This window comes from Phocoena phocoena, chromosome 2 (genome assembly GCF_963924675.1).
Source record: "Phocoena phocoena chromosome 2, mPhoPho1.1, whole genome shotgun sequence".
In the NCBI taxonomy this organism is placed as follows: domain Eukaryota; kingdom Metazoa; phylum Chordata; class Mammalia; order Artiodactyla; family Phocoenidae; genus Phocoena; species Phocoena phocoena.
The window spans coordinates 111130742-111274920 of NC_089220.1; the positions used below are offsets into that span (position 1 = coordinate 111130742).

Consider the following 144179-nt stretch of genomic DNA (forward strand, 5'->3'; position numbering starts at 1 on the left):
GCCAGATCTGAATCCTCCATCTGCAGTCTGTTGAGAAGGTGCCATCCCAGCCGCGCCTGACTTTGATCTACTCCCTGATGGTGTAAGGGAGGCAAGATGGAACATGACAGAGGGGAGGAATCCCCATTTCATGGTTGAGAAGACTGAGGGGCTTGCCCAAGAGGCTCTGTGAGTTGGCGTGGAACCTAAGAATTGTACATCTGCTAAGGATGGAGAGGAAGTCAGTGGGGGTGACTCCAGATCCTGACCTTTTGTGGTCCCTGTGCATCCCAGCCAGGAGCTCCCAGGTGTGGACGTTGAGTTGGATTCTTTTCCTCTAGGATGTGACTTTGGGGGGCTAATTGATATTCTACCAGCGCCATGCAATAGAACTGTCTGCAGTGATGGAAATGATTTGTAATCTGTGCTGTTCAATATGGTAGTGGGTCAGTGGGTCAGCTTCCTCCGTCCTGCGTCCCTGCTGAGATCAGCTGTGCCATGGGGTACAGGGACTTCAGAGGCAGACCCTCGAGGGACTCCTGGATCCCTGGAGGCCCAAACCCAGCGGATTCTGCAGTCAGAGAGCATTTAAGCGAGAACACTTGTGGTCCAGCTTCTTCATGCTGGGTATTTCTTTTTTGTTGTTTTTTGTGGTACGCGGGCCTCTCACTGTCGTGGCCTCTCCCGTTGCGGAGCACAGGCTCCAGACGCACAGGCTCAGCAGCCACGGCTCACGGGCCCAGCCGCTCCGTGGCATGTGGGATGGGATCCTCCCGGACCGGGGCACGAACCCGCATCCCCTGCATCGGCAGGCGGACTCCCAACCTCTGTGCCACCAGGGAAGCCCATGCTGGGTATTTCTTGAATGGCTACAAGATCTTCTCAGAAGTCCTGATAGCCAGTGAGAACCCAGTAAGACCATTACATGGCAGAGCTAGAGGGTGGGCCATCTGGCCCAAATACCTCCTGTGAGAGAAGAAGGAGGGATCTGCCTGAGGGTCCTTAGCGAGTTAGTGGCTGAGCCAGCTGGAACATGGGTTTCTGGCACCTTTCCTCACACCAGAGGTTCTCAAATTGGGTTCCACGGTGCAGTCCCAGGACCACTGCTTGAAGGTACTCCCAGTTTCCTGCTAGATTTGAATGCAAACATCTCCAACTTTGCCCATTTTACATTTTGGAGTTCTGAGTAATACTTTATTTAGAGAAAGTGTTCTGCTAAAAAGATCCTAGCCTTTCATTTCACAGAGGAGGAAACTGAAGTGAAGAGTCCGTCAGTAATTACTGCCTGACCTGACGTGCTTCTCAAGACCCCAGGCTGATCCACTTCTGCTCCCTTCAGTTTGGGAACATGCGCTGTATCCCTCCCATGTGTCCAGCCCTGGGCTCTGGAAAGCAGGGCTGACATAGAGTTGGACTCGTGAACCCAGAATGATGTGGGAGAATTCACTGGAGATATTGATGATAGTATCTGTCGTTCGGCACACTTTTTGCAAAGCCCCTGTCCCCAGTGTTCTCATGTCCCATCCTGATAGGGATTCCAAGGCATAGGTGTGGCTGATACCCACGTTTCACCAAAAAGAACACCAAGCCTGGAGAAAGAAGATGCCTTATCCCAGGTCACACAGGTAGTGAACCAAACAAGACTAAAAATGTCAGCCTTTCTCTGATAGCACGTGGACAGGGAGTGGCTCTCCCACAGATCCCGGCGGGCTGCCCCATGAGAACAAGTGTCCAGTGTCCACCAGGGCAGATCCTGAGGCCTCCTGGGCTCCCCAGCTGACAGCTCTCCCCAAGGATGTAGCCATGAGCTCCGCCCGTCCCCTGAGTCAGAGACGGGAACAAAAACTGCCCTCGTACATTTTTTTGTGTTCCAGTTACAGGACTGAGTTTTAGCCATCGTCATCTAGAAAGTGCACCCGCTGGCCACAATAAATCATTTTTAGGATTGGAGGACAGGGTACAATTTGTCTCCACCTGGAGTGTACACAGAGATTATCTCAGAGGAGAAAAAAGCCTGCTTCCATTTCTTGAGAGGCTGTAAGGGCCGTTCAGCTGCAAAATGAACACTTCCTCCTTCCGGGCCCTCCCCCTCTCAGAGGGAGACCAGGATGGCCCTGGGCCCAGGGAGAGGCCGCCAGGAGGCAGGCCCAGCAGCCACGCACATCTGGAGGCCAGAGCCTTTCCCTCCCTCTTCCTGACCCTCAGCCCAGCTCAGCCCCCTCCTTCTCCTGCCAGAGCTTGGCCCTCCCCAAGTAAACACTTAATTGAGGTCAGAGTCTCTCCCTTATAGGAGAAGAGGGGAGGGTAGAACTAGTGTGTGATGAGCACGCCCTCCCCACCCCACCTCCGTGCCAGACACCTTGCCAGGCATTTAGCATTTGGTCACTTCATTGCATCCAGTGAGCTGGATAACGTTATTCGAATTTTACAGGTAAAGAAACTGATGCTCAGAGAAGTTGAGTAACTAGTCTGAAGTCACACAGCTAGCAAATAACAGCCAAGATAGAAACCTTTAGATTCTTTCTGACTCCTCCAAACCCTGCTTCCTATACAGTTTCTTTACACTTTCGTGTAGTGCCCTGTACTGTATGGAACAAGTAGGGAGGAGTAAGAGCTTGGGTGGAGAGGCTGGAAGAGGAGAGATGTGTACTATGTTGGAAAGAACAGTAAACTAAGAGTCAGAATTTCCTTTTTTTTTTCTTTTAGCTTTTTATCCAAATATCTCATTTAATTCTTATTACAACTTATTGGGCAGTTAACATAATTGTTTCCATCTTATAGCTACAGAAGCAGAGATTTAGATCAGTTTAGAAACTTAAACTGTTTCTAAACAGTTTAAGTTTCTAAACAGTTAGAAACTTAAAGTCCCTTAGAGGGACTTTGCCATTAAGTGGTAGAACAAGGACCTGAAGCCACCCAAGTCTTTTTTGTTTGGTTTGGTTTTTCAACATTATTTTATTTATTTATTTTATCATTTACTTTTTACTTTTTTATTTTTTAATTTTCATTTATTTATTTAATACAGCAGGTTCTTATTAGTTATCTATTTTATAAATATTAGTATATGTATGTCAATCCTAACCTCCCAATTCATCCCCGCCCACCCCACCACTTTCCCCACTTGGTGTCCATACGTTTGTTCTCTACATCTGTGTCTCTATTTCTGCCTTGCAAACCGGTTCATCTGTACCATTCTTCTAGATTCCACATATATGAGTTAATATACGATACTTATTTTTCTCTTTCTGACTTACTTCACTCTGTGTGACAGTCTCTAGGTCCTTCCACGTCTCTACAGATGACCCAGTTTTGTTCCTTTTTATAGCTGAGTAATATTCCATTGTACATATGTACCATATCTTCTTTATCCATTCATCTGTCGATGGACACTTAGGTTGCTTCCATGACCTGGCTATTGTAAATAGTGCTGCAATGAACATTGGGGTGCATGTGTCTTTTTGAATTATGGTTTTCTCTGGATATATGTCCAGTAGTGGGATTGCTGGGTCATATGGTAATTCTATTTTTAGTGTTTTAAGGAACCTCCATACTGTTCTCCATAGTGGCTGTGTCAGTTTACATTCCCACCAGCAGTGCAAGAGGGTTCCCTTTTCTCCACACCCTCTCCAGCATTTGTTGTTTGTAGATTTTCTGATGATGCCCATTCTAACTGGTGTGAGGTGATACCTCATTATAGTTTTGATTTGCATTTCTCTAATAATTAGTAATGTTGAGCAGGTGTTCATGTGCTTCTTGGCCATCTGTATATTTTCTTTGGAGAAATGTCTATTTAGGTCTTCTGCCCATTTTTGGACTGGGTTGTTTGTTTTTTTGATATTGAGCTGCATGAGCTGTTGGTACGTTTTGGAGATTAATCCTTTGTTAGTTGCTTCATTTGCAAATATTTTCTCCCATTCTGAGGGTTGTCTTTTCGTCTTGTTTATAGTTTCCTTTGCTGTGCAAAAGCTTTTAAGTTTCATTAGGTCCCATTTGTTTATTTTTGTTTTTATTTCCATTTTTCTAGGAGGTGGGTCAAAAAGGATCTTACTGTGATTTATGTCAAAGAGTGTTCTCCCTGTATTTTCCTCTATGAGTTTTATAGTGTCTGGTCTTACATTTAGGTCTTTAATTTTGAGTTTGTTTTTGTGTATGGTGTTAGATAGTGTTGTAATCTCATTCTTTTACATGTAGCTGTCCAGTTTTCCCAGCACCACTTATTGAAGAGACTCTTTTCTCCATTCTATATCCTTGCCTCCTTTGTCATAGATTAGTTGACCATAGGTGCATGGGTTTATCTCTGGACTTTCTATCCTGTTCCATTGATCTATATTTGTTTTTGTGCCGGTACCATATTGTCTTGATGACAGTAGCTTTGTAGTACAGTCTGATGTCAGGGAGTCTGATTCCTCCAGCTCCGTTTTTTTCCCTCAAGATTGCTTTGGCTATTCAGGGTCTTTTGTGTCTCCATACAAATTTTAAGATTTTTTTGTTCTAGTTCTGTAAAAAATGCCGTTGGTAGTTTGATAGGGATTGCATTGAATCTGTAGATTGCTTTCACCCAAGTCTTTTGAAGAGTCAGGACGTCTTGACTGAGGTCTTGTCTCTGCCACTTTCACCGCTTGTGACTTTGGGCCAGTCTCTCAACCTCTCCGAGCCTCAAATTAGTCACATATGTACCAAATATTTTCAATGGGACTGTAGTATCTGTCCAGCTCTGCACACTGGACAGCTGCGGCTGGGGGCAAATGAGGTGATGTTGAGGTGGCAGCTGGGGAGCGTCATGGAATTGGTCACCTTGCTGATACTGTGCTGTCAGTGGTAAGGGACTCATTAAGCCCCAGCCTGAAGGGTGTACTGAGTTCAAGGGGCCTTGGCATCCCGGTGACAAGGAGGCCAGAGGAGATGAGGCTGAGTGACCGCAAGGACAAACACTACAAGGAAGGGCTTGGGCCCAGAAGCCCTAATGGGGTGAGAGTAATGACGAGGCCCTCATCCTGCGGCCAGGAGTGGGGTATCAGCTCAAAACTCAAAACTTCAGTAAACTGACGGCACAGCCCTGGGGTGAGTGAGGTTCACCCTGTCGCCTCCAAGGAACTGGGAAGTTGTGCCTGAACTTGACCCTTGCCCTCCCAGCATACCAAGAGAGTATTCAACCAGGGTTACTGGGAGGCTCCTATAGACAGGAATCCAGCGCCAGGCCTGGGGTGGAGGGCGGCTGTGCAGGGGCCAGTAGGAGTTGGATGATCGCCTAACTTACAATCTAGTAACGGGAGAGAGAAAACATACGTACCTTGAAATAAGTGACCGTGCAGTAATCAGCAATGTGGGAAGGTCTAGGGGGAGATGGCAATTGCCATGAGAGCCATTGTCCTTCCTTGTCACAGCAACGCAGCCCGGGAGGCGTTACGGTCCCTGTTTTACAGAGAAGAAACGTCGCTGGCCAGGGTGTCCTGTTTGTTGCTCTCTGACCCCAGCACGCCTCTCTTTGCAACACAATGTTTTTAATAAAGTAGAGGAACTGTATTATTTGGGGGCTGGAAGGCCATCTAGTCTCATCTGCCCTTAACCCAGAGATCATCCACCTCAATCTTGAACCCTTCCAGGGATGGGAAGCTCATTACCTATCATGATAACTTCCTTTTCCATCTCAGGCAGCTCTAACCATTAAGAAAGTCCTTTCTTTTAGGGAGCTCAAATGTGTCTCAGTCTTGTGCTGATTGCTCCTGTAAGGTTCATAGAGAGTGTCCTGCCCTCACTAGAACTAGCAGGGAGGAATCCACCAGGATCTGGGCTGAGCTTGAGGGCAAGGGGCAAAGGGCCAGATTTTCAGGTGACCTCTTGGCTGCCACACTGATTTCCCTGTGAGGTCTGGGTGGCTCTTTCAGTCCCAGCCTCAGCGTGGCCTCCTCTCTCTGCAGAATAGGGAGGAGGCTTTTGTGTTCCCTGCCTGCACACCCGTGCATCTGACCTCAGAATGAAGTCAGCCCCTTGGTAAGCACAGGAGGAAAGGTCAGAACTCTGGGGCCTCCAGATGCTCCACTTTGGCCCACAGTGTGTGCCGGTGCCTGATCTGACCTCCCAGGTCGTCTAGCTGTCTGTCCACCGCCCTCCAGAGCAAACACTCGGCACTGGCCAGCTGGCCCCCTCACTGCTGCCAGCCAGGCCAGGTACATGTTCACAAGTTCCCTCTGTCCCTTCTTCCCTATCCTCACCCTGCCCAAGCCAGGGATTAACAACAGGGGCATCTTTAATGTGAATTGAATCAAGGCTTTACATCTGACTCCTAAAGTTTATAGGGAATCCAGGAATAACTTTGAAGAGAACACAAAGCAACATGAGACAAATCGCTAGAACATTTTCTTTTTTTACTTTATTTTTGGCTGAGTTGGGTCTTCGTTGCTGCACGCGGGCTTTCTCTAGTTGCAGTGAGCGGGGGCTACTCTTCGTTGCAGTGCACGAGCTTCTCGTTGCAGTGGCTTCTCTTGTTGCGGAGCACGGGCTCTAGGCACGCGGTCTCAGTAGTTGTGGCTTACGGGCTCTAGAGAACAGGCTCAGTAGTTGTGGCACATGGGCTTAGCTGCTCCGTGGCATGTGGGATCTTCCCAGACCAGGGCTTGAACCCGTGTCCCCTGCATTGGCAGGTGGATTCTTAACCACTGCACCACCAGGGAAGCCCCTAGAACATTTTCTAAGACAACTGATTTGATGTCTTTAAGAAGTCAGTGTCACTAAAAAAAAAAAGTGATGGGAGTGTTCTAGATTTAAAGGAGTCAAAAGAGAGATCACAAGCAAATGAAATACATGGGAGCAACACAGCTCCCAATCCTGGTTCAAAATATGGAATAGCTGTAAAAGGCATTTTGAAGAATTTTGAATATTGGCTGGGTATTAGACAGTATTGAAGAATTGTTGTTAGTTTTCTTAGAGGTGGTAATAGTGATGTGCTCACGTAGGAAATCATCCTCCTTTGTAGGAAATGTGTGCTGACGTAATAAAGGGGCAGGAGTCATCATGTTGGCAACTTCCTTTCAAACAATTCCACAAAACTAAAAAAACCGAAAGAAGTAGGTACATAAAGGAACGTGTCAACATGTTAATGATGATGAACCCAGGTGGTGGGTGATTATTGGACCACGCTCTCAACTATTTTTGCATTTTGAAGTATTTTATAATAAGAAGTTGGAGAGAATATAATATGGTCTGCAGAGCCAGAACAGGTTCCAGTGAATCCCGTGCCTGCTCACTGTCTGAACTTGGGCTGGGTCTGTTTCCCACCCTGTGCAACAGGACAGTCATAGTTCACACCTCGCAGGGGTTGTGCACAGTGCCCGGTGCTCTGTCAGTGTCCCGTGCTGGCAGATGGCCCCTCCTCCATGAAGCCCACCCCGACCCCCACTTCCCTGACCTCTCACTACCATAAACTTGTCAAGCATCCATTTCGTCTCCTCCGTTGGCTTGTAAGATATTTGAAAGTGGAGTCCGTGTCTGATGCTTTCCAGACATCTCTCAGTAGACTGGGCCCACGGGAGCAGCAGTGATATATTTTTGTTTGTTTGTTTGTTTTTGCGGTACACGGGCCTCTCACTGTTGTGGCCTCTCCCATTGCGGAGCACAGGCTCCGGATGCGCAGGCTCAGCGGCCATGGCTCACGGGCCTAGCCGCTCCGCGGCATGTGGGATCCTCCCGGACTGGGGCACGAACCCGTGTCCTCCGCATCGGCAGGCGTACTCTCAACCACTGCGCCACCAGGGAAGCCCAGCAGTGATATCTTATCTTGAATGAGACCTTGTACCTACATATCTCATTTTGACTCTTAAAGTAACTAGATAAAGTCAGGAATTATGGGTCTCATTTTAGAATATCTCAGGGAGGCAAAGTGTCTTTCCAAGGCTAGTAGGAGTTAGAATGGGGAGTGAAAACCCAGGACTGCAGACTCTCGGTCCAGCGCTCTGCCAGGCATGCTCACTGTGGCTTCAAGAGGGGTGAAGCTGCAGGCCCAGTGATAAGGGCCCCCTCGCCTCCTTTCCCCAGCCCTTCCAAAGGTCCAGCGGAGAGGTCAGCCTCAGCCTACCAGCCAGTGGGGAGAGGCCAGCGCCGGGCTTGCTGAGAGACGCTCTCTGTTTTTCCTAGGATGCAGGCTGGGGCTGATCCCCACAGAGTTCTCTCTGCTGGACCTTTGAGAGGGCAGTCAGATTCAAGTCAGGCCCTGAAGGCTAAGGTTGGGCTGGACAGAGAAGAGAGCGAAGGCATTCCAGGCCAGAACTGCACCAACAAGGAAAAAGAGGTTGGAATGAGCAGGCCCACCACCTCCTTTGTCTTCAGGGGGAACTGTGGAATCTAGAATGTTCCACCTGAAAGAGACAGAGTGATCTCCAATACTCCCATATCAGACAGAACTTCTGCCGGGACCATGTACCACCGAGACTATATTTTTCATGCTGTATTTTTCTTTGAATTAATTCATTATTTTTAAACTTAGCTTTCTTAGCACTAATACCTGTGAAATCATGGACTTGGCATGCAAGTTATATTTTTTCTAATGCAAATTAAAAATAAATATGTAACTACTAAAATTTAAAACTTCATATCTGTACCATGTAAAGGAACCATGAGTGACCGCCTGGGACCACACTCGGGGCATCACTGATATAATCCTGATGAGGAATCTGTCAGAAGAGGATAGTCTGAGGTCACACAGCCAGGAATGACCAACCAGGCTCCCATCCAGTGCACTTGCCTCTCCAGCAGGACTTTGTTCTGAACAGTCTTGGGCAGAACTCGGCAGAGAGGGGAGAAGGCAGGAGGAAAAGGGGTACAGAGTGGGCAGAGGCTGGGAGGTGGGGAGGAGTGGAGAGTAGGGCGGCTGGCCCTGCGGCGTGGAGAGTGGTCTGGGAGATTGGAGAAGGTGAGTGGAGGCCCAGAGAGCTGGCCGGAAGAGGGCTTGCCTGAAGAATCCCTGGGATTCTCCTCATTGGATCTGAACATCTTCCTTCAATACAGAGGCCTTTGTGGCTGAGCTCCTGGCTTTATTTAAATCAGATGCAAAGTTTTGTTTTCAGTCAAATTCCCAGGGTTGGTTTCCTGATTCTGTGGTGGTATTTCCTTTTGTTTTCCGCCCCTTGGAAATTTCATCTGAAGAAATTTCTGTCCTGAGATGGGGTGGGAGACTCAAGGTATATCAGGAGATTTGGCAGGAAGGGGAGAGGATGGATAATGGCAAAGTCGGGCCAGAAGGATGTTCATTTAATAAAGCGCTTATTGAGCGCCTACCGAATGCCAGGCCCCGGCTGGGAACTTGCCGTTGCTCATTGAGCTTGGATGCGTGTCTGCCAGGAGAGCACCTACTTGAGCTCCATCTGCCATGGCGCCCATTCGTAGGGCTTCCCCATAGGAGGCGCCATCCTACAACAAAGCTGAACTCCACGGTGGGCTGCCCATTCTGTCCTCCACACACCCCCACATGCACATCTGTGTATCTGTGTTCTCCACTGTGCACAGCATGGGACACTCATGCAGTAGGTTGGTCCCTGTGTCGTGGTTGGTGGGTGGTGAGGGGTAGAGAGGGGTACCATTCCATTCTCTAGAACAGGGGCTCTCAAACCTCGGCGTATTTCTGTCTCACTCTGGGGCAGGGAAGCTGGATTAAAATGCCTCCTTCTGGGCCCCATTCCCAAAATATTGGATTTAGTAGGTCTGGATTGGGAGCCAGGAATCAACATTTCTAACAAATGATGTAGGAGGCTGAGAAACCTCCCCCATCCCGGCTGATTTTGATACAGGTGATCTGTGGGCCACACACTGAGAAACCTTGCTCCAAAGGGTAATCTGCCATAAGAAAGAGTCTCAGATTTCCAATCAGGAGACCTGTGTTCATGATCCTACTCATTAGCTGTGTGGCCTTGGACAAATCACTTTACCTCTCTGGGCCTGGTGGTGATGATGATGATGATGATGACGCTTATAATGATGATGGTGATGATGTACAGGACTAAGAGATTTCTGAGGGTGCGCTTGTGGGTTAGAAGCCCTAGAGAGAATCAGAGGAGTGTATGATAATGGGTGGTCATTTGCCTTGCTGCACGTGAAGGGGCTGTCTTCCTCCCCCGCCCCTCATCATTAGAATTGTTCTCTCCCTTTGTGAACACCCAGCCTCCTCTGTCTGCACGTCCCATACTAAATTAAGCACAGTTTCTGACACGCAAGAGGCAGCCCAGACATGTTATTGGATGGATGGTCTGCTCTATCACGTGGCACGTCCCTTGAGAGTGAAAGGATCCTCCATCCTTTCTGGAAGGTGGTGTGGACGTGTATACTGAAAGCAGGAAGTGTGTGGATGCCCTCATGCCAGTCTTTGCTCTTGTGGGACTTTATTGAAAGAGTAAGTCCTCCAGCACAGGGCCAGGCACCCGATTCTTGGAGGTTCCTTCCCCTCTCCCTGCATCCTGAGGGCAGGTACTGGGCTTTCCTCACCTCCTGCATCCCTGAGACCTCCCGCACGTGCCCAGCTCAGCCCTTCGGGAAGCAGTCCCCGGCCTGACCCTTGTCTCTTCTGGCCCCTCACAGATGTCCTGGCGTCCGCAATACCGCAGCTCCAAGTTCCGGAACGTCTACGGGAAGGTGGCCAACCGGGAGCACTGCTTCGACGGGATCCCCATCACCAAGAATGTGCATGATAACCATTTTTGCGCCGTCAACGCCCGCTTCCTGGCCATTGTCACTGAGAGCGCGGGAGGTGGCTCCTTCCTCGTCATCCCCCTGGAACAGGTAGGCACCCGTACCTCTGTAGGCTTGATTGCAGTCCCAGGGTGGAGAGAAGCCCTGCTTGGTCACTGTTGGGCCTGTTGCCCCTGTTCCTCTCTGACCCCCACCTTTTACTTTCTCATCGTGTGTCCAGTGGCTGTGCCTTCCCCAAGGCTTTCCCCAAGGGTCACCAGAGCAAGTGTAGGTGGGGGACCTGAGGAATATCCAAGGAGAGAACAAGTACATTGAGGAGACCTGAGATCTGTTCCCAGAACTTCCCCAACTTGGACAAGTCACTTGCTTTGGGGTACATGGGGTTCCCATTAACCCCAAGGGATTGGATCGTCTGATCTCCAAGGCCAGACCCAGCTCTACAATTCTGCGTCCTGGGTGTCCCTTTGGTTTGGAGCTGGAGGGGATAAAGACCCAGCATAGTCACATTGGGTGTCTGCAAAAATGACACACTCATTAAAAATAACATTTCAGACTCTTCATTGAGGGACTAGAAATAATTTACCTTCTCTCTCATCCCCCACCTCCTCTCTAAAAGCTTCTTCCCTTCTGTGGCTGCCTTCGAGAATATAGCAAATTAAATGTGCAGAGCCTAGATCATGAAATTTTGAAGCTTTGCCATTCAGGCAGAGTCCCCGGAGGCCCGTGGGAGGTCACGTGCCTCAAGGAAAGTGCTTGCTGTCAGTCCCGCTTGTTTATGGCTGAGCTCTCCCTCCCCAGCCTGACTCATCACTCCCACCCTCCACCAAACTCGGGGAGAGGAGGAGGTACATGCCCAAGGAAGCCTCGAAACCCTCCGTCAGCTGGTGGTGGAGGATGGATTTTTCCAGTCTCACCTGCCCACAGTGGGGGAGCACAGTTTTGGGAAAGCCTTAGGCCAGACCCTCCCTTCCACTAAAGGGGGCAGCTGCGGTGACAGGGACTCAGAGCCTGATGCATAGAGAGGTCGGAGGAGCTGTGGACTTGGGAGCAGGAAGTCTAGGTTCTATTTGGGCTCTGCCACTCACCGGGAGCGTGACCTTGGGCGCGTCACTTAACCCCTCTGCACCTTATTTTCTGTAATGGTAAAGTGGGCATCTTAAATCCCCTTCCACCTACATAGCGATGTTGTCATCAAGGAGGGTAATGGACAGAAAGCTCTCCGAGAACCAAACTACATGGTAAAGATGTTTTGGTGCTTTCTTGGAGTGTCATCAGCTCTGCTTGTCAACTTTACAGATGCCCACAACAGCTCTATCTCATTGGGAAGGATTCTGAAATGTAGCTTGCCTCCCCTCCTGAACCAGATGGGCTCAGATATCTGTCCACTTGGGAACCAGCTTAGCTCCAGCTGCAGCAGGCAGGCCTACAGGTCCCCAGCAATGCATGGGCTGGTTCTTACTGGGGCTCAAGCCCATTGCCGGCACCCTGCCATACTCCACTACATGGATTACAAAGGTCAACAGTCAATGCCTCATACCATAACAAAAATTAATTCCAGATGGATTGAAGATCTAAATATTAAGAAATAAAAAGAAAAGCTGCAAGTGTATTAGAGGGAAATGGAGAGTATTTTTAAAATCATGCAACAAGAAAAGCCTTCCTAAGCCAGATGAGAATGCATAAAACCATAAAGGAAATGATTAATAGATTAGAATAAATTTAGAATAAAAGTTTTAAAGGCAGTTTTTGTACTCTAGTGAGACATGTAAGCAAAATTGAAAGGCAAGCCACGTAATTGAGGCAAGCCAATATTTGCAATATATGACAGACAAAAGATGCTTGTCCAGAATATATAAAGAGTTAAGAAAAATCAATAAGAAAAAGGACCCAATAGAAAATGGGCAAGGGATATGAATAAGCAATTCATAGAAGACAAAATGTAACTTTTAGCCTACTAAGTAGAAAAAGATTTAAAAGAATCATAATCTTTGGTTTTGCCAAAGATGTCAGAGGGCAGGCACTCACATACACTCTCAGGACATTTGGTATATTTACATCTTACTCTTGGTGAGGTGTAAATGAAGGTAACTTGTCAATATCTATTAACATTTAAAGATGCGTGTCCATTGACCCAGCAATTCCACTTCTAGGAATCTGTTCTACAGAAATACTCTCAAGTATATATTTTTGAAAGTCTGCAGCATTTTTGTACTCAACTCTTTTACAAACATCATTTTTTATTGTTTCCTACCTACAGAAATAAAATTGCTCTCTCAAATTGCTTAAAGTTTCTAAATTCCTCTCAGTTTCTGTAATGGTACCAAAGAGTTTCATACCATCCATAGCACTGCTCTAGAATATGATCAGCTTTTTGTTTGTTTGTTTTTTGTTTTTGCGGTACGCGGGCCTCTCACTGTTGTGGCCTCTCCCGTTGCGGAGCACAGGCTCTGGACGCACAGGCTCAGTGGTCATGGCTCACGGGCCCAGCCGCTCCGCGGCATGTGGGATCTTCCCGGAGCGAGGCACGAACCTGTGTCCCCTGCATCGGCAGGCGGACTCTCAACCACTGCGCCACCAGGGAAGCCCTGATTAGCTTTTGTAACCACTTCATAGACAGCAGAAAAAAAAGGACTCTTTATAGAGCGTAAGTCTTGCTCTCTATGCGAACATATGTATCTGTACACATATATATATATATTCAACGTGCACATAGCCTTTCAACTTTATTTGTTCACATCCTGTGGTACATTTTGTTTAATTTGATTAGTAATGGACTAATAGTGCTGGCTCACCCTTCCAGTTGGTTTCTGTTGTTTTCTCTCATTCCAGGAAGTTTTCACTTTACGTAGGTACTCGATGATTTGTGCGGCGCTTTTATAGTAGTGAAAATTGGAAGCAACCCATTTCAATAAGGAAATGAGTGAACAAATTAGGGGCCATCCACAGAAAGGGGTGCTATGCAGCCAGCAAAGGTGATGGTGCAGAGTAGTTGTTCTCAAGTGTTCAGCCTCAGAATCACTTTATGCTCTTAAACATTTTTGAGAACCCCAAAGAGCTTTTGCTTATATGGCTATATCTATTAATATTTAGCATATTCAAAGTAAAAATGAAGGAATTTCAGGGAATTCCCTGGCAGTCCAGTGGTTAGGATTCTGCACTTTCACTTCAGAGGGCCCGTATTCAATCCCTGGTTGGGGAAATAAGATCCCACAAGCCGCAAAAAAAAAAAAAAAAAAGGAATTTCAAAAATATGCATTTGTTAATTCACCTAATAATAAACCCATTTTACGTACTCCCAAAAAACATATTTTTATGAAAAAATAATTATATTTTCCAAAAAAAATTAATGAGAAGAATGACATTTGCAAATCTCTTTAAATTAGTCTGGCTTAATAAAAGATGGCTGGATTTGCATATCTGCTTCTACATTCAGCCTGTTGCAATATCACACAGCCTCTGGAAAACTCCACTGTACAGTCCTGAGAGAATGAGTGAAAAGGCAAATAATGTCTTGTATTATTATGAAAATAGTTTTAACCCAGCGGACTCCCTGAAAAAGCCTTGGGGATCTCCAAGGGTTCCCAGACAATACTTTTAGAACCACTGATGCAAGGGAATATTTAATGAGAGAAAATTTATCACCCACTGTTAACTGAGGGGAAAAAAAGGTAAAATCTGATTAATCCCGTTGAAAAATATCTATCTAGCCATCCACCTATTTGGAAAAGACACCTAATGTTGGTTTGTTGTTTTTTTTTTTTTGGCTGCGTTGGGTCTTGGTTGCTGCGCACAGGCTTTCTCTAGTTGTGGCGAGCGGGGGCTACTCTTTGTTGCGGTGTGCGAGCTTCTCATTGCAGTTGCTTGTTGCAGAGCATGGGCTCTAGGTGCGTGGGCTTCAGTAGTTGCAGCACACGGGCTCAGTAGTTGTGGCACACGGGACCAGTTGCTCCGCACCATATGGGATCTTTCCAGACCAGGTATCGAACCTGTGACCCCTGCATTGGCAGGCGGATTCTTTTTTTTTTTTTATGCTTATTTTATTTATTTTAAAAAACATCTTTATTGGAGTATAATTGCTTTACAATGGTGTGTTAATTTCTGCTTTATAACAAAGTGAATCAGTTATACATATACATATGTCCGCATATCTCTTCCCTCTTGCATCTCCCTTCCTATCCCACCACTCTAGGTGGTCACAAAGCACAGAGCTGATCTCCCTGTGCTATGCGGCTGCTTCCCACTAGCTATCTATTTTACTTTTGATAGTGTATATAAGTCCATGCCACTCTCTCACTTTGTCCCAGCTTACCTTTCCCCCTCCCCGTATCCTTAACTCCATTCTCTAGTAGGTCTGTGTCTTTATTCTCGTCTTGCCCCTAGGTTCTTCGTGACCTTTTTTTTTTTTTTTAAGATTCCATATATATGTGTTAGCATATGGTATTTGTTTTCTTCTTTTTGACTTACTTCACTCTGTAGGACAGACTCTAGATCCATCCACCTCACTACAAATAACTCAATTTCGTTTCCTTTTATGACTAACATTCCATTGTATATATGTGCCACATCTTCTTTATCCATTCATCTGTTGATGAACACTTAGATTGCTTCCATGTCCTGGCTATTGTAAATAGAGCTGCAATGAACATTTTGGTACATGACTCTCTTTGAATTATGTTTTTCTCAGGGTATATGCCCAGTAGTGGGATTGCTGGGTCATATGGTAGTTCTATTTGTAGTTTTTTAAGGAACCTCCATGCTGTTCTCCATAGTGGCTGTATCAGTTTACTTTCCCACCAACAGTGCAGGAAGGTTGCCTTTTCTCCACACCCTCTCCAGCATTTATTGTTTCTAGATTTTTTGATGATGGCCATTCTGACTGGTGTGAGATGATATCTCATTGTAGTTTTGATTTGCATTTCTCTAATGATTAATGATGTTGAGCATTCTTTCATGTGTTTGTTGGTAGTCTGTATATCTTCTTTGGAGAAATGTCTATTTAGGTCTTCTGCCCATTTTTGGATTGGGTTGTTTGTTTTTTTGATATTGAGCTGCATGAGCTGCTTGTAAATTTTGGAGATTAATCCTTTGTCAGTTGCTTCATTTGCAAATATTTTCTCCCATTCTGAGGGTTGTCTTTTCGTCTTGTTTATGGTTTCCCTTGCTCTGCAAAAGCTTTTAAGTTTCATTAGGTCCCATTTGTTTATTTTTGTTTTTATTTCCATTTCCCTAGGAGGTGGGTCAAAAAGGATCTTTCTGTGATTTATGTCATAGAGTGTTCTGCCTATGTTTTCCTCTAACAGTTTGATAGTGTCTGGCCTTACATTTAGATCTTTAATCCGTTTTGAGTTTATTTTTGTGTATGGTGTTAGGGAGTGTTCTAATTTCATTCTTTTGCATGTAGCTGTCCAGTTTCCCAAACACCACTTATTGAAGAGGCTGTCTTTTCTCCACTGTATATTCTTGCCTCATTTATCAAAGGTAAGGTGACCATATGTGTGTGGATTTACCTCTGGGCTTTCTATCCTGTTCCATTGATCTATATTTCTGTGTTTGTGCCAGTACCATACTGTCTTGATTACTGTAGCTTTGTAGTATAGTCTGAAGTCAGGGAACCTGATTCCTCCAGCTCCATTTTTCTTTCTCAAGATTGCTTTGGCTATTCGGGGTCTTTTGTGTTTCCATACAAATTGTGAAATTTTTTGTTCTAGTTCTATGAAAAATGCCAGTGGTAGTTTCATAGGGATGGCATTGAATCTGTAGATTGCTTTGGGTAGTATAGTCATTTTCACAATGTTGATTCTTCCAATCCAAGAACATGGTATATCTCTGCATCTGTTTGTATCATCTTTAATTTCTTTCATCAGTGTCTTATAATTTTCTGCATACAGGTCTTTTGTCTCCTTAGGTAGGTTTATTCCTAGATATTTTATTATTTTTGTTGCAGTGGTAAATGGGAGTGTTTTCTTAATTTCACTTTCAGATTTTTCATTATTAGTGTATAGGAATGCAAGAGATTTCTGTGCATTAATTTTGTATCCTGCTACTTTACCAAATTCATTGATTAGCTCTAGTAGTTTTCTGGTAGCATCTTTAGGATTCTCTATGTATAGTATCATGTCATCTGCAAACAGTGACAGCTTTACTTCTTCTTTTCCGATTTGGATTCCTTTTATTTCCTTTTCTTCTCTGATTGCTGTGGCTAAAACTTCCAAAACTATGTTGAATAATAGTGGTGAGAGTGGGCAACCTTGTCTTGTTCCTGATCTTAGTGGAAATGCTTTCAGTTTTTCACCATTGAGGACGATGTTGGCTGTGGGTTTGTCATATATGGCCTTTATTATGTTGAGGTAAGTTCCCTCTATGCCTACTTTCTGCAGGGTTTTTATCATAAATGGGTTTGAATTTTGTCGAAAGCTTTCTCTGCATCTATTGAGATGATCATATGGTTTTTATCCTTCAATTTGTTAATATGATGTATCACATTGATTGATTTGCGTATATTGAAGAATCCAGAATTGCATTCCTGGGATAAACCCCACTTGATCATGGTGTATGATCCTTTTAATGTGCTGTTGGATTCTGTTTTCTAGTATTTTGTTGAGAATTTTTGCATCTATGTTCATCAGTGATATTGGCCTGTAGTTGTCTTTCTTAGTGACATCTTTGTCTAGTTTTGGTATCAGGGTGATGGTGGCCTCATAGAATGAGTTTGGCAGTGTTCCTCCCTCTGCTGTATTTTGGAAGAGTTTGAGAAGGATAGGTGTTAGGTCTTCTCTAAATGTTTGATACAATTCGGCAGGAGGATTCTTTTTTTTTTGGCGATATGCGGGCCTCTCACTGCTGTGGCCTCTCCCGTTGCGGAGCACAGGTTCCAGACGCGCAGGCTCAGCGGCCATGGCTCACTGGCCCAGCCGCTCCGCGGCATGTGGGATCTTCCCGGACCAGGACACGAACCCGTGTCCCCTGCATCGGCAGGTGGACTCTCAACCACTGTGCCACCAGGGGAGTCCCACATTTAATGTTAAAAGTGGTTCTCTCTGAGTATTGGGATCATGAGCGCTCTTTCATTTTCTTCTTTTTCCTTAACTATATTATCTAAATTTTTTTAAGATAAACACTTAATGTTTTATACTTTAGAAAAAAAAAAGAAATAAAAGCAAATTGTTGACATGAAGAGGGAACCTGTGAGGTTTCAGAGAACAAATAACCCAGAGTAGGGGCTCAGTTCTGCACTCATTTGATGTATATGACAAATGTTTTCTTCCAGAGGAACACGTGCTTCTGAGCTGGCTGGAGAAAATGCTAGCAAGATACAAGTACGCAGAGTGAGGGTGAAGGGCTGGAGGGTAGGCGCAAGGCAGCTCCTGGATCTAAACAGTTCCTTTAGTCTGAGGCAGGACCCTGATGTCTGAGACTCTGCAGAACAGGGTCCCACCCCCAGAAAGGGGCTGCTTAGGAATCAGGCCGACTTTTACCTTCCCCTGCTGCCTCGGCCAAGGCTGTCAGTGTCCTGCCCTCTGTGGTCAGGGCTGAGCACACTGTTGTGGGCTGGCTGGTCTTGGGGATAGAGGCGGGGCAGCAACAAACAGCAATAACAATAAATGCCAAGTTCAGGACCCTCATTGTCTGTCAGCAGGAGAGATGAGCTGTTCCACATTGGTCGGTTTTCTAGGAAGAAGGTTATATTATTTTAGCTCCAGTTTTTTTTTCCCTCCATTTAGATAGAAATCTCTCTAAAAACAGTTTCCTGTATTATTCAACACAAACACAGGAAAGATTTTGGCCATATCTTGGTGAGTCCTAATCATTGCTTAGAGCGTCACTCATGAGCTGTGAACTCATGGTGGCACACTTTTGTCCCTGCACTGCTTGGATCCAGACTCTTTTCCTGGGCAACCAGAAGGCCACAGAGCACTGTCTGCTTTTGTAGTTCTTTTCTGAATTTTTGGCCGTCTACTGTCAAATGTCCTTCCCATTCCTTTCCTGCTTCTCTGAGAGGTTTGGGGCAGATGAGAATAGCAAGCCTGGCACCCCCAAATCCCTGCCCTGAGGCTGAGCCCGAGGCTGACTTTTCCAAGAACTTTTCTTCCTTTGTTCAGTTTCCCTTAAATCCAGCTTGCCTGAGACTTAAATATTTGTGATTAAAAACTCTTCCCCAGGGTAGGAAGCATGCCCACCACAGCTACAAGCAATGATGATGCCTTGCCTTTGTACAGCGCTCCAGTCCAAGAAACTCCGTCTTCATCAATCCTCTTGGGGCGTGTGGTAGAGCCATCCCCATTTTACAGCTGGGGAAACAGGCTGCAGAGCCGCCAGAAACCAGTTCACTTATTTCTGAACCCTCGACTCTTTCCACTGCCTGTGACGCTGGGGGATGGATAAGTTCTGGCCGGGCCGGCAGATCTCGAAGGAGTGGATTTGTCTTTCCCGGGGCTCTTGCTCAGGCCGGTTTTTTCCCTGGTTAACATTCAGCCGCCAGCTCTCTCCTCTCTGGAGTGGAATGTTAAGCTGCAGATGGGGGAGCAATCAGCACCCTGATTGCCTGGCACAGCTGGAGGGGCCTTATGAATATTCCAGAGACCAGGCACGGTGCCCAGAGGCCTGATTAATGACTTGGGCCTCCCCAGGTACACGGCCCCTTTCCTGCTGCACTCCGTCAGGGCCGCCTGCCTACCACGTCTACAGCCAGACCACAAGAAGGCCGAAGCTGGAAGGCGAGCTTGGCATGCCTGAGCTTTAGCCAGCTACCTACTACCTCCCTGGCACCTAGGAGAAAGGAAAGAAACCTGGCGTGGACATCAGGGGTCTGGGTTTTCCCCGTAACCCAGCAGTCCTCAGCCCTGGTTGTCCACTAGAATCACCTTGGGAGCTTTTGAGGGTCTAACATACCAGCTCTTTTTGAATCTTACCTCAAGTCCCATGATGAAAGTACAGTTATCTTTCCCATTTTATAGATGAAAAAATAGAGCCTTGGAGAAGTCAAGTGATTCCTTGGAGACTGTACAGCACACAAGTGGCAGAATTTAAGGCCAGGGCTCCCCCAGCCACATGCCAGCCCACTTTACAGAGGGTTAGGGAGAGGCGTGTCTCCAGATGTGCCTTGTATTATTATTACTGTCATTTGAATGTCTCCACATGTCCAAGGATTTCCTTGAACATTAATTCAGCCAGTACTTTATGAGCTCCTGTGATGTGCTGATGCCTCACGTGTCCATCTTTTCTGGAAGCCATGAGGGCAGATATTTCCTAGACGGTGGGGAAGCTTCCTCTCTGAAGGACAGAAGCAACAATTTTAGTCAGCAAGGAGAGGTGAGGGAAGGCGTCCTGGAACAGGGGACCATACAAGAGAGCATTACTCCTTCAGTCATGGGGCGTGCACTGGGCACCCAGTCCCGTGCCAGGCACTGGGGACCCAAGTAGCATCAGACCTTGTCTCTGAAATGTGCAGGGGGCATCCCATTGGTGGGTCAGGCAGCTGGGAGTTCCCTATAGGGTCCTGCTCATGTCTTGTTCAAGGAACCAACTCCATGGTGCGTGGAGGGAGCTATGGAACAGGTCCATCTTAACTGCTTCCTGCCAGCAGTTCAAAATGATGGGCGTTATTGCATTCTCCAGAAACCAGAGTCCCTGGTTAATTTACGTTCAGATTTAACTTCATATAATGCAAATAACCCAATTCTGGGATTGGGATGCTGGACTTGGTCTCCAGAGAGGGGTCACTCCTACTCCCTGTGTAAGCCTTATGGCTTCCACTTTCCCCCTTCATGTGTGCTTAGTCTCAACAACCTGGTGGTGGAACATTTACCCCTGGGTCTTGGGGATGGGATGCTGTATTGTCCTCTCCCAACCCAATCAATGTGGCCTCCTCTTGCTTCTTCCCCTGTCTGTGGTATTCAAGGGTAGAGGCCTAAGCAGGGCTGAGCAGTTGCTCCTGGTCTCCCCAGCCCTGCAGGGGTGGGTGGTGGAGCTGGGCTGCAGCAGAAATGGTAGCAAAATTCCACAAGGCATCTCAGTGAGGAGAGCAGAGCCCTGGAGCAGGAGAGCAGCACAGGACGGTGCTAAGAGATCAGGCTCTAAGAGCAAACAGACCTTGCTGGAATCTCTGCCTTGCCACTTAGTTACTGTGTGACCTTAGGTGAGTCACTTAACCTTCCCGTGTCCTAGTTTTCCTATGTGCAAAATGAATGGGGTTGGACCATGATCTCTAGAGTTCAATTTAGCTCTCACAATTCTGTTCCCTTCTGACATCATCTTATGCAAATAGGTCCTCATTCGTGTGCTGGTAGGCACTGTGAAGAGTATAAGAATGGCTCCATGTCATCCCTCAAGGCCCAACTCAGATGAGGCCAGCTCCGTGAAGCTTTCCCCATCCCAATACCCATCGGAGGCATTTTGTGTCTATCGCTTAGAGTGCTGTCTACATGCTTACTTCTTTTCTAGATGGTTAGTCCATCTATCTGTCCATCTACCCACCCACTCATCCATCCAGCTATCCATCCACTCACCTATCCATCCATCCACTCACCTATCCATCCATCCACTCACCTATCCATCCATCCACTCACCTATCCATCCATCTACCCACCCACCCATCCATCCATCCACCGACCCACTCGCTCACCCATCCATCTTATAAATGTTTATTGAGTACCTGCTCTTTCAATCGCAGTTCTAGAATTGGGGATGCCACAGTAAGTAAGACCAGTCCAGTTAGCTGGCAGTCCAGTTAGCTGCCTTGATTAGACTGAGAGCCCCTGAGAGTAGGGACATGTCTGATTTGTACAGGGCCTGCACACAGTAGGTGCTCAGCAACTGGGCACTGGGCTGACGTGAGGCCAGGTCCCAGAGGCACTGTGCCACATCTACCCAGCTGGAGTTTTCTCTTTGCTGGTCCTGGGAGCCCCTCCCCTCCAGGCTCCAGGGACAATGTGGTGTCCTACAGGGGCTTCCCGGACTGAAGGGGGGCTGCATCCTCCCCTTAAAGCCCTTAGAACAGTATTGCCCTACCTGGCTGCTCTGGAACAAACCCAGATGTTGGCAGACCTGTTCGCTCCATGACTCACAGTACGTTTGAGGCCTAATATTAAAAGGAGGAGGGGAAAAGTGCCCAGCTCAGTGCTGAAGACTGTAATCAAACCAGACTTCTTTGCTCACCCAGAGCCTTGGCTTCCACTCTAGATTTCTGTAACACTCCCTCCCCATCACTCCCCACAGTCAGCACTGGGCCTCTCGATCCTCTCTCCCATAAAAAAGTCCCAGATCGTCATCCCTGCTCCCCTCTGCAGAGAGGTCTCCCCTCTCCCGCAGAATTCAGAGAGCCTTTTCCAATTCCATCTTTCAGATCTTCCCTCAATCGTTCTTTGTTCTTCAAGCTGCCTTCTGCTTGGTGCAATTTGCATCTCAAAGCCTGTGACAGCGTGCGTGTGTGCGTGTGTGCATGTGTGTGTATATATATATATATACAGTAAGTGACTTTGGGAAAGGGGGAGAAGGCACTGGAAAGAGAGAGAAGTCTCAACTGCATTGCGTTCGTCTGAGGCGTGAGATTGACACCCTGGCTTGATGTTCTTCCCTTTTTTGGAAGAACAATTTCTTATTTTTGAGAAAATGAAGGCAAGCGTTTCCGCAGAAGGGGAAGTGTCGCTCCCTGGTTTTATTCCTCGGTTATGGGATGAGGTGCTGTCTCTGGATTGGAGGTACATGGGCCAGGGATACAGCCTGGCTGGTGGGTATCCTGGGGAGTCAGAGTCCATCCCTCTGCCTCAGGGCCTGGGCCTCTGCTAGCTTCTTGCTTCTCTTTCCTAGCAGAGCCAGTGAAGCTGGAAGTAATAGGGCCTGGTCCCCTAGGACTGTGAACTCCCGCCACGCGCCCTCACTCTGACCGCAGGTACCGTCCTGGATTCCAAACCAGCTTGACAGTTAGCTTGCTCTGCTCCCCGTTTTCCCTCTGACGGAGACCCCGGTACCTTTAGAAATCAAAGCTCCATCCCTTAGCTGGAACCCCCTGGGCATGTAACCTCTCTGTGCCTCACTTTCTCTGTTTGTGAAATAATAATGGTACTTGTTTCCCAGGTAGCTGTGATGATTAAATAAAGTGCTGTATCAAGCACTTAGCACATAACCTGGCATGGAGTGTGTGCTCGGTAACTAGTAACTATCGTGATGCCGAGGGCTTCGCCCATCCCCTCCCCTTCCTCAGTCCACTCAGGCCCAGAAATAGCCCTTGGGCACCTGCGCCCACAGTCAGCAAGCGGGGAGGCTTGTCTTTGGCCTTCCTACCAGACACCCCACCCTGAGCATTCCTAGCAGTGAACCGCCACCCTGCTCTAGGAAGGTGCCTAGAGCCCTCCAGAGGGGCACACGGATGTAATGTACCAGGCTGAGTGCCCGGAGGAAGGAAATTAGGGGAGGGGACTCGCCCGCTTTGGGGCCCAATCATGTACCTGTAAGTCAGCCTGCCTGCTTGTCGGGAGTCCTCTTCTCCGCCAGGGTTAAAAGAGATAAGGGATGCATATCGTGTCTGGTATACAGCCAGTACTCAATAAACCTGCGCTGTACTGCTTCTATTATTACAACTACTATAATAAGCTCCAGGTTGGTGGTGGGGAAGGGAACTGGGAACAGGGGCTCTCTGGAATCCAGCTGGCTCGGATGCGAGGCACAGGCCTGTTGGGTGGGCATGGGTGTGAGATTCTGTGCCCTGAGCCTGAGGCCACACGATCCTCACAGCCCACGCCCACCTCTCCAGTGCTCCAATTCCAGTCTTACATGGTCACTATTCCAAGCACCTTGTTGGACCCAGGAGAAATCCTGGCCCCAAGGAGAAGGGTCTTATGCAACTCTCTATAGCATGCGTGAACGCCCTCAGTGCCCTTACCCAGGAATCCTTGCACTCAGCTGCTCCTGAGTACAGAATCAGACCTACTAAAGTGTTGGTGATGACAGTGGCTTCCTTTACCAGGGGATTTTTCACTTGGTTAAGGTTAGATGAGTTTTAAGGAGACCAAACACTTGAGACCCAAAGGAATGTGTTGCTAACACCTCTGTGGAATTTCACAGACAGCAGGGGGAGCTGTCCACACAGGGCAGCCATCCCCTTGCCCTGTCCTGTCAGGCCTGAGGCTGTAGTTTCAGAAGCTCCCTCCTCCTTGGCCCATGGACTCCCACACTTCAGGTAGCAGAAGTGGTATAGGGCTCAGGAGGGGCACAGGAAGTGGAACTAAGGTGGGCTAGCTTGAAGCAGAGCATCTCCCTGGGGGCCAGTGGGGCCCTGAGGCCTTGGCCAAGACCCCTGCTATTTGGTCATCTTTTGGCAGCTTCCAGAACAATGAGTATGTGTTAGCCTCAGAAACTCCAGTTCTGGTTTAGGCCTTAGACAGTTTCCTTTTCGGGACGGCCTTCCTCCAGTCCCTCCCCAACCTCCATCCCCATCCCAAGGCTCTTAAAGGGCCAGGCCACCTTGACTGGGAGGTAGGATGGGGTGAGATAGGTCACAGCACTCAGCCTCTTAAGACAAGAGACCGCTGTGTGGCATCAGCTAGCATGACGCTAGCCTGTCCTCCCCACTTTCCATTCTATTCAGCCAAGACCTTGATTTTAGTTACTAAGCAACTTATGCCTAAGTTTCCAAGTGGGTCATCCCTCAAGTGAACACCAGAGGGGGAAGGTATGGGTGGCAGTGCTTGGAACTCTGCATTTTATAGATGGAGACACTGAGGCCGAAAGAGGTCAATGGACTTGGTCACGGGCGCGTAGCTAGTTACAGCCCCATGTGTCAGATGATCAGTTCGGGCAGCAGACCCTCAGGATCCCACTCCTCCACCACCACCGCCACCAAGAGAAGCACCCAGGCAGCAGCAGCAACACCTTAGGGACTTTTTGTGAGAGGCTCCCATCTACCCAGACAGGGAAGCCATATGCCCAATGAGGAGGCACGAAGGCTCTGGCCTTGGTCTATCTGGATTCAAGTCCCAGCTCTACCATTTACTAGCCATGTACTTTGGGCAAGTGACCTAACTCTTCTGTGCCTCTGTTTTCTCATCTGCAGAATGGGAGAAATACCAGTCTCTTTTAACCCTCCTTCCCAAGGGCGTTCTGAGGATTCAGTGAGGTGTTACATAAAGCCTGGAAGGATGCCTGGCACAGAGCAAGCCTCTCTCTGTGTGTGGGCTTCCTCACTTGGGACACCAGCCAGCCCTGCCCCCATCCCCAGGCTTACTCCTTTATCTCAACTTCTGAGGGCAGTAGGCGTAGTTTAGAAAAGCCTATGGACCCATTCACATAGCAAGGTTTTTAAGTACATAAAATAAAATATACAGGATTACAAAGGAAACTGATGACATTGAAATTTAGTTATCAAAATATATACCAGAATTGTGATATAGTAGTCAGTGTGCTTTTATATTAATGCATTAAATAACATGATCAAGTAGACAGCATAATCAGTACTGTAACTTCAAAGCAGTGATGAGTGTAAACAGTATTTGAGATAGCAGTAACAGGGTAAGGAGATCCGAAAATATCTATGACGTCTATTGATGAAAAAGTTACAGGTTCAGCTAATGCTTCTGTGGTCTGTTACCTCATTTATAAACAAAGGACATACTGAATTTCATTTAGAAGCTAGTGAAAATATAGATGTGATTTTCCTCCTAGCCAAGCTCATAGACCTCTTAAAGGGTCTGTGGACCCAGGTTGAAGACCGCTGAAATAAAATTGCAGGCAGATTGTAATTGTCTGAAATCAAGACAAGCAGAAGTGCTCTGGTGGAAGCTTGGTGGGGAGGGGGCAATGCAACCTGCCTGAGCACCCCTGTGAGGTACCCCACATCCTACACTTTGCTGGCAGTGGGGAAGCCTGACTTCTCTGCCTGGTTCTTTGTAACCTTGGGCAAGTCCCATTGCCTTTCCGGGCCTCAGTTTCCCCATCTGTGAAATGAGATGTCGAACCCATTGTCATTTGAGGTCTTTCTTGTCCAGCTCTCACGTTCTGGTAGTCTGTTTCTCCTCCCCGGAGACAAAGGCCTCAGAAGCATGTGTCTGCAGGAGCCCTGGACCAGGGAGAGGGAACAGCTGGGGCCAGGCTGGCCAGCTCCCAATTGTTCAAGAGAGGAGGAGGAGGATATGCATGGTTCTCTCCAAAGTGACAGCTGGGTGAGCCTGGCTGGGGGCTTCATCCTCGCCTGCCATCTGTGCCTCCTTCCTGCAGTCGGTGGAGGGGTGGGGGTGGGAGAGGTGGGGGGGGTGGGGGGGCGGCAGTTGGGAATTGTGGATGGGGCCCCAGGCCAAATAGCAACCTGGGTGGGAGGGGGAGGGGCTGCCTGAGAAAGAGCCAGGGAAGAACCCGGTTGCTTGCTCTTGGGTGCTTAACTCTTTCCATCCTCCCTTTCCCCACCGTCTCTTCCAGAGTTCTGGAGAGGGGAAGATACACAGCCGTGGTCCCACTTAGGCTACTTCATGGCTGTGTGACCTTGGACAAGTTACTTAACCTCTCTGAGCTTTACTTTCCTCCTCTGTCCAATAGACATAATTCCTAAGACTCCTCATTGAGATGGGAACAAGGTTTAAATAACACAGGGTAGATCAAGTACCCCAACACAGTCCTGACAGTGGTAGGCACTTCCCTGTGGGCTCAGTGCTACCAGCCATCCCAGAGGGCTTGCACCTGAGACAGTGAAAGCCCCTGCTGATTGGAATGCAACACTGAGGCTGTGGTGAGGCTGGACATAAAGGTCTATAAGTGCTGTCACCTCCCCAGGCATGGGGGACTTGACTTTCTCTCCTTCACATCTTTGCTCTAGCTCTTCCCCACTCTGGGCGACCCTTTCTCACCAATATCCACATATAGAAAATCTTACCTACTTAGAATAACATCTATTTACAAGTATTTCTTTTCAGATAGGTAAAAATCTTCATATAGTTTAAACTTCAAAAGCAAAGGACATACAGTGAAAAGTGTGCCTCTCATACTTAGCTTCCACTTACTCAGTTTGTCTACCAGGAGGCAACCAGTGCTCAGTTTCTCAAATGTCTTTCCTGAAATATGTATGTATATTCATACACACATATTCCTTTTCACACAATGACAGCACAGTACTTACGTTGTTCCCTACGTATCTTGCTTTTTTGTGTGGAATTATATATATTGGAGAGCTTTCCACATCAAATACAGAAAGTTTCCTCATCCATTTTTACAGCTACACAGTGTTCCCTTGTTTGGACGCACCATCGTTTGTTGAGGCACATATTGCCCGCTAATGACTATCTAGATTGTTTCCAAACTTCACTATCACAAACAGTGCTGCAGAGAAGAACTGTGGACATGCCTTGTTTCATATAACTGTAGAATAAATTTCTAGAAATTGAATTGATGGTTCTAGAGGTATGTACTTTCTCCCAGGAAACACACACACACACACACACACACACACACACACACACACACACACACACAGGAGAATTTCTTCCTGACATTGTAGTAGGCAAAGATTGTTCAATAGGACACAAAAAACAATAATTATAAAAACAACTGATAAATTGGACCGTATCAAAATTAAAAAACGTTTGCTTATCAAAAGATACCATGAAGAAAGTGAAAAGGCAAACCACAGACATAGGGGCAACGTTTGCAATGCATATACATGAGGAATTAAAAAATGTTAAAAAAAAGGGGGTGGGCGTAAGACTTAAATGGGCATTGCGTGAAAGTGGACCTCCAAATGGCCAATAAGCCTATGAAAAGCTGCTACTTTCTCAGAGTAGTTTTAATTAGCATACTTTTATCAAGACTGAGGCTGAAACTCTCTTTATTTGTTGAACACCTATTTGCTCTTCATTTTTGTATAAATTGTTTATCTCCATGCAGTGCCCATTGTTGCTCACTAGGAAAATGCAAGTCAAAACCATGAGTTATATTACTATACACACACCAGAATGGCCAAAATTTGGAAGACTGACAATGTTAAGTGTTGATGAGGAGCAACTGGAACTCTCGTACTTTGCTGGTGGGAGTGTAAAATGTTACAGCCACTTTGGAAAACTGTTCCACAGTGTCTAAAAAAGTTAAGCAAATGTCCATCCTATGACCAAGCAATCCCATTCATAGGCTTATACCCAAGAAAAATGAGTACATATATCCACACACAAAAAAAAAGACTTATAGAAGGATGTCCGTAGCAGCTTTTTTCATAATAGCCCTAAACTAGAAACAACCCAAACCTCCCTCAGCCAGATAAACAAATTGTGAAAGATTTATAAAATAGAACAGTACACAGCAGTAAAAAAGAATAACTCCTAATACCCACAGCAGCAATGATGGATCTTTAAAACATGTTGAGCAGAAGAAGCCAGACACAAAACAGTACACACTGTATGATTTCATTTATGCAAAGTTCAGAAATAGGCAAAATTGATCTGTGATGTTGGAAGTCAGAATAGTGGTTGCATTTTGAGTTGGCATGAGGACACTTTTAGGGTGATAGAAATCTTGATTGCAGTAGTACTTAAGTGAGTATGTACTTATGTACAAATTTAAGAAGTTATATAGCTGAGATCTCAGTATTTTATTGGATATAAATATACCATAGTTCAAATTTTCAAGTTGGGGGGAAAAGGTATGTGCTTTTGAAATTTTGATAGACATTTGACAAAATTGTCTTTCACTGAGGTTGTGACAATTTATATTCTCACCAGCAAAGTATACATTTCCCTACCCCCTTGAAAATGGAATATTACCGTACTTTAAAATTTTTTGCCAAGATGGTGAGTGGGAAACTGTCTCAGAGTAGCTTCAGTGAATATCTTATCAAAAACGAGGTTGATATATCTTTATACGTTTAAAATCTATTTGCATTTCCTCTTTGTGTGAATTGTCTATCCATATCCTTTACCCATTTTTTCTGTAGGATGACTGATTCCTTTCTTATTGATTTTAAAAGTTCTTTATATATTAGGGAAATTAGCCCCTTTTTTTAGGATATGAGTTGCAAATATACCTTTCAAATGGCGCTTTTTGCACTGGAGATTTCCTCTTTGAAATTTCAAGAAGTCTAATTTACCAGTCTTTTGTCTTTTCTGGATCTTGGACCATGGTTAAAAAGTCCTTTCCTTCTCTGAGGTTATAAAGTAGTCTTCCTACCAGGCCTTCCGATACTTTGATAATTTCATTTTTGTATTTAAATCTTTGCTTCATTTGAAGTTTATCTTGGTGTAAAGTATGAGGTATAGATTCAACTTAATTTTTTTCCAGGTGGTTATCCAGTTGTCTTAATACCGCTTAATGAAAAATCCATCTTTCCTCTGCTGATTTGAAATGCAGTTTTTACTACACTCTACGTTTCTGCATGTATTTGGGTTTATTTATGGACTGTCCATTCTTTTCTACGGATCTGTCTCTCTATTCATGTACCAGTACCACAGTGCTGTGTCACTAAGGCTTTATAATGTGTTTTAATATCATTAAGGCTAGTCATCATTCATCATGATCTTTTCTCAAATGTTAGCTGACCCTTGTTGCCTGTTTATTTCAGTATTTAATTTTGGAATCTGCTTATATAGATACAAAAAACCCTCTTATTTTTACCAGGACTATGTTCAATTCATAGCATAAATTAAAGAGAGTGAACAGCCTTCTAATGTTGAGTTCATCTATGAACATAGTTTACTTGTTCTAGTCTCTTGTGGCCTTTTGTAGTGTGTTAAAATTTTTCCTAGATCTTATACATAAGGTCTTATACATAGATCTTATATATTTCTTGTTATACATATTTAGCTTTTCTCCTCGCTATAGTAAATTTTTTATCCCACCATGTTCCTAAATTTGCTGATAGTTTACAGTAGTTTTTCAGTGGTTCTCTTGGGTTGTCTAGGGGTGCTATCTTATCACTTGTGAGTAGTGATAATTTTACCTATTTATTTATTATCTTTATACCTCTAGTATCTTTTTCTTTTCTAATTACTTTGGCTAGTACCTCCAGGAAAGTGTTAAATAATAGTGGTGTCTTATTCCTAACTTTGATGGCAAAATGTCACATGTTTATCCATTAGATACTTTGGGTTGGGAAAGATAGCTTTTTTCTGCCAACATTTTATTATGCAACTTTTCAAACATACATCAAAGTTTAAATAGTTCTGCAGTGAACACCACCTAGATTCTACCATTAACAGCTTACTCTACTTGCCAAAACTGGGTGCCCCATTTGTTTGAGGTAGGGAAGGGGCTTCAGACAGAGAATTCCTTGGGGATATTCTGTGCCACTGGCACAAGACCTGGCATATGCCAAGTCATCAGATGGTGCTCAGACGTACTGAAAGTGAAGTAGAAGGGAGCTGAGATTTTAGGACGTGAGTTGGGTGGGGTGATGCTCATGTGAAAGGCAAAGGATGACAGCCTCCCCTATCCCCCAGTGTTCGAACTTACAGGACCTAGGGAGAGGGTGATAGCATTTCCAAGAGACAGTCTCTTTCCTGACAGCTGTTGGGAATTTCCTTTCTTCCTTTCTTTCTCCAACCTCTGCTCCTGCCCAGCTAACCCCTCCTGTCTGAGCCGCAGACAAAGAAAGGGAAATGGCCTGAGAAGGTGCCTCCCTTCTCCCTGAGTGAGCTCTTCCTGGACAGCTGGAGTGGTCAGTAAGGCGGGGGCTGGCGGGGGTGGGGTGGGGGGAAGCTGAGTATTGGGGGATGGGTAAGGAAGGGGCCAAAGGAGCTTTGTGTCTCTCTTAGCTCCATGGTGGACAGGAGGCCTCTGCATTGTCATTTTTAATGTATACTATTGCAGTCACCTCCTTGAGATAAATATATATATTATAGTAGTACACATAAATATATATATTATAGTAGTACACAGCTTTATGTTCAGAAGACTCGGCTCCAAATCTTGGCCCTGCCGGAAACTAGCTGTGTGACCTTGGGCGAGTTACAACTCTCAGCTTCTCCTCAGGGTCATGAGAGGCCCCACAGTCACAATGAAGTGCCCGTCTGCACAGCGAGCAGGCACTGCAGTCCCTCTCTCCAGCCTCGCCCCTCCTGGATCTCCCCTCACTCTCTCGGGGCCACCCTGACTCTGAAAGTTCCCAAGCCTTCCTCTCCCTTTCCGGATTAAGTTCACACCTACCTGGCTGCACCGAACGTCCCACCCCTCCTTCGGGATTCACCCTATCCTCCATACCAGCCCTGAGGCATCCCGGTCTTTCCCACCTCCTTGCCCTTCCCCCTCCCCTTCACGTGGAGGAACCCTGCCTATCCTTTCCGCACAGCTCCGGGGTACCGCCTTGGGGAAAGCTCTCAGAGCTGCCTTGCTTCTCCCTCTGATCTACCAGCTGGTTCTGCTCGCACCCGTCCCTGCCACTCGGAGGGTCTCCGTCTGTTTTCACACCTGTTCCTGCTACTACCTGCTGGGCTCCTTGAGGCCGGGGACAATTCCCACTCAACCTTCTATTCCCAACAGCCAGGGTTCCACCAGGATACTAGACTGAGATCTTTTTGGGCGAGGAAACCTCTTGAGGCTCAGAGTGGTGACAAGTCTTAGCCAAAGCCCCAAGTCTGCCTGACTACAGATCTTTGAAATTAAACCCATGGACAAGGGATGTGATGGGTCAGGCTCTGTGGACAAGACAGAGGCTTCCGGCAGATCCCAGCCCAGCTGCCCACAGCCATACCCCTACGTGGAGAATTAGCCAGGTTGGGTGTCTGGAAGCAGTATCCGGTGAACCAGCTTTGCACTGGGCTTCTCTGCTCACCCATGAACTCCTTCTCAGCCTCAGTTTGCCTCATCTGTGAGACGGGAGAGTACACTGAAGCCTGGGGTAATGTGGCACTGACTCACGCTGCAAGAACGTGGAAAGAGTTAGTTCTATATTTGTGGGGAGGCAGTTGCTAAGAAGAGAGAGACTCCAGATCGGTTAGGTCTGTCTCTATAAAAAGAATTAGAATATGTGGCCATGAAGTCATAGGCTTTGGAGCTAGAATCCTGACTCAGCTACTTCCCAGCTGAGCTATAGACCCTAAAACCTTGGTCTTATTTATAAACTGGAAGTAATAAATCCTACCTGAGGGAGGGTGGGAGGGAGACGCAAGAGGGAGGGGATATGGGGATGTACGTATATGTATAGCTGATTCACTTTGTTATACAGCAGAAACTAACACAACAATGTAAAGCAATTATACTCCAATAAGGATGGTGAAATAAATAAATAAATCCTACCTGGCAGGGTTGTTATGAGAACGATAATCGCTCACACCTATTGAGCGCGTGCAGTGGGCCAGGGACTGTTCCTTGTCTTACTGAATGCTCACAGCAATCCTGTGAAACAAAGGCTGCCCCATTTTACAGATGAGGAAACGGAGGCACAGGAAAGTGACGTGACATATCTAAAGTCACTCAGCTGCAAAATGATAGAACCAGAAGAAGACAAGATGAGGTAGGCCAAGAGGTTAGCAGGTTAGCAGTACCTGGCACATAGGAAGACTCAGTCAGCGAGATGGCCTGGGTCGTCTGCCCCCCAACCCCCGAATGCCCAGACTTGGCAATCTGCAGGCATGGCTGAGGGTGGGAGGAGAGAGCAACAAGGGGAGCCACAGGAGATGAGAGAACCTTCTGGATCATGCAGACAGTGAAGACAGGGTGCACAGACAAGGTCCCTGTTCTCAGGAGCTGTGTGGGCCAGTCACAGGCAATACGAGGACACAAACTATAAACAAGAAAACATTCCAGTCTGTAAGATTATTTCAGATAGGGATAAGTGCTGTGAAAACAACAACTCAGTAATGCAGGAGAGACTTAGGAGGAATATATAAGATAAGATGGTTAAGAAAGATCTCTCTGAAAACTTGGATGGGAAGGATCCAGTCACGTAAAGACCACGGGGAGGGCTTCCCTGGTGGCGCAGTGGTTGAGAGTCCGCCTGCCGATGCAGGGGACACGGGTTCGTGCCCCGGTCCGGGAAGATCCTACATGCCGCGGAGCGGCTGGACCCGCAATGGGAGAGGCCACAACAGTGAGAGGCCCACGTACCGCAAAAAAAAAAAAAAGACCACAGGGAAAGGTGTCTTAGCCAGAGGGAACAGCATGTGCTAAGGCCCAAGATAGAAAAGAAGGCTAATGTAGGGGGAGCATCGTGCATGAGCAGGAGAGCAGTGGGAGATGCAGCTGGAGAGATAGGCAGGGCTAGATTACCCAGAACTCTAGAGATCTTATGAAGGAGTTAGGATTTTCACCTAAGTGCGGAGGGAAGCCTTTGGAGGATTTCAAGCTCAAGGTTGCCTCTTACTTGAGCTGGCAAAGAAATACACATAATAATAGATCCCTTAGGAAGCCTGAGACAGGACTCTGACTTTGAGAAGCGAGACACCTTGTTTACACTTGGACAATAGCTTATTTGCGTCTGAGTGTTTGAAATCTATACAGGTACCTTTGCCAACCTGCAGATGGGTGGACTCCCTAATGGGAATCTTGACAGGGCCTCTCTCTGGCCAGGGCAAAGTGGGTATAGGTGTGAGGAGTGTGGTAGATTATTCTGGCCTAGTGGGTGGAACATATTCTCTGAAAGCAATTGCAGTGCTTTGCATAAACACAGGAGTGGGCCCGGGCCAGGAGAGCTAACAAGAGGAACCCATTCCCATGACTGCCCCTGACTTCTGGTGTATCACTGGGTGGCCCCACTTGGAGAGCTATGAGCAAAGCTATCTCTGAGCTAACTACGATTCTGTACCCCTGGGCCAGGAATAAATCCGAACTTACTGGAAAGATCATCCCAAGGGTGGTTCTTTGGGTTCAACAAAGAAATCCCTAACAGTTTCCTGCTAATAAAAAGATTATTTATAGATAACCAACTAGATATGGAACTGGATAGGGACCAAGAGACAAAGTAAAAATATTCAGAATGATTCATTTTTGTAGATGGATCAACAGTGAAAAGGAACACTAAATGTAAAGAAGGATTAATACAAACAGCTCTTATTAAGAAAAAGATAAATGTCCCATGAGAAAAAATTTGCATACCTCATATAAGGAGGTAATTCACAAGCAGAGAAATGCAGATGTCCAGTGAGCAAATGGAGACATAATCAACCCTACTAGACATCAAAGGTTTGCAAATAGAAACAATGAGATCTTATTTTCTTCATCTAAAAATAAGCAAATTAAAGATATCACAACATCCTGTGCTATCAGAGGTTCGAGGAATGGTCTTGAGTTGTTGATGGAAATATAAATTAGTACAGCTTTTTTCAAGGGCATTTAAAAATGCATAAGAAAAGCATTTTTTTTAGTGCAGTCTCGTTAACCCAGCCTTTTCACATACAGGAATTTATCCTTATAAAAATATTACAAATGTGTGCAAAGATTCCACTGCGTTGACCATAACCTTTTTAAAGTGTTGGAAATTATGAACCTCTTGTTGATCCAAAAATAGGGGATTGCTTTATGTACTGTGGTATAGCCATACTATGAAATAAAATACAGCCAATAAAAATGGTGATGTCAAAGACTATTTAATGGCACAGGAAAAAACAACACTCTCCAGCTGGGTATAAAATGGAGCTGATATTTACCAGGTCATAATAGTAGCTATCCCTCATCTGTATTCCCCAACTTTCCTTTTTCTTTTTCTTTTTTTTTTTAACGACTTTTTTTTTTTAAGTGAGGAGGGGGCCTCTGAAAAGTCAGGGATTGGAGTTCATACTGGGTACCCAAGACAGTTCACACATCAGGTTCACTCCTCATTGGCTGTGGACCCACATGTAGGTGAACGTCTCACCCACATGGCTTAGCTCTTCTGTGCCTTGGTTTCTCACGTCAAAATCTGAGATGATAATGCCTGTTCTGCCTGTCTCATGACAAATGGAAACTATGTCTGTATTAGTTTCTACTAGTGCATAGCAAATTACCCCCAAACTTGGCTGGGAAGTTCTGGCTCAGGATCTCTCATGAGGTATGCAGCTAAGCTGTCGGCTGGGGCCACAGTCATCTGAAGGCTCAGTTGGGGGAACTTGTTTCCAAGCTCACTCATGTGGCTGATGGTAGGAGGGCTTACTGCCTCACCACCCAGGCCTCTCCACAGGCTAAGTGTCCTCACTCATGGCAGCTGGCCTCCTCTGACTGGTGATCCAAGAGAGGAAGCGAGCCCAAGGCAGAAACCACAAGCTTTTGTAGCTCTCACTGCATTCTTTAGCATCACACACAATGACGCTGGTGCAACGTGGGAGGGTACAGTGTGTACACCAGGAGGTGGAGATTGCAGGGGGCCATCCTGGAGGCTGCCTCTCACCACATCCCAGGGTTAAAGCGCTTCACAGGAAGACGTAGTGTTACAAGGCTGTGGGGGGCTGTGCATCAACTCACAAAATTCTGATTATGCCCGACTTTTGGGGGAGCCCTGGAGAGCCTGAGGGGGCGCCCACAGGGATAGTGAACAGGAACGAAAGGCCCTGGTTCCACTTGTTCACTGAGTGCAGCTTGGGGAAGACTCACACCAAAAATAACAGTGATTATCCCTGAGGATAGTAGAACGACTGGGTGATTTGGAGTTGGGGTATGCGTGTGTATGTGTATGCTTTGGGGGTGTTTTCAAGTTGTCTTCTTTGAGTATGGATAACTTTTGAAATTAAAACAAAAACATCTTAACGACAGTGAGTCCGTCTGACTCTCAAAAGAAACCACAAATCACGCAGTGGCTGAGCTTTGCAAATGAGAAGAAAAGGCAGCACGAGAACCAGGAAGAATCCTGGTCCAGGATGAGAGGCCTGGGGAGAGGTGGAAAGGGAACGAGAAAAATCGAGGCACTTCCAGATGATGAGGTGGGGACCTGCCACCCTTGAACCTGTCCTCTCCCCTCCCCACCAAATGTCCAGGCGTTATAGGTGGAATGGTGAGAGCCAGGGGTATGAGCTCAGTGACTCACAAGCAGTACCCCTGCATGGCAGTTGGGTCAGTGCACTTAGTGGAAGGTGTCAGGTGTGGCCGGGGCTGTAGATGAGCTCAGGTGGAAGTGGGTGAGTGTGCAGAAGCCAAGACAACCCAAATCCTAAGGAAAAGGTCTAAGAATAGGTTGTAGCTTGGAGGGTGGTAAAGCAGTGCCATGAGTACTGGAAACCTCCCAAGAGTGGGGTGCACACTTCTGCCCTTCAGCGGTCACTGTGAAAGGGATGTCGTTTGGAATGTCAGAATTGGAAGGAGTCTTAGATCAATCAGAATCCACCCCATTAAGCAACCTAAGTGTCTATCGACAGATGGATGGATAAAGAAGATGTGGCACATATCTACAATGGAATATTACTCAGCCATAAAAAGAAACGAAACTGAGTTCATTGTAGTGAGGTGGATGGACCTAGAGTCTGTCATACAGAGTGAAGTAAGTCAGAAAGAGAAAGACAAATACCGTATGCTAACACATATATATGGAATCTAAAAAAAAAAAAAGGTTCTGAAGAACCTAGGGGCAGGACAGGAATAAAGACGCAGACGTAGAGAATGGACTTGAGGACACGAGGAGAGGGAAGGGTAAGCTGGGACGAAGTGAGAGAGTGGCATGGACTTATATATCCCACCAAATGTAAAATCGATAGCTAGTGGGAAGCAGCCGCATGGCACAGGGAGATCAGCTGCGTGCTTTGTGACCACCTAGAGGGGTGGGATAGGGAGGGTGGGAGGGAGACGCAAGAGGGAGGAGATATGGGGATATATGTATAGCTGATTCACTTTGTTATAAGGCAGAAACTAACACCATTATAAAGCATTTATACTCCAATAAAGATGTTAAGGGCATCTCTGGTGGCACAGTGGTTGAGAGTCCGCCTGGCGATGCAGGGGACACGGGTTCGTGCCCCGGTCCGGGAAGATCCCACATGCCGCGGAGCAGCTGGGCCCATGAGCCATGGCCGCGGAGCCTGCGCATCCGGAGCCTGTGCTCCTCAACAGGAGAGGCCACAACAGTGAGAGGCCTGCGTACCGCAAAAAAAAAAAAAAAAAAAAAAAAAAGTTAAGGAAAGTGTCTTGCCAAAAATCACACAGCACTGCAGGTGGCCAACTAGGAACAGGACTCCAACTCCCAAGAACTGGCAGATTAAAAAAGTGCTTGACTTTTTCTGTGTGGCCCGGAAGCAAAGCTAGGTGCTCATAGTGAGAGTTACAAGAGGGCAGATTTTCATCTCAATATAAAGAAGAATGTTCTAGTGAGTATATCACAGTAGTAAGCTACAGTTGCCTGGAAGCATTCAAGCCAAGGCAGGAGTGTGTCTCAGGAACCAGAGCCTTAGGAAGAGAGAGCTGGCGTGCTACATTTCCTCTCACAGTCTAGAATTCAGGATGCAGCTGACAGCAGCGCAGCCACCGCCCTCTGCTGGTGGAATGGCAGTAGCACAGCTTCCCCTTACTGTCCACTATGCCATTTCTCTGGTGCAGGGAGGCTTTCCAGATAAGAAGCAACCATTTGGGGTCTGAGAGCTCTCTGCTGAGGGGACTTCAGGAAGACAGTAGAGATATAACCCCTGCACATATGTACCAGAAAGGCGGGCAAGGTCAGCAGAATGCCCCACCAGTCTCTGTGACGTGGAGGGAAGCCAGTAAACCACGCTCAAGTAACTGGTGTGTGCCCTGTGCCTTCTCGGGGTGACCTTACTGCCCCCTTCTGGAACAGGGCCTCCAGAATTGACAGGGACGGGACTGGGGACTGACCTGGGTATATGGAAACCTGGGTGTGGCCCTGGGCATAACATCACCTACTGTTCCCTGGGTGACCTTGAGTAAGTGGCCTCGCCTCTCTGGGCCTCACACTGATGGTGGGTGGAGAGGCAGAGGCTCTGACTGCCAGAGAGAAAGAAGCTCATGGATAGGGGCGCCTCTGTGAGACACAGCATGAACAACACCAAACTCAGTGGTGCCCAGTGACCTCATCAGGCAAGGTCTGAGGTTAAGAGTTCATAATAGTAATAATATGATAATTTACCCAGCCACCTTATTCTTTCTCTTTTTCTCCCCCTCTCCACCCTTTCCACTAGTGCCCTCATGCTCTTTCCCCTGAGTTCTGCCTCTAGGAAAGTTCCCAAAGCTCATTCAGAATGTGTTGGCAATGACCAACAACATCTCCCACCACTGTGCCCTGCTCAGTTGTGTCTATATGTTAAGAGCAGCAAGGTGTAGACCCAAAGGAATGAATCCCTAATGGTGGAAGTTCAGATCTGAGTCAACTGGAGAATCAGAGTTCTTTTTATAAGGCAGCAAGATCTTACAGTCAAGAAAGAAGAAGGAAATCTTTCCCCCTCCCTTTTGTGCTGGTCAGACCACAAGCTGGAAGAACAGTATTGTTCTCAGCTCCATGAGCCGTACTTTAATTGGGAAATAGAGCAGAAGGTAATCTGAAGAAGGCAGCCATGATGGCGAAAATACTTCTGATCCAGCATGAATTGGAGTGTTTGTATCCCCCTTCAGTCTGCTCTGGAGTTCCCTTTCCAGCGTCTGCTTTTTTGCTTTGCTGTCAGTCCTTTGTGAGGATTTCACAGTAACTGAAGGGAAACAAGCTTGTGCTAATTCCCCTTCCTCAGTGAGTTCAACCTCTGCTTGGGCCTGCAGATCTGTCCCTTCCTCTAGCTTATCTTCCCAGGGAAAGCATAAGCTTCTGAGGGCTGGAACAGCATCTTCTAGACACAGGCAGGGGTGCCTTGGTGTCTGGAAAGAGCTGGGGACTTGGGGGAAGGGTGTGTAATCCTAGGTTGTAGTTTCAGCTCTGACACTTTTTTTGCTGACTCACCTTGAGCAAGTCAGTTAACCTTTCTGAGCCTCAGTTCTCTCATCTCGAAAATTAGGGGAGTGGTGAGACTCAAGTAAGATGTTAATAAACATGTTTGTAAACCATAAAACCAAGGTCATCGATAGAATAATACACACACACATATACCCAGTACCTGTTGTCATCTGTAAAATGTCATCTGTAAAATGAAGGTTATAACAAGTTAGTATATATTTAAAGTGCTTAGAAAACACGAATACATAGCAGGTGTTCAGTAAATGTTAGCCATTATTACATCACCTGGAAAGAATTCACTCACTCATCCAATTTTTACTGAGCCCCTACTCTGTGCCAGGCACTGTTGGAAGCAGTGGGGATCCAGCAGAGAACAAAACAGACAAAATTCTGACCTTTGTGGAACCTACACTGTAGTGGAGGAGACAGACAATTAAGTACATCATAGAGTGTAATAGAAGGTAACTAATGCTAGGGAGAAAGATAAATTAGGGAAGCTGACAGAGGTATGGGAGGGTGGAGGGTAGTTACAACTTTAAATAGGGTGGTCAGGGAATTTGATTGGCTCGACACTCAAATTAGATGTTCATCCTGGTCCAATCAGCTGAATGTATGTGTGTATTGGGAAGGTGGGGGTGGCGGGCAGATCAGGGAATCTGATTGGCTCAGCTTGAATTAGACGTTCATTCTGATCCAGTCAGCTGTGTGTGTGTGTGTGTGTGTGTGTGTGTGTGTGTGTTGGGGATGGTTAACATGACTTCGAGCCGCAGCATCTATGAAGGCCGTAGTGAGGGAGTTGTTATGAGCTGTGTAGATACTCCAAGAGAGGGTGCTGAATTCAAGTGGAACCTCTTCTTCCTCCTCCTGGCCCGCCTTGGCCTTCAGCTAGCTGAAGATCATTGTCTTCAGTTGTCAGGACTGAGGTGACAGAGGGTGACCGCCTGTCCCCTCTCCTCCTCCTGAGCCTTCCTCCTGCTTCCATGGCTGGGTGGCTAGGTCTCCTCTACTGTCATGTCAAGAACACATCCTGATCATCTGGCTCAGCTGACCACAGGGTCTCTGCAACTGTATAAAGACGTGAGGCTGGGACTTCCCTGGTAATGCAGTGGTTAAGAATCTGCCTGCCAATGTAGGGGACAGGGGTTCGAGCCTTGGTCCAGGAAGATCCCACATGCTGCGGAGCAACTAAGCCCTACTGAAGCTCGTGTGCCTAGAGCCCATGCTCTACAACAAGAGAAGCCACTGCAATGAGAAGCCCGCGCACTGCAACAAAGACTCAATGCAGCTGTAGATAAATAAATTAAAAAAAAAAAAAAGACGTGAGGCTGGATGGCACCAGGGCTTCCTCTCCCTCCCACGCAGAGTTCAGGCTCCATGAAAAGCCCTTGCCTCCTGGGGCCCAGCGAGGCCCAGAGCCTTGGCCAAGGAGACTGATCGTGGCCTTCTGTAATGGACGAGAGCCCCCCTTTGCACCCCAAGTGCCACTGTCCCTTCCTGACTAAGGCTTAACATGCACTCAACATCCCCAGGAGAGTCGCTCAGCACCCATTCTGCAACACGGGTGGGTTAGCCCCTCGCCACCCAATCTGGGGAGACCATCAAGCCAGGCATGGCCTGGCGCTCCACAGGGCAGAGTGTGGGCTCTGGAGGACCAGGAAGCCCCAATTTCTACGTCGATGGGAACCCTCTCTGCCCCTTCCCCACACCTCCCCCCAGGAGGTGGCCATGGGGCCGCCGGGCAACCTGAGTGTGCCAGGGATCGGCAGGTGGGGCAGCCAGGGCCAGGCTCAGAGGAGTGGCCCACACCGTCTCCCGTGGGGAGCCTCCAGACACACAGGCACTATGCACCCCACCCCCGGCCTTCATGGCTGTGTCCCCTAGTGCCCAATGCAAGCCAAGCCTCATGTCCCATTTATGTTTTGAGAATTAGAGTAGCCCCAGGTCACTGGAAACATAAAGGGTCTGGCTAGAGGCCAGGTGGCAGGCGTACCAGGGGATGTGTTCCCCTCCCTGCCCCCCCGACAGCCCATCTCGGCTTGACAGTAGGAGCTAATCCCTGCCCTGGCCCTCCAGGTGAGTGAGGGAGGGTGTGGGCCTTCCTGGAAGTGTCACCTGCTTCCCACTCATTTATTCATTCAATAAATATTTTTCAGTAGAGTCTCCTATGTGCCTGGCACTGTGCTAGGTGTTGGGGATACAGCAGTTAAGAAAATCACATATTGTCATGGAGCTGGCATTCGGAGGAGGGATTTCTTCTCTAGGTGGCCAGTGCCAAACCCAGGAAGGGTCCTTGTCTGTGTTTGATGAGCATATGGGTGGAGGTTCAACTTATAACCATAGACCATCAGAGCTGGAAGGGCCCTGATATTTCAGTTCTGTTCACCAGCCACTTCTGGGCATATGTGTAGGGGCTGTGCTAGGTCTGGGGTGTGAAGATGGGTTACACACACGCCCACCCTCGGAGAGCTCACCATCGGGTCGGGGGACAGAGCCGTGAGACACTGAGCACAGGGCAGGGGAGGGTGTGGTCCTGGGGGCAGTTGCTGTGCAGAACACAGGGGTGGAGGGGGCACTCAAACCCTCATTTTGCAGATGATAACGATAGCTAATATTGATTGAATGCTTATTTGGTGCCAGGCGCTGTACCCAGTGAGCTTATGTTTATTGTGTCATGAGGAAACTGAAGCCCAGGAGGAAGGAACTTGCTCAGTCACTCATCAGGGAGAGCAGAGCTGAAACTGGACCTTGGAGCTTCAGAGCCTGAAGTGCTGCGATAGGTTCCTTCTCCCACCAGCCCCAGCCCCTGAGGATCACCAGCCTCTGCAGATTCAGCAGGGAGAGGGCTTGGGAGAGGAAGGGGCATCTAAGGACTGGGCTGCTCACTTGCTATTTAAAGGACATTTTCAAGGCCATTGAGGTTCCAGGGCCATTGCCTTGGAGGTGGTACAGCTCTTTCTTTGGCCTCTTAGATGTCCCTGATGGAGCAAGGCTGAGGGTCTGAGCCAGAGGGCCCCTGCTCTGCCCATGCATTTCACAGCTCCCATGGGGCAGTGGCAGCCCAGGGCTGAGTCTTCGTGGTGTCTAAGCAAGGAAGGCGGTGCGTGTTGGGCCTCGACAGAGTCAGCACGCTCTTGATGGATGGTGGGTTCGCTCAGTCTGTAATCCCAAAGAGGTAAGGCAGAGGAGTGGCCCAGCTCGGGAGAATGTGGATGATACCCTGTGACCACTCCCACTGCTGACAAAAGTAGCATCTGTGCAACTGGCAGCATGTGACTGAGGAATCATTTGATCTTGAATATAAACTTGACGTTGTATTTGTGGCCAGAGGGCGTAAGAAGCATGTCTTATACTTCTTAGATTTCACTTGTATCCCACACTCTGCTGAGAACCCTCCGTGATTATCTAATTTAAGATGAAGGTACTGATAACCTCTTGGGAAAGACAAACAACAACCATGAAACAAAGCAAACAACACAAGGCGGTGCTAAATGAAGAAGCAGGGCAGCATCATGGCTAAGCCCAGAGCACCACAGAAGGCTGCACACTGTGTGAATGGGACCCCCTTGAATTGTGCAGTGTACAACCCATGCAACTGTACAGGGGACCTGATTAGGTCCACAGTTTATGGCATCATTAATTCATTCAAGAAAAATTTACTGAGAGCCTGCCATCAGTCAGGCATGATTCCAGATGCTGGGGTTATAGCAGAGAACTAGACCAAGCACCACACCTCATGTAGCTTACATTCTAATTCAAAAGTCACACAGACTGAAGCTTGAATCCTGGCCTTGCACTGTGTTAATTAATTTCACTGAGTTTCAGTTTCTTCATCTGTAAAATGGACACAATGATATGTACTTCATACAGTTATCATGGTAAATAATTGAAGTAACACTTGGTTTCAGGCCTGACATGTAGAAGACTCTCAGTGAATGATTGCCATTATTATCATAAATGGTGGGTTATGGGTAGAAAGCCTTGTGAAAGCAAAGGAAAAGGGAAATCACAAGATGTGGAGAAGTCAGATGAGACATTTCAACAGGAGCAGGAGTCAGGATGCCTCTGGAAAGATGATTAAGGTTTGCAGAGGCCCAGAGGCCCACGTCCTTCCAAGGATGGGTGTCGTGAGGAAGGTGGTGAGGCTCTCGTTCGACAGTTTGGGGACCATGTTTTCCCAATCCAAGGGTTAGGATACACATGATCTGGCAAAGAAGTTCTGTATTTCTTCTATATGTGAGAAGCAGTTTGAGAAAAAAAACGTGGTCATCAAAATATTGGGATTTAGGGAGATTTCAGTATTTTATAAGGACCTGAGACACAGCATTTAAAATTGAGAAGTATGACCTCAATAGAGTTTAGCAAACTGGCTGCTAAGGTTGAGAGAGGGTGGGGAACAGGGTGTGTGGGTCCCTCAAAGGCCAAGCAGACGAGCTAGATCTAATGAGGTAGGGATAAGGGCGCTGACCGAGTCAAGATCCCTGACTAGCCACAGAAGTCGCCCCTGGTCTTTCTGAGCAGAAGGGGATTTGGGGCCTTCACAGATTCAAGGAGCTGGGGGCAGTGGAGAATCGGACTTGGAACACTGGTGAGCACCAAGGCAGCTCCTGGGGGCCCAGAGGAAGTTAAATCAGTCCTTGGCCATCCCGGATGGAAGGTCTGATTGGCCAAGCCAGGCTACGTGTCCCTCCTTGGCCAGCAGAGGACCCCGGGTAGGAGGAGCCCCATTTCAGTTCTCACAATGGGAGGTAAGGCACTGCATCCCATCAGTACAGCACACAGTGGGAGAGTTCCCCCAAATCAGGAAGGGGGCTTGGATACCCAACTGCCAAAATTCCTACAAATGGTTCCAACCGTGGAAGGTTCTGGAGGAGTTGCGTAATGCAAGTGATCGTTATAGAGCGCCAGAGTCACACTGGGGTTTGGGAAGAGGCAAGCGCGAAGGAGAGCAGTTGGGAGAGTGCTGAAGTGCCTCTGCGGGGCGTGAGCATGGTGGGCCTGGAGAAGAAGGGGCAAATGTGTAGGCATTTCTGAGGGTTAATTTATCAGAGACCTCTGGGAATCAACTCTGAATGCAGAGAGGTACCGCGATCTCAGAGGCTTAGCAAACAGCTGTCAGAGCTCTAGGGGGTCACGTGGCCCTAGGCAGACATTCAGACTTCATCTCATTTCCCACTCTGATCACCAAGGATGGCGGGGCTCAGGAGGGAGGCAGTGGCAGTGAGCTATTAGCAATGCCTGCCGTAGAGCCTGAAGCCTGAGGGGTGGCAAGTGTACCCTGTGTTTGTTCTCGCTAGCCCTCCAGAATGTCTCCACTTTTCAGAGGGAGAAACTGAGACACAGAGACTTGTCCCAGGCCACCCAGCCAGTGAGCGGCAGAGCTGAGATGAGCCCAGGTCCCCTGACTCCCGGGCTGCTGACCTGTCCACTGGGAACAGAGCTTTAGTGATGCTCCCGGAATCCCAGGTGGGCTGGCCGAAAATCATGGCCCCAAATGAGTTTCCTTTCATTCTGCAGGAGAAGTTAAGTATGTGAGGAGGTTGCAGGAAGGGCTTCAGGCGGGAGAGTCCACCTTTCTCTCCTTTTCTCTGGGCCAGATAGGCAAATGGAAATAGGGATTTTTATCCTCTTGACTCTGTGGCAGGGCTGGTGTTGACAGCCTGGAGATGGTGCGAGCCCTCTTTCGCTTTTGCTTCTCTGCCACAGCCAGAAATCTGCTTTTCTACCCATTGTAAAAGAAAAACTATGGCTTCCCCCACAATTTTCATAGATGCTGCTATGTATTTTTTGCCAATTCTTTCACATTTCCAACAGCTATGGATTTTGGCTCGCTCCCCTCCTTCCCCACTGTGGGACACTAGGACATGATGGGGTGACTTGGGTGTGAGGGACTCTCCTTCTCTCTGTGGTCCCCAGCCCCATTATACTTAGGCCCATGGGGTAGAGTCCAGACTCCTTCATGAGACCGGCAAGTTGCTGAACCCTCTGATCTGGGCCTTTCTCTGTGGCCTTTCTACTTATTTGGCTTTCCCAAATATTCCTCAGCCTTTGCAGGGGCTGGTCCTTCTGGGTCCTAAGCATTCCCCACGCCGTCCCTGGCTGTGTGCTATCAATCCTTCGGGCCTTCCACACCTCCTCTGGGAAGGCTTTCTGGATTTCAGAACCTCAAGTACTTGCCCCTCTCCTGTGCTCTGGCATTTCCCCCACCAAAGCACAGCCCACCCTACACTTTGTCCGGCTCTTTGTCTGTCTCCCCTGTGAGCAGCCAGGGCTAGAAATCCACACCTCCAGGACACCCCATCAAAAACCACCCCCTATGCAGATTCATCAGGCACACTGAGTTTGGAATTTTCTTATTTTCTTCATGTGTTTTAGCACAGAGTTTTATAAGAAGGGGCCAGTAATCAGGAAATCACAGGGGCCAGCATGAGCTCTGAGGTCCCAGGCAGGCCTCTCCCCAACACACACACACACACACACACACACACTCTCTCTCTCTCTCTCTCTCTCTCTCTCTCTCTCTCTCTCTCTCTCTCTGTCACTCATGCATCCACTGTTCCTCTACTTCTTCCTATCCCAGCCCCAAGGAGTCTCTTATCTCTTCTGCTGGGCTCTGCAACAGGACACTGCCCAGGACCAAGGACAAAGGTGGCCCCATCACTCTTCTTCCTGGAGCCTGGGAAAACCGAGTTCATCTCCAAGTGCTCAGATACCAGGAGAAACAGAATTGCTTACATCTCTTCCCCAAACAAACTCCCCCCCCACCCCGCCCCTGGGGACCTACTCCCACACTCTCCCCCAGTACATACGCACGCACACACGCACATACACACTAGGGATTTCGACTGGAAAAACCAGCAAACCCTTTCCAGCTTGAAAAACACAAAGATAAAAAGACTGAGGGGGGGCTTCCCTGGTGGCGCAGTGGTTGAGAGTCCGCCTGCCGATGCAGGGGACACGGGTTCGTGCCCCGGTCTGGGAAGATCCCACATGCCGCGGAGCGGCTGGGCCCGTGAGCCATGGCCGCTGAGCCTGCGCGTCCGGAGCCTGTCCTCCGCAACGGGAGAGGCCACAACAGTGAGAGGCCCGCGTAACGCATAAAAAAAAAAAAAAAAGACTGAGGGGGAGAATCACAACAGGAAGTCATGAAGTTGGGAGCTTCCTGAGGTCTCGCCGTGAACTTCTGTCTGACTGGGTGACTGACTTCAGAGCATCACAGCCTGTGCTGTACCTGCTGCCGTTTGACTGTGAACCTACCCCGAAGCTCAGCCCCACATCTAGAACTTCTCAAGGAGAGCAGGATCCAGAATTATCTCCTGGCATGAGGAAGGGAGAGATGTGTCTGTTCCCTGGGTGATATTTTCTGGGTGACGAAAATGGACGTGCACAAGAAGGGAAGGGAGTCTGGTCTCAGGGAACAGCGTGAGTAGAGACCCAGAGGTAGGAAACAGGGTGACAGTCATTCACCCAGCTTGAGTTCTTGCTATGAGCTGGCATTGAAGGATGCTCTGAAGATGCCTGGGCCAAGGTCACAGTCTTCGAGGTGTTCACAGCCTGGTGGCAGGGGTGAACCAGGAACCAAAGGTCATCTAGGCGGCGGGAGCATTGGAGGCTAGGGGTGTATGTATAGTCATGTGTGTGTCGTGCAGTGGGGTGGGCTGTTACGTCAAAGCGGGGTCAGGCTGGGACCACAGTAGCTCTGATGTCCCATAAGTAGTTTGGCTTTTAAAGTCAAGATAGTAGGGAGCCATTGAAAAGTTCAGAGTGGAATAGTTATTGCAGCAGAGCTGTACTCTGGAAGAATTAGGCAACATTATGTAAGATGGATTGGAGAGAATTGCAGAGGGCAGATGCTAGAGGCAAGGGGACAAATCAGTGGACCCACTTCAGAAATCCTGCAAGGCAGTCCTGGGAGCTCAAGTATGAATAAAGCCCTCTACCCAAAATAGATCTCCTAGAGGACTGCCCAGGAGTCTGAAAACCCAGGAGAGTCCACTTCTGGGCCAAATGGCTTTCTCTAAAGGCTCCTGTGAACATGCACATAGATGACCCACAAGGAGAAATGGACTGACGCATTACACCCCCCAGTGTCCTCCTTAGAAGGCTCCCGTTTATTATATACATTATTTCAGATTAACGGGCTGAAGACAGCAGGCCGCTAAAGTGTGGGACATGAGCCCAGTAAGTTCTGATTGGGATGGAGGGAGGGAAGGAGTGCAGAGGCCTGAGCAGAAGTGGCGTGGAGAGAAGCTTGTATGGAGGGGGGCGGTGTATAAACGTGTGAGCGTGCGTGACTGTGTGTGCAGCTGTGTGGGGGACCGTCGCTGGCAGATTGGGCACACCCTGGGGTGACAGCAACCCACACCTTGGACGAAGGGCACCCAGTGTTTAGGAACACGGAACACCCCTCATCCCTGCTGAGATGCCACAGTGGTACTCAGAGTTCCGAAGCTGCACAAACTCGTTCTAGTGTCACTGCGACGTGAGGTGACCGGAAACTCAAGTCTCCTCGAGTCACCCCTTCCCTGGGCAGTAATAATTAGATAATGCATGTGTAAGCGCTTTGTGAAGTGTCAAGGGCTGTGAGCTGGAGGGTGAGGCCTGCTTCACACCCCAGAGGCTTGGACACAGGGGGCCTGACTTTGCCCAGAGTTTTGGAGAGAAGGACTACAGTACCCATTGTATAATAACTCTCTCATTTAATGTCACCTTCCATCCAGAAGAGAGAAGACGGCAGGCAGCCTACCTGGATGGTCTGGGATGCATGGGGCAGCACGTGGAAGAGGGAGTGTGATGACGGAGGCAGAGGGGTGGGGATCCCCAAACATCTGTCACGCGGAAGCTTGGGGTGCCACCATTAGCTCACCCATCTCCTGTGTCAGGGTTATCCATTGCCCTGGGGCTTCCTTTAAATTGTACAGCACCTGACGTGACTGTTTATCTTTCTATTCGCTTTATCTGGGCGTGCATTAAACACGCGATACTGTTTTTTGATTTCTCACCCCACCCCCTGCACCTACATCGAGTAACACTGACGGTCTCCGCCCCTGTCCTAGAATGAATGAGCGCAGGTGCTTCCCTGAGGCCCCAGCAGAATATGGAGCCTCTAGGGTAGTGGTTCCCAAACTTCACTGCCCAATGGAATCACTTGGAAATCTTTAAAAAAAAAAATACTGATGCCTGGCTGCCCACTCCCAGACACTGTGATTAAATTGATATGGGGTACCCATCGGGGCCCTGGGGTTTTTTAAACTTCCCAGGTGATTCTAAAACAAAAGCAAAGTTTGAGGGCTTCCCTGGTGGCACACTGGTTGAGAGTCCGCCTGCCGATGCAGGGGACGCGGGTTCGTGCCCCGGGCCGGGAGGATCGCACATGCCACGGAGCGGCTGGGCCCGTGAGCCATGGCCGTTGAGCCTGCGCGTCCGGAGCCTGTGCTCCGCAACGAGAGAGGCCACAACAGTGAGAGGCCCGCGTACCACAAAAAAAAAAAAAAGCAAAGTTTGAGAATCACTAGGGGGATGGGGGAGACAGAGTGGGGAAAGTGCGGGTCTTCAGGAGCAAGTATAAGGTCTTCACAACTGAGTTGCCTGCCAGCCCCTTCCGAGAACCTTATGAGAAATTCTGAGGCCCTACTTCTGATGTATGACTTTTCCTCCTAATTTATCAAGTCTCTACATTCTGAAATAGGAGGGCAGCATAGCCAGACAACAGCCAGTGCAAACTGCAACTCCTCCTGGCCCAGCTGCATCACCTTTGGCAAATCATGGCCCAGAGCTTGGTTTTCTCATCCAGAAAATGGATTGTTACAGGAGGGTCGTAAGGATTTACTAAAACTTTTTTTAAATTTTTATTTTATATTGGAGCATAGTTGATTAACACTGTTGTGTTAGTTTCAGGTGACAGCAAAGTGATTCAGTTATACATATACACGTATCTATTCTTTTTCAAATTCTTTTCCCATTTAGGTTATTACAGAATATTGAGCAGAGTTCCCTGTGCTGTACAGTAGGCCCTTGCTGGATTTAATGAAACTTTGTTTCAGACTTAAATACAATGATGTATACAAATTGCTGAGCACAAGGCACTTTTTTTTTTTTTTTTTTTTTTTTGCGGTACGCGGGCCTCTCACTGCTGTGGCCTCTCCCGTTGTGGAGCACAGGCTCCGGACGCGCAGGCTCAGCGGCCACGGCTCACGGGCCCAGCCGCTCCGCGGCACGTGGGATCTTCCCAGATGGGGGCATGAACCTGTGTCCCCTGCATCGGCAGGCGGACTCTCAACCACTGCGCCACCAGGGAAGCCCCACAAGGCACTTTTGAAGCACTTGTCAAATGGTCCTTTATCACCCTCGTCTTTTTTGTTATCATTAGTATTTCCATCCCGTGACCTGATGTGCATCCCTAACTTCTGTCCTGGTATGCCAGAAGCAAGGCCCTCCAGTTGCAGGTGTGCCTGGCTTCATACAGTAAAAAGGGCAGCCACAAAGAAGCAGAGAGGGCATTAGCCCAGGGTCTAGGAATCTGGGAAGCCCAGAGAGGCCAAGGGCCATGTTCAAGGTCATTCAGCTGGTGAGGTGAATTGGGACTGGGCCTAGAAACCCTACCTCTTGCTAAGTCTGTTCTTTCTGCCTCACTACACTGATATCCCAGGTAAGAAAACATTTTGCTCTGTGCACAGAATTCAGCTTTGCAGCCATGGGAAATTCTAGGAAGCTGAAGCTGTCGTGCAGGTTGTTTTGAAAATATCTCGTCCTCAGTCAGTTCAATGGGTTCAGATAAAGCCTGGACTGAGGCCCAGGGCACACGCCGTTCCCCTGGCAGCCTGCTGGGTGAGCCACACCTACCAACCCGCCAAGGCAGGGCCTGGCCTGCCCTGCCCACACGCACGCCACACACACGCACTCTAAAACCTATTTTCAATTAGTTGTATAATTTTATTCAGTTTCAAGGATCTTATTTTCCCCTAAACTATCTGCATCGTAATAAGGGAGTAAAGAAGCCTATATAAGCAGATACATCTGTGTTCCACAGAAGCTTCTGGAACATAAATCTGGTCGACCCCAGTCTGTATCTCATTTCTTTAAGATCTGTTTGACCAAAACCGGAGAGGAATAGTTTTCAATCAAAACTGTGGTGATCACCTCCCACCTGGGGTACCAAAAACAAAAACAAAATAAAAAACTATGGTGAGTGTATATGTGTGTGTTTTAAATAACATCTATATCTTTAATAGAAATTGTAAATGTTCATTGGGGAAGAATTAGAAACCACTGATACCCAACTAGCCAGAGATTACCACTCTTAATTTTTTTTTTAATTATTATTATTTTTTTATTTGGTTGCACCAGGTCTTAGTTGTGGCAGGCAGGCTCCCCAGTTGTGGCATGCGAACTCCCAGTTGCAGCATGCACGCGGGACACAGTTCCCCCACCAGGAATCAAATCTGGGCCCCCTGCATTGGGAGCACGGAGTCTCAACCACTGTGCCACCCGGGAAGTCCTGCCACTATTAACTTTTGATGTATTTTTCTTTTAATAGCTAAGGATCATTTTGCATATATAACTTGATTCTGACTATTTCACTTACCATTAGAGCTTGAGTAATTCCCATGCCATTAAATATTTTTTGAAACTATGATTTAAATTACCTCATAATATTCCATTATATTGGTGTCCTATAATTCGTTTTGGCAATGCCACATTGTTGAGCATTTATTATTGTTCCCTATTATAAATAACATGGCACTGAGTGTCTTCGTATGCTTCCCTGTTGACTGGGATAAATTCCCAAAGTGGGGTTATTGTTCAAAGGCTATGAACCTTTTAAAAGTCTTTGAGACCCTGTCAAATGGATCTGTGGGAAAGTTGCCATGCTTCTCACTCCCCTGCACCCTGTTGAGAGGTCATGTCCCAGCACCCCCCAACTCTTGTCTTTGGCAGCTCAGCTGTGTTTGACATGCAGCCTGATCCCCAGCACTGGGCTCCTCCTTGAGAAGACTTGGGGTACATAACAGCTGCCACCCAACATTTGACATTGAAAATCTGCCCCAGCGAAAAGGGATTGGATTTGTCCTCTGAGGCCTCCAGGATAAGGCCCATCCTAACAGCATGAAGATCTCCCTAATGATTATAGATGCTGTGTAACAGGCATCCCGACCCCACCCCATGCAGCAAGGTCTCTGCACCAGCTCTGTTGAGACTCAAGCTCTCTTTGAGGTTCAAACACCAGATGGCAGGTTAGACCCCAGGACCACTGAGAAGCCTCCCACTGGGACAGTTCTGTGAGCTGACCATCTCAACAGTGATTCTAAAGTTATAAAACAGTGCAAAACCTTGACTCCGCTCCTGAGAAACTCTTTACACATCTGTTTTCTCAGATGTAAGGTGTGGTTGTTATGAGGATTAAATTTGATGATATCTGTAAATCAATATAAATTTGATTGTATTAATATATTATATTAATAATAGCTACTAGTGTTGGCTTGAGCCCAAGTATGAGAAGGCAGTATTGGGTAGCAGTTAAGAACCAGATTTGGATTTGGTCTGTAGTCACACCCCTATCCAGAAAGTAGAACAGAAAACAGAGGCATTTGGAGGGTCTGGGGAGAGGATTGTTCACATTTATTTAAATTCAGAAAAAAATAATTTCAGAACAAGCTTCCTTTAGAACACCTATACATGTACTTTATTGGTTTGTGCTTTAATTTTTATGTCTATCAGAGTAATAATTGTGCAGAGTTCATGAAGTCTAATAGTACACTGCAAGGCCTATAGCACTACAAGGGAGGTGCTGGGGTTGGCTTATACCAACTCATGAGAGCTTACTGTTAAATTTTTAGGAGTTTTGCAACCCAGTTTTTAAACACGACCATTATTAAAAATTAAATTATGCAACTTTCAATTAAATGAATGATGTTAAAAACAGAGGTACTAATGTTAAAACTTATTCCTTACTAACTATTTTACTACGATCTGGTGAGCTACTGTGAGTCTCTTTTAACTCTTCTTTTGGTGATATCACCTTGGTAGCTTGAAGTTAGGCATAGTGGGCATTTGCCACTGAAACTGGCAAATGTTCCAAACCATGGCCTTTTTTTTCCTGGAAAACAGGTTGTTAAACATTTACCAGCACACCAGGGCCTGTACCCTCGATCCCTATCCTACTTTGCTACACCCCTCATTTCCCACTCCCTAAAGGTAGCTGCTTCCAATGTTTTGAGCTGTGTCTTTTTGTACTTCTCCTCGTCTTTCTTAGTTACATGCTTTCACGGCTATGTCTGGTTTTTTAAATCTTAGACATTGTCTATTGACTTCCTATTATGGAAGATGGGGATCTGGCTCTCTACCAGCTCTGTCTCCCCTCTTAACTGTACACACACACAATTTTCCTACCTCTGCCTTGCCAGTATATTATAGCACAACTCGTGTTTAAATAAATATTCAGGATTTACGTTATTACCATGATGTAAACATTGTACCCAAGTCATTATCACTATGATTGTATTAGCTTTCTTATACAGCTCTTTTCCTGGAGTTAATAATTGCATTTTAAAAGTTGCATGATTTCTCTATAAAACTGTGGCTTTCATACTTTTCTTCTTAGCAATGAAACTTGTCTTTCAAACAAAATTTTGGGAATTTCTTGGCAGTCTAGTTGTTAGGACTCGGCACTTTCACTGCCATGGGCCCAGGTTCAATCCTTGGTCAGGAAACTAAGATCAAACAAAGCTGCAAAGAAAAAAAATTTTTTATATGAACTCTGCTCTATAAAATGGGAAAATCAAAGCTGCCAGGTTGAAAGGAGGTCCCTCCCCTTGAGCCATTTCCCATGGCTGCAAACAGTATGATTCAGTGATGAAAATCATCGTTACACACCCCTTTGGGGAAGGCATTCACAGAGGTCCACCTGGAAGGATACGTTACGTCGGGATCATCCGCTACTAATTCCCTTCCTGATGCAGGGCCCTGACCTCTCGCCATTCTGAATACATTGCAGTGATGTGGCTTCACCTGTCCCTCTAGGACATCACCTGCAGGCTGCTGGCCAGAAGCTGCTGCTAGCTGATGGCCACCTATTGACTGATGCAGATCTGCCTGGTTGCCGAAAGCTTAATGCAGACAGCTTTACTCAGGGACCACTCAGGGCAGCCTTTGGGACCAGATATAAGGAGAGGAGGCTCTGTCAGAGAGCAAGTGAGCTGTGGAAGCAGACAATGCAGGGCCTGTCTGCCTGTGGACGTCAGAGCTGGAGAGAGGGGAGCTGGCTAGCAATAAGCAGTAGGATTCAGCTCAGCTTTGAGGGTTATACCGGTGTGGGAATCCTAGCTTTGCTTTCAGCTGGGTAACCTTGGGCAAGTGGCTTAACCTTTCTGGGCCTTAATTTCCTCGTGCCTAATTCCCAGGGTTTTGTGAGAGTTAAAGAAGCTACTGTGTAACCCTAATAAATCCCAGGGCCACATGTGGCTCGGTCTCTGCTCAGAGTCTCAACTAAAGAAACATAGTCCAACGGCCTAAAAGTCATTGGAAAAGATATTCCAATTCGAATTGCATCCCTCATGGAATGTCAGAGGGGATCCCATTCTTCACTGAGAGCAATACACCCCCAATCCTTTTCCTCCATTTTCTGATTTCCCCCAGTGTACAGTGTCAGTGAAGTTCTTCTAAGTACAACCTCCAAGGCCTTTTGCCTCTCTCTTTCTCTACCTCATTCCTCACCCTCCATACCACTGCCATTTTCTCTAGGTTTTTTTTTTTTCCTCTACGCACCTTGCCACTGCGGTGTCACAAAAAGTCAAATGATACGGAGATGAGCTGATAGATATACAGGCAAGAAGTGGCTGGGGAAGAGGTTATGGCAGAATGCACACTCTGAAAGAACTCTTGCCCATCACACTGGTGAAGTAGTGATATAAGGCACGTGTAGCAGGGGCTTGGCAAAAACTGGTTGCCTTCCTCCTTATTCAGTTGAGGAACCTAAAGGACGGTGAGGTTTGCCTCAGGTGCCTCTGACCACCTAACCACTGTTAGCAGATGGGCAGTGACTGGAAAAACCCTCCTTATTTCCTCCACACCCCAAAAAGCTAATATTAAAAAGACCTGGGAATGGAGACACAGCCTCTGCCTGCAATTTCCCCTCCCTTCCCTGCCGCCTTTATAGACAACTAAGTATGGAACTACCCCTCACCCCCACACCCTTTGTTCCATCTTTTGTGGACTTCATCCCCCCTGCAGGATGTCTTTCAAGTCATGTACTGAGCACCCACTGTGTGCCAGGCTTGTAAGGAGCTGGAGATTCAGAGACAAGGAGGCCTATCCTCAGTTGCTCATAGACAGATAGAAACAGACTGCAATTCTGCATGATGGTGCCTATAATAGAGGGAAGCACAGAATGCCCTGAGCTCACAGAGGAGTTCTTAATCCATTGAGGGATCAGGGGAGACTTCCTGGAGGAAGTGTCATCTAACCTGTATGATAATAACTAGTATCGTATATTGAGCATTCACTATGATGACAACCTCCACACTAAGTACTTTGCTAAGCACATGAGCTCATTTAATCTTCACAGTACTAGTGAGGAACCTCTCTCATGACAGCTGCACTCTCAAGCTTTCCAGCTGATTTTGTATCCATGTGTCTGAAAATAAAGTTGCTGAAGCCTTAAAAAAGAAAGAAAGAAAGAAAAAGAAATGAGGAAACTGAGGCTCATTGACTTTCCAAAGGCCACGGGGCTAAAAAGTGGCAGAGCTATGATTCAAACACAGGCCTGTGTGGCTCCAAAGACTGTGCTTTCGGCCACAGGGCACTGGGTACAGGTGTTTTAAGATGCACACTGGACAAGCATGCCACATCTGGGAATGGCACCGCTCACATCCCAGGCAGGATAACATATGAGAGTGTACGGATGGACCCCGAGATCAGGCCTCTCCACTGATTCCCGGAGCAGCAGCAAAGAGCCGCCTCTTGATCCAAACCTGGCTGTGTCACCCGCCCTGAGAGGCAGCGGGGAGTACAGGCACACGGCCCAGTAACTGCCAGGGCTGCTGCCCACCAGGCTTTGGTCGTTCAGGTGGACAGTTACACCTTAACTTTAAACATTTTTACTTGAGGAAGGGGCACCTTTCTCTAAGTTGTGCACAGGTGTCGTGTGGACACGCACGGCCCCACCCACCACCCTGCTGTGGGACCCTCCCCACGACCATTCGGTGTTGGGAGACTGCAGCCACAGAGCAGTATGGCTCAGCCGGATGCAGGGGCCCAAAGACATTAGTGGGCCCTCAAGGACCTTCTGGTCCAGTATAGAAGCCCAGGATAAAGGCTCTTCTTTCAAGTCACCCCAGGTTCATCAAACTAATTCCCTTTTCTCTCTCTCTCTCTCTGTCTCTGTCTCTCTCTCTCCTCTGCAGACGGGCAGGATTGAACCCAACTACCCCAAGGTCTGTGGTCACCAGGGCAACGTGCTGGACATCAAGTGGAACCCCTTCATCGACAACATCATTGCCTCGTGCTCGGAGGACACGTCGGTGAGCAGGAGGGGTGCTCCGTGGGGAGGGTGGGTGCATGGGGGCACCTCCCTGCTTCTTCTTGGATGTCTTCCTCCCTAAATGCCCTCCTTCTCCCTTCTTTGCCCTTCCTCTGTTCTCTTGGTCATCCTTCCAGCTAGCCCCAGGATGGGGAGTTAGGAAGAGGACAGAGGGAGTGAATCCATGGACTATTTGTACCTTTAGCATGTTTTCATTTGGAGGTGTTGACTTTGTAGGTGAGAATCAGAAGAAAAAAAAAAGATGAAGTGTGTGATTTGGCACTCATCTGTAGTCTCAAAAGGAGAAGGATAGGAAGAATACTATGGACAAGGAGGAAGGGGGAAGAGGGAAGAAGTGGATGAGCCATGAGGAAAAGAGGCCCTGTTCTTGCAGGCTGGGCAAGTGTACCATCTAGTTTTGTCCTCTGTGAGCCACGGTTTTAGGGGAGGACACTGGTCTGAGGATTGTCATGACTTATCCAAGGACCCAAAATGATGGCCCAGGATTTGAACATCATGTGTTCCACCACTTAGTGGGGAGAGAGAAGAAACAGGAGAAGGGGAACGAAGAGGAGGGAACAGAGAGGCGATGGAGGGAAAGGGAAGAGGGAACAGGTGGGAAGGATACGATACAGGGAAGAAAGGTGGCAGAGAGTTTGGAGAGGGGAGTTGAAGAATCCAGGGATAGTAAAATGTGAAGCCGCTGTCTGGCCACCCTTTCCCCGGGCTCTGCTGACTTTCATACGTGGAGGTAGAGTCAGGTGTTGGCAGCAGGCTCCGTGTTTCTGGAGAGGGGCCCCATGCCTTTCCTCAATTGCCCTTAAGCAATGTCAACACCCCAGCCTGGAAGCAAGAGGGGATTTCAGAGCCTCAGCTGAGCTGGTGAGGAGGGGCTGCTCCAGCCCCTGGTGTTCCCGGGTGAAGGAAGATCAGGCCACAAGCATCTCTCTAGTACCCACTGGCATAGCCCGGGTGCAGGTCGTAGATTCCCAGGATATTGGAACTAGAAGGAACTTTGGAGCTCATGTCTCCTGTCTTTCCAGACCAGCCTGAGAGCTCCTGAGAGTAGAGGCCATGGCCTTTTTGGTTCTGAATCCCAGGCATCCAGCACAGAGCCTAGTACATGGTAAATACATAGTAGGTATTCAATGGAATGGATACCTGGATGGATGGATGGATGGATGGAGAGATGGCTAGATGAGTGACTAGATGAATGGATTTTTGGATGGATGACTACATTGATGGATAGAAGACTGAATGCATGGATAATGGATAGATAGTTGAATGGAAGGAGGAAGGATGATTGGATGAATAGATGACTGGATGAAGGTGAATGGATAGATGGATAGAATGGAAAGATAAATGAATGCATGAGAGAATGAATATAGCCCAACTAATGAATGAGATTCGCAGTAAATAGTCTCCATTGGTTAATAAATTAGGGGGTATGGAGGAGGTCAGCTGGCACAGTACCTAATAAAAGGGAGTGCTGGGGAGGGGCTAAGGGAATGGGCTTGACCCACTCCTGAAGGTCAAAGCCCTGAGTCAACCCAAGAGGATTCCTGAGAGCAGCATCATCAAGGGCAGGGCCCATGTGAGCAGGGAGGGCAAGAACTTGTGATGGGCACGACCCATCAGGTTTGGCTACTTTCTTCAACAAGACGGAGACAGTGACCAGGGGTCAGAGAACCGACAGGCCAGAGGATGAGCACAGGTGATGGAGCCCAGGACAAGTGAGGAAACCCAGAGGGCAACGAGGACACTGGTCGCTTCCTGGGCTGAGAAGGAGGCAGCTGGAGTTAGTGGGGGCTGGAGAGCTCAGTGGTCAGTATAGGTTAGGACTGGGCTCAGTGGGAGAGAGGGCACTTGGAGGTGCTGTCCGTTGTTCTCTCCTGGGTGCAGGGAGTCCAAGGAGTGTCAGCGACCACAGCCCGCTCCGTCCCTGCCTGTGCTGAAGTGTTGAGCCACTGTCACTAGTCATTGAAGAGCAAACACCCCTGAAATTCAGGGCTGCCTTACACTGACTTTTCCAGCCACTCTGGGCTGGACACTCTATGTGCCATTAGCCCTCATTGACACCCTGTGCGACAGGCATTGCCACCCCAAGCTGAGGGCTGGGGTCAGGTCACAGAACTAGAGAGGAGAGGAGGACTGCTGGCCCCAGAGCCCACGCTCTTCCTGATCTATGAAGTCTTGTGATGACACGAATACAGAGAGTCCGTGTTGGAAGCCTCAGGCCCCTCCCGGTGTCTCGTATTTCACCGGGGAGCCAGCTGGGAAGGAGAAGGGCAGTGTCCATCTGGGTGTGGGGGGACAGGTTAGGCTGGGCTCTCAGAGTTGCTGGCTGTCCTGGCTCCACCTCAGGTCTGAACTTCCTGAATCAGGGCGAGGGTGGGAGGGGTCACTCGCCCTGATGGCCCTGCCGGGTTCTAGCTCAGCACCTTATTTCACCTGAGTCAGGCGCCACGTCCTCCGGGACCCAAGCTAATAAACCAGACGCCCATGCTGTGTGCTCAAGAAAAGCATAGGGCCCGGCCCTGACTGCACGAGCCAAGCGGCTCTCTTCAGCGTCACACACATTGGACCACAGTGTGCCTGCCTAGGATGCTGGCTTCAATGACAGCTTGACTGTGGACTCTGCTGGACCTGGAATTGAATCTCAGCTTCACCATTTACTAGCTGGGTGACCAAGGGCATGTTATGTACCCTCTCTGAGCCTCAGTGTTGCTCCTCGTTTTATAGCAATAATACTGGTACGTCCCTGAGGCAGTTGCTATGAGGATGCGAGGTCTGTGCCTAGCACTATGCCTGTTGGTCTCAGGAAGCAGAGTGAAGTCGTTGCATCCACAGAAGGTCTAACAGAGCACTGTGTGCACAGGGAGGAGAGAGGAATTACTTTTGGCCGAGGTACAGGCAGGGTAGAGGGGCCTAGAGGGCTGAATAGACCCTGGAGAAGCAGGAATTTGACAGCAGAGAAAATGTTTTATGAGGCCCGGGGAAAGGACATAGGGAAAGGCCTGGAGGGAGTATGTCTCAGTCCACTTGGGCTGCTATAACAAAGTACCACAGACTGAGTGGCTTTTAAACAACAGAAATGTATTGCTCGTGGTTCTGGAGGCTGGAAGTCTGAGATCAGTGTACACCATGGTCAGGTAAGGGCTCTCTTCTCATTGTGTCCTCATATAGTGGAGGGGGTGGAGCTCTGTGGGGGTGTCTTTTATAAGGTCACTAATCCCATTCATGAGGGCCCCACCCTCATGACCTATTGCCCACCCCCAAAGGCCCCACCTCCTAATGCCATCAGCTTTGGGGGTTAGGATTTGAATTTGGGCACAAGACAAACATTCTGACGATAGCAGAGTTCATATGGTGTGCTTGGGAGACGGGGTCATCTGGTGTGGCTGGGGTCCTGGGGTGGTGACCAGGGAGGGGAATGGGCAGGAGGGGTGGCTGCAAAGGGAGGTTGGGAGCAGAGAGAGAAGGCTTGGGTCACCAGGGTGAGCAGCTGAACTTTGAAGTGAGACTTGTGCTTCTCAAGCCATCCGAACATGAGCCAGGACACCACGTATGCAGTGTGGAGACACTGCACGCTCTGGGGGTCAGGGAAGGGGCTGGGGGGTGGTCACAGGGGCTTTGTGGAGGAAGTGGAGCCCAGGCACGCTGGGCAAATGCTGGAATATGGCTCAGCAGAGAGAAGGGGAGCACCCAAGAGAAGGGTATGGCTTGGGTACATGTCAGGGTGTAAAGAGAAAGGACACCGGGCTTAGGGGCACAGGGAGAGAGAGGATGGCCCGGAGCCACTGATCCAGAGAGAAGGGGATGACGTCACAGATCAGCGAGGATCTAAGCTCTTGCTCTGGGTGCCGGTCCAGCTGCCCAGAAGCGGCCGCTCACAAACCCTCTCTTTGCCCCTCAGGTCTCCACCCCTCCCCAGCCTCAGGGCCAAGGATCTTGGCATTGGAGTCAGCACCCCCTGACACCCCGAGGCTGGAACCATGCCCCTCCTGGAGAAGGGCACACTGAGGGCCCAGGGGAAGCCCCTGCCCAAGGTCACACAGGGAGTCACATCCCAGACAGGGCTGGAACCCAGGTCTCCTGACTCCCAGCCAGCACCCTGAGCACCTACTCACAGCCCTAGTTTTAAGTGAGGAAACTGAGGCTCAGATTCTGGAAGGGCTGACAGTTCAGATCCATCCAACACTCAGTGTTTCGATCTCAGCGTGCTCTCTGTGCAAAGCCCTTGTGGAGCACCGAGAGCACATGGAGCCGGGCATCCTCACCCAGGTCCTGGGAGAGGGGCTGTAAAGGCAGAGGACCAGCGGCCCCCAAGATGGGGGGAGGAGGCCAGTCAGAGCTGCCAGGACCACTCTGACTGACCTTCCCGCCTCTGCCAAAGCCCCCCTCCACGGGCAGGCCTCCCTCGAGCCTCTGCAGACCACACGGTCAACTTACTGCGCATCAGACATGACACCCAGAACCAAGGTTAAGAGGTCAGTCAGCACACCTACTATGCACCAGGCACTGTGATACACACCAGGGCTAGGGAGGGAATCAGACTGAAGGGGCCCAGAGAGATGCCGTTTGCAGCACGCCAGGCCCACGTATCCCGGCAGGCCCTGCACACCCACTGCCACCCTTCCCCCGCCCTCTACTTGTCTCACAACATTCAGAGGACACTGAAGGGATCTAGCCAGCCCCCACCCCCTCCCAGCTCCTTTTCCATATCCCCATCCCTTGAAAAATGTCCAGTGATGTCCATCCCCCATGTCCCTCAGGATCAGCCTCCCCTCCCCCCAGCCTCCCCTCCCCGACAGCGTGAGGAGGTCCTCAGGAGTCTAACCCCATCCTTCCAGGGAGCCAACGGAACATACCCAAGCCCTTTCCCAAGGGGCTTCCATCCTGAGGGAGAGATGGGGGCTGTAACTCTCCCTGGCATCTGGCAGAATCCAGTTCTTTCCGCCGCTGGGTGATGTCACCTATTGTTGAAGGGCTGTGCTTTTTATAGCTTCTGCCGCAGCTAGGGAGGGCGGCTGGCAGGCGATAGGGAAGGGCACTATGGGTTTCCAAGCCTCGTGCTCCCAGCCCTTCTCCAGCAGCCACAGAGAGAGGTTTCTGACATCTCAGGGAGAGGAGAGAGTGATCCCAGAGGGAGGAGGAGGAGGGAGGCAGGCCCCTCTCCCAGGCTCAGCATCCTTCCTTTCCCTTCTATTTCTCTGCTTCTCCATCCAGCAGCTGCCCTCACCCCCCAGGTGATGCTCCTCCCCAAAGAACCTGGGGGTGGGCTGGGGCAGGATGAGAACCCTGCTGGAAGCAGCCGGAAGCCACCCACCACCCTGCTCCTACACACACACGCACACACACACGAGTTTGAGAACCAATACCTCTCTGAGGTGAAAGGGAGCAACATCTCTGTTAGAGATGGAAGGAAAGCAGCCCCGAGAGGCCTTACCAATGCACTTGGCAGCTGCAGAGACACTACCAGTGCACAGGTGTGGCTCAGTCGTTAGGCAGCCAGGCTCAGGAGGCCATAGCCTAGGTTCAAATCCTGGCCCTGCCACTTCCCGTGTCTGTGATCTTGAAATAGTCCTGCTATAAAATGGTGACCATATTGGGCTTATCATGAGAACAAAATGAATATAGTGTTTCTTGGCTACTAAAAACTCCATAACCATTGATGTGGGGACCAAAGAGTTTAGATAACCTGCCCTGGTGAGTGCTGGCTAGAGGGTTGGAAGAGAGAGACACAGTGCTCTTTCCACTGTATCTCACTCTTTGCTTCTTGAGGCCCCAAATAGGCCTTCCATCACTGGTTTCCAAAAAAGACTAAGCTGAATGCTAAGCCTTAAAATGTAGGAAAGAAATCCCCACCAGGTCTGCCTTCCCATTCAGAGCTAAAGGGGTGATTTGCCATCTATCTAGCTCGCCACCAGCCAGAGCAAGGGCTAGCCTGCTTCCTTACACGTGACTCATTGCTGAATCTGCTAATGGTCAGAAAGTTTCTGGGCTTCTCAGCTTCTTCCGTTGGTTTGTTCATTGAACAAGTATGTCTTAGGTGCCTGTTATATTCCAGGCACTGTTCCTCACCCTAGAGATAGGGCAGTGAATTTAAAGACCCCACCCGTGTATGGAGGAGTTGACCATCAGTGGGAGGCCTTGAAGGTTGTCTGTGACCCAAATGGGGTAATTTTTAGATTCTTGAGGCCAGGGAGTGGCACCTCTTTTTTGGAACAGATGAGCAGAAAGACAGACCATGCCCTCTCCAGGTTGTCAGAGTCCATCCAGGGAAGAAGGAAGGGATTGGGCAGGGGCAGGGATTCAGAAGAGAGAAACAGGGCAGTTTGCCTGATTCAAATCCTGAGTTTGAATCCCAGCTCCCCACTTCCTGGCTGTGCAACCTGGGCAAGTTTCCTAACCTGTCTGTGCCTCGTTTCCTTACCTGTGTAAGAATAGTCATTAATGATAATAGTAATAATAATAGGTAGCACATATCCTTTCATGTGTCCAGCCTCACATTTAGCATTTCATTTAATCTGCTGGCAGGTACCTCACAAGACTCTCAGCAGTAGATGCTCAATCAGGCTTCCTTCTGGGCCCTCAGGTGGCCTCTCTCACCTCCCTCTCTTAGGGGTGATTTGTTTCCCATGTTGGGAAACAGTTAAGTGGTCAGAAGATAACATTAAGGTAGACTTTGAGGTTCTACCTCTTGTTTAGGTGAGTGACGGTAAACTCAGTTTCTAGTAGTAAACAGAATAGTTGGCAAGAAATGAGGAGGTGGGAGTTCCAAGACCCTCTGGGCGAGACCCTCACGGTTTCTTTCTTCTCGCTGCAGAAGAGACATGAGAGTTGCTCTGATCTCAGCCCCAGGCAGTGTTTCTGTGGATTTGTTGGATGGAAATCCTAGGACCAATGGCAGTGTAATGTAGAACAGCTAAATTGGATGCCATCAGAGGGCAGTAACCATATCTTATACTTGCCTGTTCCTCCCCGCACTACTCCAAACGGGGTTGTTTTTGAAGTAAATACTAAGGAGTTGGAATCCATAGCTTTACCCAGCTACTTAGGACCGCTGTGAACTCCAACTCCTTGTCTTAGCTCCTATACATCAGATACAGACAATAAGTAGCTTGTTTGCTGTAGCTGTGTAACAAGCAATTCCCCTAACCATAGCATTCTTTCCCTTAGAACAGTGTTGTCAGAGGGGCTGAGTAGGCCCTCACTAGGCCCTGGCCCTAAGTCACTAGCAGCCACAATCCTCAATGTATCAGAAAGCAGAGAGACCCAGCCAGACACCTTCCTAATCACATAATAATTTTAAAGAGGAAATGTATTTGCATTCCATAAAACGGAGACAGACTTCATACCACATTCATTGACTACACAGGGAGCCACAAAGCACAGATGAAAAATAGAAATCACATCTAAAATCTGACCTATCTAAGACTTGTATATAATCCTTAATTAATACTAAGCACGCATTGTTAAGTATTACTAAGGATGCTTAGTAATCTGCTTCGTAGGGTATATATCTAGTCTTCATAACAGCTGTAACGTAGGTGTAATTATTCTTACAGTTGCAGAGAGGCTAATAAGTTGGCTGAGGTCTCACAGCCGATAAGGTCAGAGCCTGGATTCGAATGGAGCTTGTAAGGCCACAAAGCTCTCACTTCCTTGGCCCAGCTGCTCCCTCACCCATGCACAGGGACACTTGGTTTTGCAGCTTTATAAACTGTCCCTTTCAGCCGCCTTGGCTTAGCCTTGTCTGCACGTGTCTGCTGTCAACCCCACAAGACTGTGAGCTACTTGAGACCAAGGACTGGCCCCCGGTGGCCAACACTGTGACCGGGGCCGGGGAGGGGGGTAGGCATATTTCGTTGGATTGATTGGAACTGAATTTAACTAAACAGGGCTCTGACCCAGGGACCTATGAAAGGGACAGTCCCAGGCACAGCTGGCTTGCTGGAGAAAGCGCTTTTACCACTTCTCTCCTCCCCTTCCTTCCAGAAATCCCGTTTGGCAGACTCTATTTGGTTTCCTGTTGAATTGAAGTAACCTCTCTGAGAGCAACCTCTGAACAGATCTATAGCACTCCTCCCACACCCATCCACTCTTTGTTCCCAGCAAATCCCTTGAATATTTAGGGACTGGAATTCCTTTTCCAGCTACTTAGGCCCACTGTGAACTGCAGCTCCTCCTCTGAGCTCCTGTCGTGCGTGCTGCCAACTGTTAGCTGTAGTGGTGGATCAAACGGAGCTAGTCTCTTCCCCCCCCCCCACCCGGTGATAACATTCAATGATGTCAAAAGCAGAGAAGTTTGGAAGATTAATACTGTCTCAGTGTGCAGAAGAGAAAACTGGGGCCCAGGGAGAGAAGTGGCTGGAATCAAATGGAGTTATGAGGCAAGACGCCTCTCTCCTTCTCTGTGGGACATTTTCCATTTGAGACCCAAGTCTAGCAGTTACTGGTGAAAACAGCTCTTGGCTTACCCCCTGCAGCCCTTCATTCCTCTGGACTTGGCGCCAGTCCGGGGACTGAGCCTGGTCACAGACAGTGCCTGCCCTCTCCATCCGCTTGGCTTAGCCCCTCGGTTCCTAGGCAGAGCTGTCACGCCAACAAATCAGCTCCTATGGCTAGAAAGCCTCAGACTCACAAGGACCCTGAAGCTCAGTTTAGCTCCACCCACACACCTCTAAAAGGTACATACCTCTCAATTCATCACCTGGATGAGGATCCTGAACCCCAGAGAGGTTAACCGGCTTGTCCAAGGTCATCCAGCTGGTCAATGGGATTAGAGCCTGAGTGGACCCGCCCTTCACAGCTTCCCCCCCCCCACCCCGTCTCTCTACCTTACCCTGCACGTGATGCCATCCAGGGATGCCTCCGTTAGCTGGCTCCTCGGGAATTAGGCTGTTCTGGAAAAAGGCTTCCTTCTGAGCCTCAGCCTGAGCAGGATTCCTTGGGACATCGATAACCAGGGATGACACACATGGCCTCTGGCCTCCCCTGCCCCACACCAGCCGGGCTGACCCTCCTGCGGCTTCTCTGCCCAGTGTGCCTGAACCCACACACGGGGTCATTTTTCTGTCTCATCATTCCCCACATTCCCAGCCTGTCTTTTCAAATGTGGGTCACATCCCCTCTTCTAATAACACTGTGCCTCCTGACCCTCCCACCCCGTCACCCCCAAGACTGGATTCAGGGCCCCCAGCTCTGAGCTCCTGTAGGTTCTCTGCCATGTGCGCTCAGGAGCAGGCTATGGGGCAAGCTCAGCGCCCCTCCCATTGCCTCATTGTCCCACGGCCTGGCTCATAAGAGGTGTGAGTGGAATGAATGAGACTCAACTTTCGGTTTCAAAGATTTTCTCAAAGGCCAGATTTTCTCCCCTTCCTAATCAACACTTACACACTGAATGACATGGGTTCGCATGTGTATGTACTTGTCTGGCCATAGACAAGATCCTTTGCCCCCAGATGCCTCCACACTGGCCTGCCTTTCTGCTCCTTCAAGTTTCGTCCCCTTGACCCTGAAAGCATCTCAGGCTTCCTGCTCAAGTGTAAACAAGGGTAGCCTGTCAACACGGAAAAAGATGCCTGGTATTTCTAAGAATCAAAGACATGCAAATCCAAACAACAGGGAGATGGCATTTTTGATCTGATGGGCAGAAACGTGTTTTCAAAGGTATAGTTTTAGAGACATGGGTAAAGAAACACTCTGACTCTGCTGGTAAAAACTGGGACAGCTTTTTTTTTTTAATTAAAATTTTTTTTTTTATTTTTGGCTGCGTTGGATCTTCATTGCTGCGTGCAGGCTTTCTCTAGTTGCAGTGAGCAGGCTTCTCATTGCGCGGTGGTTTCTCTTGTTGCAGAGCACAGGCTCTAGGCACTCTAGCTGCATGGGCTCAGTAGTTGTGGTGCACGGGCTTAGTTGCTCCGTGGCATGTGGGATCTTCCCGGACCAGGGCTCGAACCCGTGTCCCCTGCATTGGCAAGGGGATTCTTAACCACTGCGCCACCAGAGAAGTCCCTGGGACAGCTTTTGAGGACAATTTTATAGTAACTAAAAAAGTGAAACACTTCTAGGCATGTGTCCTACAGGAATACTCACAGCCATGCACAAACTTGTATGGCAGGCCTGATCATCACAGAATGAATTGTAACAATGAAAAAAAATGGGCAGAGCCCAGGTGTCCATTAACAGAAGTTGATTAAACCCATCACGGCATGGCCACATAACAGCTGTCCCTCTGGCCACTTAAAAAGATAAGGTAGAGCCATGCGTAGTGGTGTGGAAAAATGCCCACTAGCGCTAGTTACATGAGAAAAGCAAGTTGCAGAAGTACATGTATCATAGCATACCTTTGGGTAAAAAAGAAAGAAATGCGGAGGATGGAGGAGGTATTGTATGTACGATGTGTGTGTGTGTGTGTGTGTGTGTGTGTAACACAAGCATTAGTCTCCACTCTTCAAGGGTCACCTTCCTCTGGAGCATTTGGGGACAAGAAGAATGAGTGTCTTATTGGTGACTACTGAGTCATCTACCTTGGTCCCCACTCCACCCTCCCTGCCATTTCCAGACGAGACCTCATCTCAGAAGACCCTTGCACAGGGCTGTCGGGGAAAGACCGTAGGGCATGCTGGGCCCCCTTTCCATCACCTCCCTCCCCCAGGCTCCTGCCACCATGCAGGCTTTTGTGAGTGTTGGGCTTTCCTGGAGAGCTGGAGCAAACACAGGAGATGATTCAATGACGACAGGAAAACCTCAAACTGTCCCCTAACTATAAACTTTTTCTCAAGTATGTTTTTGAAACTGAGGATGGTACTTCTAAGGGTGACCCCTAATCCTTGACTGGACCTGGGGCCTCCCATGGTCTACATGTGCCGAGCTGGGTCTTCGGGAGAACATAACATGTGGGAAATACTCATTTCTACAGCCTGAGGGTAAAGCACCAAGAAGGGAAACCCACAAGGGAATTCCCTTAGAGGTACCCCCGGTTCCCGGCCTTGCTGCCCTGTCTTCGGGACTGCCTTTGGCTTTCTTTAGCATGTTTTTCCTCTTTATTCATAGCCTTCAGAATTATCGTCAAGTGGCTAATAGTCCATATTGCTGTGACATATTAAATTGTTGCCCTAATGTTGGTCACTTGGAGTATTTCTGAATTTTCTGTATTGCAATGAACATCTTCATGCGTGGAGAATTGGGCTTATTTTGAATGTTAAGAGTGAAATAACTAGATCAAGGAATATAATACAAGTGTCTCTATGGTTCCTACTAAAGATTGCCGAATTGCTTCCAAAACAGAGTTTCTCTGATTTGTAATACCACCAACACCAACTGAATCTATAAGTTCCCGTATAATCTTGTCCATACTGTTTTTTTTTTTTCTTTCAGTTGGCTATTTTAGAAGATTATAAATGGTATCTCAAAGCTGTCTTCCCTGTTTTTCTCCTTACTGGCAAGGGTGGAGTTCAGATTTTCTAAACGTTTGTGTTAAAGGTGTCCTAAGCTATAGTCACATGTGCTTTTTCTTCTCCACCCAGTTAGATCATAATAAATAGCATTAATGATGATGATAACAATTATAACAAGAACTATAATTCCATAGGTCTTTAGAGCACTTTATAGTTTACAAACTCTTCCAACCACTATCTTATTTTATTCTGCCAGTAGACCAGGCAAGGCAAAGACTCCCCCCGCCCCGCTCCATTTATAGATGAAACAGTTGAAACTTGCAGGGTATGCTTGGCTTGAGAAACAGAAGCCTACCAGCGTTGATGTAAATGATCAGGGGGTTATTCAAAGATCGCAGAGAAATTGCCGTTTCTCTCTATCCAGGGCTGCGTGATTGCTTCTCTCTGCTTCTCTCCATGAGTTGCACCCTCCTCTCTCTTCTTTGCTTCTTTATCAGCACCCATAAGACTGATAATAGCTGCATCCAGGCTCTGCATCCTTCCGGCTCAGGCTCCAGCATCTCATCGGTCTCTGCCCCTCGGTTCATCATCTTTCAGGAGAGACTCTGGGCCTCCCAGTCTCCTAGATGGGTTTCCCTCTGCTCAGGTGTCCATCCCGGGTGGGGAACAGAGTGAGGAACAGGCCATGTGGTACAAACAGAGGCGCTGGGGCTGAAGGCACTATTACAAGGGTGTGGAAGGGAAGCAGAGATAGGCTTTGAATACAGCACTTGCTAAAAGCTGCTCCATGTGTGATCCTCTGGGCCTGGCTAGACAATAACAATCACGATATGCCCGTAAGAACAGTCACCAACGTCTGCAGAGACTAATTGGAGAAAACCCTCCCAAAGGCACAGAGGAGATGGTCTCTTTTCTCTCTAGCCACACCCTGCAACCTCCCCCCCAGGCCTCAGTCGGGCTCTGCCCACCACCCTGGCCAGGAGATACCTTACCAGGCAGATCTCCGAAAGCCTGGTGTCTGAGGAAGAGGGCAGCAGGGGCTTCTCCTGGCCCTGCCCAGCCAGCCGAGGCCCTCCTTCCCCTCTGCAGGTGCGGATCTGGGAGATCCCCGAGGGCGGGCTGAAGCGGAACATGACGGAGGCTCTTCTGGAGCTGCATGGGCACAGCCGGCGCGTGGGGCTGGTCGAGTGGCACCCTACCACCAACAACATCCTGTTCAGTGCTGGCTACGACTACAAGGTGGGCAGCCGGTGGGCACTGTGGCCAGAGCCGACTCGGCGGGGAAGTGGAGGGAGAGAGAAAGGCACTTTGGGGGTCCTGTAGGGAGCACTGTTACTTTTCCGAGCCTGTTAACCAGTATTGTCACATCCATTCATTCGCTCATTCAACAACACAGCTGAGCATCTTCTGTGCGCCCGTCATTCCTGGGGTTCACAGAGGCTGGAGGCATCTTTACTGCCTTCTCCGGCACTGATAAATTGGAGAAGAATGCCCACTCCGTGCCCACACTCTCTGCCTGGCCACTTCTTAACCAAGAAGTGGCTGCTGCCCTCCTAGTAGGAAAAAGAAGCGTCCAAAGCTGCTGGTGGAGAGAATGGAGCCCCAGCCCCTACCCCCAGGCATGCCCTCAAAAGAGGTGTGCCAGCCAGTGGAACCTGGCCAGGAACACTCACCCTTCTTGCTAGAAGCAGAAACTGAGCCCAGGCTGGGGCTGGGATCTGCCCAAGGATAGTTGTGGATTTGTGTGACAGGGACACATCAGCCTTTGATATAGAACCCACCGACACCATCCCTCATCCCAGCACATCCAACCCCGCGTGGGGCGTCTCTCCCAGGGCCATCAGGTGCAGACTGGGGACAGCCACCCTGTGCCAGCAGCAGCAGGGCTGAGCCCGCCTCCTGTGTATCCGCCCTCCCAGGTCCTCATCTGGAACCTGGACGTGGGCGAACCGGTGAAGATGATAGACTGCCACTCGGACGTGATCCTCTGCATGTCCTTCAACACTGACGGCAGCCTGCTTACCACCACGTGCAAGGACAAGAAACTGCGTGTGATCGAGCCCCGCTCCGGCCGCGTTCTGCAGGTGAAGCCCCGCATCTTTCTCGAGGGGAAGGAAAGGTATTGGGACCCAGGGCTCTGCTTTCAGCCGGCCCTGGAGGGAAGGGCTGTGCCAGCTCCCCTCTCCCGAGCACCTGGCCTGCACCTCTGGGGACCACCCCATCTGTTCTGGGCTCTTCTCCGCTCAGAGGAGCCCTGCCTTGTTCTGGAAGTGGAGGGACCTCAGTAGCCTTCCCACAGACTCCACCCCTCTCCCCAGATGGGATTCTTCTGCCTGCTCTGGGGGCCAAACTGGTAACCCCCTTCAGCGCATGAATCCCTGGGTGTTGACCATCGTAGACACAGGAGGAGGGGACTTTGGACTCACTGCCCAGCCACCTGCATGGGACGAGCCTGGAGAAAGTGGCTCGGGAGTCAGTCCCAGGGACAACTCCAAGAGGGGAGGTGGATGGTGAACTTAGCTCCAGTTTTGGTCTTTGACTCTGGGTCTTAACTCTGAGGAAGGGATTAGATGTCATTTGGGAGTAAGAAATTTACATTTCTTGAGCACCTACTGTGTGCCGGTCATGGAGCTAGATGGGATGGAAAATTTGGATGAAATCTGAGGTTTACCTCCTAACGCAAGAAAGATTGGTGCGTGACCTGGTTGTGTTTATCTTGGAAAAAGCCAATATTGCAGGACCAGAATGTCATCTACTACAAACAATAATCACCATAGTTATTAGTGTCGTTGGTATTGGCCACCATTTACTCAGAGCTCATTGTGTAGCAGGCACTGTGCCAGGGGCTCCCCATCGTCCCTTCATTTAACCCTCTGAGGTGGGTACTGTTACTCTTCCCATTTCCCACATGGCAACGCTGCCCCTTGGAGAGGGGCTGACCTGATTCTCACAGTTACAGGAGGAGCTAGAATTCAAACCCAGACAGTTGGACCCCAGAGCCCATGCCAAGGAGAAAAGATATAAGAGAGCAGAGACCCCAACCTCCTTCTCACAGATGTGGACACATGCCCGGAGAGGGTGAGGGACTCCTCCAGGGTTACACTTTTTCGGCAGAACTTGGAACTAAAATCCAGAGTGAGTGACGCCAGCCTGGGTCTCTGCACTGCTCCACCAGCCTCTGGTTCCTGCCTCACGCTGACTCATCCTGGCAAAGGGCCACCATGTGTTAGGAGGGAAAGGAGGTGTCATGAGTCCAGAGGCAGGAGAGAAGGCAGAGGATGGCCCAGTTAGAAGGAGCCCCCGGTGAAGTGAGTCGCCCCACAGTGAACCAGCATGAGTCCCCGGCCTCCTGAGCCTCGAGCTCTCCATCCTCAGAGAGTCCTTGCAGTAGGTATTGTGACAGTTCAGAGATGCCTTGGTGAGAGCACCTGGCACCCAGCCCAGCTCAGGCCCTGCCTGGGACTTGGTCCAATTAGTTCCCTCCTTCCCCATCCCCCATCCGCTCTGGGACCTGGCAGCGAGGCCTGGTTTCTTGGTCCCCAGCCTCCATTGCCCCACAGCACCTGTAGTCATTTCCTGTGGCTGCTGTGACAAACTACCACAAGCGATGTGCCTTACAACAACAGAAATTGATCCTCTCACAGTTCTGGAGGCCGGAAGTCTGGCTCCCTCCGGCGGCTCTAGGGGAGAAGCCTTCCTGGTCTCTTCCGGCTTCTGGTGGCTTCCTTGGCTTGTGGCCTCACCTCTCCAATCTCTGCCTCCGTGGTCACACTGCCTTCTCCTTTCTGCGTCTGTGGAGTCTCCCTTTACCTTTCTCTTCTAAATAAGGACACTTGTGATGGCATTTAGGGCCCCCGTGGATGACCCAGAGGTTCTGGGGAATAAGACATGGACGTATGTTTGGGGGCCACCAGGCAGCCCAGTCCAGCACCCTATTGTCTGGGGCCTGGCTCACCAGCTCTCTGTCCCTGCCAGGAGGCGAACTGCAAAAACCACAGAGTGAACCGGGTGGTCTTCCTGGGAAACATGAAGCGGCTTCTCACAACGGGGGTCTCCAGGTGGAACACGAGACAGATCGCCCTCTGGGACCAGGTCAGCCGCAGGGAGGCCGGAGCGGGTGGGGCAACATCAAAGCGTTGTTACTCCGTGGGCTTTGCTGGGATTGGGGAAGGCGAGGTGCCATCCTGCCTTGATACTGGCCCCCGGCCCGCAGGAGGACCTGTCCATGCCCCTGATCGAGGAGGAAATCGATGGGCTCTCCGGCCTCCTGTTCCCCTTCTACGACGCTGACACACACATGCTCTACCTGGCTGGAAAGGTAGGAGAAGATGGGGGAGGGACAGGGACAGGCTGTGGGAGACCCCTGCCCCCATTGGGCCCCCGCTCCTGCCCTACCTCCCAAGAAGAGCCTAGCCTCTCTGCCCTTCCCCTGACCCAACATGGGTCAAAACCTACCCTCAAGTCGGACAGGCATTCTGTTGCGGTGTCAGTGACTGAGAATCCCTTCAGGGGTGGATTGGAGTGGGGTTTTACTTGGGAATAAGGATCAGAGCCTGACGTGAATCATCCCTAATGATGGGATTGGAGGCACCTGCCAGGAGATCTTGTTAGAAAGTCTGTCTGTAGGCCCGTGACCGTGCACGCACGCGCACAGCACCCGACCTCCACCCCACCGCCCCCGGCCAGTCCCCTACTGGGGGCCTAGAGGCCAGGCTTCCTGGGTCTTTTGACCACCTCGGAGGCATGGCAGAGGCTCTTTTCAGCAGCCCGCTGGACCAGGACCTGCTGAGCCCGCCCCTTCCTCTCTTCCTTCCTCACCTCCCTCCCCACACCCGGCCCCTAGGGAGATGGAAACATCAGATACTACGAGATCAGCACCGAGAAGCCCTACCTGAGTTACCTCATGGAGTTCCGCTCCCCAGCCCCGCAGAAAGGCCTCGGTAAGGGGGTCCGGGGGCTCTTGCGGTTGTTAGGCTGTAGAAGGAGACACTGGAATTTGGCTTTCGGGCCACCCTGCCCCCAAAATGAAAAGTCAGACTCAGAAGGCCACGGCTCATGGGCAGGTCAGAATGGAACCTCTGGGTGCCGCCCTGTGAAGGTCAGCCCGCCCTTCTTCAGCCAGCCTGAAGACCGGCTCCGTCACCCCATGGGGCTTGGTGTGCTCTGTCATCTCTGGCCATCAGCAGCCTGCAGGAGTGTGCGCGGTACCTTCATTCCCATTTGCAGATGGGGAGGCCGAAGCCCATTGTTGTTCTGACATGGTGGGAGGAGGTTCAGTAACTAAAGGTCAGAACGGGGTCCAGGAGCATGTCCCTTCCTGAAGCCTCTGGGAAGTCAGGACCCTCAGTCCCCCAAAGCAGCTCTGTCCTTGCCTGAGAAGACAGGAGGAATTCCAGGGTGTCCCCCTCACTGCATCCCCAGGTTCTCAGGCAAATCCCATAGAGGGCTCCAGGATTGACGAGTGTAGTGAGTCCGTCCTTCACGCCTTACACTCTCCCACCGCTAAAGCCTTACAATGAAGTCTTCATGCCCAGTGACTCACACTGGCAGTACATCCGATTCAGCAGTCCCCCATTTGGGGTCCAAATCACCCAGAGGAAGGAATCTCTTCAGGGATCTGTTCCCTCCTCTGCTTAGAATTTCTGTCTGGTCTTGTCCCTCTGAGGATCTGGGTATGGACACGGCCTGAGGGCCAGCTTCAGAGACATCAGGGCTGGAGGGGCCCAAGGACCCCTCTCAGGGACCAGCAGCAAAATGGAGGCCCAGAGATATGCCTGAGGTCCGAATGACCATTCCACTGACTCCACCCTTCCCCAGGGCTCTGTCATCCCCACCTCCCTCGCTGTCACCCCATCATCAAATAGTATAAAAAGCAGCCTGGACTTTGGAGTCCAAGCTAGGTTTATATTCTGGTTAGGGACTGTGTCCCTAACCCCTCTGTGTCCCAGTTTCCTCGTCTGTAAAATGGGGGTAATTAAACCTACCTTGAAGGGCTGTTGTAAAGCTTAGAGATCATGTATACAAAACACCTGGCAGAGTACTTGGCTCCTGTTCCTTCCTGTAGTCATTCAGCAGACATGTACTGGGTACCAGCTGTGTGCCAGACCCTGGACTGTGCCAGACCCTGGACTAGTCCAGGGGTAAAGTGATAAATAAAACAGAACACAGCCTCACTCACATCCCACTGAGGGACAGACAGACAGTAAACAAATAAGTAAGGAAAATATTGGATGGTAGTAAGTTCTAAGAAGAGCATCAGATGGGGTAATAGAACAGAGAGTGACGGGGGCTGTTTTAGACCAGGTGGTCGGGGGAAGCCTTGCTGTGGAGGTGACATTTTAAACTGAGATCCGAAAGGCAGGAAAGGGGAAGAGTAGTGCCAGCAGAAAGAACAGTTAGTGCAAAGGCCCTGAGGCCAGAAAGAGCCTGGCATGTTCTAGGAGCAGAAGGGAGGTGAGTGTGGCTAAGTGTAAACATGCGGAAGATGGGTAAGTGTCAGGGGATTAAGCTGGAGAGATGTGCAGGGGCCAGCTCCCATGGGATGCATTAGACAGGGTATATTAGAGTTCTCCAGAGAAACAACCAAGTATATTTATAAAAGGGGAATTGCAAGGATTTGGTTCACATGATTATGGAGGCTGTGAAGTCTCACAATCTTCCCTCTGCAAGTTGGAGGCCCAGGAAAGCCAGTGGTATAATCCAGCTCAAGTCTGAAGGCCTGAGACCCCAGGGAGCCGATGGTGTGAATGCCAGTCCAAGGGCAGGGGATGAGGTGAGATGTCCTAGCTCAAGCAGCAAGGCAGGGAAAAAAGGGCAAATTCCTCCTTCCTCTGGCCTTTGTTCTGTTCAGTCCTGCGATGGGTTGAAAGATGCCCACCCACATTGGGGAGGGCCATCTACTTTACTGGGCCCACCGACATTAACCATCACCCAGGGGAAGGAGTTGGGGTTTCACCGGGAACTCGTAGAATTTTCTTTTTCTTGGGTGGATGGGTAGGCGGGAATGGGACCGTGTGATGTGATCTGAAAGGTTGGTTTAAGATTGCTCTGGCTTCTGTAGGGAGACTGGATCTTGAAAGGGCAGGAGGGAGGCAGAGAGACCAGTTAGGAGGCCCCTGTGGACTTCTAGGCAAGAGAGAATGGTAACTAGGGGGATGGCATGGGGATAAGGAGATGAGGATGGATCCAGGAGATGTTTAGAAAGCTGGGTCAGGGCTTCCCTGGTGGCGCAGTGGTTGAGAGTCCGCCTGCCGATGCAGGGGACACGGGTTCGTGCCCTGGTCCGGGAAGATCCCACATGCCACGGAGCGGCTGGGCCCATGAGCCATGGCCGCTGAGCCTGCGCTCCACAACGGGAGAGGCCACAACGGTGAGAGGCCCGCGTACCGCAAAAAATAAGAAAGTTGGGTCAGCAGGACATGGGGAGGAGGGAGGGGCAACTGAGAATAGCTATTTCTCCTTGTCCTCCTCACCTGTGCCACTGTTGAGCATTTGCCACGAGCCAGGCACTTTTCGTAGGTTCCAAGTGGCTTTGTCACTCACCCCAGGCAGGTCACATAGCTCCTAAGTGGCAGAGCCAGGATTCAAACCCAAGTCTGCTGGTTTCACTTGGTACCATGATGCCACTTCCCTCCAGCTCCTGGAATTCCCTTCTCTGGAAGAGCAGCCTTCTGCTCCAGCCGAGGAGAGGTAGAACCTTAACTCACATTCACATCCTGGAGAAAGAAACTAATGTCATCTGTGCTCATCACTGCCGGGCAGTTAAGCAGCTTCACACTGAGTCCCCCGACCACCTCGTGAGGGGCCGCTACTGGACTCCTCTAGGCCACCAGGGAAGCTGGAGCTCAGAGAGCAGTGACTTGCCCAAGGACTCCCGGCCAGAAAGAGGGGAGAGTCGGGATTCAGACCCAGGCTTCTGTCCCACCCCAAAGCTTGTGTTCCTACCCCCACACTGCACTGCTGCCCCAGCCGGCGTTCACATGACGCAGCTGTTAGGGATGTTGTATCTGGTGCCCACGCAGACATACGTGCACACACGCACCCCTGTCGGTCCTATAAGACACACGACGGAACGGCAGTCTTGGGCTGCGTGTAAACCTCTGGGGTGCACGGGGAAAGCTTTCTCCCTCCTTCTTTCCCTCTGAAGACTGGGGGCACAGAGGCTTCGGGAAACCAGTTCATTTCAGAAGGTGATGGTCTTTGTGGCTTATGCAGTGGCAACACTGTGTGACCTCGGGCCAAAGCCCCGTCTCCGCTGACCCTCAAGAGTCTCATCTGTAAAAAGAATGGATTAGATTCAAATAGTTCTGCAGCCCCTTCCAGTTCTCAAAGGCCCCAAATCTATAGTGTGCCCCTTGGTGAGGCAGGTCCGGCCCACGGGGCTTATTTGAGAAGTTACCACCCAGAGACAGAGCCTGACTCAGGAAGCCCCCAGCCCCCTCCTGTCTACTGTATGGGTCATTGCCTCCAAACCTAGTGCCCTCCACCTGTGCCTTTCCCCTGGCCAAGGTCATCAGGAAGGAGGGGCGATGAGGGGGGATTCCCGGGACCCCATGTAGCCGTATGTATGCCCGTCCACAGGGGTTATGCCCAAGCACGGGCTGGATGTGTCTGCCTGCGAGGTGTTCCGATTCTACAAGCTGGTGACTCTCAAGGGCCTGATTGAGCCTATCTCCATGATCGTGCCCCGGAGGGTGAGTGGGGCTGGGCTGGTTCCAAAGGGCCCCTGGCATTGAAGCCTAGCTTTCTCGCCACTGACTGTAAGCCTGGCGGAGCCCGGAAGAAGGAGCCCTTTTCCTGTGGATTGGGGTGGGGGATGGAGACCGCTCCAAGGTGAGGACAGTTTGGCTGGCTACGGAAGGCAAGGTGGGAATTCCAAATGGGAGACACTGTGAGTACAAAGGCCGGAGACAGGGCAGCAGGTATGCGGTTGGACGTCAGCAAAGAGGAGAATCTGACTGGAGAGCACGGGCTTTCTCAGCAGCCCCCCATCTGTCCACTCTTCTGCTTCCCCCGCTGCAGTCGGATTCCTACCAGGAAGACATTTACCCCATGACGCCGGGCACAGAGCCAGCTCTGACCCCCGATGAGTGGCTGGGAGGCATCAACCGAGGTACCGCAAGGGGTGGGCTTCCCAGAAGAGGCTAGGAGACTGGCAACCCTGGCATTCGGTCTAGCCCACCCCCTTCCCCTTGCATATCCTCCTCATTGAACTTGCCCTCACACTCAGCCGACTGTCGGGCGTGGTGTTAAGTGAGAGCCACCATCACTTGACAGTCAATGGAACTGACAGTGAGAACACGTCCCTTGCCTTTCTTAGATCCTGTGCTGATGTCTTTGAAAGAAGGCTATAAGAAGTCCCCCAAAATGGTATTCAAGGCTCCCATCAAAGAAAAGAAGAGCGTTGTGGTCAACGGAATAGATTTATTAGAAAATGTCCCACCCAGGACAGAGAATGAGGTAAGGAATGTAAGTTATTGCTGCCACACATCCCGGCAGAGCGAGACCTCTGCATTTCAATTATGGGCTTCAGGCCTTTAAGCTAGCTCCGTTCTGGGGCGTTTTTCTTTCTCTGACAAATACCATAAGTAGCCTGCTGTTGGCTTCCGTTGCCTCTGACCCCAATAACTAGAGGCTGGGCTACGGTAGGGATACTGATGCCCCTCAAACCCGCGAACCCAGAGTTACGTGTCCCCTCGTGAATCCATTTCAGAATGTTGCTGTCATCTGGAGTTATAAATTCCTGACTCATGGGGAAAGCCAGCCTCGTGCGTTACAGCACTGCTTTCCTCCCTGGCATGGCAGCAGCAGCAAGGTCTGATGATTTCCTGTTTTTGTGGAAGAGGCTGCGTGTTGATGAAAGTACTCTTTGTACCATTTGGAAAGGGAGCAGCTCATCAGGGGTAACCGGAGCTGGGCCTTGTCCACGCCCCCCAGAGGCCTCTCCTTCCAGCCACACCCTCGGTCCCTGGCACCAGCATAGTTCAGCTCAGCCAGGATTCACGGAATGCCCACCGTGTGCCAGGCCCTGGGCTTGATGCAGCTGCGGTGGAGATGGCGGCAGGGACCCACCTGCATTTGGATCCTGGCCCTCTCAATTCCTAGCTGTGCCTGAACATGTTTCCTGACTTCCCTAAGTCCATTTCCTCATGGTAAAACGGGGCTATGAAATGCTGTGAGCATTAAAGAGACCATTGCTAAGTATCTAGCACTCTTCCTGCTCACGTTAAATGCATAAAGAGGCTAACTGTATTAGCTCTCGATTACCATGTAACAAATTACCCCAAGACTTAGGGACTTAAACCCCAAACATTTATTATCGCATAGTATCTGTGGGTGCACGCGGCTTGAGGTCTCTCATGAGGGTGTGAACCACCAGCCAGGGCTGCGGTCGCATCTGAAGACTCACCTGTGGAAGGATCTGCTTCCAGGTTCACTCACTTGGTTGCCGGCAAGACTTATTTCCTCACAGGTCATTGGACAAAGGGTCTCAGTCCCTCAAGAGTTGTCGGCCGGATACCTCCCTCAGGTCCTTGCGATATGGACCTCTCCACAGGGCTGCTCACAGCATGGCAGTGAGGAAGAGAGGGTGTCCAGGATGGAAGCCACAGTCTTTTTGTCAACTCCCCTTGCAAATGACATACTGTCATGTCTGCCATATTCTGTTCATTTGAAGCAAGTTACTAGGCCCCGTCTACCCATGAAAGGAGAGGATAACATGGGGCCATCTTACAGGATTTCTTGTCACACCAACTTATAATTATCGCTGTTATTCATAAAAGTAAGACCATTCCTAACCTCTGGGACCTCACAGTCTTAAAGGTGAAACTGGCAGGTAAATTGATAATTGCTATAAAATATGTTTATGTGCCATTATAGAGGGATGTTCAGATTTCTAAGGCTGGATGAGACCGTGTGATCAATGGGATTTGCTTCAAAATAATCGCGAGGAGGGTGGTACAGGGAAAGTAGGGAAGAGTAAAGCCGAAGCAAGAGTGGTCACGTGGGGACTTCCCTGGTGGTCCAGCGGTTAAGACTCCATGCTTCCAGTGCAGGGGGTGCAGGTTCGATACCTGGTCAGGGAACTAAGATCCTGCATGTGACGTGGAACGGCCAAAAAGTAAAAAAAAAAAAAAAAAAAAAAAAAAAAAAGAAGAAGAGTGCTTGCATGTTATTTCCTGAAAATGGATGATGGGTACTTGTTTTTGTTTTCCATTAAAAAAAATTTTTTTTTTCTTTTAAGTACCTTGAGAAGGTAGACATAGTTGAATTGCTGCGATAGCCCAGGGCCATAACAAGAACCTGAAGTTGATTCTAGTACTGGGTGTGGAGAAGGCAGGGTGAATAGCAGTTACAATGAGTAACCTTTAGCTATGGACTTGTCTGTATCAGAATGGAGGACCTGGAGAAATATTTTAAAGGGTCTCTGAGCAGACAGCACAGACGCCACAATCTCTCTACACTACAGCCTGGATACTTTACTTCTTGGGGAAAAAAAAAATTGCTCAGAGTCTGTTACTCTGGTTTTACCCACAGTTTTAATCATCACAGAAGATTGGAAGCAACCAATGAGATAATGGGGCTGTGAACAGTAGACACATTGGTCTAAGTGTGAAGAGACAACAGGTAGCTTGACACAGGGGAGAAGACATCATTGTACAGCTCTGTAATTTTACTAAAACTCACTGAATTGACTTAAAATGAGTGAAATTTATGGTACTTGAATTACACTTCAGTAAATCTGTTTTTTAAACAAAAGTAGATTCAAAAAATTATACAAAGAAACTTGGAGAACTTGGAAGGCACAGGAGTGCGTAGAATCACTTAGTGCAGGACAGACACCACAGCATCCCTGTGAACAGACGTAACCAGGACTGGTTTGTTGGTTAATGAAAAAAAAAGTCAGTTAAAGGAAAGAGTCACAAAATTTTTATATATATATATATATATATATATATATATATATATATATATATATTCTTTAAACAATTTTCATTTAAATGTAAAACATATACATTCATTCCACACGTTTTGATGTAGGACCAAGACCTCTTCTTTGAGGACGTCCCAGTTGGGATCTGCTATGTCTTTGTCAAATAAATCACACTTTAACTCCAGTTTCCAGTTTCAGTTTCTTTTAAGTGGAACTTAAAATCAATCTGAAAACAAAGCCCTTGTTTTTTCAAAGTTTTCCCCAGTTTTTTTTTTTTAATATTTATTTATTTATTTGGCTGCTCTGGGTCTTAGTTGCGGCATGTGGGATCTTCGCTGCGGCATGCAAACTCTTAGTTGTGGTGTGTGGGATCTAGTTCCCTGACCAGGGATTGAACCCATGCCCCCTGCATTGGGAGCGTGGAGTCTTAGCCACTGGACCACCAGGGAAGTCCCCCGGGTTTTTTTTTAAGACAGGTTTATTGAGGTGTAATTGACCTACGGTAAAATTCATCCTTCGTAGTGTACAGTTCCATGAGTTTTGACATATGCCTACAGCTGGGTGACCACTACCATACAATCAAGATATAGAATATTCCCCAATCTTTTATGTGTATATCATCCACACCTAATTCAGTAACAACTTTCTTCAAGATTCAAGATTTCTTCAAGCACACCCTTCTTCAAGATTCTCGAATGCATTCAACTTAGTTTTTATGGAAACAGCAACTCTCTTTTTGTATTCCTGTTTCATCAGTTTATGTCATATTTAATTAAACTGTGCAATCATTATACAAAAACAGATGCAACTCACAGTAGGCAGTTTGAGGACCAACACGACTGCTTATTGGTAACTTTCAGCTCAAGTGTGTGGGGTCCTCCAGGAGCCTGTGGAGGCTGCGTTTTGCGGGCATCAGTCAGTCTGTTTTATGGAAGAAATGGAGAGGCTGGTTAATCCAGGGAGCCATCTAAGCGAGGGTCTGTCAGATTCCCATGCTTTGCTCATGGCCACTCCAGCGATGGCTGGTGCAGACTTTGGTGCGCCGTGCTAGTCCCCTTCCAGCAGGAAAAAAAGCTGGATTCCATTCTGTATCCTGAGCTTCGTTGAGAAAAGGATGCAGAACATTTTAGAAAGCTTTCTATTCCGAGTGGGAGGTAAATGAAGTATTCCGTTTGAAGCCCTGAACGGGTGAGCTTGGGATATTGGAAAACTGGCCTGTGTGGACTCATCCCTTCTTCAGTGACCCTGGATCAGTGCCCGAGGCGGGTCTGCATATGCCAGAGCTTTTCTTCTCTGCCTCACGGTGCGGGCTGGGGGTGGACGTGGGTGGGAGCCATGAGCTGAATCTGGAGAAGGGAGAGCGGCAGTGACCTGAGTCACCTGGGACACCGGCACGGGGGAGGGGTGGGAGGCCTGGGCCAGGAGGACAGCGGCTTCAAGGGGCGTGGGGGTGGAGTTGGGGGTCTGGATGCCCCCTGGAAATGTCACCTTCTCACCTGCTCTCTTCGGCTCACCGGCCCCCTCTCTCGCCCACCCCAGCTCCTCCGGATGTTCTTCCGGCAGCAGGATGAGATTCGGAGGTTGAAGGAGGAGCTGGCCCAGAAGGACATCCGCATTCGGCAGCTACAGCTGGAACTGAAAAACTTGCGCAACAGCCCCAAGAACTGTTAGCTCCCCCGGCTGAGCTGCTTTCTAAGCCGATCTCTCTGTTGTTTCTACTCGTCCCTTAACTTCCCATTCTCCGGTGACCCCAGAGACAGAGCCAGGACTGGAGCTGGGGGAGTGCCTGAGGACCCCACCTGCCACCTCAAGAACTGGAAGCTGACCTTTGACCTGTCGACCTCATGCTAACAAAAGCCCCCAGCCTCTCCCGGAGACCCAGGCTGGCAGCCCCTTCCCCCGCCACCCCAGGAGCCTCGGCTTCCCCTTGGCTGGCAAAGACCTCGGACTCCCCGAGGGGTGCCCTCAATGGACCAGGGAGCGGAGGGGGAAGCCAGGACCCCAGGAGACTTAGAGGTTGAACTTTTCCCCTGCAAAGGGGGCTGCCAGGACATCTCCGTGCTCCCTGCTGGGGCTCACAGTGGCCCTGATGGACGCACAGTAAGGGCTGGATTGCCGGCATCAGCTGTTCTCCCTCCCATTCCCCCCCCCCCCCCCCCCCCCCCCCCCCCCCCCCCCCGCGCAGCCCTGGAAGCCCACTCACCTGACAAGGGTTGCGAGCAGCCCAACTCCTTCCTGTCTCTTGCCCCCTCTCTCTTATCTTCAGGGAATTAAGAGGATCGCTCGCCAAGGCCATAATGCCCCCTTGCTTTCCCCTGAGGCTCTTCAAAGCTCTGGCAACACCCTTCTCCCATTGACTTTGTGAAGCAGGCAGGGTAGGGAATCGTGTCTCCATTTTACAAGTGACAGAACTGAGGGTTGCAATGGGGTAGTGGCTTCACTAAGATGAACAGTGGACCCAGGACCAGGACCAGTGGTGTGCAGACCCTCAGGCCCGGACCCTTCCCACTGCATCAAGATGCCAATCCCACGGGGGCATCACCAGGGCCCAAGTCTCCGTGGAGGAGAAGACTGGGAGCCTCCCAACACCAGTAGTGCCAATGTGTCTCACTGCCCAGTCGAGGCCCCTCACACTCAGTGTCCCTACGTCCTCCCGGCCCCCACCTTCTGCTCCCACCCCCCAGGGGACTCCCTCTGAGATGAGGCCTCTTCCTCCTGGAGGCTGAGGCTGAGAAGGGTGGAGCTGGCCCTGGGGAGGCCGAGCAGGGGCCGGATGGCTCCAGGGGCTGCTCTGTGTGCATGTCTCGGCCCTGCTCTCTCAGTCACGGTCAGCCTTAACAGTTGTAGGATGACCACAGCCCCTCACGTGGGTGTAGCACTTTAAAGTTTACACAGCCCTTCGACACTTAGGATCCCATTTGAGCCTCATCTCAGCTCCCAGAGGAAGGGAGCATTCTCCCCATTTTGCAGATAAAGAAACTGAAAAGCAGCCCAGGCTCACAGGACCCTGGGAGATGCCACATTTCACTTGGTCTTCTACAATTTTCTTTTTTTCCTCTTTTTCTCCCTTCATTTGTCACTACCTATGGAGTCCATGAACACTGTTCTTAGAAAAGTCACAGTTTAGGGGTGAGGTCTGGCCTGGGCACCAAGAAGTGGGTGTCCACTCTTCTCTCTCATTAACTAGGACCTACTACATGCATTGTGCTCCACACTGCTGGTCCCACGGCCGCCCTGCAGAGCATCCATCCACACAGGCGGGGCTCCCTAAGCCCCCCCAGTGACCTGGGCAGGGAAAGCCCCCCTGACCCCTCGGGCTTTTCCCCCAAGAGCCTTCCACCCTCTCAGCCAGCTAAAGCAGGGTCTCCTCACCCCCCAGACCCCGCAGCTAGACTGTGTAAGCTTACATCTCCTCTTCCCCACACTTCTGAAGCTTTTTTTTCCTCCCCACTGACCTTTGTGGTCTTCTGTGATTATTTATGCTGCCTCCTGAGGATAGAATTGAAATAAAATGTTTTCAACTTACCGGACCTGGGCACAGCCAGCTCATTTAACCTGGGAGGTTCCTGCTCTTGGTCACCATGGTATCTGATGGTCAGCTCCCCGGCCACAGCTCCTTTGCTTTAGTGGAACAACAAATCACATCTGTGTCTACAGATACAATTTCACACTTTCATCCATCTACAGCAAGGCTTCTGAACGTCAGCCCTGTGGACATATGGCGCCAGATAATTCTTTGCTGTGAGGGCTGTCCTGCGCCCTGTAAACAGTTTAGCAGCATCCCCGGCCTCCACCCGTCAGATGCCACAGCACCCGGAACCCAGTTGTGATAAAGAAAAATGTCTCCAGGTATCACCCAGTGGCCCCTGGGGTGTCAGAATCGCCCCCAGTTGAGAACCACTGTTCAACAGTTATTCAGTAGGCATCTGCTGTAGGTCCAGCCCTGTGTTGGGGTCTGAAGGACACCATTGGAATGGTGCTTTGCAGTTTACAAAGCACTATTCCACGTATTTGACTCCTTTGATCTTCACAGCTCTAGGTGCTATGTTCTAACTGTTCCCGTTTTCCAGAAGAGCCGTCAGGTCCAGAGTGTGACATGCTGAAGGTCATTTAGCGGGTGTAACGGAGAAGACACACAGGGATGAGGATCTTCTGAGCCCAGAGCCAGAGGAGGCATGTGTTCCCGGTCCTCAGCCAGGCTCAGCGCTGGGCAGGGTGTCTTCTGGGCGGAGGGCTGGGGCCCATCGTGAGACCAGGGGCTGCCAGGCTGCTGGGACACCCTCGCTCTCTGACCCAGCCAGAGTTGTCATGGAGCAGAGTTGTCAGGCTGCAAAGTGGACAGGCATGTGGCAGTGTGGACAGCCCAGGAAACTCAGAAGAGCCACAGGAAAGCAATGAAAGCCTTAGAAAAAAGGGCAGGAGAGGAAGTGATAAAAGGCAGTGGAAGAGCAGTGGGCAGGACACCGGGACAGGGAGGGCGTGGTGCAGGCCCAGCTCTGCCTCTGACGGGCTGTGTGACGGGAAGAAGTTCACTTCTCCTCTCTGGGCTTCACTTTCTCCATCTATAAAATGAGGGTATAGGGACTACCCTGGCAGTCCGATGGTTGAGACTCCATGCTTCCAACGCAGAGGGCACGGGTTTGATCCCTGGTCGGGGAACTAAGATCCCACGTGCCACGCAATGCAGCAAAAAAAAGGCGGGGGGATAGGAAAATTGGAGGGTCCATTCCTGGTCTAACACTTGAGTTTCCACCACACTAGCATTTGGAAGAATGGGATAGATCCCCAAGACCACCCATTGTCTAGCATGAGTGGTACAAACAAGAAGTATATCAGGCGAAGGGAAGCAGCAGGGTGGCTTCCTACAGGGCTTGGGTGCAGAAAAGTACTTTTGCTAAACATGAATTTGAAAAAGACACTCCTGGAGTTTCTGCTGTAGATCAAGTCACAGTCCTGGGCTTGAAAGAAATGCTAAGGTCATTGAGAGTTTGGCCTTCGTGAGCTCCTTCTCTGGGGATGCCAAGGAAGGTGGGTGGAGCTGGGTCCTTGACTAAGGCTTCCTCCCACCTGGGCCCAGGGGAGCAGGTGAACGCACAAGGTGACCTGTCTCATGTGTGCCTCTGTCCCACGGGACCCCCAATTCTGAGCCCAACTGGGCAGCTCTTTAATCATCACTTATTATGGCAGATTGTCCAAGGTCAGAGTCGAACGTGGTTTCTCTCCAGGCAGCCCACTTCCCAGCTGCATTTGTTGATGAACCCATCAATTGCTTGTTGGTTGTCCACATGTCCTTTAGTTCTTCACATACCAGGATGTACTCCATGCCTTGTCTGTTACACTGATCCTGCTGACAGTTACGGCCTTGCCCACCACGTTGCTTTGATTATTATAACCATATAGGAGAACAAGGCCCTCTAGCTCTTTGTACCCCTTCCCACTGCCATGTTCCCCACCAGGTGCTTGCTCCCTTCTTTTCTCCAAGTGAGAACATCTCAGGCTAAACTCCAGACCCTTCTCTTGTATGGAGAAGTCCCTCTGGGGCATGCCTAGAATTCTTGTCTCACAACCCTCCACATACCAACACCTACCTGGGTTTTCAACTCAGCCTAACACACCCTGAGTGGCTGGATCTACTCAGTACTGGGCGCTGGAAACCCAGAGATGGGAAAGAACCAGGACTGGGGCTTCCCTGGTGGCGCAGTGGTTGAGAGCTGATGCAGGGGACAGGGGTTAGTGCCCTGGTCCGGGAAGATCCTACATGCCGCGGAGCGGCTGGGCCTGTGAGCCGTGGCCGCTGAGCCTGCGCGTCCGGAGCCTGTGCTCCGCAACGGGAGAGGCCACAACAGTGAGAGGCCCGCGCACCGCAAAAAAAAAAAAAAGAACCAGGCCTGCCCTTGAGGGGCTCCAACCAGTGGTCCATCTATGGATATCGTGTCACCCAGCAGGACGTGTAGCCCCTGAAGGCCGGGGTGAGTTCCACCCTCTGCCAGGTTCCGTGTGGAACAGGCAGCTGTTAGGGATTTGCTGACTCCCAGATTCCCTTCAGCCAGCCTCCCAAGAGCCCAAGATGGGCTTGGGCATTTTTAAACCCTCTCCTGGCGCTGGGCAGACATCCCAGACTGCCAGTGGGCCGTGCAGAACATGGCTGCTTCTTCACTGTGGAAAATGCCTTCATATTGCAGACATCTCCACCACAAGGGCCCTGTCCCTTAGCCTTCCTGCTTGGAAGGGCTGCGCTGACAGGGCTGTCTGGGGCAGAAGCAGACACCCACCTTCACCACCGGAAGCGTTACCAGATCCCTGTCCTCCACCCCTGCCCCTCCAGTCCACCAGCCCAGGGAGGAGGGACGCAGGCCCTTGGAGCAGGGAGGGGAAGAGGGCGATGTTGACAGAAGCCCCTCATTCTCTGTGCGTGTGTGTTTCTCTTTGGGAACAACCTGCACACTATCTTCCCTTAGAATTTTAATTCAGTAACAGACACGAGTGGATCAGCCTTACTGTGAGAGAGAAGGTGAGCATCTACAGGGTCGGGTCTGCAGAGTTCTACGAAGCTCCTGTCCCAGAGCCCCTCCCTTATAGCTGGCTGTCCCATTGCCTGGAATCCCCCCATGAGCACAGACCTTTTGGGTTAAGCATTGCCCTTATTACCAGAGCCCTACCTATACATATCCCCCTGGGATTGGGATGCTGACGTGAACAGGGTTGAAGGACCGAGGAAAGGAAACAACGGGGCAATGAAAAAGGGTGGGCTCAGGTGGGAGGAGGGAGATGGCGACACTGAAGACAAAGGTCTTGGATTTCAAGGTCACAGTGATTAAGGCAAGATTCAAAGACCAGGAAGTTTGCTTGGAGCTTGAATCCAGCCAGCAGGTGGCAGGTTATGGCCTTCCTATCAAGCCCATTTTTTTGGAGCTGTGTCCCTTCTGTCACCTCCCACTTCACCCCAGAATGAATAACCCAACCATAGGCACGAGGGGGGCCTCGTGGCAGAGCAGGCACACAGAAGAGCCAGCGTCCGAAACGCCCCAAGTATCAAAGAAGGGAGGCTCAGAAGGGGGCAGCAGGACCCTCGCTGCCCCAGGTCAGCTCTCTCCAAGGAACGGCCAGAGGAGGGCGCTCACCTCACCTTCCTCTGAGGCTGCCTGTTCTGTTCTGAATAGCTGGAAAGAGGCTGGATGGGGTTCCTGTCCCAGCCCAGCCCCTGACCTGCTCTGTGACCTTGAGCAGCTCCCCCCTCCCTGCCCTGCCCAAGGGACAATGGCGGGGAGGGGCCTGGTGAGTCTGCAATTCGAAGAGGCTGGGAGTTGAGGAGGTGGCAGAAGGAAGAGCCGGGGAACATGAAGGGAGGGAAGAAAAGGCAGGGAAGGAGGAGAAGGGGTCTGAGCCAGACCTCTGCAGCCCGGTGGTCACAGCCTAGCCCGGGCCTGGTGCTCACCAGCTCTAGCCCCTCGCACTCTCCAGGAAGTCGCCGATGTGAGAAATGGGAGCTGCGTCCCAGGCAGGGATGCAGCCCGGGGCAGAGGAAGAAGGGTCTCCGCCAGACCACATAAGCCCTGAATCCTTGCCCCGGGAGGCTGGATGCCACTCAGCTGAAGCAGGAATGAACCCCTCCCTCTGGCTGATGCAAAGGGAAGGGATCAGGGACTGCTCTGAAACAGGGAACCAGGCGAGGGTGGTGGTTTAGTGGTGGGTGGGGGGAGGAGATGGGGAAGGGGTGCCTAGGGCTTCCCCTTACGGGAGGGGGGAGGGGGAGGGGAGGAGGGGGATGGGGAGAAGAGGGAGAGGAAAGGGGTCGTGCGAGGAGGCCTCCCAGGAACGGATCCAGAGCTGGGATGGGAGATGAGTCACCCCCTGCCAACAGACCTAGGCACCTTGCTTTATACCTCTCTTAAACCGGCACCATCCCCAGCGGGGGACCTAGGACAGAGCTGGCTGCACCCTGCTTAACAAGTGACCTTCAGACTAGCTCACAGAGGAATGGCCGTTCTTAACTCCGTGGGGTTCTTTTTGTCACTAAAAGAACTGTTCACCTCTTGGGGCTGCTTGGCACCGTCCTGTGAAAGTCCCCCACCCACCCTAGGGTCTCCTAGCCTAACCCGTCCCCCACCTGCCTCAGGATGGCTGACAATCACACATTTGTCCATCCTTCGGTGAAGTCATTTGTAACGATAATGAAAGTAGCCTATTTGTCTCTCTTTGCCTACTGGGAGGCAAATGGACAGTTTTCATTCAAAAAACTGTTTGATGAAATATTTATCAAGCGCCTTTTCTACATCAAGTATTATCCTAGGTGCTGGGACAAAAGAGATGAACAAGATATAGCTCTTGTTCTCAAAGAGATTCCACTCTAATTTATAATTAAAATTCACATGCAGTGCAGAGAGGAATGTCTGGGAGGACCTAGAGGGCTAACGGTGATTTTCTCAGGGTGATGGGATAACAGGTTAGCTCTATCCTTTTTGAATATCTGCATTTTTCTACAATAAACAAATTTTTTCAATAAGAGAGGAAGGTTTGGGTTTTTTTTTTTTTAAGATTTTAAACACATGTAATAGCGTAGGATTGGCTACTAACTGTTTCCCTTGGGATGAAACCTCAGGCTTATTCTGCTCAGTTCACCAGGAATGGGAACTGGGGCTTTTCCTCCCATGCCTCCATGGCCCCTCTGGACCAGAAGAGATTGCCCACGTGGGTAGTTGGATGGGGTGAGCAACTCACGTATGGCCACGTGTCATTTCTGTTGGACACTTGATGGGAGGGAGCCTGATAGGAGACCTCTCCCCGCCCCCCACCCCCCACCAGCTCCCTGCCACCATGGCTCACATGGATTCCTGCACAAGCAAAGGTGACGACAGATTTTCACTGGGCATTGGCTCAGCCTTCTCTGGATCCTCTTGATGGTGACTTGGCCTTCCCTGATCCCTCTAGGTCTGGTGCCACCCACTGACCTCCTCCTACCCTACCCCAGGTGTCCCCAGTCCCTAATCTTGCCTAAGGAGGAGCAGGGCGCACCGGGTCTTCACCCATCCTCTTCCCAATCTACTGTTTGTGGCATAAAATCCGTGACCTGCTTCCTCTAGCATTGAGCCCTTTCTCCTCTTCAAATCAAAACCCTAGGCTGTCAAAACTCTTTACTGTCTCAGCCAAGAATTTTTGAAAATATGTTTGGAAACTCAGAAGCTGAGTATTGATTGTTTTTTATATATTCCTGCTATCAGAATCCTAGTTTTCCCTCGGGCAGTGAATATCTCTGGCTGGGATGGGGAGAAGGTACATCAGGCACTACAAGATCAACAACTGTTGTTTACAAAATCCATCCGTTCACCGACCTCCCACCCCACCAACATGCATGTATGCGTGCATGCACACACACGCGCGCACACACACGTACACACACGCGCGCACACACACACACACACACACACACCTGGATCATTAAAATGGCCAGAGATTAAGATAATATAGAACCGGAGAAATTTAATGACATGGAACTGGAGAACATAGTTTTTTTGCTAATTTTCAGTTAACATTTGCTGGACAATGACATTACATTAGGTGCCAGTGATATAAAACCGATGGAGATACACAAATTGCTGGCCTTGGGTTTATTGAGAGATGTAGATATGTGAATGAGTAATTACAGTTCAGCGTAGTAAATGAAACAAGAGGCAAGGGGGCAGGGCACAACCTTTGAAAGAATGACATAGCCCAAGGACATGACATAAACTGATTAGAAACAAATGGGTCCAAGATGGCGGACAAGTCAACTTTTTCCACTAGACCTTGAGCCTCAGTATATGCTCATAGCAGCAAGCTAAATGACACACCCACAAGCGCCATGACAGTTCCAAGGCTGACCATAAGGATCAAAAAGTGGGCGGTGGGGCTTCCCTGGTGGTGCAGTGGTTGAGAGTCCGCCTGCCGATGGGGGGGACACGGGTTCGTGCCCCGGTCCGAGAGGATCCCACATGCCGTGGAGAGGCTGGGCCCGTGAGCCATGGCCGCTGAGCCTGCGCGTCCGGAGCCTGTGCTCTGCAACAGGAGAGGCCTCAACAGTGAGAGGCCCGCGTACCGCAAAAAAGAAGGAAAAAAAAAAAAAAAAAAAAAAAAAAAAGTGGGCGGTGGCCCAATTCCTGGAAATCCCCACCCCTTCCGGAAATAACTGGAATACTCCTCCCACTCATTAGCCTATGGAATTACCCACTCCTATAAAAACTGACAACCCCATACCCTGGTGCCTTTCTCACCCTCTGGGATGGCCCACACTCTGTCTGTGGAGTGTGTTTCTCTCTAAATAAATCCACTTCTTACCTACCACTCTGTCTCTCACTGAATTCTTTCTGCGATGAGACGTCAAGAACCTGACCTTCATTAAGTTCTGAAACCAGGTGTGTGATCTCAGTTGGAAGACTGGGTTTTGGCCGGTTTCAAGTCCCAGCTGCATGGGTTTGAGTCCCAATCAGGCTTTTGGCTGGGTTTGAGTCCCGGCCGCGTGGGTTCAAGTCCCAATCTGAGGTGCACGGTTTCAGCTGGCGACCACAAAGGGACAGTGGTGAGGTAAGAAAATGTTGAGAGTTAGGTCTTGGTCCTAAAGAGGCCAGTAGGATGCCACGAGCCAGGCATACAGGGGAAGATGCTCTGCCGACGTCTGCTCATTTTTGACCAGTGGGTCAACCCCGTATACTTACGCACATCCAACAGCAGGTCCAAGACAGAATTGTTCATCTCTATACTCTTCTCCTTGACTCTGAGGTTTTTCTTCTATATTCTTGTATTCTTGTTCATTCCTGCTCTATTTCTTTCTTTCTTCTGTTAAACCCAGAAGACCTGTGTGACCACCAAGGTGTACTTTTTATTGCTTTCACTCCCCTCCCTCTGACCCTTACAAGTGCTGACCCTTTATTCCCAACTTATAGGTAGAACAACTCCCACTCATCATCAACACAATTGGGGACGTCTTCTGTGCCATTTCTTTGCGACTTTTTGGACACTAACACCTGGATGGGAGACTACCTTGGAAGGGATAGCATCTAAAATTGTAAGTACAAATCTTGACTAAATTGCATGGTGGATTTTGACTTAAGAGTGGAGTTTTGGATAGCTCAGGAGTTAAAGACATCACCTCAGGCTTGTCTGAAATGGATCAGGCTGCATCAATCCCAACCAACACCCCTCTGGGCCCTATACTCCAGGATTAGGAAAGATATGGACCACAGGAATTAAAAGGAAAAAACTTAGTAGGTTAGGTAATCAGGTTTGGCCACAATATGAGTTAGGACATTTAAAATGGAGTGAAGTACCTTATGTTCAAATTTTCATGGCCTTGTATCTAGGCAATGAAACCCAAAAGGGATTTAAGGTGTATGTAGCTCGGGAGGGATAACTCTAGGAAGGACACAGAGGACATTTTAACTGACTCACCCTAGAGGTCCATGGATCCCGAACGAACATGGATCCCTACTCCCCCGAGGTACAGACCCTTTTGCCTATGCATTTCATAGCCTAGTCTGCCCCAGACATCAGGCACAAAATTCAGAAAGCAATTGCTGGTCCTCAGACTCCAATGAATGATTTGTTCCAATTGGCTTATGTGGTTTTCAGTAATAGAGATATGGCCAAAAAGGCTGAATGCACCCAAGAGAAATATGCAAAAGGCCCAAATGATTGCAGTGGCTTTGTCCACTCAGAAACCAGTAAAGGGGAAGCTGGCTTTTCTGGGCCAATCTGGCCCTGGCAGACCACAAGGCCCATGGGTACCCATACAAGGCCAGTGTATGCTGTGTGGACAAAAGGGGCACTGGAGGGAAGATTATGATTGATGTGCCCTTTACAAACAGCCAGGGCATTGGAAAAGGAAATGCCCCAGATGCCAGAGAGCGACAGGGACCCCTCAGCCATTGATGGTTTTGAAATCAGAAAACTAAAGGAACCCAAGGCCGAAAGTGGCTCTGCCTAGAGATACATCTACATAACTAATTCTTGGGTGGTCATTGATGTCGCGGGCCATTTCATAGAATTTCTTATAGACACTGGTGCAACCTTCTCAGTCTTAACCCAAAGGATTGGAAACCTTAGCAGTCATAAGGAATACGTAATGGGGTCGTCAGGGAAGAGACAGGGGCACACTTTCCTGGAACTCCTTTTGTGCAAGATCGACGGCCAGCTGTTTTTACATTCCTTTCTGTTTGTGCCTGACTGTCCCATCCCTTTAATGGGAAGAGATTTATTAACTAAGTTAGGGGCCACTCTGTTTCTCGAGGGGCAAGGGAACCACCCTCATCACCAAATGGTTCTAACAAAAAGCAAAACGGAACAGATAAAATCTGAAGCTAAAATAAAAGCCTTAGTAAACCCTACAATATGGAATATCGAGGTTCCGGGCTTGGCCAAATATATCCAGCCAGTGATTATTAAGTAAAAAGCGTTATATAGTATCTAAATATAAGGTACAAATTTCTTAAGCCTAGGGAATATCCTCAAAAATGTTTGTAAGTAGATGACCAAAACAGCAGGCCGCTGGTCTGCCTAAACTGACCACAGCTGATATTCAGAGCCTAATAGGAATTTTGGAAGAGGCCTTCTCCCCTAAGCTAAATGAGGAAAAGTAAAACTTTGCAACACAGGTGAATGGGTCTGTCAGTCCTTCAGTATCATTGAGGTAACCACCCAATTCTTTGAAAAAGAAAACAAAACTGTCTTTGTTTCACAAATGTTGTCTTTAGGGGATCAGAGGTGTGACTCCAAAAATAATACAAAGCCCACCAATCCTTTTACCACTCCCCAAACCTTCCCTATTTATCTTAAGAGGCTTGTAAGGGAAACAAAGTCATCCTAGGAGGAACTTGCCTGTACCTTTGAGATACAAATGTCCTATCTGGTCTTCTCAGGAACACTTATCTCTGCTATCTTTTTAAATAAACGAATGTTTAAAAAGTAATTTAGAGGGTTTCTCTGGTGGCGCAGTGGTTGAGAGTCCGCCTGCCGATGCAGGGGACACGGGTTCGTGCCCCGGTCTGGGAAGATCCCACATGGCGCAGAGCAGCTGGGCCCGTGAGCCATGGCCGCTGAGCCTGCGCGTCTGGAGCCTGTGCTCCGCAACAAGAGAGGCCACAACAGTGAGAGGCCCGCGTACCGCAAAGAAAAAAAAAAAAAAAAAGAAAAAGTAATTTAGAACTTTACTTGTCAAGGATAAATAGAAATCTTAAGTGTCTTTTCTGTAAATGCTAGTAAAAAGGGTTTAGCCATCTAGGTAGGTGACCTTGATTTGTTTCATCTGCTAGAAGCCCAATTTGAATCCAACCCCTTGTAACTGATGGCTTTTATACTGTACCTGACTCAGGGCTGAAATTTTGAAATGGGAACTGTGAGGCCTCTGTGTTTGTGTGTTCATATGTATCGATACGTGTGTTGTAGGCGTGTGATATTGCCAAAAATTGATTCGTAAAAGAACTCTACTTAATTGGCTTAAAAAGAATTAAGTGCTCATATAAATACTCAGAAATAGAAAATAATCTGGCCAGAATGAATTTCAGGTTCATGTCATCTGGAAAATACTCAGTACTAAACTGCTGTCTGGTATTGAAGGTGGCTTAAGCTTGTTGGTTTTATTAACATAGACATGTAAGAGTCATCGATGTTAAGCGTAATACTTCTAATAAATCTAAGTTTATTAGAGGTCAAATAAGACCTTATTACAAATTTGTAATAAGACCTATGTTACAAATTTGTCAACAAGAAAGGTAACTCAATGTGAAAAAAACTTTTTACAAATTTTATTTATTTATTTTGGGGTGCATTGGGTCTTCGTTGCTGTGTGGGCTTTCTCTAGTGGTGAGTGGAGGCTACTCTTCATTGCGGTGCACGGGCTTCTCATTACGGTGGCTTCTCTTGTTGCCGAGCACGGGCTCTAGGTGCGTGGGCTTCGGTAGTTGTGGCGCACGGGCTTAGCTGCTCCGCGGCCTGTGGGAGCTGCTCCGCGGCTCGAACCCGTTTCCCCTGCGCTGGCAGGCGGATTCTCAAACACTGGGCCACCAGGGAAGCCCGAAAAAAACTTGTAAGAAGAGTAAGATATGTATTTTTAGTAAAAGAAGGTGTGAGGAATGAAAACTACTGAAAAGAGTTGTACATGATCAGGACTTTCTAAGATTGGATTAAATTTAGTTGGGTAAATGGATTTTGTTGGGAGTGGGCTGGGACAAGACTGGATTTGGTTTCTCCCTTCAAAGTTTTCTTGAAATGCTGCTTTTAATAACAGTATGAGTTTTTTGCCTTTAAGTGATCTGTATTTGTTTTTGAGATCTTTTGTAACTTTAGTTAAGTATTGTCTCACAGTGACCTATGATCTTATTTGACCAAGTGTTTTAAAACTTTTTGACAAACTTCCCAAATGTCAAATTTTAATTAAGCTTGTTTTGATTTCCAGCTAACTTTGGGGTACTTTAGAGGACCCCTAGGTATCTTAAAAGAGAAATATTTAACTAGGGTTATTTGGTATGTTAAATTAAATGTAATCATTCATATTTCTGCTTATTGTAACCAAGTTTCTTTATCGATTACATTGTAATCAGATGTTTAACCATGCCTTTTAAGTCTTTTGTGATTTATAGATATTTTTGTACTCTGATGCTGTTACAAAAAGTGCTTCAACATCAGGGAGATTCATAGAAAGTCTATGGAAGCAGTTACAACAGTTCCACACCAAGATGATGGCTATGCGAGGATTCCAAGCCCATACTGACTTAAAACAAGAAGCTGTCCTGCCCCAGGGGCCCCCTAGATCTGGCATCCAGAGATGTTTACTCCCTGACAGGCAGGGTCGATGCCCTTACTCAGCCTTGAAGTAGTTACACAAGACGGACCATCACCCTTCTGCTTCCCATAAGAATATGGGAGGAAAATCTCTGAGGGGGGAATGAAATAGGCGGCAAGAGGGCAGGGCACAACCTTTGAAAGAATGACATAGCCCAAAGACATGACATAAACTGATTAGAACCAAATGGGTCCAAGATGGCGGACAAGTCAACTTTTTCCACTAGACCTTGAGCCTCACTATATGCTCACATCAGCAAACTAAATGACACACCCACAGGCGCCATGACAGTTCCAAGGCTGACCGTAAGGATCAAAAAGTGGGCGGTGGCCCAATTCCTGGAAATCCCCGCCCCTTCCTAAAATAGCTGGAATACTCCTCCCACTCATTAGCCTATGGAATTACCCACTCCTATAAAAACTGACAACCCCATACCCTGGTGCCTTTTTCACCTTCTGAGATGGCCCACACTCTGTCTGTGGAGTGTGTTTCTCTCTAAATAAATCCACTTCTTGCCTACCACTCTGTCTCTCACTGAATTCTTTCTGTGATGAGACGTCAAGAACGTGACCTTCATTAAGTCCTGAAACCAGGTGTGTGATCTCAGTTGGAAGACTGTGGGTTTTGGCCGGTTTCAAGTCCCAGCTGCATGAATTCGCGTCCCAATCTGAGGTGCACAGTTTCATAAGTAGTATGTAGGAGCAATCAAAACACCACTTCATGGTGATAGGTAGTCTGAGTTTTATTTTTTATTTATTGAGATATAATCGACGTATAAGGTTGTGTAAGTTTAAGGTGCACGAGGAGTTGAGTTGATACATTTGTGTATTGCAGTATGATTACCACCATAGTGTTAGCTAACACTTCCATTACTTCACATAATTACCATTTCTTTTTGGGGGTGAGAACATTTAAGATCTACTCTTTTAGCAGTTTTAAAGTATACGATATTTTTGACTATAATTACTAGTATTTTTGACTATAATTACTAGGCAGTGCATTAGCTTCCCATCTTCTAGTTACGAGTTTGTACCCTTTGACCAGCATCTCCCCAAACCCGTGGTCCCCCCCCATTCTCTGGTAATCACCATTCTTCTGTTTCTATGAGTTTGGCTTTTTCTGATTCCACATACAAGTGGTATACCATATTTGCCTTCGTCTGGCTTATCTCACCGAGCACAAGGCGCTCAAGGTCCATCCACGTTGTCACAAATGGCAGGATTTCCTTCTTTCTAGTAATCCGAGTTCTTAAAGTGAAAGTAGTTTTCCACCAGAGAAGAGAGAGAGGCCTTCCAGTCGGGGGACAGCGTGTGCGAATTCACAGAGGAAGGAAACAGCTGACTCTAACTCAGGTGAGTGACGGGGGTGGGGGTGGGGCCCAAAGGGCCTGGACTTGCTGAAGATAAGGAGAAAGCTAGTGAGCAGTCTGCAAAGGGCCTTTTCCTCAGGCAATTCTCTAGAACGCACTATGGAAAGCCCCAGGAGGTTTTTATACATCAGACTGATCAGATGAAATTTGCATTTGAGAGAAATCAATGGGGAGAATGCAAAAGAGAGACACTTAGGGCAAGAGGCTGGTGAGGATCTTCTGGGAGTACCCAGGTGAGATATGAAGGGAACTGACCTCGAAGCTCAGGAGCAGTGGGGGAGGGTGAGGGTGTGTGTGTGTGTGTGTGTGTGTGTGTGTGTGTAGGCTGCAGTGTATGATAAAGTATCACACTGCGTTGCAGAGAGATCAGAGGAATGATTATTCTTAGTGGGTCATGAAGTCAATTTAATGCGCTCCAACCAGCATTTTTTGGTAGAAAAGAATTAAGTAGAATAGAAAAGATATACTAGTGTGTATCATATGAAATAAGAGTAACTGTGCGTGAAACTTTGTTCAGTGCTATACATGTGTGTGTTGCTCTGTGTGTGTGGGAGAGGGGGAGCTGTGTACTGAGATGCAAGGAAAAATACGTGTTTTTCACCGTGGGTCGCAATCAAACAAGTTTGGAAGCCACTGATCGAGAACGCACTAATGGTGCAAAGCAGAGAGTAATTGCCAACGGGATTCCCAGAAGAGAAAGATTCAATCCACGTGTGGCTGTCAGGGATGGATTCCCAGAGAATTTTGGGAGTGGGAAGTGGGCCTTGAAGGAGGATAGTGTATGGATGGGAGAGAAGTGGGAAAAGCATCCATGCCAGGGAGAAGGGGGTAATCTGGCTGGATTCCTCCTTAGCCTTAGCCTTTCCTAACAGCCTCAAGATAGTTATCTTGAGGAGGCTAACATCTCAGTCTCAGCACAGAAAAGCATCTGCTGACAGAGTATCTTTTCCTCCAGCACTTATGTAAAACCCATCTGTCAAATAACCCATGTCTCTTTTGACCTTCTACACAGGGGCACTAAGTTCATTCTCAAAACAGCTTACTTGACTAACAAACAAGGGATGTTTTCAATTTTCATGAAAACTCTCAAGGGAAAGAGAATTGAATGAGCCGAGATCTGGGTTCAAGGTCTAGCCTAGAAGCTCATTCATCCAGTCACTTGTCATTTCTAAACCCTGTTTTTGCCCATCATAAAATGGGCTAATCAGAACGACCCAGCCTTTCTCTCAAACTTGTGAGCATCAAATCAGATGACATAAGGGGTGCAAACCTAAATTACCAGGGATGCAGACATGTTACTTTTCCCATTTGCCAAAAGACCCAACTAATGTCAGATCCTCTGAAAAATAAACACAATCTAGCAACCTTGTCATTGTTGTAGCGGATACAAGACGCTATTGTTTTATCAGCTGGCACCAGAGTTCCTTTTTAGGGAAGGAAGTGTCTTTGTTTAGGAAAATACCTTGACAGGCCCCTTGGGGATAGAAGGTGAGGCCCTAAGGACATGGGTGGGGAGGAAACAACAAAGATAGCTAAATATTCAATAGCTCTGCCTAAGAATTGAACAAGAATTTGGTGGGAATTCCCAGGCGGACCAATGGTTAGGATTCCAGCTTCCACTGCAGGGGGCTGGGGTTCAATCCCTGGTCGGGGAACTAATATCCCACATGCCGCACTGTGCGGCCCAAATAAAAAGAAGAAGAATTCGGGGATGAGGAAGAACAAAGGAGAGATGAAAAAGGAAAACTAAGCAATCTGGTCAGATACTAATGCCGTATTCTGTGAAAAATTGGGGAAGATTTTTAAGAACAGAGAGATCTCTGGACTGCAATTCTGCAAACCAGTCCTCTCTCCAGTGTAACCTATTCTCCAAATCTCCAAAAAATGTCTATTACAAAGCTGCCTTTGTGGGAGCAGGGCTAGTAGGCAGCAAAGAGTACGGGCTGTGTTCAACTTTGGGGGCAAATCTGGGATAGAGATAAAGGCGTGTCCACAAGACAACAAAGGAAGAAGTTTAGAGTCAGGTGACACTGAAAAATATAGGTCCAGGGAATTCACAGAAATCTTGGAGAAGGCCTGGGTTTTCCCTACCTTGCGAGATGGGGTTCAAACCAATCACATGTACAGTTGAGGTGTTAGGATTACCCCAGTAGGTATATGAAACCATTGACCATCCAACTCAATTATCACAATAAACATTTTTCCAGGCTTCTCTCTGGCTGAAGTCAGTATTATGTGGCCATTACTGATTGAACTTAAGTCATAATTTAAGAATCAACCACACAAGAGAGACCACACCAGCTTTTTTCTTCTCTTTTTCTGACTGCATCCTGACCAATATACACTCTGGTCAGTACTCATCTAATGCAGATAGGTAATCGTAATCCCTTTCTGAGCATCGTCTGTTACAGCTGCATCCTGTTTAAAGCATTTCACCATCATCTCATTGAAAACCAGGTCTTCAAAATAACTTTATGGGGCAGGAAAAGCCTGGGTTATCAACTCCACGTTAACAATAAGGAAACTGAGGCCCAAAGAATCAAAAAAAAAGAAGAAAGAAAAAATGACATTTGTATTAGGTGTGTGCGATAATCTCAGATTTTAAGGAATGTTGGAGTCATAGATATAAATGCATGAAAAGTCAAACAAAAACATTAAAGAAGTACGAATAAATGTAAAAATAAATATTGTAAGGGAGAGCACAATTAATTTCCGGAAGGATGATAGAGATCACAAGGCATCCAACATCAAAGTCAGGCCAGCTCAACCTTCTTGTGACCCCACCCACTTCTTTCCATCTTGTTGGCCTCCCAAAGCCATTCATTGTCTCCACCAGGATTACCATAATATCTTCCTTACTAGTCTCCCTGACTCTAGGTTTGTCCCTATAATCAGTTCTCCAAAAGGCATCTTTATAACATGCAAATCTCACCCTATCACTCCCCTACTTAAACCCTTAGGGGCAACCCACTGCCCTAAATTAGAAATTGTTTAACCTCATCTATACACAAATCTTTCTTGATCTGGTCCTCTTATCTCTCAGGCCTCAGCTCTTGCCATTTGCTGCCTGAAACTCTGCTCCTTATAGACTGCTATATAATTAAATAAATATTTGGTCTCTGTGCTTTTCCCTGGCACAGAGCTCCTGAAATCCTTGGGATTTCCTGAGTGATAGGAGTGTCTTTTGTTATTCGTAAGGAATCCCTTTCTATCCTAAATTTATGCTAAAGAAGTGATTTAGGGCAGGGCCCCTAGATAGACTCCAGATGGGGCTGGTTACCAGAAGGACCAGGTGATTAAAGCGTGAGAATTTCCCGCTGGGAGTTGGTAAGGAAACACTGGAGGTTGAGGTCTATAAAAACCCTTGAACAGCAAGCGAGAGAGAGCAGTTTGGAGTTGGTGAGCACGTCCCCATGCTGGGAGGATGGTGCACCCCAATTTGACAGAGAGAAGTTCCTCTGCTCCGGACCCTTCGTGATCTCTCCCTGTGTACTTCTTTATTATCAGCTGGTAAGTGTAAGTAAGTAAAGTGAGTTTGGTGAGCTGATCTAGCAAATTATCAACCCCAAGGAGGGGGTCCAGGGAGCCCCTTATTTATAGCCAGTAGGTCAGAGGTTTGGGTGGCCTGAGACTTAAAACTGGTATCTGAAGTGGAGGTCGTGTTGTGGGACTGAGCTGTAGTGTCTGCGTTAACTCTGGGTAGTTTCAGAATGAATTGAATTGTTGAACACCCAACTGGTGTTGGAGAATAGGTTGTCCAAAAATGTGTCAGGTAGATACTTTTTGTTTTGCTTTTGTTACTGAACTGAAGTTCATGTGCCCAACACACAGTGAAGCCAAACAAACTGAAACGTCAGAGTTTGGAGCAGAGAACGATTTATTGTAGGGCCAAGCAAAGAGACCAGGAGACTTCTGCTCAAAAAGCCCCAAACTGGGGCTTGCCTGGTGGTGCAGTGGTTGAGAATCCGTCTGCCGAAGCAGGGGACACGGGTTCGTGCCCCGGTCCGGGAAGATCCCACATGCCGCGGAGCGGCTGCGCCCGTGAGCCATGGCTGCTGAGCCTGCGCGTCTGGAGCCTGTGCTCTGCAACGGGACAGGCCGCAACAATGAGAGGCCCACGTACCGTAAAAAAAAAAAAAATCATGTCAAAAATTAAATTATTGGGGCTTCTCTGGTGGCGCAGTGGTTGGGAGTCCGCCTGCCGATGCAGGGGACACAGGTTCATGCCCCGGTCCGGGAGGATCCCACATGCTACAGAGCCGCTGGGCCCGTAAGCCATGGCCGCTGAGCCTGCGCGTCCGGAGCCTGTGCTTTGCAACGGGAGAGGCTGCAACAGTGAGAGGCACGCGTACCGCCAAAAAAAAAAAAAAAAAAAAAGCCCAAACTCCCTGATGGTTTTTAGGGAGAAGTTTTTATAGGCAAAATTTGAGGTGAGGGCTGCAGGATGTGTGACTTGCTTCTGATTGGTTGGTGGTGAGGTAACAGGGTGGTGTTCCAGAAATCTTGTGCCCAGCCTGAAGTTACTACCCTCCACCTGGTGGGGGGCCTGCAAAATAACTCAAAGATATTGTTATGTATATTCCTTTTGGAGAAACTGGGACCCTGCCCCATTGCTACACTATTGTTTCTTGGCTGACCCTCCCTTGTTTCTACCTTCTCTTACTTCCCTGATTAGTAATTGTTTGAATCTGCTCTTTGGAACTTAGGGAAGGTCCAGGAGGTTGAATGAAACCTATTTCCTACAAACCAGAAACAGGGAGCACAGAAAGGATTTGTACCCAGGAGGGGCCCCACAGGGTGCTCCTTGGTTTCACTTTGTTCTCCTGATTTCATGAACTATTTTTCCAGGCACTCTTGCCTCCTGGCCTTTGTATGCCATGTCCCTTCTGCTTGCATCACTTTTTTTTTTTTAATATTGATTTACTTATTTATTTACTTAGGCTGTGCGGCATCTTTTGTCACGGCACGTGGACTTCTTAGTCGCAGCATGAATGAGGGATCTAGTTCCCTGACCAGGGATCAAACCCAGGCCCCCTGCTTTGGGACAGTGGAGCCTTACCCACTGGACCACCAGGGAAGTCTCTGCTTGCATCACTCTTGCCCAGTCTCCTGGTCTAGCTAATTTCACCTTATCCTTCAGGACTTGACTTTGATATCCCCTCCAAGAGGTTCTTCTTATCACTAGAATAGGTTAGAACCTACACCCTTCTATTTCACAGCATCCTCGATATCCCCATCCTAATGCTTATCACACTTCACTGTTGTTACTTGTATAATTGTCTTCTCCAAGAGTGAAGACAGCTCTGTCAGCTCATTGATGGGTGGACCGGATGGTCTGTCTTGCTTGCCTTCATTTCCAGCACCCAGCATAGCGCCTAGTGTGTTATAAATACTTAAGTGTATTGAGTTCAGAATGAATGAATGCATGTCGTAGGTACTTGGAGTGGAAAAAAAATTGAGGTGGTCAGGAAGGAGGTGGACTAGGACTTGAATGGCAAGTGGAGAAGCTTCCATAGTCACCCAGTACATCAGTGACAAACCATGGCTCCTTGCCTCCCCACGGAGTGCCTGCAGAATGGAGGAAAGAGGATGAACTGTGAGAGAAGAGCAGGCTCTAGTCCTCTGTGCCTCACTGAGTGACTTTGAGAGTGTCATTTACCCTTTCAGAGCCTGAGTTTCCTTATCTGTAAAATGGGGCCCCTACAGCCTACTGGTGGGTTTCTGTGAGGTTCGAGGAGGTCCAGAATGTGTAAGTCCCCAGCACAAAATGTACCTGACCAAACGCGTGTGAATTTGTTTTCACACAGCCTCCCCATCCGAGATTTCCCAAGCCACTGGCTAAAAGCCAGCCTGGGAAAAGCCAGCATCTTTAACCCCAGCTCCCTGGCCCTAAGCAAACCCACTCTGCCCAGTCTGATCAACAACAGGAGCTAGGCCATCTGCTCTGTCCACCCCAGAAACAGCAGACAGTACCGAGAGGCTTCCTCACACCAAGCTTTAGGAGTACCACCAAGCCAGAGCCACTGACTTTAAGGGATTTACCTCCCACAAGGCGGCAGTATCTTTTCCCCTATTAATCTGAGTAAAGAACTTTTTTTAAACTAAATTCTCAGGAATTTTAACCCTCTCTTTAATCTTCTTTGTTAGACAAAAGGGGCCCCCCAAATCCTCTGAGAAGCAGAATTTATTAGGTGCCTGCAATGTCAGGGTTGTGTAGTATACCCACTCTGCAAGGAGATTCCAAACTAATTAGGGGTGTGGTAGACCAAGCCATGCTTCCCCAAAGATAACCATGCCATTATCCCTGAAACCTATGAATATGTTTTGTTACATGGTAAGCAACTTTTCAGATATAATCAAAGTTTTGGATCTTATGGTGATTATAGGGAGATATCCTGTATTACCTGCGTGGGGCCCATCCAGTCATGTGAGCCCTTAAAGGTAGAGCACTTTATCTTGCCGGAATCAGAGATGAGGAAGAAGAGGAAGCTGGAGATTCAAAGCATGAGAGGGCAACCGATTATTGCTGGAGGGGTGGAGGCAGCACATGGAAAGCATGAGAAGAAACAAGGCAGCATATAGAAGCAAAGACCAGCCCCCGGCTGACAGCAAGGAAACAGGGACCTCAGTCCTACAACCACAACGAACAGAATTCTATCAGCAACCTGTAGGAGTGTGGAAGTGGATTCTCCCCCAGAGCCTTCAGACAAGAGCCCAGTCCTGACACTTTAATTTCAGCCTTATGAGAACCATAAGCAGAGGACTCAACCAAGCCTGCCTGGACTTCTGACCTACAGAAATGTGAGATAATAAGTGTGCTGTTTTAAGCCACTACATTTGTGGTGATTTGTTACCATAGCAACAGAAAACTAATACAGGGAGACAGGGCTTATGTCTTCGGGTCCTTCAACCTAGAGCTTAGCCTTAAGCTGCCACAGCTGTGAATTTCTGTGCATCTGAGCGTGTCTGGAAAGTTGGAGGTTGTGGGTAGGCCATAGACAGGAAGATTGAAGCGGGGAGAATCATTTTCCATAAAGGTCAGGTCAGAGAGCCTCTCTCAGGAGAGATACCCAACCCACAGACTTGGTACAGGGACCCAGTTCTGAGAGCAGGGAACAAAAAAAGAGCCCCATCACACATGGAGGGTATTTAGAGCAGATGGGAGGAGGATGAGAGATCCTCCCTGTGGAAATTCTGGTCAGTGACCTTTGGCCCACAGAAGGACAAATGGGAGAAAGGCAACCTACTGAGTTAAGGGCCTGGTGGACTAATTGGGAAGTACATATGAGACCCACCTGGATATTCCCTAAGCTGGTTGAGAGAGATTTGAGAGCCTCTGGGATTCCTGCAATTCTGTGGGTAGAGATTGGGTCATAGAAACATTGTTTTATTCATGTTATTTATGATGCAGTTATATTTGGTGCCCTCCAAGCTGGTGTGACCTAGAGAAACAGAGTGCCCCAAGATCTATGAACCTCCAAGGGCAAAATAAGAGGCTTTACAGTGTCAAAGATAGAGCAGGGTGGAATCAAAGATGGAGCAGGGTGGAATGGGCAGGGGCATGGAGAGGGGATGGCTTGGTTGGACACAGCTGGGTGCAAACTCTTCCTCCAATTACTTGTGTAGCTTACTTTACCTTTCTGAGGTTGAGTTTCCAAACCTAAAAAATAGAATGATAAGGTGACCTTCATCACAAAGGATTATGAAGAAACAATAGGTTACTGATTACTACAACACATGATGAAAAATACATTCCATGCTATACTTCAATTCAAAGACCCTCATTTATCCCATCTTAATTCTCCAATGTTGGGGTGTGACTCATAATCATATTGGCCAGGCAGCAGTCCTGAGGTAGTTTTATTGCCTGTACTTGCAAAATTAGTGTCAGTGGTTAGAAAGAAAATTCCAAAGACTACTGACTAGTGAAGTGTCCTTTTAAGAAGGCTACCTCTTCAACCCACAGAGCACAGAGGATAACCTCATACAGAAAAACACAGACAGTGATGATGCTGAACCATGGTGATTCACAAGGGTTAGACTCTAAATGTGGACAAGTTTTAGGGATGCCAAAACCAATTTATTTTTCTTTTTTTTTTTGATGTGTAAAAGAGAGATGAATGATAAAAACATAACTCTAAAAGAGTACTTTCAATAACTACAAAATTGAAAAGAATTCTAAGTGATAAAAAAAAACACTGATAAAATATGGGAATTATTTATTATGCCCAACTAACTTACACAGAAATCAAGGCTGAGAGAACACTTGCAGCAAATAGCAAGACTAAGAAGTGAAGGAAATACTCTCAGGCCTATGGCAGATGCCTGTTCAGTATGACTAGCATCTATTAACTATCCCCCAAATCCTTCACAGGAGTCCAAGAGGTGCAGCCTTTGGCCCACCAAAGATATTACGCTTCAGTTTTGCCCACTGAGTGCGTGGGTGCACACAAAATGCAAAACATAGGAGTTGGGATGGGCAAAGTCAAGATGGCGGACTAGGAGGACACAGAATTCCCGTCTCCTCACAACTAGGGCACCTACCAGGCACCGGTGGGGGGCCACAGACACCTAAGGGGACAGGAGGAACCCCTAGTGACCGGGTAGGACGTGGGGCATGGGGGGAGTGAAGAGGGAAGAGACGTGGAGGTGAGACAGGACTGGCGCCCCTGAGGGGCGGCTGGGGGAAGGGAAGGGATCCCACGCCTGAAGGGGGAAATTGGGACACCACATGGAGGGCAGAGGACCAAAAGGGAGTGTGGCCACGTTTCCCCTGCCCACTTGGGCCCCCGAAGCCTGCTGAGATCCAGGGCCTGATCCTCTGCCCACCAAGGCCCCTCCAGCCACGTGGGTCTTGAGGGAGTGAGAAGGAAGGAAGGGGGAACAAAAGTAAAGGCCGGACCTCTGGGACTGGCACCCCTGAGGGGCAGCTGGGAGAGGGAAGGAATTCCTACACCCAGTGGGACCCACCCCAGCTAGGGGTCCAGCAGAGAAGTTGGAGACCCTGGGGGAGATGATGGGGGAGGGGTGCAAAGGACCGGAAGGGAATGCGGCCAGGGCTTTTCCTGTCCACTTAGGCACCATGCGCTCCCGGGCCTAATCCTCTGCCCTAGGAGCCTCCCTCCTCCTGCACAGAGCCCAAGCCCCGCCCCTACACCCCCTCCTAGGGCCCCACCTCTACACTCGGAGACCTCCTCCCTCCAACTGCGCTGGGCCTGAACCCCACCCACACACCCTCACTCAGGGCCCTACCGCCAAACTCCAGAACTCCACACTCCAGAAGCCTTCCTTTCTACATGCTGCCTCTCCCCTTCTGCTCAGGTCCTAAGCAGAGGCCCTGCCCCACATTCAAACGTCACCCTGCCACCCGCCTAGGTCCTACCTCACCCTAAACCCCGCCCCTGCCTAAGTTCCACCCCCCACCTAAACTCTGCTCCGGTAGCCAAGTCTTTTGTTTTTCTTTTTTCCTCTTTTAGATTGGGGTTCTGTTTTACCTTGTTGATTCATTGTTGTTTATTTTTCCTAATAAATCTTTTCTTTTTCTCATTTTATTTTAAACTTTGTTATTCTCTCCATTTAGCTTGTTGCCACCCCACCCCCCTTTTTTTTTCTGTTTTCTGTTGTGGTTTTATTTTACCTTGCTGCAGTTGTTTCACTTATAGTTTTATTTTTCCTAATATATCTTTCTAATTTTATCCTTTGATATTGTACTGTTCATTTTTTTCTTCTTTTTTTTTTTTTTTTACTGCACCACAAAGCTTGAGAGATCTTGGTTCCCAGGCTAGAGGTCAGGCCCGAGCTCCTGTGGTAGGAGTTTTGAGTCCAAACCACTGGACTAACACAGAACCTCAGACCCCAGGGAATATTTATAGGAGTTAGGCTTCCCGGAGGTCCTCATCTCAGCACCAAGACCCAGCTCTATCCAACAGCCTGCAAACTCCAGGGCTGGACGTCTCAGGCCAAACAACCAGTAAGAAAGGAATATAGCACCATCTACCAAAAAAAAGAAAAAAATGAAACAACAAAAAAATATGTTACAGACGAAGGAGAAAGGTAAAAACCTACAAGACCAAATAAATGTAGATGAAATAGGCAAGCTACCTGAAAAAGAATTCAGAGTAATGATAGTGAAGATGACCCAAAATCTCGGAAACAGAATGGAGAAAATACAAGAAACATTTAACAAGGATCTAGAAGAACTAAAGAGCAAACAAACAGTGATGAACAACACAGTTACTGAAATTAAAAATACTCTAGAAGGAATCAATAGCAGAATAAATGAGGCAGAAGAATGGATAAGTGAGCTGGAAGATAAAATGGTGGAAATAACGGCCAGGGACCAGAATAAAGAAAAAAGAATGAAAAGAATTGAGGACAGTCTCAGAGACCTCTGGGACAACATTAAACGCACCAACATTCGAATTATAGGGGTTCTAAAGAAGAAGAAAAAAAAAGGTCTGAGAAAATATTTGAAGAAATTATAGTCGAAAACATACCTAACATGGGAAAGGAAATAGTCAATCAAGTCCAGGAAGCACAGAGAGTACTGTCCAGGAAGCATAGAGAGTACCATACAGGATAAACCCAAAGAGAAACAGGCTGAGACACATATTAATCAAACTATCAAAACTTAAATACAAAGAAAAGATATTAAAAGCAGCGAGGGAAAATCAACAAATAACATACAAGGGAATCCCTGTAAGGTTAACAGCTGATTGTTCAGCAGAAACTCTGCAAGCCAGAAGGGATGGGCAGGACATATTTAAAGTGATGAAAGGGAAAAACCTACACGCAAGATGACTCTACCCAGCAAGGATCTCATTCAGATCTGACGGAGAAATTAAAAGCTTTACAGACAAGCAAAAGCTGAGAGAATTCAGCACCACCAAACGAGATTTACATCAAATGTTAAAGGAACTTCTCTAGGCAGGAAACACAGGAGAAGGAAAAGACCAACAATAACAAACCCCAAACAATTAAGAAAATGGCAATAGGAGCATACATATAAATAACTACCTTAAATGTAAATGGATTAAATGCTCCAACCAAAAGACATAGACTGGCTGAATGGATACAAAAACAAGACCCATATATTTGCTGTCTAAAAGAGACCCACTTCAGACCTAAGGACACATACAGACTGAAAGTGAGGGGATGAAAAAAGATATTCCATGCAAATGGAAATCAAAAGAAAGCTGGAGTAGCAATTCTCATATCAGACAAAATAGACTTTAAAATAAAGAATATTAGAAGAGACAAAGAAGGACATTACATAATGATCAAGGGATCATTCCAAGAAGAAGATATAACAATTGTAAATATTTATGTACCCAACGTAGGAGCACCTCAGTACATAAGGCAAATTCTAACAGTCTTAAAGGGGAAATCAACAGTAACACAATCATAGTAGGGGACTATAACACCCCACTTTCACCAATGGCCAGATCATCCAAAATGAAAATAAATAAGGAAACACAATCTTTAAATAACAAATTAAACAAGATGGACTTAATTGATATTTATAGGACGTTCCTCCAAAAAACAACAGAATACACTTTCTTCTCACGTGCTCATGGAACATGCTCCAGGATAGACCATATCTTGGGTCACAAATCAAGCCTTGGTAAATTTAAGAAAATTGAAATCATTTCAAGCATCTTTTCCAGCCACAATGCTATGAGACTAGATTTCATTTACAGGAAAAAAAATTGTAAAAAATACAAACACATGGAGGCTAAACAATACACTACTAAATAACCAAGAGATCACTGAAGAAATCAAAGAGGAAAGCAAAAAATACGTAGAAAGAAATGACAATGAAAACACAATGACCCAAAACCTATGGGATGGAGCAAAAGCAGTTCTAAGAGGGAAGTTTATAGCTATACAAGCATACCTTAAGAAACAAGAAACATCTCAAACAAACAACTTAACCTTACACCTAAAGCAATTAGAGAAAAAAGAACAACAAAAAAAAAAACCCCAAGGTTAGCAAAAGGAAAGAAATCATAAAAATCAGATCAGAAATAAATGAAAAAGAAAAGAAGGACACAATAGCAAAGATCAATAAAACTAAAAGCTTGTTCTTTGAGAAGATAAACAAAGTTTTAAACCATCAGCCGGACTCATTAAGAAAAAGAGGGAGAGGACTCAAATCAATAAAATTAGAAATGAAAAAGGAGAAGTTACAATAGACACTGCAGAAATACAAAGCATCCTAAGAGACTACTACAAGCAACTCTATGCCAATAAAATGGACAACCTGGAAGAAATGGGCAAATTCTTAGAAAGGTATAACCTTCCAAGACTGAACTAGGAAGAAATAAAAAATATGAACAGACCAATCACAAGGAATGAAATTAAAACTGTGTTTAAAAATCTTCCAACAAGCAAAAGCCCAGGACCAGATGGCTTCACAGGTGAATTCTAGCAAACATTCAGAGAAGAGCTAACACCTATCCTTCTCAAACCCTTCCAAAATATAGAAGAGGAAGGAACACTCCCAAACTCATTCTACAAGGCCACCATCAACCTGATACCAAAAGCAGACAAAGATGTCACAAAAAAAGAAAACTACAGGCCAATATCACTGATGAACATAGATGCAAAAATTCTCAACAAGGGCTTCCCTGGTGGCGCAGTGGTTGAGAGTCCGCCTGCTGATGCAGGGGACATGGGTTCGTGCCCCTGTCCGGTAAGATCCCACATGCCGCGGAGCGGCTAGGCCCATGAGCCATGGCTGCTGAGCCTGTGCGTCCGGAGCCTGTGCTCCACAACAGGAGAGGCCACAACAGTGAGAGGCCTGCGTACCACCAAAAAAAAAAAAAAAAAAATCCTCAACAAAATGCTAGCAAACAGAATCCAATAGCACACTAAAAGGATCATACACTATGCTCAAGTGGGGTTTATCCCGGGAATGCAAGGATTCTTCAATATACACAAATCATTCAATGTGATACACCATATTAACAAATTGAAGGATAAAAACCATGTGATCATCTCAATAGATGCAGAAAAAGCTTTTGATAAATTCAACACCCATTTATGATAAAAACTCTCCAGAAAGTGGGCACAGAGGGAACCTACCTCAACATAATAAAGGCCATATATGACAAACCCACAGCCAACATCATTCTCAATGGTGAAAAACCAAAACCATTTCCACTAAGATCAGGAACAACACAAGGTTGCCCACTCTCACCACTATTATTCAACATAGTTTTGGAAGTTTTAGCCACAGCAATTAGAGAAGAAAAAGAAATAAAAGGAATCCAAATCAGAAAAGAAGTAAAGCTGTCACTGTTTGCAGATGACATGATACTATACATAGAGAATCCTAACGATGCTACCAGAAAACTACTAGAGCTAATCAATGAATTTGGTAAAGTAGCAGGATACAAAATTAATGCACATAAAACTCTTGCATTCCTATACACTAATGATGAAAAATCTGAGAGAAATCACAGCAAGATCCTTTTTGATCCACCTCCTAGAGAAATGGAAATGAAAACAAAAACAAACAAACGGGACCTAATGAAACGTAAAAGCTTTTGCACAGCAAGGGAAACCATAAATAATACAAAAAGACAACACTCAGAATGGGAGAAAGAATGGGATAAGGAGGGTGGGAGGGAGACGCAAGAGGGAGGGGATATGGAGATATATGTATGCATGTAGCTGATTTACTTTATTAAACAGCAGAAACTAACACAACATTGTAAAGCAATTATACTCCAATAAAGATGTTAAAAAATATAGGAGTTGGTTGAAAAATACAAAAAAATCCCTAGATGTTGCAGAGCATTACAAAAGATTGGAGTTATTTTAAAGCAGGTCTACTGTGGCCTAACTGATAAACCAAGAATGACACAGGTTTAATGTGTGCAGTTTTATGAGTTTGGATACATGCCCACACTTGTGAGATCTTTACCACAACCAAGGTAATAGACATACACATCACCTCTCAAAGTTTCCTTATGTCCTTTTGTTTGTTTGTGATAAGAACACTTAACACCCTCTTTTTTTTTTAATTAGTTAATTTATTTTTGGCTGAGTTGGGTCTTCATTGCTGCGTGCAGGCTTTCTCTAGTTGCCGTGAGCAGGGGCTACTCTTTGTTGTGGTGCGTGGGCTTCTCATTGCGGTGGCTTCTCTTGTTGCGGAGCACAGGCTGTAGGTCTGTGGGCTTCAATAGTTGTGGCATGTGGGCTCAGTAGTTGTGGCTCGTGGGATCTAGAGCGCAGGCTCAGTAGTTGTGGCGCACGGGCTTAGTTGCTCCGCGGCATGTGGGATCTTCCCGGACCAGGGCTCGAACCCATGTCCCCTGTATTGGCAGGCGGATTCTTAACCACTGCGCCACCAGGGAAGTCCCACTTAACACACTCTTTAACAAATTTTGAATGAGGGACTGAAATCAGGCATTGACTTCCAAGTACACTGTAGGTGACAAGGACAAATTTGAATGGGGAAGTTGTTGGTTCGGTGAGATGCTGGCCTCCAGGAAATGATGCAATCCAGGAAGTTATATATTTCACATAAAGTCACAACCAGGAAGTGGTGCTTTAGTTCCAGTGAAAAGCAGGGGAGGCATTGTGGCTGAGGCTGCACAGGGAGCTTCCTGAGCAAATGGCTTGGGGTTGGATGCTGAGTTTTGCAGAATTGATGGCGGGTTCATAAAGGAGAAGAAAGGCAGGGAGGGATGGACCACCCCTTGGGGAGGAGGCAGGCCCTGAGGGGGGCGCCCCATCACAAGCGTATTCTTGAAATGACACAGGATCAGGAAGCAGGCTTCTTCCAGTATCCATAGTTGATCCCTTTCATCATGAAGGAAGAACAGCTGAAAAGAATAGATGTTTTGAATACTACCGTGAAGCAGAAGAAAACGAAGACAATGTTTTAGTTAAATAAGGAAAGTAAAGAAAAGGAAAGGAAGTACAAACCTCAAAGCGCCAGTAGCAAATATCCACGAGGAAGATGAGAAGTTATGGGAAATATCTCAAAGAAGACAGCAAATTCTGTCCCTTTTTGTTGTAAAGCATCAAATATGACTTCTAGCTTTAGGGTTCCAACCATGGCCAGAGAGTGTGGATCCCTCTGACCTCGGGACACAAAGGGAATTTACGAATTCAGGAACCATATCAGTTCCAGAAACCCCTTCCAGTCACCTCCGAGATACTAGGGAAGAATAATAATGGGACAGTAAAAAAGGGTTCCCAGGATACAGTGAACATCACATTTTTAGATCAACGAGAAAGGAGGCAGAACATTTTTCTCCTAAAGTTTTCCAAATGCCCCATACTCCAAAACAACTCTCAGCAGAAGTATGAAAGAGAAAAAAAGCTAACAATGAAAGAAAAGCTAAGATGAAGTTGGAAGGAGAGCTGACCACCTTAAGAAGTATGAAAAGGGTGACAAAAAGAAGAGAGGCATGAAAAATTAGGATCCCCTGATGGGAACTTTATCCAGAGCCTGAAGTGAGTGGAACAGCTTGGACCTCAGAGGGTCTGGTGGACTGGAAGAGATGCTTCCTGCTGAGAACCTCAGCAGCCCAGTTCTTTACAGGAAGATGAAACTTTAGTCCTCTTCTTGGCTTTCCTGGTAGAGAACTGATTCCTTAAAAATTGCCTTTAGGGACTTCCCTGGTGGCACAGTGGTTAAGAATCTGCCTGCCAACGCGGGGGACATGGGTTTGATCCCTGGTCTGGCAAGATCCTACATGTCGCAGAGCAACTAAGCCCGTGTACCACAACTACTGAGCCTGTGCTCTAGAGCCCACGACCCACAACTACTGAAGCCCACGCGCCTAGAGCCCATGCTCTGCAACAAGAGAAGCCACTGCAATGAGAAGCCCACGCACCACAACGAAGAGTAGCCCCTGCTGTGGAAGCGCAGAGTCCTACCCACTGGAGCACCAGGGAATTCCCTCTCCTGAAATCATCAATGACTTTGCTCTGTGTGCTCAGACCTACTCCACCACCTCAGCCTAGACTGGACCTTTCAAAAAAAAGGGTTCCTTTTAGGATCATTCATAGACAGCACCCCCTGCACATCCTGGTGTAAAAGATCTTAAATTTTACTTTAATTGGTATCTGGTGAAAGAGAAATTCAAGTCAGCTTGGGAAGATTCCAGGGGGTCAAAAGAACTTAGAAATGGAGGAAACAGTATGAAAAGTGCTAAAGGAAAATGAACTGTCTTGTAGTCATTTAAATACTATTAGTGTTTGATAAGTGACTTTAGTAGACGATTGTGCTGAACCATTTCCCAAGTAATACAGTAGTACAGGTCAGTACTATATTTCTCTGAATCTGGGTTGGTTATTCTTTTTTTTTTTTTTAAACTCACAAGGTCCGTAGTGTCCTTTTATACCCAATCATTTCTTGGTGTTTCTGATGACATTGGTGCAGGGATGAAGGAAAATGTTGTCTGGAATTAAATGACCTCCTAACAACAACAACAGGCTCAGTAAAAACATTCAAATAATTTGGAAGTGTACGAAGTGAAGTCCCTATCACTCGTTCACAGTCGGGGATTTGGAGTAAATATCTTTTTTTTTTGTGGTACGCGGGCCTCTCACTGCTGTGGCCTCTCCCGTTGCGGAGCACAGGCTCCAGATGCGCAGGCTCAGCGGCCATGGCTGACGGGGCCAGCCGCTCCGCGGCATGTGGGATCTTCCCGGACCAGGGCACGAACCCCTGGAGTAAATATCTTTAATTATCCTTCTAGACCTTTTTATTATCTATCTGTCAGATTGATACCTGACTACTGACATCTATTGGAATGTCCTCAGCCTGTGCTAACTGCCCTGCAGACTCCTTTTAAATTTTTTTAACTAGACAATACATTGTGGACATGTGTTAAGGTTGCCGTATGAAGATTTACTTCATTCTTTATCATGGTTACACTGTTTCCCTCAGTGAAGATTTATAACAATACATATATATTTTTTATTTAAGTATAGTTATTTACAATGTTGTGTTAGTTTTAGGTGTACAGCAAAGTGCTTCAGATATGTATATATATATATTCTTCTTCAGATTCTTTTCACTTGTAGGTTATTATAAAATACTGAGTATAGTTCCCTGTGCTATACAGTAGGTCCTTGTTGGTTACCTGTTTTATGAGTAGTAGTGTGTATTCGTTAATCCCAAACTCCTAATTTATCCCCCCCCCACAGATAATAATATTAACTAACTCACTTCGGAACATTCAGGCTTCTCAATTTTTTTTTTTTTTTTACTATTTCAAAAGAGTATATTTGTATCATGTTAAGAGCACAGACTAGAAACAGGCTGCCTGGGTGCAATCCTCTTTCTGCAGCTTTCCCCTCTGTGTCCAGTCTCCGTAACTGTAAAATGGGGAGAATTAGCCCCGCCTCATAGGACTGTGAGGCTTAGATGAGTTTATATTGTAGAGCTCTTTGCACTATGTCTCCACGTCACACATTCTTGCTATAGTTATTCCATATGTCTTTGCAACTTGTGCTAGAATTTCTGTAAGATCGCTTTCTAGAGTGAGAATTTGTGAGATTAGACTGACCATTTAAACTGGAGCTTAGAATACCTGCCAAAATTTCAAATACGTGTGCTCTTTGACCCAGCAATGCCAGTTCTGGAAATTTATCCTACAGATAGACTAGCAGGCTTGCAAAATGACACGTCTGCAAGGTTATTCATTGCGGTATTGTTTGTAACAGCAATAGACTGGAAACTAATAGGAGACCAGTTAAATAATTTATGGCTCAACCACACAATGGATTACTATATAGCCACTTAAAAAAAAAAAAAAAGGAGAGGCTCTCTTTGCACCAATACAGAATGATATGCAAGATGTATTTTTAAGTGAAAATAAGAGTGTAATAGCTAACACTTGTATCCCATATTTCATCAGTTCTAAGATGTGCATTTTTTCACTTTGTGACATACTTGAAATGAGGATGTGTTATAGTCGAAGGCATGTCATAATTTAATTGGATTTTTTTTTCTTTCCTAGTCCATAAAATAATGATGTGTCTTACATACGTGGCATCTTGGACCTGAGGAAATACAGCCATGCTTACCCAGTGTGAGGCACTGTCCATTTCAATCTCACAACGACCCTGTGAGGGTAAGTACTATTATTTTCTACATTTCCCATGTAAGGAAGTAAGATTTGATCTTGGGCAGTCTCACTCCAGAGCCCAGGCACTTAGACTTCTGATACCACACCTGCCTATGGTGACAGCACCACATGTCACATATAGGTGGCTCACTGTGTGCCAGGCCCTGTCCTAAGTGCTTCATACATATATTTGCTCATCTCATCCTCAAATAACCATATGAGACAACCTTATTATAAAGGTGAGGAAACTGAGGCACTAAGAGGTTATGAAACTTGCTTAAAGTCACAGCTGATTTGTGGAAGAACTGGGGTTTAAACATGGGCAATCTGGCTTCAGAGATCATGCTCTCAATGCTACCTTTTGTGTAAAGAAGGGGGGTAGTTATATATTCCTTTCTGCAAAATATCTTAGAAGTAATTTAACAAGTGATGCAAGTGTGTCATCAGTAGGGTAGCACGTAGGAACTGAGTAACTGGAGGATGCAAAAGTTTTTATTGCACACCTGTAAAAATTCTTATTTATTTATGGCTGTGTTGGGTCTTCGTTTCTTTTTTTTCTTTTCTTTTTTTTACAGATCTTTTCCTGTAATTGATATCTAGTCTCATAGCGCTGTGGTCGGAAAAGATACTTGATACAATTTCAGTTTTCTTAAATTTACCAAGGCTTGATTTGTGACCCAAGATGTGATCTATCCTGGAGAATGTTCCATGAGCACTTGAGAAAAATGTGTGTTCTGTTGTTTTTGGATGGAATGTCCTATAAATATCAATTAAGTCCATCTTGTTTAATGTATCATTTCAAGCTTGTGTTTCCTTATTTATTTTCATTTTGGATGATCTGTCCATTGGTGAAAGTGGGGTGTTAAAGTCCCCTACTATGAATGTGTTACTGTCAATTTCCCCTTTTATGGCTGATAGTATTTGCCTTATGTACTGAGGTGCTCCTATGTTGGGTGTATAAATATTTACAAGTGTTATATCTTCTTGGATCGATCGCTTGATCATTGTGTAGTGTCCTTCTTTGTCTCTTCTAATAGTCTTTATTTTAAAGTCTATTTTGCCTGATATGAGAATTGCTACTCCAGCTTCCTTTTGGTTTCTATTTGCATGAAATATCTTTTTCCATCCCCTTACTTTCAGTCTGTATGTATCTCTAGGTCTGAAGTGGGTCTCTTGTAGACAGCATATACATGGGTCTTGTTTTTGTATCCATTCAGCCAATCTGTGTCTTTTGGTGGGAGCATTTAATCCATTTACATTTAAGGTAATTATCGAAATGTACGTTCCTATTCCCATTTTCTTAATTGTTTTGGGTTCCTTATTGTAGGTCTATTCTTTCTCTTGTGTTTCTTGCCTAGAGAAGTTCCTTTAGCATTTGTTGTAAAGCTGGTTTGGTGGTGCTGAACTCTCTCAGCTTTTGCTTGTCTGTAAAGGTTTTAATTTCTCCATCAAATCTGAATGAGATCCTTGCTGGGTAGAGTAATCTTGGTTGCAGGTTTTTCTCCTTTATCACTTTAAATATGTCCACCCACTCCCTTCTGGCTTGCAGAGTTTCTGCTGAAAGATCAGCTGTTAACCTTATGGGGATTCCGTTGTGTGTTATTTGTTGTTTTCCCCTTGCTGCTTTTAATATGCTTTCTTTGTATTTAATTTTTGACAGTTTGATTAATATGTGTCTTGGCGTATTTCTCCTTGGATTTATCTTGTATGGGACTCTGTGTTTCCTGGACTTGATTAACTATTTCCTTTCCTATATTAGGGAAGTTTTCAACTATAATCTCTTCAAATATTTTCTCAGTCCCTTTCTTTTTCTCTTCTTCTTCTGGAACCCCTATAATTCGAATGTTGGTGCATTTAATGTTGTCCCAGAGGTCTCTGAGACTGTCCTCAGTTCTTTTCATTCTTTTTTCTTTATTCTGCTCTGCAGTAGTTATTTCCACTATTTTATCTTCCAGGTCACTTATCCATTCTTCTGCCTCAGTTATTCTGCTATTGATCCCATCTAGAGTATTTTTCATTTCATTTATTATGTTGTTCATCATTGCTTGTTTCATCTTTAGTTCTTCTATGTCTTTATTAAATGTTTCTTGCATTTTGTCTATTCTATTTCCAAGATTTTGGATCATTTTTACTATCATTATTCTGAATTCTTTTACAGGTAGGCTTCCTATTTCCTCTTCATTTGTGAGGTCTGGTGGGTTTTTATCTTGCTCCTTCATCTGCTGTGTATTTTTCTGTCTTCTCATTTTGTTTATCTTACTGTGTTTGGTGTCTACTTTTTGCAGGCTGCGGGTTCGTAGTTCCTGTTGTTTTTGGTGTCTGTCCCCAGTGGCTAAGGTTGGTTCAGTGGGTTGTGTAGGCTTCCTGGTGGAGGGGACTAGTGCCTGTGTTCTGGTGGATGAGGCTGGATCTTGTCTTTCTGGTGGGCAGGTCCACGTCTGGTGGTGTGTTTTGATGTGTCTGTGGACTTATTATGATTTTAGGCAGCTTCTCTGCTAATGGGTGGGGTTGTGTTCCTGTTTTGCTAGTTGTTTGGCATAGGATGTCCAGCACTGTAGCTTACCGGTCGTTGAGTGAAGCTGGGTGCTGGCGTTGAGATGGAGATCTCGGGGAGATTTTTGCCATTTGATATTATGTGGAGCTGGGAGGTCTCTTGTGGACCAGTGTCCTGAAGTTGGCTCTCCCACCTCAGAGGCATAGCACTGACTCCTGGCTGCAGCACCAAGAGCCTTTCATCCACACGGCTCAGAATAAAAGGGAGAAAAAGTCGAGAGAAAGAATTAGTAGAAGTAGGAAGAAAGAAAGAAAGAAAGATAGGAAGGAAGGAAGAAGATAAAGTAAAATAAAATAAATATAATAAAGTTATTAAATTAAAAAATAATTATTAAAAGAAAATTAAAAAACAAAACAAAAAAATGGACGGATAGAACCTTAGGACAAATGGTGGAAGCAAAGCTATACAGACAAAATCTCATACAGAAGCATACACATACACACTCACAAAAAGAGGAAAAGGGGAAGAAATCATAAATCTTGCTCTCAAAGTCCACCTCCCTAATTTGGAATGATTGGTTGTCTATTCAGGTATTCCACAGATGCAGGTACATCAAGTTGATTGTGAAGCTTTAATCCGCTGCTTCTGAGGCTGCTGGGAGAGATTTCCCTTTCTCTTCTTTGTTCTCACAGATCCCAGGGGCTCAGCTTTGGATTTGGCCCCGCCTCTGCGTGTAGGTCGCTGGAGGGCGTCTGTTCTTAGCTGGGGCAGGACGGGGTTAAAGGAGCCGCTGATTCGGGGACTCTGGCTCACTCAGGCCAGTGGGGGAGGGAGGGATACGGAGTGCAGGGCGAGCCTGCGGTGGCAGAGGCCGGAGTGACGTTGCACCAGCCTGAGGCTCGCCGTGCATTCTCCCGGGGAAGTTTTCCCTAGATCCTGGTAACCTGGCAGTGGCGGGCTGCACAGGCTCCCCGGAAGGGAGGTGTCGACTGTGACCTGTGCTCGCACACAGGCTTCTTGGTGGCGGCAGCAGCAGCCTTAGCGTCTCCTGCCCGTCTCTGGGGTCCGCGCTTCTAGCCGCGGCTCGCGCCCGTCTCTGGAGCTCCTTTAAGCAGCGCTCTTGGGTCTTCGTTTCTGTGCGAGGGCTTTCTGTAGTTGCGGCAAGCGGGGGCCACTCTCAATCGCGCGGTGCGCGGGCCTCTCACTGTCGTGGCCTCTCTTGTTGCAGAGCACAGACTCCAGACGTGCAGGCTCAGTAGTTGTGGCTCACGGGCCTAGTCGCTCCGCAGCATGTGGGATCTTCCCAGACCAGGGCTCAAACCTGTGTCCCCTGCATTGGCAGGCAGATTCTGAAACACTGTGCCACCAGGGAAGCCCTTAAAATTTTAAATTTAATTTTATTTACTTATTTTTTTGAGGTATAGTTGATTTATAATGTGTTTGTTTCAGGTGTAAAACAAAGTGATTCAGTTATATATATATATATATATATATATATATATATATATATATATATATATATACATAGTGTTGGCCAAAATGTTCGTACGGTTTTTTCTGTAAGATGGCTCTAGTAGCACTTAGTTGTCTTTAACTTCATTCGAAACAATTTTGTTAGATTGTACGTGACAGCTGTCATATCAGTGTGCATTTAAAAGAAGACATCAAAATTGGTGAATTTTTGTGTAGCCATTTTACTATTGAAGATGGAAGAAAAAAGCAACATTTTCAGCATATTATGCTTTATTATTTCAAGAAAGGTAAAAACACAACTGAAACGCAAAAGAAGATTTGTGCAGTGTATGGAGAAGGTGCTGTGACCAAACATGTCAAAAGCGGTTTGCAAAGTTTTGTGCTGGAGATTTTGCACTGGATGATTCTCCACGGTCGGGTAGACCAGTTGAAGTTGATAGTGATCAAATTGAGATGTTAATTGAGAACAATCAATATTGTACCACGCAGGAGATAGCCGACATACTCAAAATATCCAAATCAAGCACTGAAAATCATTTGCACCAGCTTGGTTTTGTGAATCAATTTGATGTTTGGGTTCCACAGAAGTTAAGCAAAAAAAACCTTCTTGACCGTATTTCTGCATGCGATTCTCTACTGAAATGTAATGAAAACGTTCTGTTTTAAAAACAAATTGTGACAAGTGATGAAAAGTGGATACTGTACAATAGTGTGGAATGGGAAAACATCGTGGGGCAAGCAAAATGAACCACCACCAACTACACCAAAGGCCGGTCTTCATCCAAAGAAGGTGATGTTGTGTGTATGGTAAGATTGGAAGGGAGTCCTCTATTATGGGCTTCTTCTGGAAAACCAAATGATTAATTCCAACAAGTACTACTCCCAATTAGACCAACTGAAAGCAGCACTCGACGAAAACGTCCGGAATTAGTCAACAGAAAATGCAGAATCTTGCGTCAGGATAACCCAAGACCGCATGTTTCTTTGATGACCAGGCAAAAACGGTTACAGCTTGGCTGGGAAGTTCTGATTCATCTGCTGTATTCACCAGACATTGCACCTTTGGATTTCCATTTATTTAGGTCTTTACAAAATTCTCTTAATGGAAAAAATTTCAATTCCCTGGAAGACTGTAAAGGGCATCTGGAACAGTTCTTTGCTCAAAAAGATAAAAATTTTGGGGAAGACGGAATTATGAAGTTGCCTGAAAAATGGGAGAAGGTAGTGGAACAAAAAGGGTGAATACGTTCTTCAATAAAGTTCTTGGTGAAAATGAAAAATGTGTCTTTTATTTTTAGCTAAAAACTGAAGGTACTTTTTGGCCAGCCCAATATATATTTTTTTCAGATTCTTTTCCATTATAGGTTATTACAAGATATTGAATACAGTTCCCTGTACTATACAGCAAGTCCTTGTTGTTCATCTATTTTATTATAGTAGTTTGTGTCTGTTAATCTCAAACTCCCAATTTATCCCTTCTCCTCTTTCCCCTTTGGTAACCATAAATTTGTTTTCTATGTCTGTGAGTCTATTTCTGTATTGTAAATGAGTTCATTTGTATCATTTTTTTAGAGTCCACATATAAGTGATATTGTATGATATTTGTCTTTCCCTTCTGACTCACTTCACTTAGTATGGTAATCTCTAGGTTCATCCATGTTGCTACAAATAGCATTATTTCATTCTTTTTTTATGGCTGAGTAATATTTCATTGTGCATATGTGCCACATCTTCTTTATCCATGTAGCTGTTGATGGACATTTAGGTTGCTTCCATGTGCTGGCTATTGTAAATAGTGCTGCTATGAACATTGGTGTGTATGTGTCTTTTTCTTTTTTAAAATTTTTATTGGAGTATAGTTGATTTACAATGTCGTGTTAGTTTCAGGTGTATAGCAAACTGAATCAGTTGTACATATAGCCACTCTTTTTTAGATTCTTTTCCTGTGAAAGCCATTACACAGTATTGAGTAGAGTTCCCTGTGCTATACAGTAGGTCCTTATTAGTTATCTATTATACATACGCATGTGTCTTTTCAAATTAGAGTTTTTGTCTTTTCCAGATATATGCCCAGGAATGAGATTGCTGGATCACATGGTAACTCTATTTTTAGTTTTTTAAGGAACCTCTGTGCTGGTCTCCATAGTGGCTGCACCAATTTACATTCTCACTGACAATGTAGGAGGGTTTGCTTTGCTTCACACCCTCTCCAGCATTTATTATTTGTAGTCTTCTTTTTTTTTTTTTTTGAGTTGTCAAATATGGACTTTATCTTTTATTTTATCATGATTCAGTTTCTTATTTCATGTGATTCAGGATTTGCCAGAATTAGAAGCTGTCTCCTCAAGTAGTGTAGGTCTAATTTAGGTTTTTTCTTTTTTTTTTACATCTTTATTGGAGTATAATTGCTTTACAATGGTGTGTTAGTTTCTGCTTTATAACAAAGTAAGTTACACGTATACATACGTTCCCATATCTCTTCCCTCTTGCTTCTCCCTCCCTCCCACCCTCCCTATCCCACCCCTCCAGGCGGTCACAAAGCACCAAGCTGATCTCGCTGTGCTATGCGGCTGCTTCCCACTAGCTATCTACCTTACGTTTGGTAGTGTATAAATGTCCACGCCTCTATCTCCCTTTCTCACAGCTTACCCTTCCCCTTCCTCATATCCTCAAGTCCATTCTCTAGTAGGTCTGTGTCTTTATGCCTGTCTTAGCCCTAGGTTCTTCATGACATTTTTTTCCTTAAATTCCATATATACGTGTTACCATACAGTATTTGCCTTTCTCTTTCTGACTTACTTCACTCTGTATGACAGACTCTAGGTCTATCCACCTCATAACAAATAGCTCAATTTTGTTTCTTTTTATGGCTGAGTAATATTCCATTGTGTATATGTGCCATATCTTCTTTATCCATTCATCCGATGATGGACATTTAGGTTGTTTCCATCTCCGGGCTATGGTAAATAGAGATGCAATGAACATTTTGGTACATGACTCTTGTTGAATTATGGTTTTCTCAGGGTATATGCCCAGTAGTGGGATTGCTGGGTCATTTGCTAGTTCTCTTTGTAGATTTTTAAGGAACCTCCATACTGTTCTCCACAGTGGCTGTATCAATTTACATTCCCACCAACAGTGCAAGAGGGTTCCCTTTTCTCCACACCCTCTCCAGCATTTATCCTTTCTAGATTTTTTGATGATGGCCATTCTGACTGGTATGAGATGGTATCTCATTGTAGTTTTGATTTGCATTTCTCTAATGATTAATGATGTTGAGCATTCTTTCATGTGTTTGTTGGCAGTCTGTATATCTTCTTTGGAGAAATGTCTATTTAGGTCTTCTGCCCATTTTTGGATTGGGTTGTTTGTTTTTTTGTTATTAAGCTGCATGAGCTGCTTATACATTCTGAAGATTAATCCTTTGTCAGTTGCTTCATTTGCAAATATTTTCTCCCATTCTGATGGTTGTCTTTTGGTATTGTTTATGGTTTCCTTTGCTGTGCAAAAGCTTTTAAGTTTCATTAGGTCCCATTTGTTTATTTTTGTTTTTATTTCCATTTCCATTTCTCTAGGAGGTGGGTCAAAAAGGATCTTGCTGTGATTTACGTCATAGAGTGTTCTGCCTATGTTTTCCTCTAAGAGTTTGATAGATTCTGGCCTTACATTTAGGTCTTTAATCCATTTTGAGCTTATTTTTGTGTATGGTGTTAGGGAGTGATCTAAATTCATACTTTTTTATTTATTTATTTTATTTTTTGGGGTACGCGGGTCTCTCACTATTGTGGCCTCTCCTCTTGCAGAGCACAGGCTCCAGATGTGCAGGCTTAGCGGCCATGGCTCACGGGCCCAACCACTCCGCGGCATGTGGGATCTTCCTGGACTGGGTCACAAAACCGTGTCCCCTGCATCGGCAGGTGGACTCTCAGCCACTGAGCCACCAGGGAAGCCCTAATTTCATACTTTTACATGTACCTGTCCAGTTTTTCCAGCACTACTTATTGAAGAGGCTGTCCTTTGTCCACTGTACATTCCTGCGTCCTTTATCAAAGATAAGGTGACCATATGTGCGTGGGTTTATCTCTGGGCTTTCTATCCTGTTCCATTGATCTATCTTTCTGTTTTTGTGCCAGTACCATACTGTCTTGATTACTGTAGCTTTGTAGTATAGTCTGAACTCAAGGAGCCTGAATCCTCCAGCTCCGTTTTTCGTTCTCAAGATTGCTTTGGCTATTTGGGGTCTTTTGTGTTTCCATACAAATTGTGAAATTTATTGTTCTAGTTCTGTGAAAAATGTGATTGGTAGTTTGATAGGGATTGCATTGAATCGGTAGATTGCTTTGGGTAGTAGAGTAATTTTCACAATGTTGATTCTTCCAATCCAAGAACATGGTATATCTCTGCATCTGTTTGTATCATCTTTAATTTCTTTCATCAGTGTCTTATAATTTTCTGCATACAGGTCTTTTGTCTCCTTAGGTAGGTTTATTCCTAGATATTTTATTCTTTTTGTTGCAATGGTAAATGGGAGTGTTTTCTTGATTTCACTTTCAGATTTTTCATCATTAGTGTATAGGAATACCAGAGATTTCTGTGCGTTAATTTTGTATCCTGCAACTTTTCCAAATTCATTGATTAGCTCTAGTAGTTTTCTGGTAGCATCTTTAGGATTCTCTACGTATAGTATCATGTCATCTGCAAACAGTGACAGCTTTACTTCTTCTTTTCTGATTTGGATTCCTTTTATTTCCTTTTCTTCTCTGATTGCTGTGGCTAAAACTTCCAAAACTGTGTTGAATAAGAGTGGTGAGAGTGGGCAACCTTGTCTTCTTCCTGATCTTAGTGGAAATGCTTTCAGTTTTTCACCATTGAGGACGATGTTGGCTGTGGGTTTGTCATATATGGCCTTTATTATGTTGAGGAAAGTTCCCTCTATGCCTACTTTCTGCAGGGTTTTTATCATAAATGGGTGTTGAATTTTGTCGAAAGCTTTCTCTGCATCTCTTGAGATGATCATACGGTTTTTCTCCTTCAGTTTGTTAATATGGTGTATCACGTTGATTGATTTGCATATATTGAAGACTCCTTGCATTCCTGGAATAAACCCCACTTGATCCTGGTGTATGATCCGTTTCATGTGCTGTCGGATTCTGTTTTCTAGTATTTTGTTGAGGATTTTTGCATCTATGTTCATCAGTGATATTGGCCTGTAGTTTTCTTTCTTTGTGACATCCTTGTCTGGTTTTGGTATCAGGGTGATGGTGGCCTCGTAGAATGAGTTTGGGAGTGTTCTTCCCTCTGCTATATTTTGGAAGAATTTGAGAAGGATGGGTGTTAGCTCTTCTCTAAATGTTTGATAGAATTCGCCTGTGAAGCCATCTGGTCCTGGGCTTTTGTTTGTTGGAAGAGTTTTAATCACAGTTTCAATTTCAGTGCTTGTGATTGGTCTGTTCATATTTTCTATTTCTTCCTGATTCAGTCTTGGAAGGTTGTGCATTTCTAAGAATTTGTCCATTTCTTCCACGTTGTCCATTTTATTGGCATAGAGTTGCTTTTAAATAATCTCATGATCTTTTGTATTTCTGCAGTGTCAGTTGTTACTTCTCCTTTTTCATTTCTAATTCTATTGATTTGAATCTTTTCCCCCTTTTTCTTGATGAGTCTGGCTAATGGTTTATCAATTTTGTTTATCTTCTCAAAGAACCAACTTTTAGTTTTATTGATCTTTGCTATCGTTTCCTTCATTTCTTTTTCATTTCTTTCTGATCTGATTTTTATGATTTCTTTCCTTCTGCTAACTTTGGGGTTTTTTTGGTTCTTCTTTCTCTAATTGCTTTAGGTGCAAGGTTAGGTTGTTTATTCGAGATGTTTTCTGTTTCTTAAGGTAGGATTGTATTGTTGTAAACTTCCCTCTTAGAACTGCTTTTGCTGCATCCCATAGATTTTGGGTCATCGTGTCTCCATTGTCATTTGTTTCTAGGTTTTTTTTTTATTTCCTCTTTGATTTCTTCAGTGATCACTTCGTTATTAAGTAGTGTATTGTTTAACCTCCATGTGTTTGTATTTTTACAGATCTTTTCCTGTATTTGATATCTAGTCTCATAGCGTTGTGGTTGGAAAAGATACTTGATACAATTTCAGTTTTCTTAAATTTACCAAGGCTTGATTTGTGACCCAAGATATGATCTATCCTGGAGAATGTTCCACGAGCACTTGAGAAAAATGTGTATTCTGTTGTTTTTGGATGGAATGTTGTATAAATATCAATTAACTCCCTATTGTTTAATGTATCATTTAAAGCTTGTGTTTCCTTATTTATTTTCATTTTGGGTGATCTGTCCATTGGTGAAAGTGGGGTGTTAGAGTCCCCTACTCTGAATGTGTTACTGTCGATTTCCCCTTTTATGGCTGTTAGTATTTGCCTTATGTATTGAGCTGCTCCTATGTTGGGTGCATAAATATTTACAATTGTTTTATCTTCTTCTTGGATCAATCCCTTGATCATTATGTAGTGTCCTTCTTGGTCTCTTCTAATAGTCTTTATTTTAAAGTCTATTTTGTCTGATATGAGAATTGTTACTTCAGCTTTCTTTTGGTTTCCATTTGCATGAAATATCTTTTTCCATCCCCTTACTTTCAGTCTGTATGTGTCTCTAGGTCTGAAATGGGTCTCTTGTAGACAGCATATATATGGGTCTTGTTTTTGTATCCATTCAGCCAATCTGTGTCTTTTGGTGGGAGCATTTAATCCATTTACATTTAAGGTAATTATCGATATGTATGTTCCTATTCTCATTTTCTTAATTTTTTTGGGTTCATTATTGTAGGTCTTTTCCTTCTCTTGTGTTTCTTGCCTAGAGAAGTTCCTTTAGCGTTTGTTGTAAAGCTGGTTTGGTGGTGCTGAACTCTCTCAGCTTTTGCCTGTCTGTAAAGGTTTTATTTTCTCCATCAAATCTGAATGAGATCCTTGCTGGGTAGAGTAATCTTGGTTGCAGGTTTTTCTCCTTCATCACTTTAAATATGTCCTGCCACTCCCTTCTGGCTTGCAGAGTTTCTGCTGAAAGATCAGCTGTTAACCTTATGGGGAATCCCTTGTGTGTTATTTGTTGTTTTTCTTTTGCTGCTTTTAAGATGTTTTCTTTGTATTTAATTTTTGACAGTTTGATTAATATGTGTCTTGGTGTATTTCTCCTTGGATTTATCCTGTATGGGACTCTCTGTGCTTCCTGGACTTGATTAACTATTTCCTTTCCCATATTAGGGAAGTTTTCCACTATAATCTCTTCAAATATTTTCTCAGTCCCTTCCTTTTTCTCTTTTTGTTCTGGAAGCCCTATAATTCGAATGTTGTTGCATTTAATGTTGTCTCAGAGGTCTCTGAGACTGTCCTCAGTTCTTTTCATTCTTTTTTCTTTATTCTGCTCTGCAGTAGTTATTTCCACTATTTTATATTCCAGGTCACTTATCCGTTCTTCTGCCTCAGTTATTCTGCTATTGATCCCTTCCAGAGTATTTTTAATTTCATTTATTGTGTTGTTCATTGTTGCTTGTTTCATCTTTAGTTCTTCTATATCCTTATTAAATATTTCTTGCATTTTGTCTATTCTATTTCCAAGATTTTGGATCATCTTTACTATCATCATTCTGAATTCTTTTTCAGGTAGACTGCCTATTTCCTCTTCATTTGTTAGGTCTGGTGGGTTTTTATCTTGCTCCTTTACCTACAGTGTGTTTTTCTGTCTTCTCATTTTGCTTATCTTACTGTGTTTGGGGTGTCCTTTTTGCAGGCTGTGGGTTCGTAGTTCCCGTTGTTTTTGGTGTCTGTCCCCAGTGGCTAAGTTTGGTTCAGTGGGTTGTGTAGGCTTCCTGGTGGAGGGGACTAGTGCCTGTGTTCTGGTGGATGAGGCTGCATGTTGTCTTTCTGGCGGGCAGATCCACGTCTGGTGGTGTGTTTTGATGTGTCTGTGAACTTATTATGATTTTAGGCAGCTTCTCTGCTAATGGGTGGGGTTGTGTTCCTGTTTTGCTAGTTGTTTGGCATAGGATGTCCAGCACTGTAGCTTGCTGGTCATTGAGTGAAGCTGGGTGCTGATGTTGAGATGGAGATCTCGGGGAGATTTTCGCTGTTTGATATTTTGTGGAGCTGGGAGGTCTCTTGTGGACCAGTTTCCTGAAGTTGGCTGTCCCACCTCAGAGGCATAGCAGTGACTCCTGGCTCCAGCACCAAGAGACTTTCATCCACATGGCTCAGAATATAAGGGAGAAAAAGTAGAAAGAAAGAATTTGTAGAAGTAGAAGTAGAAAGAAAGAAGGAAAGAAAGAAAGGATGGAGGCAGGGAGGAAGGAGGGATGGAGGGAAAAAATGATAGAAAGAAGATAAAGTAAAATAAAGATAAAATATATTAAAGTTGTTCAAATAAAATAATTATTAAGAGAAAGAAAAAATTAAAAAACAAAAACAAAACGGATGGATAGAACCATACGACAAATGGTGGAAGCAAAGCTATACAGACAAAATCTCGCACAGAAGCATACACATACACACTCACAAAAAGAGGAAAAGTGGAAAAAATCATAAATCTTTCTCTCAAAGTGCACCGCCTCAATTTGGGATGATTCGTTGTCTATTCAGGTATTCCACAGATGCAGGGTACATCAAGTTGATTGTGGAGCTTTAATCCGCTGCTTCTGAGGCTGCTGGGAGAGATTTCCCTTTCTCTTCTTTGTTCTCACAGATCCCAGGGGCTCAGTTTTGGATTTGGCCCCGCCTCTGCGTGTAGGTTGCTGGAGGGCGTCTGTTCTTCCCTCAGACAGGATGGGGTTAAAGGAGCCTCTGATTCGGGGGCTCTGGCTTACTCAGGCCGGGGGGAGGGAGGGGCACGATGCGGGGCGGGCCTGCGGCGGCAGAGGCTGGCGTGATGTTGCACCAACCCGAGGCGCACCGTGCGCTCTCCTGGGGGAGTTGTCCCTGGATCCCGGGACCCTGGCAGTGGCGGTCTGCACAGGCTCCCCGGAAGGGGGGCGTGGATAGTGACCTGTGCTCGCACACAGGCTTCTTGGTGGCGGCGGCAGCAGCCCTAGCGTCTCATGCCCGTCTCTGGGGTCCGCACTTTTAGCCGTGGCTCACGCCCGTCTCTTGAGCTACTTTAAGCAGCGCTCTTAATCCCCTCTCCTCGCGCACCAGGAAACAAAGAAGGAAGAAAATGTCTCTTGCCTTTTCGGCAGGTCCAGACTTTTCCCCGGACTCCGTCCCAGCTAGCCGTGGTGCACTAACCCCCTGTAGGCTGTGTTCACGCCGCCAACCCCCGTCCTCTCCTGGCGCTCCGACTGAAGCCCGAGCCTCAGCTCCCAGCCCCGCCCACCCTGGCGGGTGTGCAGACAAGCCTCTCGGGCTGGTGAGTGCTGGTTGGCCCTGATCCTCTGTGCGGGAATGTCTCCGCTTTGTCCTCCACACGCCTGTTGCTGCACTCTCCTCCGTGGCTCCGAAGCTTTCCCCCTCTGCCACCCGCAGTCTCCGCCCGCGAAGGGGCTTCTAGTGTATAGAAACCTTTCCTCCTTCACAGCTCCCTCCCACTGGTGCAGGTCCCATCCCTATCCTTTTGTCTCTGTTTATTCTTTTTTCTTTTGCCCTACTCAGGTACGTGGGGGGTTTCTTGCCTTTTGGGAGGTCTTCTGCCAGCGTTCAGTAGGTGTTCTGTAGGAGTTGTTTCACGTGTAGATGTATTTCTGGTGTATCTGTGGGGAGGAAGGTGATCTCTGCGTCTTACTCTTCCGCCATCTTCCCGGAAGCCCTATTTGTAGTCTTTCTGATGATGGCTATTCTGACTGGTGTGAGGTGATACCTCATTGTAGTTTTGATTTACACTTCTCTAATAATTAGCAATATTGAACATCTTTTCACATGCCTGTTTGCCATCTGTATATCCACTTTGGAGAAATGTCTACTTAGGTTCTGCCCATTTTTTATATTTTTTGAGCTGTATGAGGTGTTTGGATACTTTGGAAATGATTCCCTCCCTTGTCAGTCTCATCATTTGCAAATATTTTCTCCCATTCTATAGGTTTTCTTTTCATTTTGTTGATTGTTTCCTTTGCTGTGCAAAAACTTTTAAGTCAAATTAGGCCCCATTTGTTTATTCTTGCTTTTACTCTAGGAGATGGATCCAAAAAACTATTGCTGCAATTTTTGTCAAAGAGTGTTCTGCCTATGTTTTCCCCTAGGAATTTTATAGATCCTGTCTTACATTTAGGTCTTTAATCTGTTTTGAGTTTATTTTTGTATATAGTGTTAGAGAATGTTCTAATTTCATTCTTTTACATGTAGCTGTCCAGTTTCCCCAGCACCACTTATCGAAGAGACTGTCTTTTCTCCATTGTATGTTCTTGCCTCTTTTGTTGTAGATTAATTGACCATAGGTGTGTGGGTTTATTTCTGGGCTTTCTATCCTGTTCCATTGATCTGTGTCTGTTTTTGTGCCAGTACCATACTCTTTAATGACTGTAGCTTTGTAGTATAGTCTGAAGTCCCAGAGCATGATTCCTCCAGCTCTGTTCTTTTTTCTCAGGATTGTTTCGGCTATTCAGAGTCTTTTGTGTTTCCACACAAATTTTAAAATTATTCTAGTTCTGGGAAAAATGCCATTGGTAATTTGATAGGGATTGCATTAAATCTGTAGATTGCTTTAGGTTATATGGTCATTTTAACAAGATTGATTCTTCCAATCCAAGAACATGGTATATCTTTCCATCTGTTTGTGTCATCTTCAGTTTCTTTCATCAATGTCTTATAATTTTTGGAGTACAGTTCTTTTGTCTCCTTAGGTAGATTTGATCCTAGATATTTTATTCTTATTGCACAGCTCTTTGTTTGATTTTTGACCCATGTGAGTGTATTACTTATTTAAACCATAACAAAACAATTTAAACTTTGCTTCAAATTAATATGTCAGTGGTTTGAAGAAGTGCTCCTAAGTAATCAGTTAATGAGACTTCTGTACCCATTTGCTTTTTAATATTTATCTTTTAAGCCTCAGAAGGATTCTGTTTTATTGTTTTTAAAGTAGCAATGGATAACAGATGAAAACCTCCATTAATCCTGATCACAAATACCATGATTTCAAGGCTTGAATCCCATCATAACACCTATATATGGCTCTGCCAGACCATGCCAATATGAAGATGGTAACATATAATCCACACATAATGCCACCTTTCTCTTTTTCTTTAATAAATTTTATTTATTTATTTATGGCTGAGTTGGGCCTTCGTTGCTGTGCACAGGCTTGCTCTAATTGCAGTAAGCGGGGGCTACTCTTTGTTGTGGTGCACAGGCTTCTCGTTGTGGTGGCTTCTCTTGTTGCGAAGCATGGGCTCTAGGTGCGTGGGCTTCAGTAGTTGTGGCTCATGGGCTCTAGAGCGCAAGCTCAGTAGTTGTGTTGCATGGGCTTAGTTGCTCCACGGCATGTGGGATCTTCCTGGACCAGGACTCGAACCCGTGTCCCCTGCATTGGCAGGCGGATTCTTAACCACTGCGCCACCAGGGAAGCCCTCCACCTTTCTCTTTGATCACAGTGCTGCCTTGGGCTGTCACCTCCAGTGAGTGAACAGTGGAATGGCATGAACGTCAGTTGTGTTGTGGACTGATTTTTCTTTTTGTCTTTTTTTTTTTTTTTGCGGTACGTGGGCCTCTTACTCTTGTGGCCTCTCCCGTTGCAGAGCACAGGCTCTGGACGCGCAGGCTCAGCGGCCATGGCTCACGGGCCCAGCCGCTCCGCGGCATGTGGGATCTTCCCGGACCGGGACACGAAGCCGTGTCCCCTGCATCGGCAGGTGGACTCCCAACCACTGCGCCACCAGGGAAGCCCTCTTTTTGTCTTTTAACTCATGACAGTGTTCAATTTAGTAAGGCCATTAACTCTCCTGACATTTCCACTATCCTCTATAATTTGGAGGATATGAATTTTTTAAATATCTAGATTTACCAAAAAATATCCCATCTTGAAGGACTGGAACTTGGTCCTTGGCCTGTATTTATATTACACAGTCGTGGCATCAGCTTTCAAGTGGATTTTGAGAAAGCTTTTGGCTTTCCAGAAAAGGTGATTAAATGTCTACTTTGTATTTGTATTTAGTTTGGGAATCTGCCTGCTATTACAGACATAAAGGACAAGATGTGATACATTTTAGTTTTGTTAAATGGTTTATTTGAATTGGTAGATCAGCATCCCAGCCTGATGTTTCATGAGGGTGGGTAGAAAGCAACCCTTCTAGTGTTGATTCTTCCAGGGTGCTGTTCCAACACAAGGGGAAAAATACCTGGGCTCTGTTTCTTTCTAGATAAAAGCCTAGATAATCAGCTAATATGAATCCAGTCATCCTAGATCAGGGCATACTATACTCAAAGGACTCAGGACTCACCAGAGCCATCAAAAGAGAACTCTGTTAATGCCATTTTTTAGGATTCCTGGTAAGTTAAATGAAGAAATGTCTGAATGGGGCCATTTCTTCATAAAATGAAGAAGTGTCTGATTGGGGCCACAAGTATTAAAGCATATTTTAAATATCTACATTTTAAAAATTGGCCATTTTAAAATCAAATAATAAAATTTACTATAATTGTGCTAATAGAAGATAATTACAGAATTCATAAAAATATTAATCCACAACACAGAATCAGCAATGTGGTCCAGTAATGGACCACAAGTTTAAACTTCCTGGATAAGCCTCTTTCAGTTTTATTTGCATGCCTCTGTGGTTATATGTATGGTTTCATTTGGAAAAAATATTAAAATTTTATATTTAAGATCTTTTGTGAATGTGAGACCTGGGGGACTCCAGCAAAATTCTAGAGGTTGGGAGAATCATCACAATAAAATACAAATTAGGAGAAGACCTCTGACTGTAGTTCTGTTCTTTGGCATAAATTCTACAAGGATTGGTATAAGTCAGCTTTGAATCAGGCATATCAAAGTTACTAGGATTCATTTCTTTTTTTTTTTTATTAATTTGTTCGCCTCCAAGAGAGCGCATGGGGAGTAAATTCAGCAATGCTGCTTGGTCTTTGCAATTTCAGGTTCTTTTCACTATGGAAAACTAAAAGTTTACTCTATTTTTAAAAAGTATTTAACTAGAATTCTCATCATCTATTTTCCATTTTAAAGAAGCTCTTTAGAAAATATAACTCCTATGCAGATAGCTATCAAAAGAAAGCAGGAGTGGCTATATTAATATCAGATAAAGTAGACTTCAGAGCAAACAATTTTACCAGGGACAAAGAGGGACATTACACAGTGATAATGGGACCTATCTACCAAGAAAGTGTAACAATCCTAAATGTATATATACCAACAACAAAGCTGCAGAATATATGAAGTAAAAACTGATAGAGCTAAAAAAAAAACCCTGATAGAGCTGAGAGGAGAAATAGACAAATCCACACTTGGAGTTGAAGACTTCAATACTCCTTTCTCAACAAGAGATAGAGCTAGACAGAAAATCAGCGAGGATAAAGAGGAAAACAACAACTGACAGGATTTCATTGACATTTTTAGGACGTTCCACCCAAAAACAGCAAAATTACACATTCCTTCGAAGCCCTAACAGAATATACCAAGATATGCGAGGATAGACCATATCCTGGGCCATAAAACAAGCCTCAACAAATTTAAGAATTAAAACCATGAAGAGTTTCTTCTTTGAACACAATGGAATCAAACTAGATATCAATAACAAAAAGATAACAGTGAGATTTTTAAACAATTAGAAGCTAAACAGCACAGTACTAACAAAAAATTCATGGATCAAAGAAGATGTCACAAGAGAAATAAAAAACACATTGTACAACACAGGTGTAGAAACCTAACTTATGGTTACCAAAGGGGAAAGAAGGGGTGGTAGGGATAAATTAGGATTATGGGATTAACAGATACAAACTACTATATATAAAACAGATAAGCAACAAGGATTTACTGTATAGCACAGGGAACTATATTCAATATCTTGTAATAACCTATAATGGAAAATAATCTGAAAAACTATATATCACTGAATCACTTTGCTGTATACCTGAAACTAACATAATATTGTAAATTGACTTTACCTAGATACAAATTTTAAAAAATACATTGAACTGAATTCAAATATAAAATATATAGAAATTTGTGGAATGCAGTTAGAGCAGTGCTGAGAGGGAAATTTTAGCACTAAATGCATACATTAGAAAAGAGAGAAAAAAATCCCAGATCAACAATCTAAACTCTGAAGAACCCCAAGAACCTAGAAAGAGAGTAAAATAAACTCAATGCAAGAAGACGAAAGGAAATAATATGGACAAGAAGAGAAATCAATGAAATTGAAAACAGAAAAATCTATAGAAAAAAATCAATGAAACAAAGAGCTGGTTCTTTGAAAAGATTGATAAAATTGACAAAACTAGGAAGACAAAGCAAAAATGAGAGAAGGCATGGATTACCAATATCAGGAATGAAATTGAGGTTATCACTATAGACCCTGCAGAGATCAAAAGAAAAATAAGGAAATACTAAGAACAGCTCTACACACATACACTTGACAACTTAGATGAAAAAAGACCAATTCCTAAAAAAACACAAACTGTCACAGCTTACTTAAGATAAAACAGATAACTTGAGTAACTAGCCCTATAACTATTAAGGAAACTGATAAAAACTCCCCCCAAAAGAAAGCTTCAGGCCCAGGTGGTTTCACTGGAAAAGTCTACAAAATAAAGAATTAACACCAATACTACACAATCTCTTCCAGAAAATAAGAGAGAATACTTACCAATTCACTTTATGAAACTAGTATTCCCCTGATACCAAAATCAAATAAAAATAGTACAAAAAAGAAAACTACAAACCAATATTCATCATGAATATACATGCAAAATCCTTAACAAAATATTAGAAAATAGAATTCAGCACTATACAAAAAGAACTACACACTATAACAAAGTGGAGATTATTCCCAGGATGCAAGGTTGATTCAACATTTGAAAATCAATTACTGTAATCCACTTTAACAGCCTAAAGGAGAAAAATCACTCAGTCATATCAGTCATTTCAGAAAAAGCATTTGACAGAATTCAACATGCATTCTTGATAAAGACTCTTAGAAAAAAAGGAACAGAAGGGAACTTCCTCAATTTGATAGAAAAAAATCTACAGCTAACATTTTACTTACTGGAGAAAGACCAAATTCTTTCTCCCAAATTTCAGGAACAAGGCAAGTATTTCCACTTTCATCAACATACTGCAGGAAGTTCTAGTCAGAGCATTAAGGCAGGAAAAGGAAATTAAAGGAATAAAGATTTTAGGGGGCTTCCCTGGTGGTGCAGTGGTTGAGAGTCCGCCTGCCAATGCAGGGGACACGGGTTCGTGCCCTGGTCCGGGAGGATCCTGCATGCCGCGGAGCGGCTGGCCCCATGGGCCATGGCCACTGGGCCTGCGCGTCTGGAGCCTGTGCTCTGTGACGGGAGGGGCCGAAGCGGTGAGAGGCCCACGTACCGCAAAAAAAAAAAAAAAAGATTTTAGGAAAGAAACAAAAATGGCACTATTTGCAAGTGATATGATTGTCTGCCTAAAATTCCAAAGAATCTACCCAAAAAACCCTTCTAAAACTAATAAGTGAGTTCAGCAAGTTTTCAGGATACAAGATCCACATAACAAAATCAATTATATTTCTATATTCTAGTAATGACCATGTGAACACTGAAATTAAAATAAAATACCATTTTAAATTGTTCAAAAAATGAAATACTTAAGCATAAATCTAACAAAACATGAGAGGGCTTGTGTGCTGAAAACTCAAAACACTAATGAAAGAAATCAAAGAAGATCTAAATAAATGGAGAGACATTGCATGAATGGATTGGAAGGTTCAGCACAGTAAGGATGCCACTCATCTCTAAAGTGATATATAAGTTTAATGCAGTTTCTATCAAGATCACACAAAGATTTTTTTGTAGACATGGGCAAGGTTTTTATAAGATTTATATGGAAAGGCAAAGAAGCTAGAATAACTAAAACAATTTTAAATAAGAAAAAATGGAAGTAATTCATCTACTTAATTTCAAGATTTATTAAGTAGCTACAGTAATCAAGACTGTGTGCTATTGGCAGAAGGATAAACACTAGATCAATAGAATAGAGTATCCAGAAATAGATAGATAGATAGATAGAAATAGATCTCCACATATATGCCTAATTGATTTTTTTACAAAGGTGCAAAAGCAATTCAATGGAAGAAAGACAGACTTCTCAAAATATGGTGCTGGAGTAATTGGGCATTTAAAAACAAACAAACCCTCAACCTTAGCCTCACACCTTATATAAAAATTAACTCAAAATGGATCATGGACTTAAAAGTAAAATGTAAAACTATAAAACTTTTAGGTAAAAACATAGGAGAAAATCTTCCACATATACTGCTAAACACAGAGTTCTTAGTCTTGACACCAAAGGCATCATCCATAAAAGGATTAACTGGACTTCATTAAAATTAAAAACTTGCGCTCTGCAAAAGACCATGTTAAGAGGATGAAAAGAGGATGTTAAGAGGGGCAGAAAGTATTTGCAAACCACATATGTGACAAAAGACTAGTAACTAGTATGCATAAAGAACTCTCAAAATTCAACAGTTTAAAAAAAAAGGAAGAAGAAAGAAAGGAAAAGAAAAAGGAAATAAGAAGACAGAACCTAACAAGAAAATAGACAAAATACATGAAGTGACATTTCACCAAAAAAAGGATGTAGTGATGGCAGATAGGCACATGGAAAACAAATTTTTTTTAATTGTGGCTGTGCTGGGTCTCCATTGCGGCACGTGAGCTCTTCGTTGTGGTGTGCAGACTCAGTAGTTGTGACAGGCGGGCTTAGTTGTGGTATGTGGGATCTTAGTTCCCCAACCAGGGATCGAACCTGGGCCCCCTGCATTGGGAGTGCAGAGTCTTTACTGCTGGACCACCAGGGAAGTCCCTGGAAAGATGTTTAACATCATTAACCATTAGGGAAATGCAAATTAAATCCACCATAAGCTACCACTACACAACCAGCAGAATTTCTAAAATTAAAAAAAAAAAATTGTGACAACACCAATGCTGGCAAGGATGAGGAGAAACTGGATCATTTACATATTACTGGTGGGAATGTAAAATGGAATGGCCTCTCTAGAAAAGAGAGAGTTTCTTTGAAAACTAAACATGCAATTTCCCTACAATCTAGTTATTGCACTCCTGGGTATTTATCCCAGAGAAATGAAGACTTACGTTTACATAGAAACCTATACAGGAATTCTTATACAGTTTTATCATAATAGCCAAAAACTAGAAACTACCCACATGTCCTAGAATGGGTGGAATGGTTAAGCTCTGGTACATCTGTATCATGAAATACTACTCAGCAATGAAAAGGAGGGAGCTATTGATACAACAACTGGGATGAGTCTACAGAGAATTATGCTGAGTGAAATTAGACAATCCCAAACATTTACATATTGTATGATTCCACTTATACAGAATTCCTAAAAGATGAAATTATAGAAATGGAGAACACAATCATGCTTGTCAGGGGTTAAGGAGGGTCTGGGGTCAGGAGGAAAGCATGACTATAAAAAAGGCAACATGAAGGATCTTTGTGGTGATAAAAGTGTTCTGCTTATTGACCGTATTAATGTTAATATCCTGGTTATGATATTTTACTATTATAATTTTGCAAGATCTTACCATTGGGGGAACTGGGTGAAGAGTGTGCAGAATTTCTCTGCATTATTTCTGACAACTACATGTGAATCTACAAGTAACTCAAACTAAAAATTTCAGTTAAAAAAAGGAAGCAATAAATTGGGGAAAATATTTGTAGCAAGCACATAAGTCATGGGATAATAAACTCATTTTACAAAAAGCTTTAATATAAATTTTTTTTAAGTTTTAGTTAATCAATAATTAAAATAGTAAAAATCCCCCAGAATGATAGGGAAATAGATGTGGATAGATAATTCACAAAAGATATACAAATCACTATTAGAATTTGGAAAAAGAAATGTTTGGTAGAAAGGAATACAAATTAAAACTATAATAAGATATGATCTTCCATCTATGAAATTGACAAAAAAAACTGAATTAAAAAAAAATATATATCCAAAGGTGACTATGTTGCATGAAAAAAAAGACTCTTGTACACTCCTTGGAGTATGTAAATTTGCTAGTGTTAAATGTAAAAAATGTGTCTAACTTTTGACCTAGTAACCCAACTTCAAGGAATCCATCCTAAGAAAAATCAAAATGTGGTCAAAAATGTACACAGAGAAATGTTCACCCAACTTTGTTTGCAGCAGCAGAAAAACTTGGAAACAAGCCAGTGCTTAACAATAGGGAATGATTTTTATAATTTATATATAGTATATACATACAATGGAATATAAGATCTAAAAATCATGCTTTTAAGAACATTTAATGACAAGAAAATGTTCAAGATATATTAAGTAAAAAAATAAACTAATATGTTACTAAGTGATTCTCTATGGGTCATGGGTTTACAGATTTAAAAAATTTTGTTTCTACTTTTCTGCATATTCCAAAATTTCTAAAATAATCTTTTTTTTTACTTTGGTAATGCAAGAATGATGTTAAAGTATTTAAATTGAATATAAAACACAATTTAATGTTTTAGGTGATTTTAAACAGTCCTCCATAATCTAAATTCTACAATATCTTTGTTTTTGCATGTTACCTTCTTTTTTTTTTAACATCTTTATTGGAGTATAATTGATTTACAATGGTGTGCTAGATTCTGCTTTACAACAAAATGAATCAATTATATATATACATATGTTCCCATATCTCTTCCCTCTTGCGTCTCCTTCCCTCCCACCCTCCCTATCCCACCCCTCCAGGCGGTCACAAAGCACCGAGCTGATCTCCCTGTGCTATGCGGCTGCTTCCCACTAGCTATCTACCTTACGTTTGGTAGTGTATATATGTCCATGCCTCTCTCTCTCGCTTTGTCACAGCTTACTCTTCCCCCTCCCCATATCCTCAAGTCCATTCTCTAGTAGGACTGTGTCTTTATTCCTGTCTTACCCCTAGATTCTTCATGACATTTTTTCCCCTTAAATTCCATATATATGTGTTAGCATACAGTATTTGTATCTGTCTTCCTGACTTACTTCACTCTGTATGACAGACTCTAGGTCTATCCACCTCATTACAAATAGCTCAATTTCGTTTCTTTTTATGGCTGAGTAATATTCCATTGTATATATGTGCCACGTCTTCTTTATCCATTCATCCGATGATGGGCACGTAGGTTGTTTCCATCTCCGGGCTATGGTAAATAGAGCTGCAATGAACATTTTGGTACATGACTCTTTTTGAATTATGGTTTTCTCAGGGTATATGCCCAGTAGTGGGATTGCTGGATCATTTGCTAGTTCTCTTTGTAGATTTTTAAGGAACCTTCATACTGTTCTCCACAGTGGCTGTATCAATTTACATTCCCACCAACAGCGCAAGAGGATTCCCTTTTCTCCACACCCTCTCCAGCATTTATCCTTTCTAGATTTTTTGATGATGGCCATTCTGACTGGTATGAGATGGTATCTCATTGTAGTTTTGATTTGCATTTCTCCAATGATTAATGATGTTGAGCATTCTTTCATGTGTTTGTTGGCAGTCTGTTTATCTTCTTTGGAGAAATGTATATTTAGGTCTTCTGCCCATTTTTGGATTGGGTTGTTTGTTTTTTTGTTATTAAGCTGCAAGAGCTGCTTATAAATTTGGAGATTAATCCTTTGTCAGTTGCTTCATTTGCAAATAATTTCTACTATTCTGAGGGTTGTCTTTTGGTCTTGTTTATGATTTCCTTTGCTGTGCAAAAGCCTTGAAGTTTCATTAGATCCCATTTGTTTGTTTTTGTTTTTATTTCCATTTCTCTAGGAGGTGGGTCAAAAAAGATCTTGCTGTGATTTATGTCATAGAATGTTCTGCCTATGTTTTCCTCTAAGAGTTTGATAGATTCTGGCCTTACATTTAGGTCTTCAATCCATTTTGAACTTATTTTTGTGTATGGTGTTAGGGAGTGATCTAATTTCATACTTTTACATGTACCAGACCAGTTTTCCCAGCACCACTTATTGAAGAGGCTGTCCTTTCTCCACTGTACATTCCTGCCTCCTTTATCAAAGATAAGGTGACCATATGTGCGTGGGTTTATCTCTCGGCTTTCTATCCTGTTCCATTGAGCTATCTGTTTTTGTGCCAGTACCATACAGTCTTGATTAGTGTAGCTTTGTAGTATAGTCTGAAGTCCGGCAGCCTGATTCCTCCAGCTCCGTTTTTCGTTCTCAAGATTGCTTTGGCTATTCGGGGTCTTTTGTGTTTCCATACAAATTGTGAAATTTTTTGTTCTAGTTCTGTGAAAAATGCCAGTGGTAGTTTCATAGGGATTGCATTGAATCGGTAGATTGCTTTGGGTAGTAGAGTCATTTTCACAATGTTGATTCTTCCAATCCAAGAACATGGTATATCTCTGCATCTGTTTGTATCATCTTTAATTTCTTTCATCAGTGTCTTATAATTTTCTGCATACAGGTCTTTTGTCTCCTTAGGTAGGTTTATTCCTAGATATTTTATTCTTTTTGTTGCAATGGTAAATGGGAATGTTGTCTTGATTTCACTTTCAGATTTTTCATCATTAGTGTATAGGAATACCAGAGATTTCTGTGCATTAATTTTGTATCCTGCAACTTTTCCAAATTCATTGATTAGCTCTAGTAGGTTCCGGTAGCATCTTTAGGATTCTCTACGTATAGTATCATGTCATCTGCAAACAGTGACAGCTTTACTTCTTCTTTTCCGATTTGGATTCCTTTTATTTCCTTTTCTTCTCTGATTGCTGTGGCTAAAACTTCCAAAACTATGTTGAATAAGAGTGGTGAGAGTGGGCAACCTTGTCTTCTTCCTGATCTTAGTGGAAATGCTTTCAGTTTTTCACCATTGAGGACGATGTTGGCTGTGGGTTTGTCATATATGGCCTTTATTATGTTGAGGAAAGTTCCCTCTATGCCTACTTTCTGCAGGGTTTTTATCATAAATGGGTGTTGAATTTTGTCGAAAGCTTTCTCTGCATCTCTTGAGATGATCATACGGTTTTTCTCCTTCAGTTTGTTAATATGGTGTATCACGTTGATTGATTTGCATATATTGAAGACTCCTTGCATTCCTGGAATAAACCCCACTTGATCCTGGTGTATGATCCGTTTCATGTGCTGTCGGATTCTGTTTTCTAGTATTTTGTTGAGGATTTTTGCATCTAAGTTCATCAGTGATATTGGCCTGTAGTTTTCTTTCTTTGTGACATCCTTGTCTGGTTTTGGTATCAGGGTGATGGTGGCCTCGTAGAATGAGTTTGGGAGTGTTCTTCCCTCTGGTATATTTTGGAAGAATTTGAGAAGGATAGGTGTTAGCTCTTCTCTAAATGTTTGATAGAATTCGCCTGTGAAGCCATCTGGTCCTGGGCTTTTGTTTGTTGGAAGATTTTGAATCACAGTTTCAATTTCAGTGCTTGTGATTGGTCTGTTCATATTTTCTATTTCTTCCTGATTCAGTGTTGGCAGGTTGTGCATTTCTAAGAATTTGTCCATTTCTTCCACGTTGTCCATTTTATTGGCATAGAGTTGCTTTTAAGTAATCTCTCATGATCTTTTGTATTTCTACAGTGTCAGTTGTTACTTCTCCTTTTTCATTTCTAATTCTATTGATTTGAGTCTTCTCCCTTTTTTTCTTGATGAGTCTGGCTAATGGTTTATCAATTTTGTTTATCTTCTCAAAGAACCAGCTTTTAGTTTTATTGATCTTTGCTATCTTTTCCTTCATTTCTTTTTCATTTCTTTCTGATCTGATTTTTATGATTTCTTTCCTTCTGCTAACTTTGGGGTTTTTTGGTTCTTCTTTTTCTAATTGCTTTAGATGCAAGGTTAGTTTGTTTATTCAAGATGTTTCCTATTTCTTAAGGTAGGATTGTCTTGCTATAAACTTCCCTCTTAGAACTGCTTTTGCTGCATCCCATAGATTTTGGGTCATCGTGTCTCCATTGTCATTTGTTTCTAGGTGTTTTTTTTATTTCCTCTTTGATTTCTTCAGTGACCACTTCGTTATTAAGTAGTGTATTTTTTGTCCTCCATGAGTTTGTATTTTTTACAGATCTTTTCCTGTAATTGATATCTAGTCTCATAGCATTATGGCCGGAAAGGATACTTGATATGATTTCAATTTTCTTAAATTTACCAAGACTTGATTTGTGACCCAAGATATGATCTATCCTGGAGAATGTTCCATGAGCACTTGAGAAAAATGTGTATTCTGTTGTTTTTGGATGAAATGTCCTATAAATATCAATTAAGTCCATCTTGTTTAATGTATCATTTAAAGCTTGTGTTTCCTTATTTATTTTCATTTTGGATGATCTGTCCATTGGTGAAAGTGGGGTGTTAAAGTCTCCTACTATGATTGCGTTACTGTCGATTTCCCCTTTTATGGCTGTTAGTATTTGCCTTATGTATTGAGCTGCTCCTATGTTGGGTGCATAAATATTTACAATTGTTATATCTTCTTCTTGGATCGATCCCTTGATCATTATGTAATGTCCTTCTTGGTCTCTTCTAATAGTCTTTATTTTAAAGTCTATTTTGTCTGATATGAGAATTGCTACTCTAGCTTTCTTTTGGTTTCCATTTGCATGAAATATCTTTTTCCATCCCCTTACTTTCAGTCTGTATGTGTCTCTAGGTCTGAAGTGGGTCTCTTGTAGACAGCAAATATATGGGTCTTGTTTTTGTATCCATTCAGCCAATCTGTGTCTTTTGGTGGGAGCATTTAGTCCATTTACATTTAAGGTAATTATCGATATGTATGTTCCTTTTACCATTTTCTTAATTGTTTTGGGTGTGTTATTGTAGGTCTTTTCCTTCTCTTGTGTTTCTTGCATAGAGAAGTTCCTTTAGCAGTTGTTGTAGAGGTGGTTTGGTGGTGCTGAACTCTCTCAGCTTTTGCTTGTTTGTAAAGGTTTTAATTTCTCCATCAAATCTGAATGAGATCCTTGCTGGGTAGAGTAATCTTGGTTGCAGGTTTTTCTCCTTCATCACTTTAAATATGTCCTGCCATTCCCTTCTGTCTTGCAGCATTTCTGCTGAAAGATCAGCTGTTAACCTTATGGGGATTCCCTTGTGTGTTATTTGTTGTTTTTCCCTTGCTGCTTTTAATATGTTTTCTTTGTATTTAATTTTTGACAGTTTGATTAATATGTGTCTTGACATATTTCTCCTTGGATTTATCCTGTATGGAAGTCTCTGTGCTTCCTGGACTTGATTAACTATTTCCTTTCCCATATTAGGGAAGTTTTCAACTATAATCTCTTCAAATATTTTCTCAGTCCCTTTCTTTTTCTCTTCTTCTTCTGGAACCCCTATAATTCGAATGTTGGTGTGTTTAATGTTGTCCCAGATGTCTCTGAGACTGTCCTCAGTTCTTTTCATTCTGTTTTCTTTATTCTGCTCTGCAGTAGTTATTTCCACTATTTTATCTTCCGGGTCACTTATCCGTTCTTCTGCCTCAGTTATTCTGCTATTGTTCCCATCTAGAATATTTTTCATTTCATTTATTGTGTTGTTCATCATTGTTTGTTTCATCTTTAGTTCTTCTAGGTCCTTGTTTAATGTTTTTTGCATTTTGTCTATTTCCACGATTTTGGATCATCTTTACTATCATTATTCTGAATTCTTTTTCAGGTAGACTGCCTATTTCCTCTTCATTTGTTAGGTCTGGTGGGTTTTTATCTTGCTCCTTTACCTATGGTGTGTTTTTCTGTCTTCTTATTTTGCCAATATTACTGTGTCTGGGGTCTCCTTTTTGCAGGCTGCTGGTTGGTAGTTCCCGTTGTTTTTGGTGTCTGTCCCTAGTGGCTAAGGTTGGTTCAGTGGGTTGTGTAGGCTTCCTGGTGGAGGGGACTAGTGCCTGTGTTCTGGTGGATGAGGCTGGATGTTGTCTTTCTGGTGGGCAGGTCTACGTCTGGTGGTGTGTTTTGATGTGTCTGTGGACTAATGATTTTAGGCAGCCTCTCTGCTAATGGGTGGAGTTGTGTTCCTGTCTTGCTAGTTGTTTGGCACAGGATGTCCAGCACTGTAGCTTGCTGGTCGTTGAGTGAAGCTGGGTGCTGTTGTTGACATGGAGATCTCTGGGAGATTTTCGCCGTTTGATATTATGTCGAGCTGGGAGGTCTCTTGTAGACCAGTGTCCTGAAGTTAGCTGTCCCACCTCGGAGGCACAGCAGTGAGTCCTGGCTACAGCACCAAGAGCCTTTCATCCACACGGCTGGGTGTATGACTGTTGTCTCCTTTTCTTCATATCCCAGGGCTCTTTGCTCAAAAGAGGTGACCAGGTTTAGCCTAGGGACCACAACACTTGAGGCAGCAGGTACCACTTCCTAACTGTCTCCCTCGATTCTGCTGTAAGGGTCCCGGGGCGTCTGTGATAGTTCAGGTCCCAACCTCTTTTCTAGGTGAGGCCACCGCTTTCAGGGGTCCTTCCAGTCCAATCCCCCGTCCCCTTCTGCCTGGTGCTTTATCTCAGAGAGGAAGGAGCGCAGAGGGACTTGGCTGAATCAAGGGACCTGGTAGCTTACAGATGAGTTTTAAGTCTGAACGCCGCAAGACGCAATTAAATATTATTGGAACCTACTGTAAGAGCGGGAGGGGATGTTAGGAGCTTGAGAGGCTGTGTCGCATGTTATCTTCTACTTCATTATTTCATCCTGAAATTTTTCATACATACAGACAACATGAAAAAACTGTACATTAACCACTCACATATTTGCCATTTAGATTCTATAATTTACATTTTGCTTATTTACTTGATCACATGTCCATCAATCCATCTTATCTTTTTAGGTGTTTAAAAATAAGTTTCAGAAATCAGTGCCTTTCACTCCTAAATACTTCAGCAGTCATATCCTTAGCTAAAATTCAATATTTATTTACAGTTCTAATTTTTTTAGTTAAAATTTACACCCAGTGAAATGCACCAATCTTGTGTTTGATGCATTTTGACAAATGTGTATGCATGTGTAACCCACACTCTAATCAAGATGTAGAATGATTCCATCACCCTGATAGTTCCCTCATGCCCTTTCCAATCAATCCCCAGTCTCATGCTCCCAGAGGCAAATCAGTATCTGACTTCTTTAACTATAGATTAGTTTTGCTTATTATTAAATTTTATGTAAGTGGAGTCATACAGTATGTACTCTTTTGTGTCTGGCTTGGTTGCAGCATGTGGACTCAGTAGTTGTGGCTCACAGGCTCTAGAGCACAGGCTCAGTAGTTGTGGCACACAGGCTTAGTTGCTCTGTGGCACATGGGATCTTCCCAGACCGGGGCTCGTGTCCCCTGCATTGGCTGGCAGATTCTTAACCACTGCACCACCACGGAAGTCCAGTGCATGAGTTTATTTCTGGGCTTTCTACCCTGTTCCCTTGATCTATGTGTCTGTTTTTGTGTTTTGATTACTATAGCTTTGTAGTATAGACTTAAGTCAGGGAATGTGATTCCTCCAACTCCATTCTTCTTTCTCATGATTCTTTTGGCTATTTGGGGTCTTTTAGTTTCCATGCAAATTAAAACATTTTTTTGTTCTAGTTCTGTGAAAAATGCCATTGGTGATTTGATAGGGATTGCATTAAATCTGTAGATTGCCTTGCATATGGTCATTTTAAGAAGACTGTTTCTTCCAATCCAAGAACATGGTATATCTTTCCATCTGTTTGTGTCATCTTCAGTTTCTTTCATCAGCATCTTATAGTTTTCAGAGTACAGGTCTTTTGCCTCCTTAGGTAGGTTTATTCCTAGGTATTTTATTCTTTTTGATGTGATGGTAAATGGGATTGTTTCCTTAATTTCTCTTTTTGATATTTCATTGTTGGTGTATAGAAATGCAATAGATTTCTGTATATTTATTTTGTATCGTAATTTTACGGAATTCATTGATGAGCTCTAGTAGTTTTCTGGCAGCATCTCTAGGATTTTCTATGTATAGAATCATGTCATCTGCCAACAGTAGCAGTTTTACTTCTTCTTTACCAATTTGGATTCCTTCTATTTCTTTGTCTTTTCTGATTGCTGTGTCTAGGACTTAGAAAACTATGTTGAATAAAAGTGGTGAGAGTGAGCATCCTTCTCTTGTTCCTGATCTTAGAGGGAATGCTTTCAGCTTTTCACCGCTAAGTATGATGTTAGCTGTGGGTTTGTCATATGTGGCCTTTATTATGTTGAGGTATGTTCTCTCTAAGCCCACTGTTTTTTTTGGCTGCATTTAGTCTTTGTTGCTGCGTGTGGACTTTCTCTAGTTGCAGCGAGCAGGAGCTACTCTTCGTTGTAGTGCATGGACTTCTGATTGCAGTGGCTTCTCTTGTTGCGGAGCACAGGTTCTAGGCGCATGGGCTTCAGTAGTTGCAGCATGCAGGCACAGTAGTTGTGACTCGCAGGCTCTAGGGCGCATGGGCTTCAGTAGTTGTGTCGCATGGGGTTTGTTGCTCCGTGGCATGTGGGATCTTACTGGACCAAGGATCAAACCTGTGTCCCCTGCACTGGCAGGCAGATTCTTAACCACTGTGCCACCAGGGAAGTCCCTCTCTGCCCACTTTTTGAAGAATTTTTATCATAAATGGATGTTGAATTTTATCAAAAGCTTTTTCTACATTTATTGAGAGGATCATATGTTTTTTATTCTTCAGTTTGTTAATGTGGAGTATCACATTGATCGATTTGTGGATAGTGAAAACTCCTTGCATCCCTGGGATAAATCCCACTTGATCATGGTGTATGATCCTTTAAATATATTGTTGGATTTGGTTTGCTAGTATTTGGTTGAGGACTTCTGCATCTATGTTCATCAGTGATACTGGCCTGTAATTTTCTTTTTTGTGTGTGATACTGTTGTCTGGTTTTGGTATCAGGGTAATGGTGGCCTGATTGAATGAGTTCAGAAATGTTCTTTCCTCTGCAATTTTTGGAATAGTTTCAGAAGGATATTAACTCTATTAAGGCACTAACTCTTCTCTAAATATTCATTAGAATTTACCCGTAAAGCCATCTGGTCCTGGACCTTTGTTTGTTTGGAATTTTAAAATTTCTGATTCAATTTCAGTATGGTAATTGGTCTGTTCATATTTTCTATTTCTTCCTGGTTCAGTCTTAGAAGATTGTTCCTTTCTAAAAATTTGTCCATTTCTTCTAGGTTGTCCATTTTATTGGCATATAGTTGTTCATAGTAGTCTCGTATGATCTTTGTATTTCTGTGGTGTTGGTTGTAACTTCTCCTTTTTCATTTCTGATTTATTTTGATTTGGGCCCTCTCCCTTTTTTTTCTTGGTGAGTTTGGCTAGGTTTATCAATTTTGTTTATCCTTTCAAAGAACTACCTTATTTCATTTATCTTTTCTATTTTTTTTTTTAGTGTCTATTTCATTTATTTCTGGTCTGATCTTTATGATTTCTTTCCTTCTACTAACTTTGGGCTTTGTTTGTTCTTTCTCTAGTTGCTTAGGGTATAGGGTTAGGTTGTTTATTTGAGATTTTTCTTTTTTTCCTGAGGTAAACTTTTCTCTTAGAACTGCTTTTGCTGTGTCCCATAGGTTTTAGAT

General features: G+C 46.0%; 1 protein-coding gene across 1 annotated transcript; it reads left to right on the forward strand.

Moving 5' to 3' along the window:
• Positions 1–10542: 10542 nt before the first annotated feature.
• CORO2B (coronin 2B) lies at positions 10543–79907 on the forward strand. The gene is made up of 11 exons (XM_065871853.1): positions 10543–10743; positions 54784–54900; positions 67394–67543; positions 68224–68388; positions 70280–70396; positions 70518–70622; positions 71148–71244; positions 74885–74997; positions 75326–75416; positions 75624–75763; positions 79776–79907. The coding sequence occupies exons 1-11, from the start codon at positions 10543–10545 to the stop codon at positions 79905–79907; spliced, it is 1428 nt and encodes a 475-aa protein (XP_065727925.1).
• The last annotated feature ends 64272 nt before the right edge of the window (positions 79908–144179 follow it).

Bases quoted from the DNA above. Each gene is read 5' to 3' on its own strand.
- CORO2B (XM_065871853.1), top strand. From the start codon at position 10,543: ATGTCCTGGCGTCCGCAATACCGCAGCTCCAAGTTCCGGAACGTCTAC. The intron at 71,245-74,884 runs GTAAGGGGGTCC...GCCCGTCCACAG, and splicing joins AGCCCCGCAGAAAGGCCTCG to GGGTTATGCCCAAGCACGGG. The intron at 74,998-75,325 runs GTGAGTGGGGCT...CCCCCGCTGCAG, and splicing joins CCATGATCGTGCCCCGGAGG to TCGGATTCCTACCAGGAAGA.